The 144,179-nt window shown below is 40.8% G+C and overlaps 2 protein-coding genes and 1 long non-coding RNA gene across 3 annotated transcripts; 1 reads left to right on the forward strand and 2 right to left on the reverse strand.

The window, feature by feature from the left end:
- Positions 1 to 5,322: 5,322 nt before the first annotated feature.
- On the reverse strand, positions 5,323 to 76,747 carry nup214 (nucleoporin 214). Its single transcript, XM_034192224.1, is given in 37 exon segments — positions 5,323 to 6,166; positions 9,171 to 9,204; positions 11,366 to 11,511; positions 13,514 to 13,685; positions 18,096 to 18,248; positions 18,440 to 18,617; positions 18,725 to 18,792; positions 20,507 to 22,036; positions 22,153 to 22,205; positions 24,533 to 24,617; positions 24,813 to 24,882; positions 32,705 to 32,780; positions 35,195 to 35,306; positions 38,290 to 38,457; positions 38,724 to 39,029; positions 39,266 to 39,349; positions 39,425 to 39,513; positions 39,735 to 39,929; positions 42,915 to 43,015; positions 43,153 to 43,311; positions 48,185 to 48,297; positions 48,300 to 48,333; positions 48,672 to 48,755; positions 48,853 to 48,941; positions 50,543 to 50,679; positions 52,225 to 52,669; positions 52,863 to 53,021; positions 65,507 to 65,633; positions 66,119 to 66,185; positions 66,331 to 66,437; positions 69,784 to 69,887; positions 69,985 to 70,048; positions 70,155 to 70,225; positions 70,354 to 70,552; positions 71,291 to 71,445; positions 71,594 to 71,789; positions 76,576 to 76,747. Coding segments are annotated over 37 exon segments (6,009 nt in total). The 5' UTR covers positions 76,618 to 76,747; the 3' UTR covers positions 5,323 to 6,129.
- On the forward strand, positions 65,379 to 85,933 carry LOC117529441. The gene is made up of 3 exons (XR_004566016.1): positions 65,379 to 65,390; positions 74,810 to 74,816; positions 85,860 to 85,933. It is a non-coding gene; the product is annotated as an uncharacterized LOC117529441 (long non-coding RNA).
- A 6,706-nt stretch (positions 85,934 to 92,639) lies between these two features.
- LOC117529440 (nucleus accumbens-associated protein 2) lies at positions 92,640 to 108,406 on the reverse strand. The gene is given in 7 exon segments (XM_034192227.1): positions 92,640 to 93,537; positions 93,636 to 93,733; positions 93,974 to 94,079; positions 104,797 to 104,973; positions 106,568 to 107,320; positions 108,230 to 108,311; positions 108,313 to 108,406. Coding segments are annotated over 7 exon segments (1,770 nt in total). The 5' UTR covers positions 108,343 to 108,406; the 3' UTR covers positions 92,640 to 93,013.
- Positions 108,407 to 144,179: the final 35,773 nt, after the last annotated feature.

The following is a 144,179-nucleotide window of genomic DNA, read 5'->3' on the forward strand; positions in this document are numbered from 1 at the left end:
TTGTCTATCTGACTCCTTTACTTCTTACAGAAGTATTTTTTTCCTTTTCTTTTTATTGTTTATGCACCAATAACACCAGATCAAATTCCTTGTATGTGAGAACTTGCCAACAAATTTGATTGATAAATAAAAAGGTTCACCATCAGCTGTCACATCTGCAAAAATGACAAACATCTGGAATTCAAGCTCAAGTTTATTTGCCGTCATTTCACCTACAAATACCCACAAGGGAGGGAAATAGTGTTGCTCAGGAACCTTGTCATGTGCAAAGATGAAATAAATACATAAAACATTAACGTAGCCACCTCCTCCTGCATTGCTTGGGTGTTTCGTATGTTGCTGGTGCTGTTTGTAAAAGCACCATCACTCTGCAGAGAATAAAAGAAAAGTGCATTATCTGTGCACACAGAAATCTCTTCTAGTGTACGTTTTTGTTGATGCAGATTGCCCCATGTCCTGCGGATAACGTTCACCTCATCCCTGCTGTGCCACAGAGGATGTGCACAGTGGGGAGTGATGAACATGTCAGCAAAGCAAAGCAGGATGCCTTCAAGAGCTGCTGCTCATCATCAGTAGCTGGTGCGGTGGGGTGGTGTGTGTGTGTGTGGTTGGACTCATCTATTTTTATCTAGATTGCTTGAAAACAGCTGAGCTGTGATCCTCAGTTTCATCGCAAGAAAGGAGGAATAAACTCTGCCACAAAACTTGTCGCTGCAGAGTGCCACTGCTGGATCTGCAGTAATAAAGTCATCTATCTTCGAAGTTGTCACGTAGAACAGCTCACGGGTGGCGAATATCTCAAACTCATCGGCTTCAGCTGAATGCCTTACAACTCTGGGCTCTCAAACGGCCTCTCAGCAACTGTCACCTTATCCAAGACATCAAATACGGTATTTCAGGTGGTGATCTACTATCAGGTTAGGCCTGGGTGCATGTACTGGTACCACCGGTCACCTCATCAATCACATTACGGAACCATCTTTGGATCTAGATGGCAACCAGCCAGGAAGACAACAGGCCCAATTGCCACTCGCAGCGGTGTAACCGTATACCTCCCTCAAGGTTTGGTACAAGCCACGGTTTCAATGTCAGCACGGTTCAAATCCTGGTCCATTACTGCCAGGTGTCCTCATACAGGTATAGAACAAAATACTGATACAGAATTAAAAAGATGGAATTGTATCACTTGAAATGTTCAACCACTTGCTTGAGGATCTAGATTAAACACCCTGAACATTCTGGATGAAGTTTATAAATTGCAAACATCTGAACCTGACAATTCAGTGCTGTAGACCTGAGGTACATGTGAAGTAGTGCGGTTTTTCAGTTTTGTCGTAACTTTTACCTCAGTCTCTCAAAAGTAACCATCGATCCACCACTCAGGTGAAACATGTGCCTCCACTTGACCAACTCTAGCTGTTGGTGTCCTCAACACTGAGGCACCTGCATGATTGATCCCTCAGGAACCACCATTTGTGTGACATAAATTCCAGCAGTACCCAAGGATCCTCAAAAGAGACCTACCAAAGACATTCAACACTTCTGGGGCAGTTTTCTTCATTCCTCTTTGCAAGACCTCTCAAGCTCCATCAGGTTGGATGGGGAACATCAGTGCACAGCCATTTTCAGATCTCTCCAGAGAAATTCAATTGGATTCAGGAGGTCTGGGCTCTAGCTGGGCCACTCAAGGACATTCAGAGTTTGTCCTGAAGCCACTGCTTTGATATCTTGGCTGTGTGCTTAGGGTCACTGTCCTGCTAAACAGTGACGGCACTAACAATGCCAAGATTTTTTAAATGGCACCCACCCACACGTAATACATAGACACTGCCGCATGGAGGCACCGGAGCCCCGGCGGATTTGAGGGGGTTGATGTGCATAAAGAGTAAAACTATAAACAGACAACATGAACTGTAACACAAATCAGCTTACACCTATAACAATTTTTTGTAGCTACTACAATCAGGGAAAGGTTTAGCTTTGCTTAACCACCAAAAATGCAAACAGATGCTGACACTGACGATCAATGCATGTCAAAATGATGGGGAGAAGCTCTGCTCAAAGCATTGGCGCAGGTGAGAAAAAAAAAAATTTTTGACTGAATTTTTTTTTTTGGCATTGAGCGGGCTGTGCAGCAAAGCCGCACAATGCGAGCGCTGAAGGTGTGAAGTCCGCTAGCGGTGTTCGAGGACATCCACCCACTGAAATATTTTTTTTTTTAAATGGTGCATTTTGGTGAATTCTTTCTTACTTAGAAAAATCAGTGTTCTCAGTTATATCTGAACATGATATAATCCTGGAAATGATTTTTTTTTCAAACTAAAGGTGTAAGAAAATTTGTATACAGTGATACTAACCGTTTTTCGCTTAAAAAAAAAAAAAAAAAAAAAAAATCGTATCACCAGGCTACGCCAGGCCTGTTGCTGAAAGATGAACTGTCACCTCAGTCTGAAGTCAAGAGTGCTCTGGAGCAGGTTTTCATCCAGGATGTCTCTGTACATTGCTGCATTCATCTTTCCCTCAATCCTGACTAGTCTCCCAGTTCCTGCCACTGAAGAACATCCTCACAGCCAGTGACGTGCAGTGAGGTTGATGGCTGGTGAGGCACTGACTTCATCACAATCAGATTTACAAACATATGATCCCTACAGAGTAGCTTATTCACCATTTGATTGGCAGCAGTTAAAGGGTTATGTTTATAATCTCATATCAGCATTCATTACACATACAAACTGTAGCACGCAAAAAAAAGCTCATTTAATAATTAAAAAAAAAAAACAAAAAAAAAAACAAAGTGGATATTTTGCCAGATATGGCAAACACGCACCTAGAGCTATCTGACCAGATCTCCTCGCTGATTGGCTAGTTCAAATGATGTCATCGCAGAGGGTATTTCAATATGGCGACGCCCTCAGCATTGAGTGGTGGTGCAAATTTTTCATCTTTAAATGCCACTTTTGGTGCCATAAATTTGTTTGAATTGGAACAGAAAATCACCTACTGGCGGAGAGATTCTATGCCGTTTTGGGCGCCATTAAGTTGATTGAATCGGAACAGAAAATCACCTACTGCCAGAGGGATTCTCGGACGCTAAAAGCAGCTCAAAAACGTAGCATAGCCGTGCCCGAAATTATTTCTACTGGCGCTTTTCGCCACGTGGTGGAAATAGCTCGGGGAATTCTCGGACGCTAAAAGCAGCTCAAAAACGTGGCACAGCCATGCCCGAAATTATTTCCACTGGCACTTTTTGCCACGCGGTGGAAATAATGTCGGGCACGGTGGACATAATTCTTGCAGTCTTGGTAATTTTCTGTGTAGGGTGGGGATGGTAAATAAAACCTGCAAATTCGAGACAGAATAAAAACGAAAATACAGACGTCCACGTCGGCACGTGTGTTTAGCCTGTTTTTTTCTGTCAGTGTCATGTCTGCAAAACCTTCGATCAGTCCACCCCTGAAAATAGTGAAGGGTAAAATATGCCAATTTTCAATCATGAAAATAAATATCCAATATCGAGCTACTATCATGAATGTGAAAGATCTTAAACTCCGATCGCCTTTACGTTCCCACCCGACCGTGACCGTTCCATCGTGAATAAATTTAGACAGCCAGCAAAACAGCGCAACCCGCCATTTGCCGATGCCGCGTACGGCGAAATATCGTCCAGTTCAACTTTGCCGAGGGCACCGGCATGTTGAAATAAACTCTGCAATGACATAATTTGAACTAGCCAATCAGCAAGGAGATCCAGTCAAATAGCGCTAGGTGCATGTTTACCGTGTCTGGCAAAATATCCACGGCCATAAAAAAAATTATTATGGTTTTACCTTTACTTATAAATAAAGTCCATGTGCTGCTCCTTCTGAACAAAAGCATTGAGGACTTGGTTGTAGACGTCTTCCTGATATTCCTTCTGTTTTAGAAGTCTCTCTGTCTGGGTGGAGATCACTGCCAGGGAAGAAAATCATCCTTCATCAGTCCTGTTCAGACTGTATGTATGGAGTCTTTTCTGGCTTTGAATCTGAGCTCAATTCTGAGCTTCATGGCAAAGGCTGTGAATATGTGACTTCTTAATTTTTTTTTAATTTATAAATTTGTAAACATCTAAAAAAAAAAAAAAAAAAAACCCAAACCTTTTTTTCACAATGTTATTATGGGGTATTGTGTGTAGAATTTTGAGGAAAATTTTTTTTATTTCATCCATTTTGGAATATGACTAACCACTAAAATGTGGATAAAGTGAAACAATGTGAATATTTTCAGGATGCACTGCAGATGCACTTCTGACAGGTGAATTCCAGGAAAGCCTGGATCTGTATCCTGTTCCAGAACAATCCCAAACTCACTGATTCCTTGCTCAGCTTCTCAAACGCTGTCATTAGGGTATCCACGGATTCCACAAAGACCACGTCATTGCCTGCAGGTCCATCAATGTTCTTGCTTCTGCAGTAAGTACGGGTAAAAGTCGGCCCTTGCTGCTCAAGCTGACCACCCTTCAGAGGACGACGTATTGTTATGTACAGACTATCTATTTTTGAATTGGAGGCATCAAAGCTGAATGCTGCAGCCTCGTGGACTCTAAGTAAGCTTATAAATAGCTGATGGGTTATGTAGGTTTTCCCAGTGGAGCAGGTGGCTGCAACAGGGCACATGCTATGACCCTGACATTCTGATACCACCCCAGAAAGTCAACTTGAATGTCTTTTAGGAGCGATGCAAGATAAGGCTGACAGAGCGACAGCGACACAGTCCATAAGCCAGACGTGGTATTTTGTTGATGATGGCCACATTCCACAACATCCACTTTGCTGCAACAGCCGCCCCATCCCACCACCACCCAATTTAGCTACCAACAAGTCAAAGAATTCCTCACTGAAGAGGGAGGACCGGATTGTATATCAGACAATCTGATATGCAAATATCACTGTTGTATAGCTTTCACTACAAATTTAACTTATTGGACAAATCACATTTTTAATTTATTAACTTTAATTTTATATAAACATGTACATAAAATTACATTTTAACTGCATTTCATTATGAATACAGTTGATGCTGGTGACAATATCATGAAAAAAAAAAGCTGTACACTTTACAGCAGGTTTATTTTTATTTGTTAGGTAGTTTTTTCAGTTAAGTTTGAAAACCAGTGCCACACCAATTTAGTTCCACTAACTTTAAGTCAGCTAACATTTTTTGCTGTTAAAGTTTGATGGTCAACAATGTTTCCTCCTGTTGGAGCAAATACACTGACTCAGTAATTGAAACTGACACATTGCACAAGGCACTCATGAAAAAAAGAAGAAAAAATGTTAAATGTCAACTACTGTTTAATTTCAGTTCATTTAATTATATCTGCACATCCAATCTTAGCATAATAAACCTTTTTTGAAAAGTCCATAATTATACTCCATATTTACTTAAAAATTTCAACTCTAGCTTTTTTTTTTAAAGGGTTTTACAACACCCCCCTCCAAAAAAACAAAAAACAAAACAAAAAAAAACCAAAACAAAAACCCCAAGCCAAAGTTACATTCTAAATAATTACATTATAAAAAGTAGCTGCAGCTTCAGTGATTTATTGGTTAAGCATTATGACAGCTAAATTTTCAGTCAGTGGACTAGCGGTCGGTTACCCGCGTTCACCACTACTGGGTTCTATAAATATTAAGACGCACAAATATTTGTTAAATTCCATTTATTTCCAGTTTTCATATAAAAAATATTTATATCACACTGGGTTTAACAGAACAAATCTTTTGTAATATACCTTTGCCAATAAAAAAAAAATCCACAATGACTGCAGCTGAATATTTTGTATTTGCTTTATGTAAATACATTCATCAGTTAAAAATTAGACAGGAATTTTGGATGAAATAGGTTCTATACAAACATGCTGTAAGCACAATTCGAGAATTAAATGAAAATTGCTCAAGAGAGGTGAATCCTGGTATTCTTCTACTTTTGAATACTCCCCGTGTATTTACAGCAGATACCTCGATCAATACCACACTTTTCCATTCACACTTCAAACCAAATATTAAAGTCCCCCTTTATAAGCTGCAAAGATCTTGATTACTTAAAACACAGCGGTGTCACCATCTTGCTTGTGGACATTGATGAATAAATCTAGCTTCTCCAACCGCCAAATGTTTGAGACGTTGGCCTGGAAGAAGCAAAAGCAGACAAAGAAACAGATTATTTAAAGAAAAAAAAACAACCTTTAATGATAGAACTAAACCTTACTACAAGAATCAAAACAGTAATGGAGGCTTTTGAGCCGAGAAACAAAATTAAACTTAAAACAAAAACCACATTTGATTATCAAAAATGTCCTGATTTGAGGATTTCACTTGCTATAAAGCTTTACTGGAATGTTTGAACCAACAAACAACTTTGAAGTAATGCCACTGTAAGTTAAATTTTAAGAGATTGAATTCATTAAAAACAACTGGGATACGCTTTTTATTTTTGTTTTCAGCAAATGATTGGAATACATAACACCAACCGAAGAAATGATGTAGTAATATACATTTTCCTATTATATAAAGTGCACAAGTAAATCAGAAATAAAGATTTTGTACTGTGCTTGTAACAAATGAGTAATATCACGTAAATGCTGATGCAGTTGGTAATATAGACATTAATAAATGATTAACTGAAGCATACACACAATGTAAAAACACTATTTAACAGAGGAAAAAAAATTTTTTTTGACCTCCTCATGATGCTGGCGACACACAGTGGCGCAACGGACCACTTCAATCAGCCCCCCAAGTAGTTCTTAATGAGATGAAAACAAATCACACAAACTGGAAAAACAAAAACTGTTATTTATGCATATGGGACTGTGGTCATCATTTTTAACTTGGGGAAACAAAATAAAGTAAGTTAACTGAATCCTAGAGTTGCATATTCTGGGCAGGTTTTACGCATAAATTAAAACAGCCAAATTATTTGTAATCAGTATAAATATTAAGTGAAGAAACAGACTAAAATGTGATTTGATTTTTTTTGGGGGGTGGGGGAGTATCTTCCTAAGACTGTGTCCTGAGAAGATCTGGCCTTCCGAGATGACGGCGGCAGAGACCGCGGTTCTGAAAATGAGATGGTCTAGTCCATAGAGCAAAACACCTGTCGAAACACTCCCACAAACCTCAGATTCAATTTGGCTGAAACAGACCTCGGGGAACACTAACTGCCATGTGATGCACAGCGTGAAGCAGAGTGACAAAGTGGAACAGATGGGAACAGAGAAAACGGAATAAAAATACTAACACAGTCATCCTAAAGCCCTGGTCCCACTGAATAATGAAGGATGAATTATGAGCCATGTAGCATGTTTTTTTGTTTTTGGTACGAGTCCAGTTATTCAACAATTGTGGGAGAATAGAGGCTCTTAGAGGTAGAATATTCAGCTAATGAGGCCCATCTCCGAGCATGGTGCTAATTTCAAAAAGTTCAAAATTTTGCAACAACAGCGTGGGGCAGTTTGTGTACGAGGTACTACAAGGACAAATGAGGATTTTAGAGGCATGTGTGTTGAGGACGAGGCTATAAAAGCTCATTATTTGAGCACCTGGCGGCTACAAGGACAGGACAGGCAATTTTGGCTCAGCCCTCTTGCGCACGAACAATCCCACCTGCTTATTATTTTGTAGCGGATTAATCCTTTTTTGTCAGAGCTTGGATGTTGAAAACACCTCTAATCTCTTCTGGAATCACAGAGGACATTTGGGGCTTTTTTCCTGTCTCTCTCGTGCGCTGAGGTGGAGAACATATTTGGAACAGCCTAAAAAGTAAGTATTTGTAATGTTTTAATTGTAATAGCTTGGTAAAACATTTTCATGTTCATTCCTTCTTTATAAGCAGCTGTAAAAGTATGTTTATGATGAGGCGCACTCTGAGCGCACTGACGCAATGACTCACGCTCAAGACGCAGAACGCGAGCTTGCAAAGAATGATTTTGCAGTCAATAATGGACGAACACAAAGTTAAAACTTGGATCATGGTGTCAAAATGACTGTGTGTTTAAAGCTGCGGAAGAAATAAAGCCAGCAAGAAGAAGCGCAGAGGCGACTCTCCAGGAAAACAGAACGCCAGCGCGCAAAAAAACTATTTTGTAGACATTAATGGACGAACATAGAGTTAAAAGTTGGATCACAGTGACTGTAAGCCGCGGAAGAAACAAAGCCAGCGAGAAAAAGCGCAGAGGCGAGTGTCCAGGAACCCACTGTTCGGTTCTAGCTGGTCTGGTGCTTTCAATGACTCTGGAACACAGGTGAACAGCAGCCTGGCGCGCGGCGCACACCAGCCAGCCTGTACTGGAGCATCTATTTTTGGACTGCGTTTAAAAAATGTGACAACATCTTGAATGGATGCTGTGAATTGAAAACCCACACTTTAAAGGGGCCAAGTGTGGGAGGGCTGGAGGTTTGGACCAAACTCATACCTAAACCTGCACCAACGTCACATTACATGGCGCTACATGGATCATATGTGGTTCGATGCGGATTATATGGAACGGGGCTCAAATGACAGGTTGGTCGTGGCTCACTAGAGGCACCTGGCACATGCGAGGTACAGAGAGGCACATAGAAGCGCCTTAGTAGCGGATACGTGATAGCTTAAAACGTGGAGCATTCATTGAATAATCGCTGACACACCCATGCGTGGATCATTATTTATGGCTTATTATGCCTTGGTGGGACCGGGGCTTCAGGGATTAGAATTCCTTTTGTACAGCGCTCATTTCAGGGACTGTGACCACGTATAGTCAGGATGGTGAGCCACACCCACCCTCTCACAAAGTGCCAGACAGTCAGAAACCACACTGTCTTACTGATCGCGTCAAATTATTAAACATATTAGCCATTTTTTTCTGCAGGGTTAATGAAAGGTACCACAGATTAAAATAAACGAAATGTATTGCACTGAAAATATAAAGTTAAAGTAACAAAATGTATGAAGATGGATATAGTCGTCTGATTATTGAAAGGCTCTGCGGGGATCAGTGGTGTGAAAGGAAGTTAAGAACATCAACAGTTAAAACTCAACAGGCTCAAAACACAGCAGCTGGTGAGCAACACAGAAATGTGGGCGTGTCCACAATAAACGCACAACATGACAAAATAACGGCTCGAGACAACATATAACAGTACTATACTTACTGGTTTGAGGACCCAAATCCGCTTCCAGAGAATCCTACAGTACAGAAAGAAATGTGTCAGTGTTACTCACACTGAGTCACTGTGCAGCTAAAACAGGAAGAAGAACAAGAAGAGTGTTACAGTCGACATAAGAGCTTATTCACGTTAAGGGCTCGCCTCTTTTGTCCAGCTGAAAACATTTTCACAGTTGCAGAGTTTGAGACTTTGTTCATTTGGACAAACACTGTGATTGTAATATGCAATAAAAACAGCAAATGATGAATACGTTACCTTCACTTCACCTGCTTCTGTGTGTGTGTGTGTGTTGAAGCTGCCGAGTCCCGTCCTCAGTGAAATTCCCTCAGGCAAAAATCACATTACTTTTTCTTGTTGTCGCTGTTCTTGTTCAGTTGACTAAAATGTTGTAGGGGTATCATGTTGGCGATATTCTTATCACACCACACAATGGGTAACATCGAGTTCAGAAAAATGATTGAGCCCACGTCATATATCGTACAATAACTTGATTTCGTAGGTAATGTGACAGATGTGAGCATGTGATAATGTATCGCCAATATGCATTTCGTCATTTCTGCAATCAACTCTATTTTGAGGAAAACACCAACAGACATATACTAACATAAAACAAAACCCACACTAGAATGTGACTATAGTCCACTTCATTTACTCTCTCCTCCTCCCAGCCCCCCATCTCTACTTGTAAAGCACGTGTAGTAAATATAGTTGAGTCCACAGGCAGATAGACAGTGACATTTGTCTCTACACAGTTGAAATGAAAGGTTCAAGTTGTGCCTGTAGCGTAGACTGCAGTGGCAAACTTACAAAAACTGTCACCAGACTGTATGTACTAATAATTCTCATATTGTTCGAAAAGCCTGATGGATAGCAACAGTACTACTACTACTACTAATAATAATGATGATTATGCCAAAGCCGGTAGTGCCTCTGTTGTCCAGAGTCCACCTCAGCAGCTTTGTCCTGACTCTGCTGCAGTATCCTGTCCTCTCAGATGCTGATGCTGCCACCTCCTCTTTATTTCTGATGTCTCTTCCTTTTTCTCTTGGTTTCTCTTGCTCTTTTTTTGGCCTCTCTCTCTCTTCCACTCTCTATATATTTGAGTGAGGAAAATAAAAACAGCTGCTATATCTGTATATTAGATAGATAGAAGATACTTTATTCATCCCCAAGGGGAAAGTTAGATATCCAATAGCCCATAAATAAAAACACAACCATCTGAAATGACAAAGTATATATACATAAATTAAATTAAAAGTGCAGCATAGTGTAAGTAAAAAAACTATTGCATGTAAGCCGAGAAGTCTCTGGAGGTGAAAGGATTAATTCTTATAGTATTTAAGATTTTATGCACCACTTATTGTTTATTTTGAAATTTGCGTGTGTGTGTGTGTGTGCAATTTATATTGGATTTGATTTTGCGCCGCGTGTTGGCAAGCTTCTATGACAAGAACAGACCAGCTGATGAATTGTGGGACAGCTTTTGACAGACATGACACGTGAGACCACCAATGACATCAGGGCTGCACGACAAGGTCAAAAATTTTAATTACAATGAGAGAGTCAGTATTGTTCAATTTGATTATCATTACTTTTAGCCACAGGAACACTGATCACCTCATTAAAAGTAGTCATGCTGCTGATGGCTACTCACATTATAACATACTGAGGTGTCAGATGGAACCAGTGTCCAGTAACTGAAGGACTCGGCTTTGACAGTGTTTGCACCACCGCCCATAGTGATACATATCAGTCGACCCTTGCTATTAGCTTCTACGCTAATGTGAAAAATGCTGTGATGGATGTATGAGATGGTGTTTCTCCACAACAGTTTTCCATAACTTGATTATCTAAATATTTGTCATAAAAATATTGTTTTAAAAAATGATCACAGAACAACAAACACTGCAAATTGTAAAACAAATAAATAAATAAACCAACTTTTAACACGGCAGCAGATAACACTCTTGCTCAGCTTGCTGTCCAGTTTATAATGAGACAGCCGCAGAGCCTAAAGGATGACTTGCCATCATAATTATTCTTTGGCACTGATGCTGAACCTCGAACTAGTTCCACTTCATTACCATGGTGATTTTTGGCAAGCAGGAATCACAGAGAGACAGGCTGAGGGGAGGAAAACGTTGACATTAAAAGTAGTTAGAAAGCCTGCAGAGACTCACCTCCACCTTGTGGCTGTTGCCCAAAGCCCGAGAAGCTGCTGGGCTGACTTCCAAACCCTGAGCCCTGCTGAGCCAAGCTCCCAAAGGATGGAGCGTTCTGACTGGCTAGCGAGCCAAAGGAAGGGGCACTGGATGGGGAGGCGAATCTTAGAACAGGAGTGACACAGGATATCTTTTGCAGTAACGTTTTCACAAATACAACTCTGAAAACTAAAATCTCTACAGCAAAATCAAGAAAGACCACTTTAACAGGAGCCGACAAAAGGTTAGAGCAGTGGTTCCCAAACCAGTTCTCAAGTTCCACCTAACCTACACATTCTTTTTTTATCTCTCATCCTTGATTGGCTGCACACATCTGAATGAGGTAATCAGCTCGAGGCAGAGCAGGGAGAGATGGGATATGTGAAGGTCGGGTGGCACTTGAGGATCAGGTGGAGAACCACCGGGTTAGAGGACGACTAATCATAATTTTTCACCGGCTATACTAAAATACGAAATGTACCAAATGGAGCCTAATAATCACGACATGGGGGTAAAAAGGAATGAAATGGAGCAGACTGACCCAAAATATGATTAAATATGATTCAATTAATTACTATTATTTAATTATTTTTAAGCGAAATGGGCCTGATAATAACTAAACGGGGTTAAACGTAGCCAAATGGAGCAGACTGACCCACTGACTGAAGTTTCATCTCTTGAACCCCAGAAGGTGCACCTGCCCCTACTACATGTACTGAACGCATCTCACAAAAACAAAAGCTAAACAACTAAACAAAAGTAATTATTTGGAGTCTGTCTGGTTCAGTCTTCTCCATTTCGTTACATTTTACCTGATTACCAGTACCCATTTCGCTCCATTTCATCTTTTAGTATGGCCCATTTTTCACAACAATTAAACAGATGCATGAAGCAGTGGACCAAAGACTGACAACTACGAGTTATAAAAGTCGAAGGTCTGCAACTTTTCATTCTTACGGATCACCTCAAGTGATGTGAAGAGAAGAAGTCGAAGCCTGCAGACTGTTGGGCCTCTACACACAGATTCTCATTTTTGGGATGCAGGTAAGTAAATTCAAAAACACAATCCTCCTTGAAAATCCCAATTACAAAAACTAATGAAAAAAACAAACAAAAAACAAAGAAATGTCACGCTTCTGAACAGGTCATATTCTCTGTTCCTCATTTAAGTAAACATGCAAACAAGGCATAAGGTGTCAGATGGTGTGTGTGTGTGTGTGTGTGTGTGTCTACAGAGAACTGAGATGTGGGTTCACACAATAATCCCTTCTACTCTCATTTCCTTCCAGCACAAGCAGTGAAACGAGAGAATAAGCAAAACAGAGGGAGGGGGTGAGGTAGCAGGCCAGTTTAATCTGCAGGCAGAATGACCCCAGACTGAGATTATCTGAGGGAAATAATCCAGCTATGCACAGAGACCCACAGTTTTGGGCTCATAGCCATTTCCACAAAAACAGACATGAATAAATACATAAATACATGGAATTTAAAAAGGTAGAGAAATGATTGGATTAAAATGAGTTAAAACGCAAATTTTAGCTTAATTCTGAAAAATTAAATTCTAATGGAAAAAGGACACATTGCTCAAGATAATAATAATAATAATAATAATAATAATAAATAAATAAATAATCAGTCCATTATATTTAAAGTCACAAAAAATGCCAAAGTAGAACAGATAATCACTTTGATTTATTGTCACAACAATACATCCTATAATAAATGTACTTGGATAACTAGTTTAGCTAACTTTACTATAGATTACTGGTTCATTAGATTTTTCCACTTTGACATTAAACACCTTGGTTTGAATCTTGTTTTACAAACTTTATCGCCATTAAACAGTCAAACTCAGTGCCCTTAAAATTGAACAAGGAGCTGAACCAGGCCCCAAAAGAATCTATGGGTACTGGGTTCGGACTGCCCTTACCAAAAAGTAGTATATACAAGTATGTTTCAAGTATACTTCTAGTTTACTTTTTATATACTTATCAGTACTATTTTTTGGTAAGGGTGGCATCGAGCGTCTTGAGTCAGGTGGGTCACGGGCTCTCAGGTGCTTTTTCTCTGCCTCTCCAATTTTATGCATTTGAGAGACAGACATAGAGGTCGAGGGAAAAAGCTTACCCAAATCCTCCCACGTTAGCAGCCGCTGTGCCCTCGCCGAACACTTTACCAGGAGAGGAACCCATTGAGCTGCTAAATGAGGGGCCTGAGCCAAAAGCTGCTGCACCACCAAAAGCTGGGGAACCACCAAAAGAAGGGGGACTTCCAAACACCGGTGCACTGCCAAATCCACCTGAAGAAAGAAAGAAAAAAAAAAAGATGGAGGGGAAGAAACAAAATTCAACAATGACAAAAGTACAAAACTTTTTATTGTCAACAGGCTGTTAACAGAGTAATTTTAACAATTAACATTTTCAAAGGAGTTTAAACAAAATCTGTGTTGTGCGAGAATAAATATACATGCATTAAATATGAGGGTTGCACACATTTGAGTTCTCATTACCCGAGGCCAAAATATGGCCATCGGGTACTGTGAAGACTTTGCGTCTGTCCGTGTTCTGCATAAATCCATTCCTATTACTGTCAGGGTCTTCAAATAACACAGGGACCATTTTTGGGACACAGACCTTGGACAAGTTCAAAGATGGCTAACTTGGACCTATTCTAAGGGGTCAAAAGGTCAGATTCTGTTTCCTATTTTTAGGCTCATACAACCGAGTGTATTTTAGCATTGGGTTATATTTTAAAGTTGACGTTCCACTTTTCTGAAATTTATCTATACTTTTTAGAGAATAGAAAAATTTGTCCGCTGCCTCTCATGAAAGTATCTGGCAGGGGTACATTTGTGATTTGTGTTCTACTGGGTGAACACTGTGTGTCTAGGAGAGTACTGAAATTACAGCCTGCTCTCAGCATGCCCCAGTAAATAATAAATTGAGTTACTGCAACGAGATTACATTCTGTGCGACAGGATATCAGTGTGGCAGTGGTGGGCACAGATAACCAAAAAATTAACTTCGATAACAGATAATCAGATAACTGAAAAGTTATATTCGATAAAGATAAAACAATAAACCACCAAAAAAAATGTATTGGAAGTTACAGATAACCGATAACAGATAAATTCCAATATTATCTCTGGTACATTTACAACTACTAGTAAAACAAATTTAATAGCTTCTAATAATATTAAAAATAACAACAGACCCAAACAATAAGACCACACTTTTTTCTTTCAACAGTCTGCCCCTGCTGGAAGCTCTCGTTTACTACAGCGCTCCGAGCACTGAGGCACCCCGAGATCCAAACAATGAGACCACACTTTTTTCTTTCAACATTCGGCCCCTGCTGGAAGCTCTTGTTTATTACAGCCCTCCAAACACAGAGGCACCCTGAGAGCAGTCGTACAGCCAGCTCTCTATCAATGACAAAGCTCCGGTCATGCGGAGGTCTTGAAAAATAAAGTCATATTGCGTTATGGTGTTGATTTATAAATAACATTAATACTGATAGAATAACGCCATTAATGTCAATTCTGTCACTTGTACAAAGTTAAAATATAACATATATCTTTTAATGTTGAATAATGCACTAATTCTGATATTTTGTAACAAAGAGACAGATCGCAAAGGATTCTCGGTAAACGTGCCTCTGCTAAACACTGATTGGTTCAGTCATTCATTATGTAAACCAACACGTTAATGTGACGTCTGTCGTGTGTTGGTGTTTAAATGTGCTTTTGTAAAATATTCCATTTTTTATTTGTAAAAACAGGCATTTTTACGGAGTCCTGGAAGTGTCATCGCAAAATTTTTTGCATGTGGAGAGAATGTGCACATGTTTGCGCACATTCTCTCCACATTCTCTCTTTACAACATTCATTTGATTTTGTAAAACGTGCTTTACAGTGTGCGAGATGATTTTTCATGCAGAAATTTTTTGGACCAAGTTTCAGGTTAATCGTGCGTCCTGCATCGTGTAGTGACGTGGAGTATCAAGCTGCGGTCAACATCTGACGACCACCTCCTGATCGCCGATCGATATATTATTGTGGTCGGCCGTCGTGAGGTTATCCTGCTGCTGAAAGCTACAAGGAGCATCCAACCGTTGGCACTGTGCCTGTGCAAACACCGCAGAGCTGTCTTGTAATAATGTTATTATTATTATTATGCAGTTGTTTTGTTTTTAAACTTCATTTGTAAAAAAAAAAAAAAAAAAAAAAAAAAAAAAAAAAAAAAAAAGCCATTTGCAAAGCAAAAAAGTTGATTTGACGATCATCTGACATAACTGGGGTCAAAATAAACACTGCCATCTACTGGTTCCCAGACACTGCCATGAACACTACTGGCCAGTAGATGCTAGATGGCAGTAGAGGCTTTCAAAACAAATTCTAGATAATCCTTGTCTGCTCACATTTAAAATGCGTGGAATTTAACAAACGCAATTAAAAAATCAACGTCTATAAATGCAGAGAATATATTCAAGAGAGTTTTAGGCACTAGAGTTTAATGCTGTTGTCTGTGGAGCCTGAACAGAGTGTCTGAAATGCATTTGTCCTGTCGTGACGTACTGAGATAACATCATCCTACCCAAAATGCACTGCGGGGCAGAGCATGTGCTCACAAAACCTTAAAAATTAGCACATTACTTTAAAACTAAAACATATATCTGATATTTTTACTTTATGAAACTTCAGACATGATAGTAATTTTAAATAACTTGTCCAAAATTAGTTTGGTTAAAATTTGAACCATAAGTTAAAAATGTATGCCTCTGGATGACTTAGGTCATATTGCGAGCATATCGGTATGGTGTTAAAGGAAATGATTTTTTCTTTTTCCTTTTGGGGCTGTTTTTCCTTTGTTTGCAGAGGATTGAGATGCTTTTTATACAAGCAGTTCTCTTCTGTTTGCAAAGGTTATAACTATGCGTCTGTTACAAAACTTTTAAAGGTGGGTGCTGAACTAATTTTAAAAATGCTTGTCGCTGTTCAGCTTTGTTTATTTTGTTTATCGGTTTAAAAGTTATTGGATAAAAATTAATCAGAAGATAATTGGTCCGATAATGGTTTTTAAAGTTATCTAAAAAGATAATCCAATACTGAAAACATTATCTTCGATAATTATCTATTATCGGAAGTGTGCCCACCACTGCAGTGTGGTGGTTGGTATTAACATACCGGTGTGACCACTCCCAGGAATTACTGTAAGGTCTATTGTTGTTGTTACTGATAGGTGATAGTCTTGGTGGTGTATAGGAATACAGCAGGAGACAGTTTAACCCATGTGGTCAAGATAAGTATGACAGCTGTCCTTTACCCTGCCCCCAAGTATTTTTTAAGATGTTTGATAACCCACACACCCCCAAAGGTAAAAGTACTGCTAATTATAGCCTGCATGCACAACACGGAATTTACTGATGGGACTGAGTTCATAGCTTTACAAGCTCGGGTGTCACCAGAGCTCAGTTCTCCTGCAAGATCACCTTGATTCAGATCTGGGATTTAAATTCTGTTACAATAGTCTCTGTTAAAAGAGGAATTAATTTTCTGTAATTTTGCAGACATTACTGATATTTTAAATGGTAAATGAATGGTAAATGTCAGGCTGCTGCCACGCAAGGTGCCCACTATATGGCGGGAGCAACTAGGTGATTAATTAAACCCCTTACCACCCACCTATTTTCGGCTTGTGCACAAAAGTTGGACCTACCCAAGTGCCAAAGCTCATAAAAATAACATCTTACACCTCACAGGATTGCAATATGCCTCATTTTAAAGTACAGTTCTTCTAGTTTCTTGTTATATCCACCTTAACACTTTAACTATTGCACAAATCAAACAATGGCAGCTTAAATTTGACAAAGTTTTATGTTTTTTTTTCTCTCGAAAATAAAAAACCTACTTTATTCATGTCATTGGTTGAGTTTACATTATACTGTGCATTTGAAATTCACACCACTTGTTATTCATGATGTCAACAACAAGTGTGACAAGTTTTATGTCTTTGGGACAAAGTATGTTGATACTGTAGGTGTTTTTATATGAAATGGCTCCATTTGGCACAAGTGTGCCAAATCTTAGCCAAATGTGCCAACTTTGGTACATGCATTTTACCACTCATTTCATCATAAAAACATTTTTTATCATTCAGATAGCTATAAAAATAATCTAGACAATGTTTTTTATTTTTTCTCAGACTTTCATATTTTAGTGGTGCAACTGGAATTTTGTGAATTACAACCATATAATACAAAATTAGAATGATAATAAAAATCTTTATTTTGTATATTTGAAATGGTAAATGAAATACAATATATTAAGGACCTTGTCAAAGGGCCCTTAGTGATTTTCTAGTCAGGCTGGGATTTGAACCGAGGATCCTCTGGTCTCAAGCCCCAACGCTTAACCACTAGACCATCACCTCCCCAATTTCTAGACCGTCACCATCATGTCAGATTATCTATCACCAACATAGCAAGGATGTATGTATGTCCCATTCACAGACACTAACTCTTTCACTCAAGTGTCTACCATGTACTTCTCCACACACAGAGGCAGATACCAAGCATAATGTTCTGTATACTATATACACACACAAAGTGGTACAGTCCAGTGAAAAAACTCCAGTTATATCTAGTTTGAAAATGTCAGCACTGTGATGTACAAGGAATTCCTTTAATCACTACAAGTGGAAAGCTGCACCTGGTTTTGTTGGAGTAGAGAACGAGCCAAAGCCTTGAGAAGCAACACTGCCACCTCCAGTGCTGAAGGTTCCACTGGGTTTCTGGTCCCCAAAGGAAGACTGTCCAAAGCCAAAAGTCTTTGCACCGCTGCTCCCAAACAGACTGTTGGTACCTAGATGAGAATTTTGAAGCACTGTAAAATGAGGGTGTGTTTCTCGTAGTAATGTGAACAGACATTAGCTCATCTCTAATTTCAGCAAACTTGTATGTTAGAATCTACAGCTACAGCCAGAGTGCTGATGTATAATAAATACTGAGCTATGACAGTACAAGCCTGGTCTCTTTCATAACATCCTTGGCTACCTGTCTGAGCAGACTGCCCAAAGGCTCCAGGGGAGGCAGTGGTGCCAAATGGGTTCTTGTTGGCAGCTTCTTCATTGGGTTTGCCTCCGAGGCCACTGAAGAACCCTCCAGCACTGGACGAGTTGGCTGTATTGGTTGAACTTGAACCAAACACATTCCCGCTAGCTGACGGCTGCTGCTGACAGACAAATAGTTTTTTATGCAATGTAATCAGAAAAATGAGGTAAAGTATAATTTCAGGGTAATATGTTTATGTCAGCAAAGGAATCAGAGAGTGTACACTACCTGTCCAAACAGGCTCCCACTATTAGGCTGCTGGGCAAACACAGGAGCAGCAGAGGAACAGCCAAAAACTGGAAGAACAAGAGCAGGGAAGGTTACAGTTAAGTCTGCAGTAGCGCAAGAGATTTAGCTGGTGCACCCACCCAAATTTATACTCATTGCTAACCAAGTACATATGAAACTCCTACTATGCTGCCGTGCAAAAGCACTCCAAATGAAATCAAGAAATACAAACTGTGGCAAACCTTTTTGGAGTAGGTAGTTCTCAAAAACTGTGACCATGCATGAATGAGACAAATGAGGGAAGCCACCAAAACACCCAAACAACTCTGAAGGAGTTTTATGCTTCTGTGGCTTTGATTGGACAACCCGTGCACAATACAACTCTAGTCTCTGGCATCACTGTTTACACAGCTTCATGGTCACGTGACATAGATAAGGACATGCTTAAATAGATGTGAAAAATTCAGTTACAGTTTGCCAGAAGGCACATGGGAGTCCAAAGCCTAAATCTGATCTATATTCTTGTGTGAAAATCCCCCTTGCTGTCCAAATACTTATGGACATAACTGCTCTCACCATCATGTTTGTAAATGTCCGCAGACCAACTCCATGTCACTTGGGATAAAAAAAAAACCTGCCAAATGCATAAATCGTAACCAGGCTATTCTGAAAGCATTAAATTATACTGATTATTGTTCTTGCAAATAACTTTCACTTGAGAATTAGTCCGGCTATGCCAGACTGCAGAAATATTACCACAAAGGTTCTAATCAAATCCAACAACACTGGCCATTCTCATCTCGCAGTCTAAACTGAAAGCCACAGCCAGTGCAGAGTAAAATACTGTATCACTGCACTGGTAAACCGAACACTCTATTTTAATACAATAATTAAGTTAATGTAACTCAAACTTTAAAAAAAGTTATAGTAACTCATTTCCATGAATTAAACTAATTCAAAAATGAACTGTTGTCATAACAACTCAATTCCTTTAAGTGCATTTAAAGTTTTGGGGCATTTAAGTGTTGGTGATGTACGTATTTCCAGTGCATTCCATTCACTCATTTTAATTCAGTTTATGTAACAGAGGCCAGCAGGTGTCGCTGTGCATATGTAGTTAGTAAACCTCACTCCAAACAGCTCAAAAGAATTCTCTGGTCACAAGGCCAGAACCCTGGGTTTTTTTACATAAGTTTAAATAACTATAAATTAAGTTACTAAAACTTTAACAATTAAATTTTTGAAAATTATTTTATTTAAGTTGGCAAACTCAAATGGTTTAAGGCAGTCGGTTTCCTCAAATGGCTTGAGTTCAACTAACTCATTGAGTTTTACAGTGTGCTGGTAGTAGTAGCAGTAGAAGAAGTAGTAGCAGTAGAAGAAGTAGTAGTAGTAGAAGAAACAACTATTTTTCAAATTCAATTTATTTTAATTTATGTAGCACCAAATCACAGCAGAACTGCCTCAAGGCGCGTCACACAAGTAAGGTCTAACCTTACTAACTCCCAGAGCAACAGTGGTAAGGAAAAGCTCCCTCTGAGGAAGAAACCCCAAGCAGACCAGGCTCAAAGGGGTGACCCTCTGCTTGGGCCATGCTACAGACATAAATTACAGAACAATTCATAAAACGAACATACAGGAAATGCTGTTGGTGTACAGCATTTCTAAACAACTACAGTGGCACCTTATAAATAAATACAACAATGTATGTCTAACTGTTGGAGAGTACACCAAATGATTTAATAAAATATTAACTGCATGCGCACACAGGTCGACACTCACCTGAGGGCTGCCCAAAGCTGAATCCTGTAGATGAGGACGTGGTCGTCTTACTTCCAAACACAGAATTTTGGCCAAATACAGAACCTTGCTGTCCAAACGCTGGAGCTGCATTTTGTCCAAACAGACTAGTGCTAGTGGTGCAGGCTGTATTGGCACTGCTTGTGCCAAAAGAGAAGGAACTGGCATTGTTTGGCGTAGATGCTCCAAAAATATTTCCTCCTCCTGTAGTGGTACTGCCAGAACTTCCTCCAAATACTGACTGACCAAAAGAAAAGCCGCTGGCAGTTCCAGTGTTGCTGTTAGGTTGGCCAAAGCCACCCACCTGACCAAAAACTGACTTGCCAAAACTACTTCCAGTGGGTGTGCCAAATCCTGCTGAACCAAATCCTGTAGGGGCTGGGGCTGAGGAAGCAGGAGCTACAGCAGGTTGTCCAAACACAGTGTTAGCAGCAGTGGTTGTACTGTTAACAGTCGTTGGGGTGGTTGTGGTACCTAAGGGGGCAACTGTGTTGATAACTGGTGTGACACTAATGCTACTGCTATCTGTTGTTACAGTTGCAGGCTGAGTGAAAATGGAACCTGGTTTGTCAAATGTTGCCACCTGGAAAGCTGGTGAGGGCGCCTGTGAGGCAGTTTCAACAGAAGGAGTTGTAGAGGCTGAGGCGGGCACAGAAGCAGTGGCCGTTATGATGTCTGATGTTGGTTCTGTTGCAGGTGCAGCACTGGATGTCGTTGGAGCAGTTGTTTCAGCTGGTGGGGGGATGGCAGAGGAAGGTTCTACATTGGGAGCAGCTTTTGCCAAAGAAGCTGAAACTGTTGAAACTCTAACTGCGGTTACTGTGGTTTCACCAACATTTGTAACTGTTGGAAGATCAGGTAATACTGAGGGGTTATTAATACCTACAGCTGGTTCAGTGGCAGGTTCCGGTTCGGGTGGAGGTGTGGGTTCTGACGGATGTACTGGAGTTTTTGATTCCTCTGCAGAGTCTGACGGGGCTGCAAGGAGACTACTGAAAGATGTACGCGAGCCTGACACGTTCGAGTTAGACTGTGGGACAGAGAAGGCCAGCTGCGCGTTTGATTCTGGGGGTTTAAACAAACTATCTGACGACGCCTCCTTGCTCAAGTCTGCAGTTGTAGAATCTTCCACAGGCTTCTGTGGGGCAACACGAAAGGTAAACTGGGCCGACCCTTTGTTTACACTAAGTCCACTATCACTAAAGCTAAATGAATCAGCAGGTACTTTGGTGGAGAGATCTTTGACTTCTTCTCCCTGGCTAACACGTAGTCCAGAGAAACTGCCCAGAGTCTCTCCTCCAACAGCTTTAGAAGGCTGTGGCTCTATCCGTAGAGCAGCTGTGCTGCTGGAGGGCCTGGCTGCATCTGCTGATGAGTTTGTAGACAGGGTGAAAGACCCTGTACTTTGACCAGAGGAGCCAGACTTTGGAACAAAGGAGAAAGGCTGGTCTGCTGTCTGGCCAAACACCATCTTTCCACTTCCACCAAAAGAGAATTTATTCACATCCTTCACTGGAAAATTTCAGTTTGTTTGGGAAAGACAGAGAAGAAAGCAAATGATGAGGGCAAGTGATTTTAATCTGGACAGATAATTATAGCCATTACATCAAGCTGTAGTATCGTTTTACCTTGAGATGTTCCAGCTCCCTGTGCAACTGAAGTAAAACTAAAGTTCGGGGTCCTATAAAAGACAATAAGATAAAGTGTGGGGTTTAATAATAATGACAACAATATAAAGGATGTTAACTGCAGGGATTAAAGAAAAAAAAACAAAAACAAACAAAAAACCCAAATCTGACTCAAATATTTTTTTAGAGTCACCACATACCAGTTCTCACCAGCGGAGTTGAGCATAGGGGGCCCCTATGCTGTAATTCGGACCTCCTACGCTGTGATTTGGGCCCCTATGCTATGATTTAACCAGCATTGGGGGGGGGGGGCTTTTTTCCCTTCCTTTTTTAAAGGACATGTCACACATTATTTAACGTCTCAGTTAGCAACACAAAGTGTCTCAAAATGCAGGAAACAGTGTTTATAAATTTCCAATTTTTTGGGGGGTGGTTGGGGTGACGCCCCCCAGAGCCGCCTATAATATTCGCGCCTGCAATGCTCGTCGCACAGCTATGCCCCGCCAAGTTCCCCCTATGCTGTGAAAAAATCCTGGTGAGAGGCCTGTCTACCTTTTTATTGAAACCCTTCTGCAATTGTGTCCAAGATTTTAAGGAAACACAAGGTGGAGACAAGTAAGAAAACAGCAATTTGTTCTGTTGAACAAGACTGTACTTCACTCACTAACCATTGGTGCTCTTTTCTAATGCAGCCAACATATCAGACACGCAAGTAGGGTGAAGTCAAAAAATGTGAAACTGTTGATGGATTGCTAGTGTTTATGTGAAGAGTAGACAATGTTTTAAAAAGGAGGCACCAAATGGTGCATTTTAATCACAATTTTAGGGATGAATAGAACAAAGAAAGTCATATTTGCTCACAATTATATAGAGTAAGGGTCGGGTTAGCAGGAAAGAAAATGTTGGAAATTCCATTCCAACAACTTTCCATTCATGACACTGATGTCAAGGCACAGCTAGGGCACAATTAATTTGAAACTGCATGGATGCACTGTGAACTGACTGAACAATATTCAATTAAACTTATTTCAACTAATATTCAATAGCAGAATAAATCCGTCATTCATAGCTGTGTAGATTCAACACAATGAGGTTCTCGATATGAGGTAAAATAATCATTTTTAAAATTGTATGCCAGTGCTGCTTTATCATGTATCTATGAGACTGAAACAGCCTAGATTGAACTAAGATATATTACTGAGCCAAAAGGAGACCTGAATCAACACAGTTTCATGTTTTCCATCAGTTTACAACCATCGACTTGGGCAAAACACATGAATTTTTACAAAGAACTGAACATGAACAGAATCAGTGAATAAAAAAAATGCCTTTGTCAAAAACATGAAAAATACAGAAGACAGAAAAAAGTGCAAAACTGATCTTTATAGTTTATAATGTCGCAGAGAGAGAGAGAGAGAGAGAGAGAGAGAGATTGATTATCAGCACACACACTCAGAAGCTTTTTTTGTTTTGTTGTTTTTGTCTGCTTGAGCGGAGCTGCGGCGTTTCTTCCAAACAGACTGATTTTTTGCAGACTTTAAATGAAGACACCGTGACCAAAAAAAAAAAAAACAAAAAATCACAATGATGTAATCTTTGCAATTATTCCGTGGTTCATACTGTAGAAAAATGTCAAGGACATGACTGCAAAGGCGGTCATTCACGGCGGAGCCGCAGAACAGTCCACGGATTGGCGTGATAGAAGCAAAAATCTGATTTTGTGGGGAAATTTTCAAAAAGTGGAAATCCACGTTTCCACAGAAAACTTACATGTCTGATGACATTCAGGACACAGACAATGAAAACAAAAATAATAAATCCAGAGCACCTCGTCCACATTGTAGTCTGCTGTCGATACGTGCAAGGCATCCATTGCAGGCAGCGACAGCATTAGATTTATTTCCACAGTGCTCCTCAGAAAAATACATAAATAAATAAAAAGAGAAAAATACAATAAATTCGGACACAGAGGACTACGAAAAGGACACCTCCAGCGTGCGTGCACAGCCTGTCCACGCATTACAACTTAATTCCATTAGATGGGGCAGCTTCTCCATGGCCGGACAGGACCCACGGGCACCGTGACCCTTTGGAAGTGTGCCGATAAAAATTCAGTGTAATCCATAATGTAGGGTCTCAGGTAAAGCTCACAAAACCAGGACATTACACCACTCGCAACAACAGCAAACAGAAGCAGCTGACTGGTCACGCTGCATATCATAATCAATGGTCCAATAAGACACCCCCCCACACACACACTTTTTTTGTTTTTAGATTTTCATTGGCTCTGCATTAATGTCATATACGGCCCTTTGATGGAAATCCCTGTAACTGCACTGAGTGTTTCAGAATACCCATTCAAAGAAGTGAACTGACTCACGGTGAAGAAAAGGAGAAACTTTTGCTGTTGCTTTGCTCCACTGAAGTAGCAGGAATCACAGATGCATCGGCTTTGGAAGAGTCACCTGAAAGTCAAAGAAACAACACTGTTTGAACTCAAGCAATTTTTTAAAAGAGCATTGCCACATTTTGAAATAAAGAACTAACAAAAAGAAAACCCACGATGCTGCCTTCCAATTGTCATAAGCAAACATCCAGAACACAACTTTATTTTCTGGGCAAGAGGTAAACCGAAAATGTGCACTTAACATTAAACTTACCAAAAACAAAGCTTGGTTGTGTAGAAGATATACTTTCAAAAGGTACCTTCGAGATACCCTGGGAAGGATTCTGTGGGAATAATTTCAAATAACAACAATAAATGTCCATTACATGAGAAAAATACAATATTCGTTGTGTGATGTCATTTTTTTTTTCTGAGGACAGATGACGTGCTGATAGCGGGCTTGTCATGGTGATGTGCAAATGTCAGAGGATGGCTGGGTTGTGTGTTACTCCAGCAGCACATATAGTGAAATTGGAACGATGCAGAGGTGCAAAGAGGGAGAATACATGCACGCACCTATACGCACGCTGAGAAAACAAAGGGTAATTCAGGGCAGGTTCAGACAGCTGACACCCCGGACATCTCCATCATGGAGGAGTCAGGACATTGTGCACGGAAACACGCACACTCACACAAACGCTAAAAAAAGATAACCTTAAATATATAAATAATAAATAAGTAGGTTACATAGAAAATAATAATAGTATCAAATTAAAAAATAAATTGATAAATAAATAAGTGAACAAACAAATCATATCATAGTAAAAGAAAATAAGAGTTTGATGGACGATGAACAAATATTAGATGGTGAAGATGAAGTATTAACCCTTGATCATACTGAAAGTCAGGGGGACATAGAAAGTCATGGTATCGGAACACATTTGTGGCTGGAATGAACATATACTGAATGAATGAATTTATTCAGCACACGCAGATCCAAAACAAGAAACTTACAAAGAAAGAAAATAATCCAACAGCGCACCCATCCGCCCGAAAGGGTGTAGGCAGAAGCAAAAGCTTGTGAACGGCCACCCCTTTAACCAAAAATAAAAATGATACATATGTATGTAAAATTATACATATACCAATGATAACTAATACAAAGTATAAATTGATCCTTGAACTAAAATGTCAAAAACACAAACATGCAAATAGCAGTGCACCAAAAACAAAACAAAATCAATAAACGTAAATTAAAATGTTATAGCACGTAATCTAGTCATTTTTGAAGAGCCTTTTAAAGCCAACCAAATTACCAAGTGATTTTATGTTATCCAGGCAATGATTCCAAACATTTAACAGAAACACAATGACTTTTTACAGTAGTTCATATCTTTGATTTCTGAAATAATAATGTTCCTTGCAAATTATAACTGAAGTCCCTCATTTTAAACAGGTCCTGGACATGTTGTGGGAAAAGTTTATTTTTTACTTGAAATATAATTTGTATTATGATAAAATCAATCAAACCCCAAAATTTTAAAATATTCAAACGGACAAACAATGGATTTCTTGGCTCACAATATGGTTTCTTACTAATAATTCTTATAGCTTTCTTTTGAAGTAAAAATATTGGATTTGTATTAGTTTTGTAGGTGGTTCCCCAAACTTCAACACAGTAGGTCATGTATGGAACAAGTAGTGAATGATATAAGGTAACTTATGAGCGTTGGGAGAGGAAGTCTTATGCGTTACAAGGAAGGCAAAGAACATTGGAAAACACAAGAAATAAATCTAAAGCTGTGGCAAATTACAAAAAAATTAAATCTAGCTCAGACTAAAGAGGAATTTCCTTTTTTACCTTGGGAGCAACTTATACAAAATATGGGAAATCCCAGCACAATGACAGTAATACTAGAACCTCTGTGCACAGATTCAATCACTGTAATAAAGTTGTGTCAGGTTTTGGGGAACCCGGAAGGCAGGTCAAATTAAAGGGGCCATAGTTCCTCGTTTGGCTATAACAATGAGAACAATGGAGACTGGCAAATTTGAACATGTCACCAAAAACTTCAGCTGAAGCCAAACTCCAAGATACAATCCTCACCGAGTACCACAGGTTAAACTAATGATAACCGTAGGAAAAATAGTAGTATTAATAAGTACCAAAAGACAGAGGTGCTAATGTGGTTCAAGAAATGCAGCCAGACGTGTTTGATACTAAACCAATGCTGTCTTGAATAGAGATAACTGGCCCCCATATACGTACATCTCATGTGACACCAGAACTGGCAGGACAGCGCCCTCTGCTGAGAGCAGAAAACAAAGCAGAAAGTATGTTTACAACCAGGCCCGCAGTGAAAGGAAAAAAGAAAAGAAAAAAAAGAAGGGAACTGTGGCCAGAGAGTCCAGCGACAGAGAGTGATGCAGCCAACGACAGCAGCCATGCAGCAGGGGCCAGACAGGACCCCAGCCACCGGCTCAAGCAAAGACACTGCAGGGGTCTGTGACACCATGTCCACTGAAGGCTACCATCACCTGCACCCACAAAGGCCTTGAGCTGAACTTTATGAAAGAACGCATCCCTGAACTGAAAGACTATGGACAGTCGCCTACTCTCATTCAACCTGCAGTGTATTGGATCAGGTGGCCAGCTGGGTTGGATTTGGCACATCAATGGAATGCATTTAAAGTTCTGGTTTCAACTTAAGTGCCTGACTCCGCCTCCCATGTCACGCTTGTGGTGACTAATGGACTTGGGACCCATGATATATATAATATATATATATATAAAACAGCTTTGCAAGGGTCAACATGGCCGCCTACTCTGAACTCACATGTCAGCACCTCCCCTGGTGGACAATATTTGAAAATATCACTGAAAATGTTTGATAAGGGAATAGGAAAACTAGTGTTATTAAGTCAAAGTCCCCCTATTCAACTGTTATTGTCAGAAGATCACAAAAAATTGTTACAACAGATACCATGAGTTGTGGTCAAAACACAAAACAGATGTAGGATTTGTTAGGTTAAAGTCAAAGTCAAATTTATTTATTTATATAGCACATTTACAGCAACCAAAGCTGCCCAAAGTGCTTCACAGATACAAAATAAAAGGGTATAAAAATACAAAAATAGAAAATACAAGAGCCAAACACTAATAAATACAATAAAAGTTTAAAACAAAAGTACAGCTCTGCTTAAGTGTTGAAGGCCTGCGCAAAAAGATGGGTCTTCAATAATGACTTAAAATCATTTAAGGAAGATGCAGATCTAATATTAAAAGGAAGGCTGTTCCACAGCTTAGGAGCAGCTACATAGAAGGCTCTGTTTCCTCTGGTCTTAAAACATGTTCTTGGCATGTTGTGAAGGAGCTGATTGGTGGTCCCAGGTTATCCCGGCTGATCCATGTCAAAGTAGAAACTGGTGTTGTGTTGTCATGCCAAAGGTAATATCCACTAAAAGCACATAAAAAGTGCTTGGTAGCAGCAGATGTTTTAAAAGCAACAAAAAAAACCCTTGTAATACACCAATTTTTCCAACCAAAAAGCCAAATTCAGAAGATTATAGACAGCTGCATGATTTACGCACCATCAATTCTATAGTGGATGCTGAGACCCCAGTAAACCCAGACCCATAGACATTGCTTTCAAATATTCCTCCTAATGCCTGCTGGTACACAGTCATCGACATATGCTCAGCATTTTTTAGTGTGCCACTACATCCAGATTCTCAGTATGTGTTTACATTCACTTATCAAGGACAGCAGTACAGTTACACACGTCTGGCACATGATTATGTTGAAAGCCCTTCAATATTCAATGAAGTATTGGCAAATGACCCAGAAATGACAAGTACAGTGCTAGAAATATGTAGGTGACCTACTAATTTATAGCACTACCAAAATTCAATGTGGAAGAAGATTCTTTCAGTCCTGTTAGCCTTGGCAAAGAGGGACATAAGGTGAGCAAAGATAAATTACAGTCTGTTGGTCACAAGTTGAATACTTGGGCAGACAGTTGTGTGGCAATAAACAAGTTATTGCTCCCTCACAAATTGAGGCAATATCCAAAATTCCCAAGCAACAGACAGTCAGGCAGATGTTGTTGTTCCTGGGAATGGTTGGCTTTATGCTGCATTTACACATAACGACAACAGCTCACGCATGCCAAGAAGTATACATTCTTGGCCGCTGATCACGAATGCGATGATTCGGGGCAGAGGCGTCAGGTGTCCTCAGGAACTGCTGCAACCTGTTACCACGCATTACAATTAATGGCAATTGCGCTATTGTGCGGAACAGCGCATCGTTACGTTCTGTCACGTTGTGAATGAGGCGAATTGTCACCCCCCACACACACACACACACACACACACACACACACACACACACACACACACACACACACACACACACACACACACACACACACACACACACACACACACACACACACACACACACATCAGCTGCTGAACAATTCAGATCACCCCAGTTTGCTCCTCAAAATCCACAGCAGAAGAACTTTGTGACTGCATGCTTAGTTGGGCTCTGTGTCATGGTGTGAGGAGGACAAGAAGAGAGCCAGATGTGTGGCTACACGCGGCTCTCGTCTCGCTTGTTTTCCCAAATATCAGGCACAGCAGCAGCAGCAGGTGGAACAAATGCAGGAGCGCGCTGATGAGCATTAGAACGAAACTTTTAGCCGTCTTGGCGTCACTGTCCTTCTTCAGCATACTGCAGCAATGAAACTGAATGCGGTGCAGCAGGGTTTAATTGTGTGCACGTCGGAGAAGAATGCTGTCACTCTGTATTAAGGTTCACCACTAAGACGGATCAACACGCTCAGTTGCGACCTCCACGACATGAGGTGAATTGAGGGTGGTGCACGACATTCGTGGAAGATTTTCTGACAGCCAAAAACATGCTCCACGAAAATCACGAATATCACACACCAATACACACCATTAAGAAACGTATTCAGATGTGTTAAGTCACATTAAGAATGTCAGGAATGCGCCAAGAATGACGTAAATATGACTTTTGTAATGCGTCCTGCCTATGTGTAAACACGGCATTAGCTGACCGTGGATCTGTGATTATGCAATCAAAACCGTCCCGTTACGTGGCCTGGTTCGAGCTGCAGGTCAAATTAATGGTTCAGCTGAGTTGCAGTGGACTGCCAAAGCTGAAGGAGCCTTTCAGACCTTGAAACAGGACATGTGTGTGCAGTTTTAATGCAGGACACTCCCACGAATAAGCAAACATTAGCATATTACAGAAGCAAAGTGGATAATATTGAGACGGGGCTTCCTCGCTGTTGTCAGGGATTGGCAGCAGCTGCCTTTGCCTGGGATTCCTTAATTACCAGGCCTAGATTTGTTTTAACACAAGAAAGCAGGACTGCTTATGAGGTAATCCTTTCAGCCCTGGAACTCACAATTCACCGACATAACACAATTAATCCAGCCGCACGAATGGTGACACTTGAAGGATCACCACATGACTGTGTCCAGTCAACTGATGTGTTGTTGAGACGACAAGATTTATATAATCAGCCTATAGCCGCACAGCTTACACTGTCTGGATATGGTTCCTGTTTTATGGATGTAGCAGCGAAAGCTATCAAACAATTGCATCCTGATGATAACTTTACTGAAGTACAGGTTGTGAAACTACCTCAACCTTCCTCAGCACAATTTGCAGAAATTAAAACTTAAGCAGTCTGCCATATACATGATGCCAATTGGAAACAACGAGGATGTCTGAGAGCAGATGGCACCCCAGTAACTCATGGAGAAACCATCTCAGCTCTGTTAGACGTAATACACATACCAAAAGCACTAGCTATTATTAAATGCACCGCTCATCAAAAAATTAATTCTCTGATAGCTAAGGGAAACAATTTAGCAGAAGAACCTGCAAAACGTATAGCCACAGCTACTTGTTTAGTACCACTAATGGCTGACGATTGTGAACCTCTAACCAATTTAGCGTCATTAACAACAGCTCAATATGCACATCCTATACAGCTAAAGAAAGGCGCTGCTAAATTTACACAAGAGGGGGCCATCACAAAATGCAAAACACACACTGGCATTTTGTTCTCCCAACATCTATACGTGATACACATGGTCAGGACCATTGCGCAAGATGACTTCAAAAAGTCTGGTGGTCACAATTTTTGGCTAGTATGGTTGACAGAACACTACACGAATGTGATGTTTGTGTGCATCACAACATAAGAAAGGTGTTTGCACACATTACACCACCAGAAGGCCCATTTAGACATTTAATGCTGGATTGTATAGACCTGACAGAATGTGTAAAAGGGATTCAAATATATCTTAGCAGTAGTTGACAGATTTATCAGGAGAGTTGAAGCAGTGCCAACAAAGAGACTAGATGCAGATCAGTGGCCAAATTTTTTTCACAATTTGACCTTCTTTTGTACCTGATATAAAAATTGCTCTAAAAATGTTAGGAACCAAACAAAAGTTTGGATGTCACAGGGCACCATAGAGAGAGCGAATGGTACACTAAAAGCCAAGCTTGCAAAAAATTGTAGCCGATAGTCAATACAAAATTAATGGGGTAGATGCTTTGCCTTTTTACTTTTTACTACTTCTAACACCTTACAAAGCATTAGCAGGGAGACCAATGCCAATCCCCCATCTCAGAGGGCCATATGAAGGTCCACCACTTGAACAACGTGAAAGAGAACTAACCTGCTATCTATGACATTTGATACAATACATAAGGTTGTGTTTCAGAAGGTGAAAGCACATCCAAGTGCAACTGAGGACAGTTGAACCAGGAGAGTGGGTCTATGTTAAGGTGGTTAAATAGACGTGGGATCAAACAAGACAAGAAGGACCCTTTAAGGTGATCCGACACTACCCCAACTGGGCTGAAAGTAGAGGGTAAGAGACTTTGATTCTATCTAAACCACTGCTGCAGAGCACGTGATCCGAGAAAGACAGCAAGCAAAGGGACGGTCAAGCCTCCCAGTCCATGAATTCCAAAAACAATTTGAAATGTGCACTCATCAGACCACAGCACACTTTTCCACTTTGCGTCTGTCCATTTCAAATGAGCTCAGGCCCAGAGAAGCCGGCGGTGTTTCTGGATGTTGTTGATGTATGGCTTTTGCTTTGCATGGTAGAGTTTTAACTTGCACTTGTAGATGTAGTGACGAACTGTGTTAACTGACAATGGTTTTCTGAAGTGTTCCTGAGCCCACGCGGTAAGAGCCTTTACAAAATGATGTCGGTTTTTAATGCAGTGCCACCTGAGGGATCGAAGGTCATGGGCATTCAATGCTGGTTTTCGGCCTTGCCGCTTATGTGTAGAAAGTTAGCCAGATTCTTTGAATCTTCTGATTATATTATGGACTGTAGATGACGGAATCGCTAAATTCCTTGCAAGTGAACACTGAGAAACATTGTTCTTGAACTGCTGGACTATTTTTTTTTTTTTTCACGCAGTTGTTCACAAAGTGTTGATCCTCATCCTGTCTTTGCTTTTGGGGATGCTCCTTTTATACCCAATCATGACACTCACCTGTTTCCAATTAACCTGTTCACCTGTGGAATGTTCCAAACAGGTGTTCTATGAACAATTTTGAGGAAAAAAAATTCCAGAAATTCCAAAAATTCATTTTGGAATAACGCTGTAACATGACAAAATGAGGAAGGAGTGAAGCGTTGTGAATACTTTCCAGATGCATTGTACGTTAAATGTATGGCTTCACCTGTATAATTTAATCCAATTGTAGAAAATGTGGGCACCACAGCGGCTTAGAGGTTAGCACTAATGCAGAAGATCTTGAGTTTGTTTCCAATCTGGTCCTTTCTGTGTGAAGTTCCCATGTTCTTCCCATATTTACATGGGTTCCCTATGGGTGCTCAGGCTTCCTCCCACTTCCAAAGACATGCAGGTTAGGTGAACTGGTGACTCTAAATTGACAGCAGGTGTGAGTGAGAGTGAATGAACATGGTGGCGGCCTGTCCAGGATGTACCCTGCCTCTCACCCAATGACTGCCGGGATAGGCTCCAGACCACCGCGACCCTTAACTGGAATAAATAGGTTTAGAAAATGGATGTAGAAAATGGATTGTATTAACGGGTTAACACAACAACACACTGCTACAGATAAAACTCACACGTTTGGCCTGATTGGAAGACACTGCTGCCAAGACTTGCTGAAACACAGAAGCTGCTGGATCTGGTACAGAAGAGCTAGATAGACAAAAAAGTAAAGCATAAAAAAATTAAACAATGCTCTAATCTACAACCTTAAAATCCAACATTTCATCTCCACATATCAGTATCAGCACCTGACAGACCAGGTAGGTGTATCAGTGAAGAATATGGGAACGAGCTCCCATAATAATATCAGTGTTCTTACTGCACTGTCTGCCTTGTGTGTTAATGTGATCAGGACTTCATTGCTTGAAGGAGGGACCGACAAGCTGCTGAAACATCAGAATTAGAGAACAGGACACTGCAGCAGAAAGGGTAAAATGTAAGAGGGGTAGACTGAATATACACGGAATGAAAAATTAAAAAGAAAGCAAAGTGACTTTAGTGACTAGAAGAACAAATGAGACAACATATTACACAATAGATATGCTGTAGCCAGATGAGATGCAAGCATCCCCTGGGCCTCATCCGGTTGATGATGTCCTCAGGAATGAAGCACCCATGTGTTTGACTGTGCTCTGAGAAAAACGCACCACATGATCAGAGTGCCGTAGTCGACATTCCTTTACAATGCAAGGTGCATGCGCATTTTGGTATCCCCAAGTAACCGCATATATGACGACAAAAAAGAAAAAAAAAAAGTCATTCCACTGGTTGTTAAGGAAAGCATAAGTACCAAAGATTCAGTTGTAGCTTCATAGTCCACGCTTCATTTCATTGTGAATACTTACTGTGTTGTCTTGAATAAGAACATGGTAACAAAAATAAAAACAAGGCAGTTTTTAAAAAAAAAAAAAAAGGCAAGATCATTTAAAAAGTATAAAAACTTTACTGAAAAGCAAGAAAAGATGTAACGAGTGCCAGAAGGTAGAGGTTGAGAAAACAAGCCGAGTTGCAGGCAGATCAAGTGAAAGAGGTCCTCACACACTTCTTGTCAGCTAGCCATGGAATGGAAAAGACCAAGAACGGCAGCCAACAACTTCATAATTCTAGATGAATGAAAAAGCCATGTAGAAACAAACCATCATGAAAGGAAGTTTTTTTGATAAATTGATCCATGAGGACCAGTGTTGCCACAGTTACTTTGAAAAAGTAATCCAATTACTGATTACTCCTTGAAAAAGTAACTTAGTTACTTTACTGATTACTCAATTGTAAAGTAACTAAGTTAGATTACTAGTTACTTTTTTAGTTACTTTCCCCAGCTGCCGACAACAACCCTCTGCCACCTCAACATGACAATGATACCTGTTTTGCCAAAACTCACTTTATAGTCGCCCTTTCTTGACTTCAGTGAAAATAAATACTTGTTTTATAAAAAGTAAAATAATCTTTCTTGACCTCATATTTAACTGTTGACAGCACTGTAACAGTAAAACTTGCAATTTCTAACCTACATTGTTTATAAATGTAACTATTAAATTCTAACATTTTTCTAACATTTAAATTCTCTATAAACATTTTACTTGTCAAAATTATTATTATTTTAAGTAGTATTAGTAGTTGTAGTAAAAAAAAAAACACTGCTTCAAAACTGGATCTTTAATCTAGGGGTGTTGTGGGGGAGGGGGGCACATCCCTGCCCCACGCCCCCATTCCATCTGGATTCGCCCCTGCTTTGGCGTTTGAGCACAAAGAATGGATAACATTTATTTATGCAGAAAACATGACCAGATTTACAGGTAAGAAAGTTTTATTGTGTTTTTACATCATGTGGTCCTCAGAAAGAGAGTTTAGGTGCATTTGAGTGGAAAATAGTGTTAATTGTTGACACGTCGCGGAGGATCAGCTGTTTTTAACAAGACGATACGGAGCGGCTCAGCTCAGAATTCTAAATAAACGAGAAAAAAAAAGCATAAAAATGTCTTTGTAAAGCTCAGTGCAGGTGTGCTGGTGTCACCGCGCTTGAGGTGAGGACGAGTCGTAGCTGATGAAAAGCTCACAGCTCGCTTAAAGTGGGCAGTTCAGTCGAGCCCCGACCTCCTACCCACGGACCAAGTTTAATGCTGCTGTCGACCCACAATGCAAAAATATTAGTAACGCAAAGTGACTTGGAGAAGTAACTTTAATCTGATTACTCATTTGGAAAGATTAAAGCGTTAGATTACTCGTTACAAAAAAACGTGGTTAGATTAGAGTAACGCGTTACCGGCATCACTGATGAGGACACAGGCATGATGTGACTTTACAGGTTACAACATCTGTCATGACCAATGAGTAGCTCCCACCAAACTGGTACTATGGAGCAGATGCAAACATGGACAGAACCCATACTACGGTGGCAAGAGCTAGAACAAGCTACAACACAACTAATTTTTCATCTTAAATTAATAGTATGAAGCTGCTAGCAAAAGGAAATAAATAAAAAATATACAGATTACAAAATCTAACCCGTTCTTTCAATTCTTTCTGACAGCAAGTGAGAAAAATATTTGTTATAAGAGTTGTACCTGATGACAGTGGAAATGGGTAGAGCAGGACCTTTATCCTTGAGTTCCTGAACATTGACGACCTGAGGAACAGTCTTCAGAGTGGACTCTGTCAGTGAAGCACTGACTGTAGCTACAACACAGACACACGGGAGTTTTTTTTTTTTAAATACACACACAAAAAAAATTTAAATAGGGCGATATATATAGATAGATAGATAGATAGATAGATAGATAGATAGATAGATAGATAGATATATAGATAGATATATAGATAGATAGATAGATAGATAGATAGATAGATAGATAGATAGATAGATAGATAGATAGATAGATAGATAGATAGATAGATAGATAGATAGATAGATAGATAGATATATAGATAGATATATAGATAGATAGATAGATATAGATATAGATATAGATAGATAGATAGATAGATAGATATAGATAGATATAGATAGATATAGATAGATATAGATAGATATAGATAGATATAGATAGATATAGATAGATAGATAGATAGATAGATAGATAGATAGATAGATAGATAGATAGATAGATAGATAAACACATTTGTACACATTTTTGGGTAATTTGGGGGCACTAAATCCGAATCTGGTGTTAGTTTTTGCCAATCACATTGCGTTTATGAGATATGAAAACATTAAATAAAAAACCTTTTTTTTTTGCCAAAAGTAAAAAAAAAAAAAAAAAAAAAAAGTTACGTTGCATTTAAGCACACATACATGGAATAATGTTTGCAATGGGAATGCATTTCCAAAAATACTTTTATGCTTGCACTCTTTTTGTGCATTATTGACCACAGTGTGTAAATACTAAATAAGTGAAATCTATTGAAAAAAATACAATCTGGAGCATTACGCGGGTACACAGGTAAGACATCACTGAAAAGCTATTTTCTTAGTTTTGTGTCTCTCACAGAATTAAATTTGCAGCTTTAAATCAAAAGCATGCAATAAATAAACAAAAAGGTAACAATGCCACTTTAAAATGACTAGTAGTGTTGCATAAATCCAAAACATACCTCTGCACAAAAGCAGTCATGTTAAGACATCACAAATATCCTTTTTGTAGCTGAACTCTTATGAACTGCACAAGGGGCATCTCTCATCAAACTCCAGCTGTAATCTGCCATTATGCTGCAGTTCCATCGACCTTGGTAACTTTCTTCCATCACTGTGGTCTCCTGATGGAAACGCTCGCCCTGCTCTTCAAGTCGCCAAGGTTGTCGGGAAACTCGCTCAGGTGGTGGTGCAAGTAGTGCACTTTAAATGCTCATCCTACTCCCTAGTTCTTGCAGGGTGAGGAGAAGCTCCTTCATCATTTCTCTATAATTGTCAGCTTTTTTTTATTGCCAAGGAAGTTATACACCACATTAGCAAATGCATTCCAAGCTCGAGCCTTAATGTAGTCATGAAGTGGTAGTCCTTGAGCAATGTTCTGATCTGAAGCCTATCAAATACCCCTGCTTTTTTCTTCTCATAGCTAAAGCCAGGAATGGTTGAGCATATGTAGCCAAAACGGTCTCCAGAACGATCAAGTGATGACAAACTGCTACATTAGTCCAAGTTTGATGTGCAATGGTGGTAGAGTGATGTTTTTCTGATTTATGATATTCATTTCTCCAGGTTACATTGTATTTCTTGGTGGTCATTCTTTTTTTTACCCAATGGTCTTCGTTGGCTCTACTATCCCAGTAGCATTAAAATACAGGGATATTTGGTGTGACCTCCTTGTTGTCCCAATAGGAAATTTACCATTTTCAAATCCATGCCGATCAACTACTGCTGATCTCAGTATTTCTATTTTTCAAGCACAACCTTGATGTTTGTGTAATGCGTAGTTCTCCTTCAGGGTGACAGAGTGTCCTATACTGATGGATCCATACATGTTCCCATTATCTCGTAAGACACATTTTAGGCTTCTTTTTGAGGAATCAATAAAAAGTCTCCAGTCACTTGAATGATATGCAGGCAAACCCACAGAAGACCTGCATCCCATGCCTTATGTGCTAAATCCTGTTCTTCTTCATCATAAGTGGATGAAGATGTGGAAGAAGTAAACTCGCCCTCATCAATGTCTGGGAGAGCTTGGTGAAAATGGATACAGTATAGTATTTTATCAGTGTGGGGAACCGGTCATATAGCAGATGGTATGCTGGGGTATTGCAAATGTTTAAATCCCTTGACATTTAGAAGGCAGAAGTGGCAGTTATCTTAGTGGTTTTTTGGTTCTCTCCAAACCATTGGCACACAAAATCTAAGCTTAGCATTTTCCTTGAGACCAGGATCTCAGTGTTTCGACGCAAGTTGTTCAAACTTGGTGAGGCGCCCTAATTTTTGTCCTGGTCACCAAGTGGTACTCCAAAATACGCTCTTTTGATAAAAGTATTAAAGTAACGTCACACAATAACAAACGTTCCTTTTAAGAAACTAATGCTGTTACAGTCAAACATATGTTTAAAAATAACATTTCTTAACCTCACTACTTTGTCTGGAAAGAACTATTTTTCTAACTTCGTGGCTACTTCTCTTATCAAACACTGAATGAAAAGCTGCAGTCTTGCAAGTCTCCAGCGTCATAAATGATATTACGCCTCTTGCTCATATTTCACAAACCTGGTTTAAAAACTATGCTTTTGGAGCTGCTTTTGTGCATGATTAGTGGCATCAAACCCGTGAGTGAATGAGTAACGTTTGCGTAATCCATCAATATGGAACATGCAGATTGCAAAAGAACGTGATGTGATAGAGGTAATCTGAGCTCAGATTTGGATTCAGCACCCCAAAATTATCAGTTCTCAAAGTCCATGCAAGAAAGAAAAATGTTCTTTTTCTTGACTAGTTACACTTGAATTTGCAGGAGCACTGAACTGAGCTGCTGCACATTAAAACTGCTGAAGCTACAAAGCTCTCATCATTTTGGTATGGAAGTCTATGACTCCCCCAAGTGAACTACAGCCGGTATGGCAAGAACTACAATTCATAAAAAGTGCTTATTAAACAAGCCTATAAAGTTTTCTAAATGCATTCAACAATAAATAATTACAAGTCGCATTCAAAGAACGGCAGAATTTTTTCTGTTCTTAATACCGGGCTTCTGGCTGGCCATCTGTCTACGGAGAGCAGCGGTGGCTGCAGCCTGTTGAGCAGAGATGGTCACAGGTATGGTCTTCTCAGTCAGTGGAGCACCATGTTTCACCGTCTTTGTGACAAGAGCAGTGCTATCCGCCGCACTGAGGTTGATCTTACTGGTTGGAACTGAATTATCAACACAGACAAACATTTGTGGAAACAAGCATGCCTACTTCTAATATTGGTAGATTTTCAAAGGTATCATTGTGGTTTTAAAATACCAAGATGTTTGATCAGAGGACTTCACTGCAGTATGTAATCGGAAATGTTCACCTTATGCACTGACCTACAACTGGCCTGTGATTGTTGATAGTTTTTATGATGGATCGTGAGCGACTGTTTCAGCTCATTCTATAAATTCCACAGTTATCACATTGACACAATTTACTTACCAGGGTTGGCAATCGGGCTGAGTCCAAAGCCCATGCCCTGTACTGAGTGGACTTTGGGTAAAGGTGTGGACTGAATAGCCCCAAATCCGGGTTGGATGGAGGGAGTTCTAACCACTGTGGGATGGCGGGGGGTGGACAATGCTGGGGGCAAAGAAGTCACAGGGAATTCTGACTGGATTTCCTCCTCCTCTAGTTCCAAGTGAGCTGGGTGAGGCTCCAGAGACTGGGACAGGGAAGACGTTGAGCTCACATCATCCAAGTCTTCATAGTATTTTGTCGAAAGGAAAGCTGAGCGAGACAGGTTGGCTGGAAGACAAACATTACAACAGACTTCCCTTATAGCTGCACTGGTATCAGAAAGAATTTACAACAATTAACATTGTAAGACTCAAGCAAACATGAAATCTCATTAACAAATATGACACATCCAGGTGACTGCACTCTTCTAGCTTTACTTCTGTGCCATTAGCAGATTCACTGATGACACATTCACATTTTTGAAAGCTACTGACTTTGCTGAATTATGGACACATTGAAAGTACCTGGTGCCGTCGAGCGAACAGGAGGCATCCGTCCTTTGGACAGGAAGTTACGCAGCTGAGACTGTTTAGCTGACGATATCTTAACTGGAAGTAGAAACAACTGCAGTTAACTTTTGTTAAAATTGTGAACTCGTCATTATAATTATGACTATAACGAACCTGGAGACACGGGTTCAGTCTTAGAAGGTGTGTTGTCTAGCCTGGTTTTTAGGAGTGCATCCCTTAGAGCTGCAAGCTCAGCTTCCATACTGGGTGATGCAAAGACAAACAGATATAATTTTGATGCATCTCTTTGTTGAATCTAAATTAAACCATTACCCAAGTGAAGCACTGAGAACAATGATTACAGTGACAGCAGCCCAGATGCAAAAGTGCTCAATGCAAATTCAAAACTGTAACTTATGATTAAGATCTTATTTTATTTTCTCATTTCCCTCCTCATATTCCTTTTTCTGGTGCTATTTCCCACCTGGCAGGTGTTGCTGTGGCATTACTTTGGGTTGCATGTGGTGGATCATCTAACCAAGTGGAGGGCTTGTTGTAGAGGCACAGGGATGTGAGCTTCTGAATCAGCTGATCCAATCTACTCTTCTGCTGGTTGATGATGTAATAGTTGTTAGACAGTGAAGAGAACAGTCTATGTCTCCATGGTACCACCATGCACCTGCAAAGGCAACAAATATAACATGCCACATAACTGAAGAGAAACTGGAACACAAATAACTCCAACAACTGAATAATTCTGTGGCGTTTGCATGTATCTCCCTGTGTTTGTGTTGGTTTCCACTGGGTGCTTCGGCTTCCTTCCATACTTAAAGACATGCAGGTTAGTTGAATTGGAAAAAAACAAACAAACAAAAAAAAAAAACAGCAAATTGTTCTCCTACTGAACAAGATTATATTTCACTCACTAACCATTGCTGCACTTTTCTAATGGAGCATCATGTTTTAGAAAGACTAAAACATGGGGGGGGGGGGGGGTGACCATCTAGCCCCCTCTGGTGTTTAGTTACATTCCTGCATGTCTTAGTTTGAATGTCTACACCTGCTTGAATCTACAGCTGCCACTGATTGAGTGTGGTTATTTTAAACCGTAACATAGACATTACATTAAAAAAGGATATTGCTTCACATCCCACTTTAGTTATGCAGAAAAGTTAAATTAACTAAACGCATTTTTATATGGCTCATCAACTAAACTTAGTTCAGAACTATAGTAAAACTTAGGCCCAGAGAAATGCTGATTTAAACATTTTAGTTGCTAAAATAACAATAATAAGTAGTAGTAGCAGTATGTAAAATGTCTTCAAAAGTAGACCATTAGTCAAGGAGTGTTTTGGAAGGCACGCCCCCACACAGCATCCTCTTTCTGTCTGGATTCACCTCTGGTTTGCAGTCTGAGCAGGAACAATCAAGAATTTGTGTATTTATGTAGAAAGTGTGACCTGATTGAGAGATAATAAGGTTTTGTGAGCATATTTGACATCATGCAGTCCTCAGGAAGAGATTTTAGTTGTATTTTTAGGAGGGAAAACCAAACATCAGTGTTTGTTGTTAATGTCTTGTGGGTTCTGCAGCTGTGTTTTAACCTCAGCGAGGACACTCAGAGACACTCAGCACAGACTTTGAAAGAAAACTCTGCAGTCTGCTCGCTGTGTTACTGCCACACTGTAAGACACAAACACACAGCAGGCTGACCCCCCCAAGTGCTCCTCCCTCCGTCGGAGTGCACACAGGACACACAGAAACAGACGAGGAGACTCACTGCGAGCAGGAAAAGACAAAAACAAAACAAACAAACAAACAAAAACAAAAAAACCCAAAGATGTTATTCTTAAAATTGATTTTTGAATGTTTTGAACACGACGCACGTGTCCTGGGTATGGGGTACATTTTATATCTTGTGTCCAACCCTGATTTTGTGTCAGCGTGGATCCTGTCTTTTGACAGCTCAATTGACGGAAATCCCCCGCAGCGTTGGAGAACGTTGATCCCTGTATCTTGTACAGGCAGCTTTGTTACATAAATGAAAATAAATTGAATTGAAATCTTGTAAAAGGAAAGACAGGTGATGACAAAGTCCACCCCTTCACTGTAGGTATGCTATACTGTATAGAGGGTTTTCATGTGACGTATCAATCACGTCATTTTGTGTCCCGCGGCCATTCTGGATTACAATGTGGTGGCCGCTGTGATACGCTATGTGCATTTGGCGAACAATTGCAGAAGCTTCAACGTCGGCGTGAAGAAGCCTCACGGCACCGTGGCGCTGAGAGGGATCTGCCGCTACCAGAAATCCACTGCTCCCAGAATTTTATTTTATTCGGCAATAAAATTATATAAGAATACATAAAAATACTGCAGAGGATAACACAAGATCGCTTCCAATATAGATGCTTATTTACATTGTGGTCCTCAAGCACCGAGCTGCTGATCCGCAAGCTGCCCTTCTAGTGCCTGGTGAGAGAAATTGCTCAGGACTTCAAGACCGACCTCCGCTTTCAGAGCTCCGCTGTGATGCTCTGCAGGAGGCCGGCGAGGCTTAGCTGGTCGGCAGCTTCCTAGTTCACAATATCACAGTGTGACACTGTCGGCCAGTTCGTTACATCACCACTAAATTCACTATCTGGTATAAGATACGGATATACTGAACCAACTGCTACACATCTATCACGATAAATAGCTTTATCTCGAGGATTTAAAGCCTCGTAATAACCGTACATTCTCTCCATTTTTCTATCACGTGCCAGCCTCCTTGTAATCCAGAATGGAGACGGCACCTATCCTGCAGCAAATCGGCCATGTGATTGAAAACCCTCTATATCTATACTGTATTCCACTGACTGGCATAGGCAGACATATTCCAAATAACATGTTGGTTTGAAAATGCCTCCCAGAGGTTTAAGTTTCAACCGTATAAGCCAAAGCTGAAGGCCCCATGACTTGAAACTTTCAGACGGTACACTTTTCAAACTTGAACAATAAGCAAGAAAACAGAGAACTTCTGGTGGTTAAATTCTCATGTTCTTTGTCATTGCTGTAGGCACTAAGCAAAACGTCTACATGTACTGCTATAAAGTTCTGTGCGATGTAAGCAATGAAATGCAACACAATAAAATGGATTTTAATGACATCATTTCTAAAGTTTTCATGCCTGGTCTGTGACTGGGTGGGCTATCTGTAAGTTGGATGGGAAAAGGACAGAAACTTGGGCTATTAGTCCAACAACATGATGCTGAGAAAACACTGCATCACATTTGAAAATAATATCACCAACCTGCTTTGAATGCATGGTTGGCAAGCAGTGCCGACTTTCAAATGGTCAAATCAAATGAATCCGGAGATAGTGCCCGATACAAAAGCTCATTTAAATGGAAATACATCACATCCCAAAGCAGAGCCAAATATTAATTTCAGTGCGATATTCCGATTCTGCTAGGTATATTTCCCCCTTCCTGTCCGCTTGTAAAAATCTATCACTGATGGCAGAAGATGTTAAAGAGCTTGACTACACCCCTTAACGATGTAGAAAAGCCACCTGTGAAGACTGTATGCTGAGAACAATTGATGCGAGAAAGACACTGCCTGGAAAGCCACTTTGTGATGACAGACCAAACTGTTAGGAACACCAGTGGACCTTTGCACTTACTTTGTTTTTTTCTTTTCCACATGGTTCTCCCACTGGGCATCCAACACATCGTTGACATCATCAACAGTAAAGTTGACATACTGGTACAGTTTGCGAATCTCCTGAACAAGGGAGGGATTACAAAGCCAAATTGATCATCATTATACTGACAAGCAAAGTAAAAGCCTTAAATTAAAATTTAGGAAAAACATTCAGATGTGCCAATATCATTATCTTCTACCGTTTCTTTTTGCCTAACCTTCAGCTGTTCTTCACTGCGAGGGTCCAGAGGTTTCTTGCACAGAAGATGCCAGTACTGTTTGCTTTTGCTGAGCTCATTCTGAGAATTTGCTTCTTCTAGTCCTTCAAAGCCCTCCAGTAAGGTTGTCTTCAGTATACCAATGTCTCCATGAAGAGACTGAAAACAGAACAAAAAAACATCTGAACAGGCTGAAAACACAACAGTACGCTATTGTGGGAGACATAACGGGCAAGCAGCGAAACAATCATCACAGATCACTCTCTTCATTAGGTATGACTGTTCAATTGCTCATTAAAGCAAATAACTAATCAGCTAACCATGTGGCGGAAACACAGCGCATGTAGGCAGGTAGACATGGTGAAGAGCATCTGTAAAGCACTTTGGGCAACGTACAGTAGTGTTCAGAATAATAGTAGTGCTATGTGACTAAAAAGATTACTCCAGGTTTTGAGTACATTTCTTATTGTTACATGGGAAACAAGGTACCAGTAGATTCAGTAGATTCTCACAAATCCAACAAGACCAAGCATTCATGATATGCACACTCTTAAGGCTACGAAATTGGGCTATTAGTAAAAAAAAGTAGAAAAGGGGGTGTTCACAATAATAGTAGCATCTGCTGTTGACGCTACAAACTCAAAACTATTATGTTCAAACTGCTTTTGTAGCAATCCTGTGAATCACTAAACTAGTATTTAGTTGTATAACCACAGTTTTCCATGATTTCTTCACATCTGCGAGGCATGGAGTCAACCAACTTGTGGCACCTTTCAGCTGTTATTCCATTCCAAGATTCTTTAACAAGATTCCATAATTCATTCACATTTCTTGGTTTTGCTTCAGAAACAGCTTTTTTGATGTCACCCCACAAGTTCTCAATTGGATTTAGGTCCGGGGATTGGGCAGGCCACTCCAAAACATTTTGTTGGTTTGGAACCAAGATTTTGCTCGTTTACTAGTGTGCTTGGGGTCATTGTCTTGTTGAAACACCCATTTCAAGGGCATGTCCTCTTCAGCATAAGGCAACATGACCTGGTATGCGATATATAGGCCCAGCACCATAGTGGGAGAAACATGCCCATATCATGATGCTTGCACCACCATGCTTCACTGTCTTCACTGTGAACTGTGGCTTGAATTCAGAGTTTGGGGGTCGTCTCACAAACTGTCTGCGGCCCTTGGACTCAAAAAGAACAATTTCAGTAGGGCTGCCACGATTACTACAATATTCGTCAATCGCAGTTATTTTTCATATTCAATTACTGTGAATTATTTATTTTATCCACAATTAGCAAAACGACTCAGAATCTAACGTCATTGTGGCTGCAGCCTCGCTCTCGTCTTAAGGCAATCCGTCCTGCCATTTGGACGGCCGATTAAAACAGCGGCCGTCTTCTCAAAAGCCATCTAAAATGCGGCGCTGTCGGTGTGTGTGTGTGTATGTATGTGTGTATGTGTGTGCGTGTGCGCGGAGTCAACAGGCTGCAGCGCAGTCTGCAGGCTGTTGACTGGGAGGGGGTGCGTGAGGGAGATTCCTGAATGCAGGCGCGACACGTTACAGTCTGAGAACCATCAGTGCACAGCGAGCGCGGAGCAGAGAGACGATTTTAACCCGAGTGAACATGTTAACAAAACCAAAACGTGAAGCTTTTACTTCTCTCTGAACTTTCTCTAAAGGTGTGATTCTGCCGTTACCATCCTGTTCACACCAAGTGCGCGTCATATGCTGAATTTATGAGATCATGAGATGAAATAAACGGTCAAATATCTTTAAAAACATATTTAAAAATGAGAATATATGAATGAACTGAGCCACAAAAAAAAAAAAAAAAAACCCTGACATGGTGATGTGGTGATGTTCAGAAGCACAGATCACAAAAAGCAGCTGAGAACTCTGAACTTTAACAGCTGTTATTTTCCAAAGGTATTTATTTGTTCAATCTTGAGCTTAATGTAGTGTTTAAGCACAAAACGTGACTGATGAGGAGAAACAATTTCAGAAATGCAACAGAAACAACCACAAATCAGAAGTTGGGACTGTATGAAATGAAGATAAAAATAAAAATGGTGCACGTTCCCAGTTTCTCCACTCACAGAAGCCAAACATTCTTCCAGAGTTGTGTAATTATACTACAATAGTAGAATATAAAGAAGGGGAAAAAAAAAATAAAAATAGACAATATATTCGTCAATCGCAATTATTTGTCTGACAATTAATCGTCTCAAGAAATTCCTAATCGTGACAGCCCTACTCATCAGTCCACAAAATATTCCTCCATTTCTCTTTAGGCCAGTTGATGTGTTCTTTGGCAAACTGTAACCTCTTCTGCACGTCTTTTATTTAACAGAGGGACTTTACGGGGGATTCTTGCAAATAAATTAGCTTCACACAGGCGTCTTCTAACTGTCACAGCACTTACAGGTAACTCGAGACTGTCTTTGATCATCCTGGAGCTGATCAATGGGTGAGCCTTTGCCATTCTGGTTATTCTTCTATCCATTTTGATGGTTGTTTTCCGTTTTCTTCCACACGTCTCTGTTTTTTTTTTTGTCCATTTTAAAGCATTGGAGATCATTGTAGAACAATGAACAGCCTATAATTTTTTGCACCTGTGTATAAGTTTTCCCCTCTCCAATCAACTTTTTAATCAAACTACACTTTTCTTCTGAACAATGTCTTGAATGTCCCATTTTCTTCAGGCTTTCAAAGAGAAAAGCATGTTCAACAGGTGCTGGCTTCATCCTTACATAGGGGACACCTGATTCACACCTGTTTGTTCCACAAAACTGACGAACTCACTGACTGAATGTCACACTACTATTATTGTGAACACCCCCTTTTCTACATTTTTTTTTTTTACTAATAGCCCAATTTCATAGCCTCATCATGAATGCTTGGTCTTATTGGATTTGTGAGAATCTACTGGTGCCTTGTTTCCCATGTAACAATAAGAAATATACTCAAAACCTGGATTAATCTTTTTAGTCACATAGCACTATTATTCTGAACACTACTGTATGTTGTGATTTGGTGTTATTATAGAAATAAATAGATTGAAATGACTTACTGAAATTCAAACAAGGTATCAGAATGGGGAAGAAAGTCCATTTAAATTATTTTAAAAAGTGGTGTACATGTTAGTACCAGATAAGGTGGACTGACTAATTCAGAAAATGCTAATCTAATGCCATGTTTCCCAAATCTGCCTAATCTTAACTGTGAGTTTATCTCCAACGGTTTCCACTTTAAACTACTAATGCCAGCCTGAGTGCTGACGTTACTCTTTGACAATAACCCAAATTTCTGCGTGCTTTCTGCAGCTACCACTGGAGCGACATTAAAATATGTTTATTGTGTCACAGATTGAAGAGAATATGAGTTATCAGCGGTAGTTAGCTGAACTGTTGATCGCCATTCCAAACCTGCAGAAGGATGAAGGGGTATTTTAAGTTTGCAAAGGATTAAAAGGGAAAAAAAAGTTAAATCCAAAGTTTCTGTGTAGGGTCTCAGTTGTCCAGGTGGTTTCCATAGTAGAGAAGCTTGAATCTTCGACTAGACTGGGTTGCTTGATGCGAGGGGGATCCATGGTTGTGCGATGGGGTCTCCGGTATCCCCCATTATGGCCAATCTGTACATGGAGCGAGTGGAGAAGAGAGCCTTGACGTCTTTCACGGGCATCCCTCCCAGTCACTGGTTCAGATATGTCGATGACACATGGGTTAAAATCAAGCAACAAGAGGTTGAGGACTTTACAGTACACATCAACTCGATGGACTCCAATATCACGTTCACATGTGAGGATGCCAGAAACAACCATTTAGCCTTCTTGGACTGTGATGTTACGACTGGAGAGAACAGGCAGCTCCAGACAGAGGTTTACAGAAAACCCACTCACACTGACCAATATCTGCTCTTTGGCTCAAACCACCCCCTTGAACACAAGCTCAGGGTGATCAGGACTCTTCAACACAGAGCCCTACAGGTGCCCACAACTGCAGAGGGAAGGGCTAAACAACAACAACTTGTCCGGAAAGCCCTCACGGTATGTGGGTACCCATGATGGTCCCTGGACAAAATGCAGAAGTCCCAGAGAACAAAGAGACCAGATAGACAGGAGATGGAGACAAGAAGAAGAGGAGTGTCTCTCCCTTATTTAGCAGAAGTAGGGGAAAAACTACAGAGGATCTTCAGACAGCACAAAATCCCAGTTTACTTTAAATCTGTTAACACCATGCGACAGAAATTAGTTCACCCTAAGGACAGGATCCCTAGTTACAAACAGAGCAATGTAGTGTATTCTATGAGATGTAAGGAAAACTGTAACGAACACTACATAGGTGAGACTAAGCAACCTTTACACAAAAGGCTATACCAGCACCACAGAGAGGCCGCCAGTGGACCTCAGTCTGCAGTTCATCTCCACCTTAAAGACACTAACTACATGTTTTAGGACAAGGAAGTTAAAATCTTAGCCAGAGAGAAGAAATGGTTTGAGAGAGGGGTGAAAGAGGCATTCTATGTGAAACAGTTGAAACCTAGCCTTAACCGGGGAGGGGGTCTGAGACACGCTTTGTCCCCTGTTTACAATGGGGTACTTAGATCAAAGCAGTTTCAGTCTTTTGTTCATGGTAATGAGTCATTCACGCCATCAGGAGAGGCATCAGTCCTATCGATAGGAGGGACAGCTACCCTGTCATTAGGAGGGTGCTAACTAATTAAAGCAATTGTTTAGTCACTAGCCAACAGCAGTCTGCCTCTCGGTAAGAGGCGTCTGGTTAGGTTTAAAACTCCAGCTTTTGTGGCTTGTTTGTTCCTTCTTGACAAGGGTCAGACAGAAGTCAGACTACCAGAGCAAGAATTTTAGCTGAGGAAGCTTCTGCGATTTGAAGCGAAACGTCCTCGCATCAAGCAACCCAGTCCAGTCGAAGATTTGAGCTTCTCTACTACTAAATCCAAAGTATCTGAATAAAACCACTGACTGGCATAAGCATTTTTTCTTTTCTTTTCTTTTTTTTAAACAAGTCTTACCTCTGTCGTTTCCTTGATCTCAAGGGTGAAAATGTGGAAGTCTTCTGACTCTTTCCTCAGTGTCTTCATCTCCTCGCTGGTACCAACCTTGAAATCATGTTTCATACTTTTGTCTTAAAATCAGCCAGCTCCTTCTGGAAATGAGCAATCTGACACGTCAAACAAAGGCAGAGTTATGAAACTTTTTCACCTTTTAAGTGACAATAATTACATCAAAATACAAGAAATATCAAACGCATATATGAATACCAAACAAAAGAAAAGGACAGACACTTAGTTCAATGACAACTTAAATTTCAACGATAAAAGTTTGAAATTGACCATGAACATACACAATAACAAAAAAGACAATTAGGTGTGTACAGTCACTTATTGCTTGCTTAGATAGCACCTAGCTTTTCATGGAATATGACTGAGTGCAAGATGAAACCCTTCAAACCCCCAAATGACTAATTAGTTATATGATAAAACAGATATTGTGTTTCACCTCTTCCAACATGGCAGCCATAATAGGATCAGTGTCTTTCTTTTGGTGTAGCTGCTTTTCCAAGGCCTTCACATTAACAGCAGCCTGCACAATTAAATAACAGATAAAGTGCATTCAAACATATGAGTCCTTTAATTAACATGTTTGGTGTGGGGGCACTGCCATAAAGCACAAACAGGACCTGTGGAGTGGAGTTACGGCTCTGTGAAGCAGGGGTCGGTTTCTGGACAACTGTAGGTGTTGTGCTTGTTTGGACTGGACGTATGGGTGCTGCAAAACAAACAAAAAGATAGATAACAATTGGTGCTGCAATCAGGCTATCCACTGATTTCACAGATCACAACTTTGCTCACAAAGTCAAGGTCAGTAATCCTTTGTCCTCTGCCCTTGAACACGTTGGACCAGAATTTCCCTTCATTCACATCTTCATAAAGGCCCTGTCACACCTTGACGATTCAGCCTGTGCATGCCGATATATTAAAAATATGCTGAACATCCTGGCGTAAGTCTAATAAGTTAAGAATAAGTTAAGAGCACCTTGAAGCACGCTGGTATATGTTGTACTACAGCAAGTTCATGGAAAAAATTTTGTGCGGGCACAATATTTTTGATGCATGCCAGCCCATGGCTCATACGTCCTGCATATGCAGGCCATACTATAAGTTGTATGCAAGTTAAGCGATTGTTGACACGTTACTTGTAAGTTACTCATAAGTCGAAATACATAGAGACAATGTCTAGCGAACCCAAAACTTTAACCCGCTGCTGTCCACTGACTGGCTCAACAACTGAAAGCTGCAGTCATCCAAATAGTTCAGACTGTTTCAAATATTAAAATCATTCACACACACTGAGTAAATATAAAGTCTTAAGCTTCCCTGTCATTTCATTTGGATTCATCATCACAGCCTGATGAAAACGTATCCACATAAAGTGTACATATTTTGGAAAGCGATGTCTGAAAACACTTTAGTTCCTTGTTGTGGCTGAAGAAATGTAGTGTTTACTAAAAAGTCCCTCTGATTTTTCTGCTCTGAAGTGCGTTTTTCAGCCTGAACCAGACAATGCCGGTGCTTTATTCCACAACAAGACAATTAACTTATTTTAAAAGTTGAAAAGTCACAGCACCTCATTCATTCACGTCAGCGTTTACCACAGGCATCAGTTGACTCTTCAGTACTCTTCACGCAATGAAAATAAATCCCATGATCCACCAAGACAAAAATGAAATTAAATTAAAAAAAATGTTCAATTATTCTGTTTGTCATCTGTGTGGAGGGACGAGGCCGCATCATAGTGTACGCACGCTGGATGACGTCCATGTCAACATATACATGCTCCGCCTACCAAACAAAAGGGTGCTGCTAGTGGTGGAAACGCAAGCCAAGCCAGACTTAACCATTCTGACCCGTACCACACCAACCTGGACCACTCGGTGGAAACAGCCCTTTCAGCATACGCTGGCTAATCGTCATGGTGTGACAGATGTACAACTTATTTGACGCAGCCAGCATATTCACCAGATTTTTCATAAATCGGCATATGCTGGCTAAATTGATAAGGTGTGACAGGCCCATAATGCACGACTGTGTGAAGTTTCACTAAAATTCACCAAATGGTTTAGGAGGAATTGTTCTTAAAAGATTCAAAGACAGACAGGGTGACTCCTTTATATATCCTGCACCACCAAACCTTTGTTGTAGAGAATATAAAAATTACTAAAGTTTTAAAGAGGAAAAACTGCTGTTTATGAAATAATGTGAAATTATCATTTAACAAAAATATTTAGCGTAAAATAAAAATAAATACATAAGAAGCCTACATAATGCAATACTTCTGATGATTTAATTAATTAGGCAGGCCTTTGTTACCTATCATGGCTGGTGTCTTGCTGCCAGAGAATGGAGGAGTTGTCAAACTGCTGGAATCAGAGACTTCTGTTTTGGGCACAGATGAACTTATGGAGAATAACTGGTTGGATGGTGGCAGAGTCTCCAGTACAGAAGATCTAAATACAGAGGAGACAGAATACAAAACAGACTTTAGCACAAATAAACATCTAGACAGGACACCTCAATCAAGTGTTTATGCCTCCAGTCAAAGTACCGTTATTGTCAAATGGAGCAGTGTGCCACAGTTACTTTATTAGTTACTTTTTTGTTTCCTTTATACAGTTAGTTCATTAGCAGCTTTATACAGTTACTTTATTAGCAGCTGCAGGCAACTTGTTGGCAGCTGCTGAATGTAACTAATAAGGTAACTAGCAATTTAACTTGGTTACGCTTAAGCTTGAGTAATCTGCAAAGTAACGATTTGGCAACGTAACTAATAGTTATTTTTCTGAGGACTCGATCTTAAAAACTTGAGCCAAGTGGCATGTTTCTCTGGACATGATTCCTGTATGCAGGTGCTTCAGTGCCGAGGACCCCAGCAGCTATAGAAGGTGAAGGAGATGCTCACTTTTCACCTGGCTGTGACACGCCCGGATGGCTGCGATCCAGGACCTGAGACAGGTCTGTACTGTGATGGACTGCGGTGATGTGCAGCACCTGCACATGCTCCCAGACCTGCGGTCCCGACACCTCTTGAGAAGGGTAGAATTGGTTTAAACTCTCATTTGAGTACCTTAATGACAAATATTTAATCAGAGACTAGACTAAAAATGTTTAAAGTATTTTCACGGCCATAAGAGATTTATGCAAATGAAGGAGAGAAGCAAACCAAGGGAAAAGCAATTTGGCTTGAATTACTTGCTGCTGTATTCGATTTGTGCAAGTTGGGTACTTGACACAAATTGGATTTTTGAGGACTTTTTGTATGTTTGTTTGCAGGCAATTCTGCATTCAGGAATGACTGAATGAATTCTCTAGCAATCAGTGATAGGTCAGATATTTTCATTTTAACATAAACAAACAACAAACAAACAAAAACAGTAAAATCCTAGCTTTCTTGGTGGTTTCCACAGCGATCTACCTCAACGGTCAGCCTTTGCCATTATCTGATGAGATGTATAATTTGATAAATTTGGCCTCAGAAGAGTCCAGCAGACAGCTACTGGTGCCGCGTACCACTTGTGCCCGATTAGTGCCAGGCTGTGAAACCTGCCGCGCATCGTGGTCAAGCAGCTGAGTGCTGAAAAGCCCATTGTGCACCAGGGAGGGAGGAAAAAAGATATTTGCCAACTTTTGAGGAGTGGTATTTATCCTAAAAGTGCTATAGTGTTAGAGTGCATCCAGGAAATATTCACAGCGCTGCACTTTTTCCATTTTTTTATGTTACAGCATTATTCCAAAATGGATGAAATTCTTTTTTTCCTCAAAATTACACAATACCCCCTAATGACAATGTGAAAAAAAAACCTTTCTTGAGATTCTTGCAAATGTATTAAAAATAATAAAACGACAATTCAATTTTTATCATTAATAAAGCTTTAGCACCTCAAAGATGAAATTACATTCAATCCAGTGCATGAGTGAAAACTGCATGTACAATGTACACAAACCTGTGTCCTACTGATAGCAGTCGATTATATTTATTTATAAAAATAATTCACCTGTCATTTAAACTCAGCTTCAGTGCAGATGATGATGGAGTACCAAGACTCTGAGGTGTGGAAGCTGGTGTTGGCCCCAGGGTAGCCACTGTTGAGGATTTGAAGGAAGGGATACTGAAAGAAAATGGTGAAGGTGCTGAAGGGGCTTCAGAAAGAGGCTTGGCAGTGAAGGAAAAGCCAGAGGAGCCTGAACTAAAAGCGACTGAATCTCCCAGAGGAAAAGCTGAAGAGGCTGTTACTGAAGTGGTGGTTGGGATTGAGAAGGTGAATCCAGACGACGATATTGCAGGTGCTGAAGAAGCAATGGAGAGAGGGGCTGAAGAAGAAGAGGCAGTAGTGTGGAGAGGAGCAGAAGTAACTGCTGAAGCAGAGCAAAGGGCTGGGAAGGATGCTGGGGCAAACTGTGTGGAGGCAGCACTTTTAGTAGGTGGGGGAGCCAGAGAACCTGTAAACAGAAACACAGTTTTCTCTTAGTTGACCAACTGATATGTGCAAGTATTGGCTACAGGCATAACCTTCTACCTTCACAACTAACTGGATGAGCACAGTTTACCTTTTTTTTTTTGTCAAAATTGGTATTCCTATAAAGTGCCAACAGATCACCACCTTCGACATTAGTTTGCTGTTAGTTTTCATACCTGCTTTGGGTAGTCGCTCTCCCTCTATGGCCAGGTACGTTGGTGCTGAAATGAGTGGTTTGGCTCCAGGGTTGTGGTTGAGCACAGCAAATGGGCAGAGTAATCCATCAGTGGAAAGCAATACCATGATGGGCGCTGGGGGCAAGATCTTCTCATCAGCTGTTAAGGAAGTATAATGTTAAGTGCCAGACAAAAACATCAGGAACGTATCCAAAATAACACACACCGTAAGACTTTAAAAATTATTTTACGGCAGTCACAGTCACACACAGACACCTCAGTGGTCACGAGCTCTTTGAATTCAATTCAGTTTATTTATATATCGACCCAAAGCACTTCACAAGGGTAAGGTCTAACCTTACGAACAGCCCTGAGCAAGCATGTTGGCAATGGTGGTAAGGGAAAAACTCCCTCAAGCACTTGGCAGGGAGAAACCTCAAGCAGACCAGGCTCAGAGGGATGACCAAATGCTTAGGCCACACCAACAATAACAAAAATCAGGTGAACAAAATACAATGAAGAATTGTAATGCAACATACAAACTATGCATCAACATAGAAAGTCCCCTAGATAGAGTCCAGCGGACACCAGGACTCTTTGGCATGAAATTTCTCCTGCCAACCCCATAAACTGAGTTGCAGTCCAGATACATGTGCAATATAGACTGGACAGCTGGAACAGATTTAAGTGAGAAATAATTTGTCATGCAGCACATCTTTGAGTGACTTACTGCCAAGTTCCACCACAAAGATGCTGAGATGATGAAGAATAACTATTGGGTGCATTTAGTCTTTTGTTTTGTACTTGATGACACAATACTATCTGTCACCATCTTCACTGCCAGCATTTGAGTACAAATGCTGCACTGTGTATTTCATTTCCTAACAGGACTGGTTCATTTTGCCCGCTAGTGGATTAAAAAAAACAAAACAAAAAAAAAACAGCCAGCCATAAAATGATAACCGCACAAAAACGTCACTGGCATTCAACCTGCTGCTTTCATGCTCTAGACACAGAATAGCATGCATTACAATTCAAGCTGTAAGCCTGTACACAAAAATACCAACTTCATTATAAAACTATAATTAAAGAATTACACTCATGACACGGGACATGATTAAACTCATGACCCAACATACCGGCACATTAGTCAGAGACACTACTAATTTACACTGAAGAAACACAAACGAACATAAACTGAGCACTGTTTGCTGTACAGACAATAATCTTCAAATATATCTTTCGCATGCTACTGGAGAATAACTCCTGATCTTTGTCTGTATCAAGGTTTGAATATACCACCACCAAATTTACATTTCATAGGAATTCCACGTGGTGTGTGGATATGTATGTTCTTTACTGGGGGTTTCACAGTACACAGAAGTCACGGTTCGGTTCTTATTTGTGTTTGGACGTCACGGTTCGGTGCAAGTTTGGATTTTATATGTAGTATTTTTAATCTATGTGCAGCAGAGAGCTGCCGTCAGACACTAGCACCGCCGTGCTTGGTGGACTCAAGGGGTTAGAGCTCACATATATGGAAGAAGGCTGAAGAGCATGTTTGAAAATGCAACGCAACTGCCACAGTCTATGAACATTATGATTTAAAAAAAGCAAAGCATATTACTCAAGTAAAAAAAAAAAATAATAAAATAAAATAAAATGTAAATGGTGACAGTGGCGGGGAGAGAAGATGTAAGCAAAAGGGATAAAACACATGGTAAAACCTCATCAGCATTCTACAACAGGAGTGTCTGGGCTTTGTTGCGGTCCTCTTCCTTGTCTGAACATTTTAATAAGCACATTTTCCCCCCAGAGATAACTCATTACACTTATACAGCTTTCTCTAATGTGTTCGGATAAAGATTATGATCAGACAACAATCTCGTCAAAATGCTGCTCAAATGGCAGGTTTTGCTGGCTGGGGAGGAAGTTCTTAGAGTCAGCAGGGAGAGATGTGACTAGACAGCAGCAGCAGCTCTACGTGAATGTCTGGCAGACTGGGCCAGCTTAGATAAAAGAGTGTACTGAGACAGTCCCTGATCACTATTCTTTACACATGCTGCAACAGAGCACTGCAGAGGATGGTGTATGCACAAAGGAACATAATGGATTTAAGCATCGTCTGATCATTGCAGAAACATAAAACATTAATTTGAGAGGAGGAAATAAAAACTTTTTCTGATTTTATGAATTAACCACATAGTAACCCAAAATCCTGAAAAGACCTGCACTTTGACTAAACATGTTATTTTTACAGCAAAGCGACTCATGGTTGAGCATCCGCTGCCAGCTTTAATTAAAGCATTTTACATGCCACACACTCATAATCCAGAAAAGGACACATGCACAGATGGCCCAATCAATGATAAACATAGTATATTATTATGCATATAAATTTTTGAATAAATTAGATAGAGGTTATAGATGTTGTCAACAATGATATAATACACAAAGTGCACAGTCCTTCAAGTGGCTTTGTTGTTCACAGGAAGAGGAAACTGAGTAAATTATGTATTATCAATGCTGGAAAGAATTGTTTAATAAGTTCATAAGGTTCCCGCATCTATATAGCATCGCCCACCTTGGTGGAAAAATGTAGAGTAAGTGCCAGCAACTGCTTTCTACCTGGCAGTTTTCTGTTTTTTTTTTTTTTTTTGGGGGGGGGGGGGGGGGGGGGGGGGATGTTTCTGGGTGGATTTGTTTCCTGGACAACAATATACCGCTAACAAATAACTTATAATGTACAGAGATAAAAGTACTCACCTGCAGCCAGAACCAAGCATCTATCCAATCTGCTATGACAGATTAGGTTTTTTTTTATTTTATTGCGATATATTTAGAATGAGAAAACAGCAAAACCTATCAAAACAGTCCACTCTGAAAAAAGATGCAGGGTGCGCAGCTGCATACCTTCTGTTCTCATTTAGAACACGAGAGAGAGAGAAGAAGCTGAAACCTCAGGGGTTGGCCTATCGTACCCAAAAGTGTTACACAAAAAAAAAAAAAAAACTGTCATCTACTGGATAATCATTATTGTACCCTCAAAATCCAAAACTCACTGTAAAAACAAATTTTACATGTATTCACAGATATTCTAAAATACCCTTGGCCATATGACCATAAAAATAGGAAACGGAATGTGACCGTTTAAACTCTTAAAATAGGTTAAGCCATCTTTGAACTTGTCCAAGATTTGTGTCCCAAGAATGTTCCCTGTGAATTTGAAGACCCTGGCAGTAATAGGACTGGACTTATGCTGAGCACAGACAGACGAACGGAAGCAAAGTCTTCACAATACCTCATGGCCATATTTTGGCCTCGGGTAAAAATGTACATCATGATATACGAGGAGCATTTTGAATACCAAAATAGTGTTAGTGTTTAATATGTGTAAAACACTGGGTTTTAGGCCTCTTATTTGCTCCGATGTGTGTTTAGTTGCATCACAGGCCAATTGCTTCTGACAGTCTTGTATCAATTCAGAAAATCAGGGAACTAATAAAAACATAAGGCAATGCTAAAATACCCTCGGCCGCATGAACACTGTTTTCTTCATTATTTGCAATTGTTTAATTAATTATTAAGATCAGAATTATTAAGATAAAAACAACAGGGAACAACACTTGTTTTGGGGAATTTTGATAGAATACCCAGTAAATTATACAGTGTTGGTGTGCTTGCTAAGCCTACTTCACTTTTTCATTGCTTAATCATAGTCACAATTTGTCAAAACAATACAATTGACTGCTTTTTATAGAGACAAAATTAATATGGAACAGAAATGAGTTCAGTATATAGGCACGTCACAACATTTTCTGTTACTCATGTGGCCTCTTGGGAAAACTAATTGCCCACCTCTGCCCTGAAAACTCCAATAGAGACAACCATACAGGTCTGAGTAATCAGAGCTTTACTGACAGCAATATAGCCTTACTTCTTGTTAGGTAATGTATGTCCTCACAGCAAAATGTCTAAAGTACAGGGCTGTGCATCCCTCTCTTATAAAATGATTTGTTACGTATCTAGACACGTGAGCACTTCAATTTGGAGTGATACGATGTGATATGATACAATTCTTAGTTTAACATTGACGGTCATTTTCCATGATGAATTAGAATAAGCCAAAAGTTGCATTGTTGACCTTCAAATGCACATTTCAAGAAAAACCAGGGACCTTTTTCAGGGTTTTACCAATGCTGCAATGCTGGGTTCACATATTGATGCAGCTGTACCTATTACTTTAAAGTATCAGGGCTGATACCACTGCCTTTTTTGTTTTTAATCAAGGTGTTCTATCAGTTTTATGTGCCCTGATTTGGTCTTGATTTCTTGTTTACGTTATACACTCAAGCTGTTGTAAACTCTGATTATACACTGCACCACAACAAAAACCACTGCAGTACAGCAGTGACAGCAAGTGAGTAGAGACACTAATGCTGCGTTTACACAAAGGCAAGACGTGTTACAAATGTCATATTTACATCATTCTTGGCACATTCCTTACATTCTTAATGCGACTTAACGCATCTGAATAGGTTTCTTAATAGTGCATGTTATTCGTAATTTTCATGGAGCATGTTTTTGGCTATCAAAAAATTTTCCGCGAATGTCATGCACCACCCTCATTTCGCCTCATGTTGTCGAGGTTGCAAATGAGCGTGTTGATCCGTCTTGATTAGTGGTGATCCTTAATAGAGCGTGACAGCGTTCTTCTCTGACGTGCGCACAATTAAACCCTGCTGCACCGCACTCACTTTCATTGCTGCAGTATGCTGAAGAAGGACAGTGACGCCAAGTTGACTAAAAGTCTCGTTCCAATGCTCTTCAGAGTGCTGCTGCAGGTGTTCCACCTGCTGCATGTGCCTGATATTTGGGAAAACGAGCGAGACCAGAGCCGCGTGGAGCCACACACCTGGCTCTCTCAGTCTCCTCCTCCTCTCTGCGCCACTCCATGGCACAGAGTCCAACTAAGCATGCAGTCACAAAGGTCTTCTGCTGTGGATTAATCTAGATTTTGAGGAGCAAACTGGAGCAATCTGAATTGTTCAGCAAGTGACGGTTGGATGAATATGGGGGTGTGTGTGGAGACAATTCGCCTCATTCACAGCGTGACAGAACTTAATGCCTTGTTGTGTGTGATGCGTTGACAACGTGGAACATTATTCTTGACTATGCGTAATGGTTCCTGATAATTCTCCAGCAGCATGTGCCATTAATCATAACGTGTGGTAACGTTTTTTTCTACAAAATTAAACAACTGAATGAACATCCTCCGAGGCCGGTGATTCCATAATTTTTGCCAGGGGTTGTATAAATAAGCCTTCTGATCCCCTCTGCAAATCATTTATGGAAATTGTGGATGCATTAGGATTTCGGCAATGCATTCGTGATTCAAAGCACATTAGTGGAAATACCCTGGATCTGGTTCTCGCACATGGTATTGCTGTCACGAATATTGACATCATGCCTCTTACATCAGTGGTGTCTGATCACTCACTTATTAAGTTTACAGTTTCGCTGCAGTGTTTATTGGAACAACAACCTTATATATCATTACGGCGATGCATCAACTCCTCAACTAAGACTGAACTCGACGCTAGACTGCCTGATGTCTTAGCTTCACATCTGACAAATACCCAGTCAGTAGACAGACTTGTGTATAGTTTAAACTCAGTGTTCAAAACTACACTCGACATGATTGCACCACCTGTGTTACAACCCCGCTCCCCCAAATCACAGTCACCTTGGTTCAATGATTATCTGCGTGATCTCAAGCATAAAGCAAGAGGTCTAGAACGGAAATGGCGTTGTTCAAAATTAGAAGTATTTCACCTTGCGTGGCGTGATGCTATCTTAGACTATAAACATGCATTATTGGCTACAAAGCGGACTTACTACTCTGAACGATTCAACCCATTCACATTTCTAACCGTTTTTCCCCACTCGGCGACACACCCTCCGAGGAACAAACTCTGGTTACTGGCGACTCTGTTTTGAGAAATGTGAAGTTAGCGACACCAGCAACCATAGTCAATTGTCTTCCGGGGGCCAGAGCAGGCGACATTGAAGGAAATTTGAAACTGCTGGCTAAGGCTAGGCGTAAATTTGGTAAGATTGTAATTCACGTCGGCAGTAATGACACCCGGTTACGTCAATCGGAGGTCACTAAAATTAACATTGAATCGGTGTGTAACTTTGCAAAAACAATGTCGGACTCTGTAGTTTTCTCTGGGCCCCTCCCCAATAGGACCGGGAGTGACATGTTTAGCCGCATGTTCTCCCTGAATTGCTGGCTGTCTGAGTGGTGTCCAAAAAATGAGGTGGGCTTCATAGATAATTGGCAAAGCTTCTGGGGAAAACCTGGTCTTGTTAGGAGAGACGGCATCCATCCCACTTTGGATGGAGCAGCTCTCATTTCTAGAAATCTGGCCAATTTTCTTAAATCCTCCAAACTGTGACTATCCAGGGTTGGGACCAGGAAGCAGAGTTGTAGTCTTACACACCTCTCTGCAGCTTCTCTCCCCCTGCCATCCCCTCATTACCCCATCCCCGTAGAGATGGTGCCTGCTCCCAGAACACCAATAACCAGCAAAAATCTATTTAAGCATAAAAATTCAAAAAGAAAAAATAATATAGCACCTTCAACTGCACCACAGACTAAAACAGTTAAACGTGGTCTATTAAACATTAGGTCTCTCTCTTCTAAGTCCCTGTTAGTAAATGATATAATAATTGATCAACATATTGATTTATTCTGACTTACAGAAACCTGGTTACAGCAGGATGAATATGATAGTTTAAATGAGTCAACACCCCCGAGTCACACTAACTGCCAGAACGCTCGTAGCACGGGCCGAGGCGGAGGATTAGCAGCAATCTTCCATTCCAGCTTATTAATTAATCCAAAACCCAGACAGAGCTTTAATTCATTTGAAAGCTTGACTCTTAGTCTTGTCCATCCAAATTGGAAGTCCCAAAAACCAGTTTTATTTGTTATTATCTATCGTCCACCTGGTCGTTACTGTGAGTTTCTCTGTGAATTTTCAGACCTTTTGTCTGACTTAGTGCTTAGCTCAGATAAGATAATTATAGTGGGCGATTTTAACATCCACACAGATGCTGAGAATGACAGCCTCAACACTGCATTTAATCTATTATTAGACTCAAATGGCTTTGCTCAAAATGTAAATGAGTCCACCCACCACTTTAATCATATCTTAGATCTTGTTCTGACTTATGGTATGGAAATTGAAGACTTAACAGTATTCCCTGAAAACTCCCTTCTGTCTGATCATTTCTTAATAACATTTACATTTACTCTGATGGACTACCCAGCAGTGGGGAATAAGTTTCATTACACTAGAAGTCTTTCAGAATGTGCTGTAACTAGGTTTAAGGATATGATTCCTTCTTTATGTTCTCTAATGCCATATACCAACACAGGGCCGAGTAGCTACCTAAACTCTGTGAGTGAGAGAGTATCTCGTCAATAGTTTTACATCCTCATTGAAGATAACTTTGGATGCTATAGCTCCTCTGAAAAAGAGAGCCTTAAATCAGAAGTGCCTGACTCCGTGGTATAACTCACAAACTCGCAGCTTAAAGCAGATAACCCGTACGTTGGAGAGGAAATGGCGTCTCACTAATTTAGAAGATCTTCACTTAGCCTGGAAAAAGAGTCTGTTGCTCTATAAAAAAGCCCTCCGTAAAGCTAGGACATCTTACTACTCATCACTAATTGAAGAAAATAAGAACAACCCCAGGATTCTTTTCAGCACTGTAGCCAGGCTGACAAAGAGTCAGAGCTCTATCGAGCCAAGTATTCCTTTAACTTTAACTAGTAATGACTTCATGACTTTCTTTGCTAATAAAATTCTAACTATTAGAGAAAAAATTACTCATAACCATCCCAAAGACATATCGTTATCTTTGGCTGCTTTCAGTGATGCCGGTATTTGGTTAGAGTCTTTCTCTCCAATTGTTCTGTCTGAGTTATTTTCATTAGTTACTTCCTCCAAACCATCAACATGTCTATTAGACCCCATTCCTACCAGGCTGCTCAAGTAAGCCCTACCATTAATTAATGCTTCAATCTTAAATATGATCAATCTATCTTTATTAGTTGGCTATGTACCACAGGCTTTTAAGATGGCAGTAATTAAACCATTACTTAAAAAGCCATCACTTGACCCAGCTATCTTAGCTAATTATAGGCCAATCTCCAACCTTCCTTTTCTCTCAAAAATTCTTGAAAAGGTAGTTGTAAAACAGCTAACTGATCATCTGCAGAGGAATGGTCTATTTGAAGAGTTTCAGTCAGGTTTTAGAATCCATCATAGTACAGAAACAGCATTAGTGAAGGTTACAAATGATCTTCTTATGGCCTCAGACAGTGGACTCATCTCTGTGCTTGTTCTGTTAGACCTCAGTGCTGCTTTTGATACTGTTGACCATAAAATTTTATTACAGAGATTAGAGCATGCCATAGGTATTAAAGGCACTGCGCTGCAGTGGTTTGAATCATATTTATCTAATAGATTACAATTTGTTCATGTAAATGGGGAATCTTCTTCACAGACTAAGGTTAATTATGGAGATCCACAAGGTTCTGTGCTAGGACCAATTTTATTCACTTTATACATGTTTCCCTTAGGCAGTATTATTAGACAGCATTGCTTAAATTTTCATTGTTACGCAGATGATACCCAGCTTTATCTATCCATGAAGCCAGAGGACACACACCAATTAGCTAAACTGCAGGATTGTCTTACAGACATAAAGACATGGATGATCTCTAATTTCCTGCTTTTAAACTCAGATAAAACTGAAGTTATTGTACTTGGCCCCACAAATCTTAGAAACATGGTGTCTAACCAGATCCTTACTCTGGATGGCATTACCCTGACCTCTAGTAATACTGTGAAAAATCTAAAAATCTTTTTTATCAGGATATGTCATTCAGTGCGCATATTAAACAAATATGTAGGACTGCTTTTTTTCATTTGCGCAATATCTCTAAAATTAGAAAGGCCTTGTCTCAGAGTGATGCTGAAAAACTAATTCATGCATTTATTTCCTCTAGGCTGGACTATTGTAATTCATTATTATCAGGTTGTCCTAAAAGTTCCCTGAAAAGCCTTCAGTTAATTCAAAATGCTGCAGCTAGAGTACTGACAGGGACTAGAAGCAGAGAGCATATCTCACCCATATTGGCCTCTCTTCATTGGCTTCCTGTTAATTCTAGAATAGAATTTAAAATTCTTCTTCTTACTTATAAGGTTTTGAATAATCAGGTCCCATCTTATCTTAGGGACCTCATAGTACCATATCACCCCAATAGAGTGCTTCACTCTCAGACTGCAGGCTTACTTGTAGTTCCTAGGGTTTGTAAGAGTAGAATGGGAGGCAGAGCCTTCAGCTTTCCGGCTCCTCTCCTGTGGAACCAGCTCCCAATTCAGATCAGGGAGACAGACACCCTCTTTACTTTTAAGATTAGGCTTAAAACTTTCCTTTTTGCTAAAGCTTATAGTTAGGGCTGGATCAGGTGACCCTGAACCATCCCTTAGTTATGCTGCTATAGACTTAGAGTGCTTGGGGGTTCCCATGATGCACTGAGTGTTTCTTTCTCTTTTTGCTCTGTATGCACCACTCTGCATTTAATCATTAGTGATTGATCTCTGCTCTCTTCCACAGCATGTCTTTTTCCTGGTTCTCTCCCTCAGCCCCAACCAGTCCCAGCAGAAGACTGCCCCTCCCTGAGCCTGGTTCTGCTGGAGGTTTCTTCCTGTTAAAATGGAGTTTTTCCTTCCCACTGTCGCCAAGTGCTTGCTCACAGGGGGTCATTTTGACCGTTGGGGTTTTTCCGTAATTATTGTATGGCCTTGCCTTACAACAGCGCCTTGGGGCAGCTGGTTGTTGTGATTTGGTGCTATATAAATAAAATTGATTTGATTTGATCAACAAAAACAAGCATAACTCAAAGTTCTTGTTTGACACAGTGGCAACACTTATGCATGGACAACCACCTGTAGTTCGCTCTCCTTCTACAGCACAAGATTTCCTGGATTACTTTGGGAAGAAAATAGAAGACATCAGGTTAAACATATCCCGGCATGCCTTAACCCAGCCACTACACCCTGCTATTGAGGTGGGCACCACTACTGAGGTATTACCTAGATTTACAGAATTTGATAGTATCTCACTAGGCATGCTGACAAAACTCGTAATGTCGACAAAAAGCACAACCTGTTTATTTGATCCTATACCAACAAAACTGTTTAAGGACCTGTGGCCCACTCTTGGGCCGACTGCGCTGGAAATTATTAATCTTTCTTTAACTTCTGGATCTGTTCCTAAATGTTTCAAATCTGCAGGGATTAAACCATTACTTAAGAAACCTAATCTTGACCCTAGTGTATTGACAAACTATCGGCCGATATCAAATCTATCATTTTTCTCTTAAATTTTGGAAAAAGTGGTGTCACGGCAGCTTGTAGACTATCTTACTGAGAATAATCTCTTTGAGCCACCGCAGTCTGCTTTTAGAAAATATCATTCCACAGAGACGGCACTCACTAAAGTCGTGAATGATCTTCTGCTTACAATGGATTCGGACACCACTAAGGTTCTGTTGCTGTTAGATCTCAGTGTTGCATTTGATACAGTGGATCATCATATTCTACTTGATAGGCTGGAAAATCATTTTGGGATTACTGGGAGTGCCCTTGCATGGCTGATGTCATACTTGACCAGTCGTTCTCAATGTGTTTTGTACAGTAACATTACCTCTAATTTTAGTGACATGAAATTTGGGGTTCCACAGGTGTCTGTTTTAGGCCCCCTGCTTTTCTTCCTTTATATAGCTCCCCTTGGGCACATATTGCGGCGTTTTGGGATTACCTTTCACTGCTATGCAGATGATACTCAGTTATACATGCAGATAACTGCTGGTAATCTCGTTCACATAAAATCCTTAGAAGATTGCCTTGCAGCAGTGAGAAGTTGGATGTCTAGAAACGTCCTACTTTTAAACTCTGATAAGACTGAAATGATGGTTCTTGGTCCAGTGAGACATCGGCATCTATTTGACCAGTTAATGCTCAGCCTCGGCTCGTGTGTCATACATCACACTGACAAAGTGAGGAACCTTGGGGTAATTTTTGATCCTTCATTGTCCTTTGGCCTCCATATTAGAAATATTACTAGGACTGCTTTCTTCCACCTGCGAAATATAGCGAAGTTCATCCCATCCTGTCTATGGCTGATGCTGAGATCCTGATCCATGCATTTATTTCTTCTAGATTGGACTACTGCAATGTTCTATTTTCTGGTTTACCGCAGTCTAGCATTAGGGGTCTCCAATTGGTTCAAAATGCTGCAGCCAGACTTTTGACACAAAGCAGAAAGTTCGACCACATTACACCCATTTTGGCATCCCTTCACTGGCTTCCTGTCCCAGTGAGATCAGATTTTAAGGTTCTGCTACTAACCTATAAAATTATTCATGGACTGGCACCTCCCTACCTAGCTGACCTAATTAAACCTTACATACCGGCCCGGACTTTACGTTCTCAGGGTGCAGGACTACTTTGTGTCCCTAAGGTGAATAAGAAGTCTGCGGGTCACAGAGCTTTCTCTTATCGTGCCCCTGTTCTGTGGAATGATCTCCCTGCTTCAATAAAACAGTCAGATTCTGTGGAGACTTTCAAGGCCAGACTTAAGACGCACTTTCCCTTTCATATGGCTAGCATACTGGTAGTTTTGTTTTACGCTTTTTACTCTTAATTCATTATTAGTAATTGGAGCGGGCTGCGGCCTCAACTTTACCTAAATTATGAGTCTTTCAGTGAAGTTTAGGGCTAGTGGCCGGCGATCACCTTAGTATTTCTCTGTTTTTCTTGTTGTTTAATGCTGACAAATTATACAGTATTTTTATGTCTTTCTGATGCCTGATTCTGTTTTTTTCTCTCTGTTTAAGGTGCAGCTCCATCCAGAGATGGGAGTTGTATTTGTGTAGGCAATCCTCCTGTCCTGTGCACCAATAGCATTTCTTGTATATTCGTCCATGAATTGTTCTGTAATTTATGTTTGTAGCATGGCCCAAGCAGAGGGTCACCCCTTTGAGTCTGGTCTGCTTGAGGTTTCTTCCTCAGAGGGAGTTTTTCTTACCACTGTTGCTCTGGGGGTTGGTAAGGTTAGACCTTACCTGTGTGAAGCGCTTTGAGGCAACTCTGTTGTGATTTGGAGCTATATAAATGAAAATAAATTGAAATTGAAGACTCCCTTCCCAAGTTTTAATTTGTATTTCATCTTAATGTTGCTGCTGCTTCACATTTCTGCAGTGCTGCAATATTTTGAAGTCTTATAGAAACATCACCATTTTGTTTTGTGTTGAAGATGAGGTGTTTGAATCAATGGTATCACCTTTGTGCAGTAGCTGTGGGTGTAGTGAGATACTGCTCTGTAGTTTAGGATTACCAGCTGATGCTAAAGGTTACTGTCACACAGTTATGCTTTCTTGAATATGTTCCAATGGCAGTAAAACGTCAGGCATAAACAGCAGACCGACCCATGTCTTCAAAACTTTCCAGAAACTGTGTCACCCAGCGGTAGTCGGACAGGTGAAGAGGAAGTTCACTTACAGATATGAATCTCCTGCTGGCTGGTGAAGTCTATGGCTAAGCCAAGAGGCAAGGTGTCTTCATTTGTCACAGTCACTGGAAGATCAGCCCTGCTGGCATCCTCCAGGAGCCACAACTCCCAGTTATTCTAAAAGGAAAAACCATCACAATCACTCCAGTCCACAGATATATGAAGTAGTTTCTATTGACTAACATTAAGCATTAAATACTGTCTGTGTCTTATGAATTAAATGTGACTGTTTCTGCAACCAAGTCTACCTACTGGTACCTGAACCTAAAGCAACATCAACTGTTGCGCTACCAATATAGAGATAATGCTTTGCACAAGTCTGACGAAGCCCCCACGCGATCTATGACGTCACCACCGGTCTCAACAGTCACTGCCATCGGTAGTTCAATGTCGTCTGTTCTTTTGAACATTTACCTTTCGGGGGAAGTTTTTATTAATTTTTTCTTGACAACTCAATTTTTTATCTTATTGGTAATGACATATTATATATGAATCCCCCACTTAAAGGCTAACAGATAAAATTCTAGTGGTGTCAGTGAAAAAAAAAAATTCATGCCTTAAATCTTAAAAAGCTCAGTGGCCCTATACTTTTAACGAAGTACCTTATCTTCTTGCTTCGCTATGACGCTCACTTCAGTGGAAGCTGCTGATGATGCAAAAACAACGTCCCTGAACAAAACAGCAACAGTAAGACAAGATTTTAAAAGTTACACAAACTAAAAAAAATGACATGCAAAATAATATATTTCATTTTAAGATTCAACTTCATCTTTCCAGTTTTAACGCCACACCTATGACTCACGAGGGTTCTTACCAGTCCTCGATGTGACTCAGGAAGTAGCGGTGCTGTCGTTCAGTGCAGGTGCCATATACCAGATCACCAAAGTTGACATACTGAGTCTCCACTCTCTCCTCTTTTCTCTGGAAAACAAAACACACACACACAAAAAGGTAAATTTCTGATACACACAATCCAACAAACAACTGGAAGAACAACATTTTATTCTAGTGATTTAAAAAAGGGGCTTGATATAAGAATGCAAATTTAGAAGCCTATAAGGTGAGTTTGAATTTGTTCCATGAAACACCAAAAGCTTCATGTCACACACAACCTTTGTCAGTGTTCATTAATTAGTAACAACTGGCTTTGACCAGTCTTGCTTGAAATGTGGTGAAAAAAGTTATCTGTAAGCAGTCTACCTTAAGGTCCTGTCACATCTTGACGATTCAGCCGGCATATGCCGACCTCATTAGAAAACGCTGGCATAAGTCCAATAAGTTAAGGGTAAGTTTTTTATAAGTTAAGAGCAAGTTGACGCACGCTGAAACACGTTGAAGCTCGCTGATGTACATCCTAGTAAGCTGAGCTCCTCAAAAACTTTGGGCATGCTGAAAATTTTCAACGAGTGGCAGCGTGTGACTCACACGTCCCGCACATGCTGGACATCAGTTGTAGGTAAGCTATGTGATTGTTGGCAGATGTTTCTTGTATTTTACTCATCCGTCCATTAATGCTGGCCACTGATTGGCTGAAAGCTGTGGTCCGTACACAGAATGATCTCGGAAAATCCTTTAATTCGTGGCTGGAAACGTAAGCCTTGGTCCCACCGAATAATGAAGGCAGAAGAAGGAGCCACGCATGGGTGTGGGGTGATTATTCGAAGAATGACCCACATTTTGATTTATCATGTATCCACTATGAAGGTGCCACTATGTGCCGCTCTGTACCCCACATGTGCCGCGTAGCAGCCTCTAGTGAGCCATGACCGACCTGTCATTACAGCCTTGAATGGCTCGCATAAACCACGTAGTGCCATGATAGCGCCATGATAACGCCATGTTGGCGCACGTTTAGGCATGAGTTTGGTCCAAACCTCCAGCCCTCCCACACCTGGTCCCTTCAAAGTGTGGGTTTTCAATTCACAGATTCACAGCAGCATTTAAAGATGTCGCTTTTTTTTTTTCTTTTTTTTTTTAAACGCAGTCCAAAAATAGACACTCCAGCACAGTTCCGCAGTTGTGCGCTGTGCGCCAGGCTGCTGTCCACCTGTAATGCACCAGACCAGCTAGACCCGAACCACGGGTTCCTGGAGAGCCGCCTCTGTGCTCCTCGCTGGCTCCGAAGCTCTCTGGCTTTTCTTCTGCGGCTTTAAACACACAAAACTTTGTTTTTCCGTTTATTTCTGCAAAACCGCTCTTTTGCACGCACGCTGCTGTTGTCCTTTCATGGACAGCCGCCTCTGTGCTCTTTCTAAGTGGCTTCCTTTCCATCCATGGCTTGCTGGCTTTATTTTTTTCCCTGGCTTTAAACACAGTCATTTTTACAACGTGATTCCACTTTTGACTTTGTGTTCGTCCGTTTATTTCTGCAAAAGTGCTCTTTTGCGCGCGGTGCCATTCTGCATATAGAATGAGGTGGCCGTTTTATTATATACACCTGTGGATCATTTTCAGTATGTATGTATATATATTTCTTTATTTCTTCCGCAGCTTACAAGTTATCATGATACAACTTTTAACTTTGTGTTATCTCTTCAAAATCGGTCTTTTGCGCGCTCTCCACCTGTGCTGCTGCACAGCTCCTGCTCTTAGCTGCTCCACTGGAGTTATCTTCCATGGCTTTAAACACACATCCACTTTCACGCAGTCACCCAAATTTTAACTTTGTGTTTGTCCAATATTGACTGAAATATCACTGTTCTGTTAGGTGTTCTGCCTAAATGCTCGTTTGAAGCATGATGAGTCACTGCCTCAGTGAGCACACACAGCGGTGCTCATGTGATCCATTAATTCCAGATGTGATTAGAGGTGTTTTCAGCATCCAAGGTTTGACAGAAAATGATTAATCCGCTCCAAAATAATTATTTTATATAGAGTCCAGCGCACAGAGCAGGTGGAACTGTGTGCGCAAGAGGAGAGCTGTTCCAAAAATAGCCTCTCAGGTCCTGCGAAGGTGCCAGGCGCACGGATAATGGACTTTTTGCAGACTCGTAAGCACCACGCAAATGCCTCTAAGCCGTCGCAGTAACTCAAACACAAACTGCGCCACGCTGTTGTTGCTAAATTTCGAACATCTTGAAATTAGCGCCACGCTCAGAGAGGAGCCTCGTTAACTGAAGATAATGCCTCTAAGAGCCACTCTGAGCCACTATACTGCCACGACAGCTCATGAAACAAAACAAAAAAAAAAAAAACAGGGTGCATGGCTCCTTCTTCATCCTTCATTATTCGGTGGGACGGCGGCTGTAGTGTTGTAAAGCAAGTCCCTCTGTGTTTTTTTTCTGCTGCACGTGTCGCGCTCTGAACACACAGAAGCGCTGGGATGATTAAACTTTGCTCGTCGTCGCTGTGTGGTGTGATCATCAGACGACCTGACTGATCAGGGTGCTCACGCCTGATTAATGCGCTATTTAAACATTTCAAGTGCCATGGCTGTCAGTGATCACCACGTTGACAGATCACACCGACACACAACACAGCACTTCCTTCTGATCACACCTGAATGCTGTGGATTGGTGTTTTAAAAGTTTAATTAATCACAGCGTTGCATTATTCAGGTCTGTGATGACCTGATCAGGTCTGATGAGTGGAGCTGAAAGCAGCCGGTGCTTAAAGAGTCACAGCCCTCGATTCATTCACGGCAGCGTTTTCTACAGCCTGTCCACTCATCAGCACTCTGTACACAATGAAAATGGTCCACCAAGATAAAAAATAAATAAATAAAATTAAAAAATAAAATAATGTTTCATTACTCCGTTTCTCGCACCACACGGTGCAGTACCAACACGAACCACTGGGTGTAAACGAGGGTGTCGGCAGACGCTGGATAATCGTCAAGGTGTGACAGCTGCATTAATTTATTAGACGTACGACAGCGTGCGCCAGAGTTTTTAAAAAGGCTGGCATACGTAGGCTAAATCGTCAAGGTGTGACAGGGCCTTTAAAGGTTACACTTGATGGAAAGGTAGGTTAGCTACACCACCACGGAACCACTTTTAAGCTGCAATCCACTAGGGGGCAGAACATCTAGTGTGGCAACTGTGAAAGACAAATAATATTACTGAAAATCAGACAAAAAGATTACTACATTTTACAGTCAAGTAATAAGTTAAGACAGCACCAGTGATAAAGCAAGTGCAAACAGATATTTTATTGTCATTAGATCTACCACCTGACAGCCGTAGATAAGGCTGTGTGGGAGTATGAGAGGTTTAATACATTTCAAGAGCTAATACACAAGTGGATTTTGAGTACTGGCTGTACTCACAGGGATGGTGATCACCACCAGTTCAGGGGGCGTCTCAGGAGACCCATCTGCAGCAGCATACACCACTGCAAATACAAATGTTCTCAGCCACAGCACATCTAGAACTGTGAGAGACCACAGGGGGATAAAAACACATTAGCCACGGTTTGGAGTTGAACGTAGAATATGTAGTTGACAAGGCTTCAGTGATTATACAAATACCTTTGACAGGATTGTCAGGGCTGTAGAAACTTGGGCATGGGATAACTTTCTTTTCTTCGAGAACCTTTTCAAAACAAGACAAAATCAGTTACCAAGTTTGTCACTGGGTGATGCACTTTTCTGCAAGCAGAAACGGTTTTATTTTTAAATGCAGTGACTTGGATCCTTACTGGAGTATACTGACTGACAGTGGCATTCATTTTCCCAGCTGCCACTTGCTTTCCTTTGGGACTCCAGCAAACTGTGTGAAGCAAAGTGCATTTACTATACCAGAGTCATGTTGCAAACGAGAACAACACTGCAATGGAAAACTCGGCTCTCAGTTTTCAAGAACAAGAAAGACACACGGTAACATTTTTAATCACTCACTGCATGTGATGCCATTTACAGCAGGTAGCGTAGCCTGCACTCCCACACTGTCGTTAACATCCAAAATCATCATGCTGCCATCAGAAAGACAGACAGCCAACAAGGACGCCTGAGCAGGGTTCCACTTCAGGTCCTGCACGAAAACACCTGGGCCGACTGCTGGCTGCATTGAAGCAAAAGGTAACTTCTGCGGTCTTGTCTAGAAAGGCAAAAACATGACATTGGTGGGGAGGGAGCACAAGATTTATGCCATATCAACACTGAAAATAAGTTCACACTAAATTGTTTTGTAAACATAAATGCATGAATTGTTGGTATAAAATATGGTTTTGTTTCTCTTAACAATACACTGAGAAAAAAAAACAACAACAACAAAAAAAACTATCAAAATTTTTTAAAAATATTTTATTCACTGATAGCAAAGCGTGTATGCTGCAGTGGTGCCAGGTCAACCAAAATTAAAACAGTGACAAATCAGCTGTGTTTCTGAGGAAAGCTGTTGGACATGATCTGAATGAATCTTATACAACACAGATTATCAAACTTTCTGTAATTACATTTGCCAACAGAGGACTGGTGGAAATCATGTGATTGCCTTTGAATGTTCATGTCTGCCAATATCTCTCAAACAGTAGATGGAATTCCCATGAAATTTTGTGATGAGATGGGTACCTGATTAGGAAATTTCCTTTTTATTTCTTCCTTTAACCATGAGAGTTAACTGACAGAGGAGAACAAAGATTGTGTGACTGCACAGATCTGTCTGACTGTGGACGTTTGTGGATCACAATAAATTTTTGGAACAGTTGAAAAAATGTTGTTGGTGATCAGTCTGCCATCTTGTCTGTTTATTTCTTTCCAAACCCAGACAAGCACGCACACAAGAAATATACTCGCATGTCACAACTACACAGAGATGGAGGAGGCATGCATTTACCTTATTCACAAAAGTGCGGATGTCATAGAAGCCCAGGGACAGACCTGTGACTTCAAATATGCCACACACTGACAAAGTAAGCTCATCACAACTGAGAGCCAAGTGATGCACAGGCAGTTCCAAATCCACGTCTGCCACCACTGGTATCCCCTCCACTGCAACAAACAAGAGCATTTCAGATGGTGTCAGAAAATTACGGGACAATGTGACAAATATAATCTAACTGATGATCAATATGAAACTATACTGCTAAAAAGTAAATGACAACAAGTCAGAGTTGAGTGGTGTTAGTCACATACATACCTATTTTATTAGAGCTGCCATCAACTTTATCTGCAGCAAGAATGTCTGCTGTGTGGTAAACTTTTATTATTCTGTCAAGAGCAACAAAGGTTAACCCGTATTTGTTTGAGAGGACAAGTAAATTAGACCTGTCCTTTGGTAAATCATCAGGAGGCTCGAAAACTCTTATTTTCTTCATCTGCCGAAACTGGAAATCCTGAACAGAAAAAAAAGGAGAAAAAAAAAAAGGGGGGGGGGGGGTAATTTTCTTCACATCAACCAACAATTTAGTGCAAAAATGTGGCTCTAACTCAGCAACCACAACTCTTAATAATGATGATGATGATGCAAAGCGTGACAGCGGTACAGTGTTCTACAATGTGCAGATAGTCAATTTAAGTGCAGGTAGGCTGAAATTAAATATATGCATAATTTCTTGAAATATTTCATAATTTATGAAACTTGATCATCTTTAATTTAGCAAATGTTGCCTTGTTTTAGCTTTCAGCCTGACCTGGGTGGTGAACCAACTTAACATGCAGACACATTTCTCCAAAGTGCCTTAAATGATATTTTGAATATTAATGTAACATCCAACAACTATTTTCTATATAGGCTAAATATTTTGTGCGAGTCCAGTATAATATTTAGTTCAAAGTAAACTATAATATTTAGTTCAAAGTGTGCCTGTGAAGTGCAGCCAAGCAAGGAACAAACCATTTGTAACCAAACTAAAGCAATTGAATAGTTATTTGCTCATACAAGTATATCTCAAAAAATTAGAATATTGCGAGAAAGTACAACATTTGCTGTACAACGTCGTGAGAGAACAGAAAACTTTCAGAAGAGGTTGGGATCAGCAGTTTATCCAGACATTCCACTGTTAAAGGAGATTTTATTAATGAAAGACATGTGGACGGGTCCGCGCGTCGGGACGCAGCCGGCGTGGTGCGGCGGCACAGGAAAAACATCTCCGTGTTGATAACCATTTGTAAAAACCAGCGGCTTTTGATGGCTTTCAGTTGAGTGAGTATCTGAGAAATTGTTTAACAGCTGGACATGTTCCAACTTGTCCTTAAGGCTTCCAACGGAGGTGTTTTCCTGTGGCGGCGCCGGCTGCGTCCCGAAAGCGCGGACCTGTCCGCACTTTCTTTCATTACAAAATCTCCTTTAACAGTGGAATGTCCGGATAAACTGCTGATCCCGACCTCTTCTGAAAGTTCTCTGTTCTCTCACGATGTCCTGGGTTAACAGAGGCTTAAATTTGGAAGCTTTCAGCTCGAAACAGGCAGACAGCGGCGGCTCAGGGCGCGTCGTGACGTCCCGCTCCGTGGGCAGTCCTTAAAGCGACAGCAACAGTCCATAATCTCTCATCAGCTGTTAAAATTTTCACAGAAAACCAGCTGAATTTCTCGAATGATGTCCACTTCGATGTGCCTCACAGTTTTTGAAAAAATTCTGATCAAGCAAAGCGTCAGTCTCTCAGGAAGTTCTCAGACAAAGAGATTCCGACGGGAGGGGTGGACCACTCCTCACTCAAAGCCAGCCCACAGGCGAATGACGTAACCGACAGGCGTGAAAAAACTCTCGCATGCCCACAAGGGTTGAAGCTTGTCTGATGTAATCGCACATGATTCAAATCCATATAGTTTTTGAAAAAAATAAAAAGGTCCGATACTTTTCTAACAGACCTCGTACATCTATCAACTGTTTCAGAAGACTATAACAGGTCGGTTTAACATAAAAAAGGTAAATAATACTCACAGCCATACGCTCTTTAGGGTCTTAGCGGGGGAAAGCGAAAGAAAAAAATTAATCAACGAAGCAATGATCAAAGCATTGCTTCGATCTGCAAATCACTGCTTCGATCTGCGAATCACTGCTTCGATCTGCGAATCACTGCTTCGATTGGTTCAAGGTTCAAAGCAAAGCCGCGCTGCAGAAAAGTTTATTACAGACCCGCTGCAGGGTCTGTAATCAATGCGGAGAAATGATCATTTTCCTGACAAACACCCACAAAAACAACGGCCACTCTGAAGGACCGATAAGGGAATCGTTAAACAAAAAGGCTATTGATGTCGGTGGATCGAACCATTTCTTAACGATACCCGAAAGGAACCGGTTTTCGATACCCATCCCTAACCATGAATCTCTCAGTCTGATTCAATGCACAACCACAATAATGACAGACTGGTGACTTGACAGTTGTCCAGAAGACACTCACTGACACCTTCAACAAGGAGAGTAAAGGCCCCCTGACACTTGCATGACTTTGATGCACGCACTATATCATGCCAGAGAGTAAACTCGTCTTTAACGGGTGCAGACCAAGCGCTCCTCTGTGATTCAGGAAGTGATTAGAGCCGTTTTCAATCAATCAATCAATCAACAACTTTATTAATCCCACAAGGGGCAATTTCATTTGAGTTTTCAGCAGCCAACTTGCAGGGAAAATGATTAATTCGCTACAAAATTATTTTATATCTGCAGCATCCAGCGCAGAGTACGTGGTAGGCGGTGGAACAAAGCACAGCATCCATCTGGGAACACAGCGGGTGGGATCATCACAACGACGTGTGTGCAAGTGCGTGCATCAAGTGTCAGTGCATCTTAAGCCACAGAAGGTCATTGCTGAAAGGACTGGCTGTTCACAGAGTGCCGTATCAAAGCGCATTAATTGAAACTTGACTGTAAGGGGACTGTAAGTGTGGTAGGAAAAGATGTAGAAGGAACAGGGATGACACCAGCCTTAAGCCCCGGTCACAAGGCACTAACGAAGGACACCGAAGCCAAAATGAAACAAGAAATCTGGACTTACATTGACTTACGGAGACATCGCTTAACCGTCGTCCAGCTTCGTTTCTGTAGTTGGCGCTTCGCCAGAATTTTCAAACTGTTGAAAAATGTGAACAATCCTGACAACAACCTCAATTCGTCTGTATTCCGTTTTGCTTTCTGTCTTGACAGTTCCTCATCGTCTGCATAGTTCCCGTACTGTCAGTGTTCCGTTTGATTGTCATCCAACTTCGTCCAACCTCCAGCCTCTCTCTCTCTCTCTCCAGTCTCTCAATGTCTCTGGCTAAGACGTGCATGTGCGTGCACACGGTGTCAAGACAATGCTGCTGCGGGTTGCTGTGGACAGCACAGACTCGCTACAGAAATGATCACACGCTGGTGCTTTGTTTTGATTTTGTATTAAAGCGTCAAGGTCACCGTTCGCTTTGTTTTTCTTTTGAGAGTTTCGGTTTTGTTTTGGTCTTTTATGCGCTCTGCACTCGTAGGCTTTTTGGTGATGGGAGAAGTCCAGGCTCATTCATCCACTTTTTCTCGACGATTTGTGGCTTTGGGACTTTATTCCTTTGTTCAACTAACACTGTGTGCCATGTGACCTGACCATTAAGAAGACTGTCAATAAAGCATATTCAAGAAGTTGGAGTGCCTCACAAGAAGTGGACTGAGGCTGGAGTGCATCATGACCCACCATGCATAGATGTGTCCAGGAAGTGGGCTACAAGCAATACAGTCCTAGTGTAATGCCACTCCTTAACTAGAGACAGTGTCAGAAACAGCTTAAGGACAAAAGTAGCTGGACTGTTGCTCAGTCGTCCAAAGCCCGATTCTCAGAAGAGAGTAAATTTTCCATTTCATCTGGAGAAAGAGACCACTCTTCAAAGTGTCCTTAAATGGCATTTTAAGGCACAGAATCCAAGTTGCTTGAAGTATAGTGTGTTTCCAGGCTGTGATGATTTGGGGTGCCTATCCCAGAAGCCATAGAGCAGGGGTATTCATCTTGTTCCAGAAAGGGCCAAGAGGGTGCAGGTTTTCTTTGCAACCACCCACTCCACCAGATGATTTCACTGATTAACATCACTTTTGTTGCAAAGAAAACCTGCACCCTCTTGACCCTGTCTGAAATAAGTTGAATAACCCTGTCATAGGGCATGAAGCAGGGTAAATCCTGGACAGGAAGCCAGTCTACTGCAAGGTTTTGAGGTGTAAAATTGTAATCATTAAAGTTAAAAAAAAAATGCTCAAAACATTCTAGTTGACATATAATGAATAGAAAGAATATAAAAATTTTCACTTTCTGAAATAACAAAAAAATTGAACTTTCATGATTTTCTGAGATGTACCTGTACAGAAAACGAGCAAGTCGATGTAGCGAGGAAGCCTGCTACCAAAACAATTACCATGTACTGTAATACATTTCCAAGAAGAGCTGTCTTCCCAGTTGTCTCATGTAAATTTGAAAACTTTTACATCTGTCAAGGACGTAATAAAAGCATCGGAATTTATTTATTTGTCTGTCTGTTAGGATTACGTCAACACTACTTAACAGATTCTCATCAAATTTTCACCACAGATTTAGAGCATGGAAGACTCCATTTAATTTTGGAGGTGATCCGGATCCGGATCCAGATTCTGGATCAGGATTCACCTTATGTAGGCTTTGAAGGATTATGTCAAAACTTCACAGATTCTCACCAAATTTGCACCACATATAGATATTAGGTCATGGAAGACTCACTGAATTTTGGAGGTGATCCGGATTCTGGATCAAGATTTCCCTTTATATATGTTATGAAGGATTTCTTCAAAACTACGTACTTAACAGATCTCACCAAATATGCACCACAGATAGATATTGGGGCATGGAAGACAGACTCCACTGAATTTTGAAGATGATCTGGATCGGGACTGGCGGACGTCAGAAATCTCTTGTACGTTCTTGTGCTTACTGTGTGTATATTTTTGAATTACTTTACGTTTTATCAAGTTTATCTTTATGCGATGAAGAAACGACACAAATTATGTCTCAGAAAACATTTCATACAATCTTAATGAAGTTTCTATTAATTGATCTTTTTCTTATTAGACTTATATGTCCTTCTATAATTACATATAACGGGCTAATCGGCTAGCTAAAAGGAATGGAAGGGAAACAGTGCTGCTAGCTAAAAGTAGTTTACTCGCGCTAACAACTTTGTGAATAAAGAGCTTACCTTCATTTCCCTCTCGGGATAAGAACATGAATCCTCACTCATTTTGAAAGAAACACCTTGCTACTCTTAAAGCAAATTCCTGATATATTTATGGTTAGTAATCTCCCTAGCGCGCTTCATGGAAGGAAAGAAAACACGTCGCGCGTTTATGACGTAGGCGCGTGTTGCGTGACGTAGATAACATATCAGAACCGCCACTCTCCTTCGTGAAGACCCCCTTTAAAATTTACTTTGCCATTTCATACATGTAGTAAGTATATTCTACACTGAATTCATTTTTAAAACAATTCTTGAAAAATAATTTTCAAATGAAGCCTTACTGGTTTTACGCATGCGCAGTGACACCTAGAATGGCTGACGGATGTCCCCGCCCCTAATGTTGCTGCATGTCTATCATAAACGTGGTCTCGAATTAAGTCTTTAATGTTTGTCTTTTTTAAATATCAGACGTGAAGAAAAATTTTAATGATTGGAATAAAAGCCAAAATGTGTTGGAAACGTGCTGTATTTTAACGGGTGCAGCAAATAAAGCTAAATCATATGTACAACAACAGCAGGAGCAGGGCTCCTGAGTACGATTAGTCAGTTTTGACTAATGCATAATGATCACAAAACTAGAAATAGTTTATTGTCATGCAAGTTTCCCCATGTTAAAAGTTCAGGTTTTAAATAAATTAACTCCTCAGTGACACCCTGTTTGATCATCTGGGGAAAAGAGAGGAACCCCTGAGCAAAAGCTTGCTGTCTTTAACCGAACATTTTCTTGTCCTTCATCCTTATGTTTTTTTTTTTTTTCTTATTGTCTTTGCATGTGTTTTATTGTGTGGTCTCCCTGGATGTGAAAAAAAACCATGATTGCAAAGGCAGCAGCTAAAGCTTCAGGGTACCACTATGGGGCCATTACACATTTGTGGATCTGGTTACACACAGACAGATCAAAATGCACATTTGGGAATACCTTTGCTACAATAATGACCCCATATACCCATGGGCGCAATTTGGTGGGGGATGTCCCCCCCACCTTTTCACCCAGGGCGGACAGAATATGGTCTGTCCCCACCACCTTCTGACATATGTGTGTGTACTTGAAACATGCTATGCCAGTCTTATGTGCAAAACCATGTCAGAATAGTATCTTTGTTTCTGCAAGTTTGTATTTTTAGCAGCACTGACTTGTTTACAACACCTGTTTCTTGTTTGTCACATTCAGAATTTTCTGGGACTGCATTTGCCCATATTTGAAACCAAAAATAGCTGCCTCTACGGACTAGTGTCCATATGCTAATTTACTAAATTCTGAAAGTTAGAAAAGGAAATCAGAAAAGCTATCTAGGACCTCAGAAAGCCCATCTGCAATTATTGCTTGATCTCCAAAATCAATCTATGCAAGCGAAATTATATTCAGTATGAGTGTTGTCATTTGTGCCACTTCAAAAATTAAATTCATGATAAGTAATTTATTCTAAACTTATGATCTGTTGTTTTTTCAAACTTATGCAAAAACAAATCTTGAGAAAAAAAAATACAGTATGCGATAGTTAATAATTATTAAGAGCCTGTTCTTTCATATTTATGAATACATTTTACCACATTGCAGTTGTTGTTTTTTTAATGACAACTCAACCTATTATTCTTTTTGAGTTCTACACGTGGTGATACCTTATTTACACCAGGATGTTAATAAAATCAATGCTGGCTATTCTCAGAATAAAGTACTTATATCCACAGTTTCAAATTGTATAAGTCAAATGGTGTCCACTTTATGGTCTTCTCAAAACATCCATTGTTCTGGATGCTCAGAATGCATCTGAGCTTATCTAGAAACAGTTGGCTTATGGGGGCCTACAGCGGCCCCCAGACCCCCGGCTTATGGGCTTCGGCCCATAGGGCCTCGCACTTTGTCCCCCCCAATTTCTAGTTCTAAATTGCGCCCTTGCATATACCACTGCAGCCATCCACACTGGCGGACAAGTGGCACGAACAGCTGCTGTCTTCTTATTGGCTGCAAAAATTCAACCCTGCATCACATTCATTGATGAGAGCAGTGAGTTTCGCTCCTGGAAAAACCTACATCAATATGGTTTAAAACTTTCACGTGTATAAAAAACAGCGTTACATGAAAGCAAAAACGGTTTGGTGAAAGTACATCAAGTGAGTCATTCTTTTTGGGACAGCAATAGTTCTGCCACAGTATCATCAGCATTAGCTGATGATACTGGAAAGCAGAATCCTTTCCATTTAAAGCACCAGTACGGAAATGGGTAGATTCTTAGAGATCTGAAATTGTGTAAATTTTGTTATGCATTATTACCTGTGTAATCCATCCTAAAGTATGTGAGATGTTTCTTTTGGTTACAAACTTGATGTGTCATTAAAGATTCATGGAAGGTAAGAAATGCAATTTGTCGATCAGTCTAATACAGAATTATCTCCTTTCTTCTTTCAACTTTTTCTACTCTTGTGGGTAAATTGTTATATTTCACCAAATAATGAGAAAATACAGCAGTTGCGTAATTTTGTCACCTGCTAACACTCACTGAAATCTGTGCCTGTTGCTCTGCAGATGATGTTCATATTATGTCTTCATACTTTGATGTTTTTGCTTTTTCTGATGTATCAGATTCATTAATCGGTCCAGCCAAGGTGCCGAAACGATTTCCATGATAAAGGCCTAGTTCTTGAGCCTTTGGGACGGGCTGTAGAATTCTGGCCAGGTAAGTGCCAGCATGTCTTTGTCACATTAAGGGGGTCAGTCAAAGCACACACATCCACTGAAACTGCAGATTGCTCACTAAAGCAGTTCAGGCATTATTGTTTATAACTTGAAATGACAGGAATTCAGTGTGATTTCTGTGATTGTAGGTGATGGTGATGGGCGCAGGGGTGAAAGTGAGCCGGAACGCAGTGGTACGCCGTACCGGATATTCAGCCCTTTACAGCTGGAATGCAGCCGGTGCACCTCTGAACAGCCACTTTTCACCCCTCTTTATAATTGGAAAGGAAAGAAAAGGAACTTCCAGCAACAACAGCTTTATGTCTGCCTCCGGTTACTTTTGCATTTTTAAAGAGCTGGAAGTTTGATTCACGACACCAAACATAGATGCGTTTCGGAGTATGTTCACGGGAGGACAGCAAGCAGACACATGCGCATCACAGTGGGCTGTTGTTAGTTCATGTCCGTCCAAACAGGGTATGTGTTCCGCAGCCATGAGGTCCAGAACCACAGATCTCCACAGCCGCTCCAGTGGGTGGCCACACCCCCTGTCAGTTCAGCGCACACACCAATGTGTACACTCGTGGGGCACTTAGACAAATTTCACATCCAGCTCAACAGTGATCGTCTGCTGACTGTTGTCGTGTTAATAGTGCGACTGGCCACACATTTTCTAAGTGCCATGCGAGCAGTGTTAGATATTAGTGCGTGTCACCTGGAATTTGGCCAACACCTGCCTCTAGAGGGTTTGATGGGCTCTCACAGCGCATACTGTCTTTCAGTCACTGGTGTGTGCAAATAGTTGTAGCAACAGGTGTACGAGGCGTTAGAGGCAGCTACGATTTTACACATATTGCACACGATTCCTGCTTCATGTGCACTTCATGCGCAATTCAACCGAATTTGCACTATGTGTGAAGGGGTCCTTACTTTCACTCCTGGATGGGCACTGCCAATAGGCCTTATGACAATGATCCAGCTATTCTGCGAAGGATGCCCACCGCTTTCCACATTGGACTGCCAGTAAGATGTGCACGCATGACAGAGCAGCACTGCACATTTTCCATCTCTTCCCGCTTCACCCGCACCTGATTAGATCAGTCAGGTGTGTCCACCCAATCAGGAGCTTGGACAGATTTGGGTTCCCAGGTGTTGGTGCAGCGGAAAGAGATGGAAAATAGGCAGTGCTGATGGTTTCTGGGGATTAGGGATGAGAAACACTCATTTAGCCTGACACCAGTCTAACAGGTGTGGTCAGTGTGCATGTGCAGTATGCTCACACTGACAGTATTGGTATTTTTGGAGTAATTATACCATATGTAATGATCAGGAATGTTGTTTTTCAGCATCACTTTGATATTTTTACCAGGACAAGCACAAGGTTTTTTAAGGAAGAGTGCATGTTGTGAAAATAGCATCTTATTGATGATGTCAAATGCTAAATTACATTTGGCGAAAAGGCCGTACATAGAGAGTCTGAGGGTGCAGTACTCCTGATTCCCAATTTAAAAAAAAACTTGTTGGCATTAAGTTAAGTGTGAGTCTCTGTTCAGACTAAACTTAGGGCCCCTGAGGGGTTACTAAATGGGAACCTAATTGACACGCTGTAACTACTTGAATTACATGTTTCCAGTGAAACAAAGTCCAGACTTGTTTATCCCGTTTCAGTATTTACAGCTCACAGTGATTTTGCTCTTGTCCTCACAGTGTCTGTACATGTGGACAGAGTAAGCCTGACACCACAGTGACGTGGTCAAAAACTGTATGCGCTCCCCCTCCATCAAACAACACTTGTCACCTGGATGAAGACTCCAACATAACTGTTGGAATGACTTTATGCCAGCTGAAGGGTGTAGCTCTTGCACTTTTGTGGAAAGTCAGCTTCAACATTTTGTTCATGTGGACAAAATGTGGGCACGTGGACATGATCCAGCACAATCCAACAAGCCCAAATCAGTCCATTATTATGTTGGAGCTGCATGCATTTGGCGGTTAACAGTTCGGTCAGGTCTGGGAGAATGTGCTTGTGTTGCACTATGCCACATGCACCACCCCACAAAATCACCCTTGGTGCTGACTGGTGACCACCCAGGCACATTAGCAGTCAAGATGATAAAAGTAGCCATCTATCTGCTGCAGCCAGGTGATACCACGGCATCCCCTTGGACATTAGGACATATCTCCAAAGACAAAATGGTCCTGTCTGTCAGACAGAATCAGGTTAATGTCCATGAGAATTATTTTCAAGTGAAATCATTTCATATTTTTAGAGACTCGTACAAAGACTCACAAAGAAAAGCACAAACTCGATAACCAAGTGACAGTTACAGGATTTAAATTCTAGCAAGATAGTTTACGATTATTCAGTTTTTATTTTCTTGAATCAAACGTATTTTTCATATGATTTCCAATTTTTTTCTTTCATATAACAAAAACCTGTCTTTTTCCAGAATACAAGACAGAGGCAAGAAATCCTTTGATGTTAACAGGAGAAAACGTAAAGATATTTGTATTTCATTTTCACATCACATCGTTTTTGTCCAAATTAATTTGTAAACTCATGTGCATTTTTTATATAAGCAGAAGACAAAATGAACAGAATAGTCCATGTAAGTGTCTCATGTTGTGTCCTGATCTTTCATGTGTAGGTGAGCAACACTATTAATTTGAAGGAGATCGCTGAGCAGACAGAAGGTAGCGATCGGCGAGAGATTTGCAGAAATGCTGTTATACATCGAGTCCAAAACCACATGGGGAAGAAGCAGATGAGACAAAATTGTCAGCAGCAAACCAGCAGGTCGTGTGATGAAAGGTAGGTGGACTGACATGCAGCATGTTTCTGGGAGTCAAATATTGCCATTTTAAAGGTGCCCATTCCATTATAGAGAAGTTAATTATACATGAAATTCAGTGTTTACATGACATCTGCCAAGATCAAATTCTGAAACCATTTTCTTCATCCTGAAACCCAGTACATTATGTATGTCCAAAGGGGACCATCATCAAGGATGTGAACATAATGTGTCCGCCATCTGGTGGCAGTATTGCATCAGTATGTATACACAGATGATAAAAATTATGAAACTTGTTTTTTAAATTTTATTTAAGCATTTATTATTGATTCATGCAATTTAATCATCACAAAATACTAAATGTGAATTAACGACATGTTTATATATATATATATATTTTGAACAGGTGTACCTAATAAAGTGGGGAGTGTATAAACGCTTATACAATTCAGGCTAATTCAAAATGACTCATATCTGTGCACAATCAATGAATCAATCACAGTGACTTGAGAACACTGTATGCTCAACGTGCAATGATATTACTGTGTCATTAACAATCATTTTCTGAGATTTGGATAATTTTTTTTCCCCTCTCAACTGTAACAATTTCATTGTCCAAAATGCACCGCTGACTCAAAGATACATACAAAAGCAAATGACAAATGAAAGGAAACAGCAGTGTATGGTGAAGTCAGGACTTTTATTAGAAAGCATTTTTATTTTTCTGTATTGCATTTAAAGAAATCAGGAAATCCTGGACGACACAAATGAAACTGGTGATGGGAAATACAATGATGGGAATGAAAGTTTCAATTATTGTTTAATACAACATCAAAAGTGTCAACTTGCATTTCTGTTGTATATATTAGACATGCTTGAGGCAGAAGGCACACAAGCATTTTCACCTTTTTTTTTTTTTTAAATTATCATTATTTTACTTGAAACTTAGAGCGATATCAACACTGACGTTGTCCCATCCCAGTTCACTTGGTTCAAGCCCTGTTAATAGTGAAGGACATTACCATGATCAACATGTAGTTTGCATGGTACGATCCTGTTTTTTCATTCGGACCCTCGTGCATAAAGAGGTTACCAAAGCCAGACACGGCCCATGTCAACATGGACCAGCTCTTTTCAGCACCAAGGTATCAGTCAAATATCAGTCAGTCTTTGTGGCAGAGACACATTTATAACCAAGATGGCTGGAATTAACACAATCAAGTACCCCCGCTCTGGAAAGTTAAGCTAAAAAGATCAAAGCAAGCAGGAGAATGACAAACCAATTAGCAAGAGCACGGCAATTCATTTCAGATCTCCCATAGTGCACTCTGAGTCTCATAACCTATTCTGATTGTCAGCGCTCTGAGCACATGGCTTTTAAGTTGTTGTTTAGTCAACCTCCAATCTCCACAAAGATGCTCTGTTATTCTTGACATTTCATTTTTTATTTTTTTTTTTAAGTAAAGTGCTGGCATTTCATGTTTAAAGACACATATGTACATGTACGAACTTTTAGTGCATCTCTACGTGTCTGATGACGATTCAAATGAAATGTTACGTATTCCTCGCTTTGCTGTCATTAGACCAAATTTTAAGCAAACATTCAATAAAAGGCCAGAGCGTGTTAAAAAAAAAACCCCAACAACAACAACAACAAAAAAACTCACATAAAACACAACCTTACCCAAGGCAAGACTTCATTCATGTCTTTGCTAACAGTGACAAAGTTACCCAGAACATACACGGTGCATAAAGATCAGAGGTTTCATTAGGTAAAAGTGAGTGTTTGAATGGCATGCATTTTATGTTACACTTCTCTGTTTGCATATAAATCCTGGTTTACGATAAACCCTTAAAATAAGCAAATGATCTGAAAGTTTTGGCCGTTCTATAACCATTAATCTTACAGTAATGGGAGGTAAAAACAGCACAATCTAAGGTATAAATGATATATCTGCAGAGAAACAATCTCATGCTTTCTCTATATAGTCTTATATTCAGGGATCATTCAGATGAATGGCAAATATTACAGCGTTTGTCACAAACGGGGAAAAAAAATACAGTTTGCGACAAAGTATCACTGCTTTCAATTAAATAAACATTAAACTTTTGTACATACTGTAACATTACATACATATACAGAATATTTTCTGTCTGCCACCTCGACTAGGACATCCGCTTAAGGGTTAGCCACATTTTCTGAGTGTCTCGTTTTATAGTGCAACATCATTCACTTTCAAATTCATCCTGCACAAGAAAAAAGGAGGTGAAGCAAATGAGAGGCAAGAAACAAAAATGTTATATAAGGAGGTTAGTTGACCGTTTTCGATGGAAAGACAACATAAGAGTTAAGAAGATGGATGAAATAAGCTGAAAATGCAAATGCATGGATGAAAAGACACAATCTATATTTTAAGTTATTTAAGTAGCATCATTTAAGTAGCTTTTTATCTTAACTTTTGTTTACAACTTTTTAAAGATGCTGTCAACTCAAAATTGTGTTTTTATTATGGTTATATCTTTATTTTCACTAAATACTGTGACTTTATAGACTTTATTATCAATGCCCAGCCTCCAATCACATGCAGAACTGAGTTCCTCATGAACGTGGCTAAACTCGATTTTTTACTTCACTAATTTTAACAAGCCAATCATAGCCCAGTGTGTAAATGAACATGAGGGTGCAGACTCTGAGAAGACAGGCGAGGGATGCTCGAGGTGTAGCTCGTTGGCATAGGAACTTTCATGACTCTTACATTTTGAAATGAGGTACACTGAGAATTACGGCAATTCAGGTCTTCTTTAGCAATAAAGAGAATGTTTGTGAAAAAAAAACAAAAAACAAAAAATGAAATATTAGTGGTAGATTTATTTATTTATCTATTTTTGCATGTCTTAAAATAGTGTTTGAGAGTGAGCCATTTTTATAGTTAATTAGATAATGCCATTTGTTGTTATGAATGTGGGACAGCCCCAAAAGGAAAAATTCAGGTGTCCATTTTGCCGATGCTTCACCGCTACCAAAGTTACCTAATGCAAAGTGCTCCATGTTTCCTACTTTGACATTTGTCACAAAATGTCAAGACAAGTTGCAAAGATTTTAGATTAATCTAAAATCTATTTAATCCCAAGTCCCTGTGGCTTTATTTTGTGGCTATAGCTTTACTAGTTGTCACTTAGCAATATGAATCAATGCCTAATCATGTTTACAGCTAACATGAATTCACTAACATGTTAGCTAAACATAATTAGCACCCATTAACTAGCCAAATTCATAAATAAATTAATAAAATGTTTAGCCTTGTGCCAACAATGTTGGCTTGACTAACCAAATTGACATTATTAAATGATAAATATGGTTGCTGATCATTACATGTATTAAACTGGCTTAATTTCAGGTACAATAATGCAACAAGTGCTAATTAGCATGATCTAGAGTAACTAAATTCACAACCACTCTGTTAAATAATTACAGTGTCTATGTATAATCAAATCCACAAATAACAAATTAATAACATATGTCAGGAAAACAATGTTAGTTTTGGTTTGAGTGCTTAATCAATTCTGAATGTAACATTAATTCATCAAACTTGCCTAGACAGTTTAAAGTGATGGAACAAACTAATTTTTTTGCTCTAGAGACACTTAATGTCTACAAAAATTAAAACTGACTGTGAATTGTTTGTTTTTGGAAGATTTAGATGAGCAGTGAATTGTACAAAGTTATACTAAATACATAAGTATATCGTGACACTAAAGACCACATCAGGGTGTTGTAGACTGAATGCTGACTCAGCTCTATGTAGAACAGTAAAAGTTTGACTATAATAACCATATGCTAGCATTATTTTATGTTAACATTTTGGAATCTCATATCTCAAGACCTTATATAAGCTAACATGTGAGACCTCTACTTGATGACCAGGTTCACCCGGTTAGTTATTTTGTTATTTTATGTCAAAGTAAAATGTTTTCATGTTGCAGTAACTTGGTGCTGAGTTCACTTCCTGTCTTTGTCTGAACGTCACACATCTTTGAATGGTGGAGGAACATTTACCAGTGGCTGTTTCTGACTAGCGGAGGTAAACGTGGAGCTGTGTACCTTATAAAAGTTGATCTTACACCTCAACATCAGCCGTGTTTGATGATTTGATGCACATGTAAAGAGAAACCATATTGGAAATGGCTAGTTAGTTCCAGTTAGGATACACAATGTGCCCAGCATCTCCTAGCTTATTAACTGCAGCATTAACCAGACAACAGGGTAAAAATAGCCTACATGGACAGGTATTTTTATAATATCCAAAAAAAAAAAAAAAAATACATGTTATGTCACACAACCTTACATGAAACATTGTTACTAGCATTTCGTTTGGTTCTATCTAGTTGGTAATGTTCATTTTAAAGTGGAATCCAAAACCTGATGTTTAAATGCAGATTTTGCTTGGAACAAACTGCATGGAAAAAAAAAACAACAAAATCAGTTTTGAAGCCCTGGTGATCAGCAACCTTCAGTAAGGGTAAAGCATGGACATGCACACCAAAATTGTCCTTGGAAACTCCCCCATATGAATTTATTTGCAAGATATAAGTGATTGCTGGTGATGTGGGACATGGTGTTCTTTCTCATCAGGATTGAAACAATGGATGATGGCAAATGTAATTAAATGTTATTCTCATAAGAAAGTAACAGAGTAAGTAATACACAGTATGAAGCAACAATAGCTCTTTGTCACCAGTGTTGCAGAAGTAGACGGTTTGGAGAGGACATACCTCAATCAGTGTCTGCATTCTACCACTTGGCAAATTGTTTTTTTGTTAATCACTGAACATGACGCTATGGTGCACAGCACATCATTCACTCCTGCACTGTCACAGTCTAAGGCACTGATCCTCACCCGTTTATCACAGCATCGATGCTTTTCAATGGCATATTATTTACAATTGCTTAATTTAGAGTAGATTTTCATTTAAATTCCTCTTAAGTAGTGCCGATGCAAAATTATGCATTTCAGAAAATAGATTTTGAAAAACAGTGCGGATGCAAATAGAGAAAAAAAATATATATTTATATATATTACAACCCCTGGCAAAAATTATGGAATCACCGGCCTCGGAGGATGTTCATTCAGTTGTTTAATTTTGTAGAAAAAAAGCAGATCACAGACATGACACAAAACTAAAGTCATTTCAAATGGCAACTATCTGGCTTTAAGAAACACTATAAGAAATCAAGAAAAAAAATTGTGGCAGTCAGTAACGGTTACTTTTTTAGACCAAGCAGAGGGAAAAAATATGGACTCACTCAATTCTGAGGAAAAAATTATGGAATCATGAAAAACAAAAGAACACTCCAACACATCACTAGTATTTTATTGCACCACCTCTGGCTTTTATAACAGCTTGCAGTCTCTGAGGCATGGACTTAATGAGTGACAAACAGTACTCTTCATCAATCTGGCTCCAACTTTCTGATTGCTGTTGCCAGATCAGCTTTGCAGGTTGGAGCCTTGTCATGGACCATTTTCTTCAACTTCCACCAAAGATTTTCAATTGGATTAAGATCCGGACTATTTGCAGGCCATGACATTGACCCTATGTGTCTTTTTGCAAGTAATGTTTTCACAGTTTTTGCTCTATGGCAAGATGCATTATCATCTTGAAAAATGATTTCATCATCCCCAAACATCCTTTCAATTGATGGGATAAGAAAAGTGTCCAAAATATCAACGTAAACCTGATGATGTAATGACAGCCATCTCCCCAGTGCCTTTACCTGACATGCAGCCCCATATCATCAATGACTGTGGAAATTTACATGTTCTCTTCAGGCAGTCATCTTTATAAATCTCATTGGAACGGTACCAAACAAAAGTTCCAGCATCATCACCTTGCCCAATGCAGATTCGAGATTCATCACTGAATATGACTTTCATCCAGTCATCCACAGTCCACGATTGCTTTTCCTTAGCCCATTGTAACCTTGTTTTTTTCTGTTTAGGTGTTAATGATGGCTTTCGTTTAGCTTTTCTGTATGTAAATCCCATTTCCTTTAGGCAGTTTCTTACAGTTCGGTCACAGACGTTGACTCCAGTTTCCTCCCATTCGTTCCTCATTTGTTTTGTTGTGCATTTTCGATTTTTGAGACATACTGCTTTAAGTTTTCTGTCTTGACGCTTTGATGTCTTCCTTGGTCTACCAGTATGTTTGTCTTTAACAACCTTCCCATGTTGTTTGTATTTGGTCCAGAATGTAGACACAGCTGACTGTGAACAACCAACATCTTTTGCAACATTGCATGATGATTTACCCTCTTTTAAGAGTTCGATAATCCTCTCCTTTGTTTCAATTGACATCTCTCGTGTTGGAGCCATGATTCATGTCAGTCCACTTGGTGCAACAGCTCTCCAAGGTGTGATCACTCCTTTTTAGATGCAGACTAATGAGCAGATCTGATTTGATGCAGGTGTTAGTTCTGGGGATGAAAATTTACAGGGTGGTTCCATAATTTATTCCTCAGAATTGAGTGAGTCCATATTTATATATATGTACTTATGAGTTTACCAGACTGACACATTGCTTAATTCCCCCCCAAGCAAATTGCAGATTGAAATGCAGTTTGTCTAAGTTTACTATTTTATTCAAAAATGTTTAGTCAGGTCAGATTTCTGCTCAAACAAATTGCAACTTTAGAAATTAACCAGTCAAAAAAAAAAAAAGAGAAAAAATTATGAGCTATAATCATATATAGCGCAGTACATTGTTTTTGAACACTCATGTGTATGTCAGAGACATAAATCTGATGCAACTGCAAAAGTACTTTTAAAATCGAGTTGTTTTGGGGATGTATATGAATAGAACACAAAAAAATGGGCTGCACTTTATTATAGAGGACTTCCTTGTGTTCACCACACTGGAAGACCTATTCACAACCGTTTAAAAGGCAGTAAACCTCCAGGTTTAAACAGCATCCATCCTCTCAGTCAAATTTATGTTATTTTATGGAACATTTTGATAACATACAATTTATGAAAAAAAATTATATATATATATATATATATAAAGATTGAGAAATTCATGGACCATATTCATGAACTGGACCTCTAACTCAAAGCTACATTCATCCATTGCCTCATGCATTCAATAAAAGCCCTACTCTTTATGGCAGATCACATTTCTAGTAAAAAACAACAAACAAACTGTAAATGTCTTTTTTAAATTTATTGTTACCTAGTGCAATTATAACCCTGTGCTCCCTGTACAGGGCCATTTTAAAGCTACCCAAATACAACACAAAATGAAATGCATCAAATTCAGACAATAACTGGCCCTACCTTTGAAATGGAACACTACTGAAGTATAATCAAAGTGCGGAAACAAGGGAATATATGATCGGTTTTAATTCAGTGTTCCTTTGAGTGATCAATTTTTGCAGTGTAAGGTGCCTTCTCATTAATTACCTATCAACCAATTTCTAACTATTCTTTCCAAACAATTTGTGACTTGGGGGGTCCAGTCGTTCATTAAAACAAATGTCCTGCTCTGATAAGTAAATGTGCTTTGATGCATCAGGGTGTCGTTTTGAATCAATGCATAAAACAATAATTAAAAAGGATGCCTGGAACTGCGTCTCTGTGTGTGTGTTAGGAGACATGAAACTGTCAAAAAGAAAATGACGAGCAAATCCATCCACATTACCACACTTGATCTGTCGCAAAATACAGAAACAGTCATCATCAGAAAGATTATTCTCCCTGCCAATCCACCCCCCACCCTTGCCCCCAAAAAAGTCTACAATCCCAAAATTATAAAATTCATCAAAGTGATGTGGAGGAACTGTTCAGCTATTCTTTTGCAGTCAAATCTTAGCCTTTCTGAATGCAAAAAATAATTAAAAAATAAAAGAAGAAATCTGCAGTATTCAATAATTTACCCCTCCCATTCCCAGGAAAAAAGAAGAAGGAGGAGAAGAAGAAAAGGAGGAGATGGAAGCAGGATCATATCGGCTCGGTGCAATCGCTTCTCTCTTCTCTCCACTGTCACACGTTTTAGTTTGAGCACTTGATGTAGTGACTCTCTCCCATCCACACGCTCCGTAACAAAAGAAGATCAGATGAACACCATGTCAAACACAGTCCCATCGCAGCCCGGCCAGTTCTAACGTGTCAGACTGAGGTCAAATCCCACTTGATGGCAAATAAAGTCCATTTGCGTATTATTGGCTTATTGTGAGGCAACAGTAGCTGCTTTCTCATCCCAGTACTGATTTGTGGCTCAAGTTGTATTTCTATAGTTAGCTGTGTCCACTTGTATGCATGCATGCAAGCTCAGGTTTAGTGCAGCGTTTTCATTTTAGTGCGACATTTCTCTTTATGTCTCTCGCGTCTCCGTCTCTGAGACACTGTTGTAATTTAGCTGTTTGTTTGCTTGTTTGTTTTTTTCACAGTTCAAAAGCATTGTTACATTGATTGGACAGTATTTCCGTGAATGCATCAGTGCAGATGTTAAATGCGAATATCACAAGGTGGTAAATGTGCACATGCACGCTCATGTGTGTGTGCATAAAGATGTGTATCAGAGCAGACAGGCATCACATTGATAATCTAATCCATAACAGGCAAATATGCATTAAAATAAAATACAAGTCCATGTGATGTCAGTTCTCATTTGGACTTGTGTCAGAGATTTTCATCAATTGGTCAAAAAAAAAAATAAAATAATTTACATGCCCCTTTTGCAGAAATATCCACTGTTCTTTGCAATGGCCATACTGCACTTTACTTTTGATTATACAGCATTTATTGCATATTTGTCTTAATATAGCTCCAAGTGATCAAACGCTGCACAATAAGCTATATTTAGGGTGTGTTGGTTCTCTGATCTGTTTCCCCCAAGGTTACATGGGGTAAACTCACATTCAGGCTTCTAATAAAACAGACTTATTTTTACAAAGTCTCACAAAGAACCACACAAAGTGTCCGCAAAGCAGCTTTTTTGTACTGCATTGGAATTATATATTATCACAGCCATTTTCGTCCAGCAGGCTGTGAGAAACTTGCCATACTTTTCATAATACTGAGTAAGATTAAAGCTACAGTGTGTATGATTTAGTGCCATCTAGTGGTGAGGTTGCAGATTGCCTTATGCTGTCACGGTCACAATTTTATTTTCTTTATTTTTGCTTCTTTGGAGACATAGATTCATGCTCTCTTGCCTTCTCTTGTGATCAGCACTATGTATACGATCCTCCACTGCACAAAAACGAGGGTTCTTGCGCTTGTTAGCCCGTACTAGCAACATGTAGACGTGTATAGGGGAGCGGCCACTGATTCCTCTTCGTTTTTCTTCAGTCTTCCTGTCAAATGTGAAAGGTGAGGTAAAGTATGTAATTTTGGTGCTACTGTATTAACATGGCAGCCTCCATGAGGGAGCCTGCTCCCATGTAGATATGACACATCAATGTAATTATACAATAATGCAGTGGTTCCCAAGTTTTTTCTTTGGAGCTCCCCCACTTGTATCACTCCCCAAAAACAATATAGTGATTCATTTCTCTCTTTTTATAACACAATAGGTTTCCTTTCTTTTTTCTTTGGTTCATCCAAAGAAAACTATCTGTTTAATAAGTTTTGATTGTCGAGCAACTGCGTTATTATGACTTTATTTAATAGGTGAACTTTTAATTCTGATAACCTCAGAACAGACAAAACCTCGGGCACCCCCTGTGATCGATCGTTGGCACCCCCTTAAGGGGGGCTCGGCTCCCAAGTTGGGAACCGGGGCACTAATGAACAAATGGTTATGAATGCGATATTCCAAACACACACACACACACACACCCCTTCAACCTCTTAGTCCAATTAAGAGTTGCGGGGGGCTGGAGCCTATCCCAGCAGTCAGAGCGCAAGGCAGGGTACATCCAGGACAGGACGCCAGTCTGTCGCAGGGCCACATACAGACAAACAAACACATTCACACCCGCACGCACACATACGGACAATTTAAAGCTTCCTATCCACCTAACGTGCATGTCTTTTGAATGTGGGAGGAAGCCGGAGCAAACACGGGGAGAAAACGCAAACTTCACAGAGAAACGCCACAAGTTGCAATCGAACCCATGACCTTCTCGCTGTGAGGCAACAGTGCTAACCACTAAGCCACCGTGCTGCCCATGCAATATTCCATTTCTGCTCATAAACATCCCTAAAACCTACACACTGTAGCTTTAACCTCTTAAGCCCTAGAGCCTATTTCACCAAAATCACATACCTGTACATTATGATTTATTTTTCAGCTTGTACAAGGTCAAAAATGCAAAAGTTTGGATCAGCTAAAAGACAGGTCCTGGGAGATGTTGTGGATGCAAAAAAATTGAAAGTAAATAATACTTGGGAGGAGTAAATGAGGTTTTTTCCCAAAAAATGAATTCCGATTTATGTCTTTATTTGCTTGGTGTTTCAGTTGTGGTTAGTTGATATGTGATTGAAGTGGATACGTTTGTAGAGGAGACTTCGCTTGACATTTTGATGTATAATAAGTGTATGTTGGTGTCAGCATTGGTTAGTTATGAGTGTTCAAATGTTCCAAAACAGGGCAAGTCCCCAAATTTGGGGACTCTAGGGTTTAAAAGGTTAAGAAAAGGGTGACAATTTTCTGATTCATCTATCAATGCCATGCCTGTGCCTGCTATCAATGTTCTACTTCGACTATCAGTAAGTACTGGTATGTGCGTACACAAGCACACATGTGCACATGCATGTGTAAAAAAGAATTCCTGTATTATTAAGACCTACGAGCGCAGCTTGTTGTGCTGAATAGTTCCCACTGAGGAAGCACAGAGAAAAAAGAGTGGTTGGAGGATGTGACAGCGTAAGAGAGCAAGCAAACGATGATGCTGTGATAAGCCGATTTCACAAACGTAAGAGGTGGACGCTCACTGCCTGTTCACTCGTACACCTTGTCCAAAGCTTTCCACGTCTTGCTCAGGCGGCGTGTCGCCACAGTTAGCCGCCTCGGCTGCTGTGTTCAAAGATGGCGCCCCCAGTGAGCCGTCTACGCTGTCTAGCCCGGCCTCTTGCTCGTCTTCCTCCTGAGTAACACCGTCACCTTCGGCTTCAGCGTCCGCGCCAGCTGCCCCAGACCCCGGGCTGCTCTCTGTCAGCAGTGGGTGAGTCCTGAGTGGGTCCTTGCGATCTGGATACAACCTTTGCTCTAGGGATTTGAAGTCAGGCTCAAAGGGGAGGGCTACACCTGGTTGAGGAGAACTGAGCGCCAGACCGAGACCCACGGCAGCCCCCACGCCCATTCCAGCGCGGTACACCTCCATACCGTCAGGAAGCATGGACTTGATCTTGGGCAACCACCGCTTTCGGACACGTCTGGCGTTTGTGCACATGTCAGCAGCAATCACATTCATTTCACTTTCCTTGAAGTTAGGGTTGAAATTTTGACAGTAGACTGTAAAAGAGACACGAAAATATTAACTCAAGATCCCCAAATTGTGCTCTGTGAAAATTCCAACCAAATATATAGAACAGTATGGCCAACAAACTTACGTTTGACAGCATTGAGGACCCTGCTGTCCAGGGGTTTTCTACTGGGGTCACTTGTCGAGGAACGGATACCTGTTCCACAGCTATTTGCTAAAGTGTTTCTGCAGGAATATGATCAACACCAGGGGGCAGAGTCAGCAACAACAGGCATGTACAGGACATGAACATAGAAACCACACAATACTCACAGCATTGCACAACATGACCACAGATGGGGTGTGAAAGACAGTTTGTGACACCAGTGATAGTGTTGCATGCATGCACAGAACTCAAACCTTACAACAGTCTCCCGTGGGACAAACAACTCTCTTGTGCTTGGTTTTGCATGTCTATAAACTCACCTATCAAAGAATGTGGCGAGCAGACGACGGAGCAACACTTTGTGTTTGATACCAGCACACAGATGACAATTCATCAGTTGGCCTCGCGTCATGAACACCTGCGTACCTGGCAGTGTATTATAAGAAGAAGAAGAAAAAAAAAACACACAGACACACACAACAGAGAATATGCTCAGAAATTCTCTTCTCTCTAAAGATGGATGTTTTTGTCCCTTGTCTCTTTGACCGAATTATCAGCTCATCTGTGGTTACAATTGAAATTCTTGTTCAAGGAGACTGTAAATGACACAAAACAAAGCTCCTATTGTGGAGACAGAAATCAGGATTTGGAGCTAAGATGAAGTGTCATAACAGCAGCACATTATTCAATTACTTGATTTTATGATCTTCTATCCAACATGACAACCGCTTTCATCTTGTTTATTACTGTTATGCTTATAATATGTACTTATGATGATCTTATATTCTGAGTAAAACATATTCTTCTAATTATGCAGTAAATCATACCTTTAAAAAAAGCACACACCCTTTTACCCTCTGGTTTCTTCCAAATGTGTTAGGATGAAATCACACTCTGCAGTATATCAGTAATGGACAGAGCTGCCAGGCTGGTCTCATATGTCATCAGGTCCATAAGTACAATTTTTGTAATATTGCTTTTGTGTACAAGTCCAAAATGGAGTTGATATTAAACAATCAAGATATTCCTTGTAGCAGTGGCGCAGCACCCTCAGCATGGGCTCCCGTGCAAGATATATTGACAAGCCCTATGTGCATGTTACTAGTTCTTAGGCGTACGTGTGCACGCACATGCACACCCACACTATGAAGTCTATATAGATTTTTACCAACAGTGTGTTGGATTTCACAATCAAGTAAATGACTTGGGTTATTGTATTAGAATTTTTTAAGAGGTCAAGAATCTAGATTTAATACCCCAGCTTTGAGTTGTATGAGTCTGCAGCCAGCATACCTCATCATCGCATCAGACAGCAGGGGAGGAGCTGTCTAATTCATGGCGGTGGCTGAAATGACTACAAAATCATTTTTCTTGCAAAGTCAAGAGTGCACCCCTACATGATAAACCTTAAGGCAGGAAGAGAGGAGAATAAAATGAAGCCTATAGATTGACAAGACAGAAGCTTAGTTTATTTTATTTTAGTATATATAGCGCCAAATCACACAAAGCTGCCTCAAGGCCCTTCACATGAGTAAGGTCTAACCTTACCAACCCCCAGAGGAAGCACACAGGCTACGGTGCTAAGGAAAAACTCCCTTTGATGATTTTGAGGAAGAAACCTCAAGCAGACCAGACTCAGAGGGGTGAGCGACTGCTTTGGCCATTCTACCAAAAGGTTTACAATACAGAACACAACAACAACTGATGAGAGTCCATGTAGGCATCCGGTCCACCATCGGGGGGGTCGGGGAGGGCGGTCATCGAGCTACTCAGTGGATGCGTTCCTGCAGCAGACTGTGTTCCGTGTCAGTTACAGAAATCATCTAATCCAGCACGTGGAAGAGAGATATTCTTTTTTTGTTGTTTTTTTTACACTTTATTTAAAGATCTGACCAAACAGCAGGCACTTTGACACATGCACAAATTTGATCCCCACACTGGCACGCAATCTGGCATGCCGATGAGTAAACTCGTCATAAACGGTTTTAAACTGTGCACAGCTGCGTGCCAGTGCTGAAATGTTTAAATCTTGTGGCGTGCATTCATTTTGTGAACTAGTCATGAACATTACGCAAAATATTCTGAAACACTGTGTGTAACTGAGTGTCAGTGCGTGCAGTGCATCTGAATTTAAAATTGAGATTATGACGAGATGTTAAATCTATAATAAACAGAACTTTACAGATACATTATTTAACTCATACGAAGGAATGAAAAGGCAGCTGTTTTACCAATCCATTAAATAATTACCTTTGAGACAAGATTCCAAATGTGTTCATCACCGCACGATGCGCACGAGACAACCTGCAGCTGTAGATAATTTCTCTATGATTATGGGAGCGACGAGAGATGGTTTCATCAGCAAAGTTCAGAGAGCAAATGCGGCGTCGGCTACGAAATGATTTTTTCTATATAGCGTGGCGTCCAGCGTGACAAAGCAGGGTATCAAGCGGGACAAAGCAGGACACATTGGCACAAGGAATTGCGCAGCAGTGCGGGGATCAAATCTGTGCAAGTGTTGAGGTGCATGAAAACACAGACTTAGCTATTTCCCCAATTGGGAAACTATGACAGAGAGAGGTTTGCTTCAAGGCTATAAGGTAATGACTCAGCTGCGTAATGTGCAAAATGTGCATTTTTATGCACACTGTGCACAGTACACCCCTGTATGTCCCGGGCCCCAGTGCAATGACACGTGCTGCACCGTCTATCCCTCCGCCACTGCCTTGTAGTGGAGACCAGTGATTCCCAAAGTATGGTGAAAATACTGCAGGCCAAGACATCCCTGGTGGCTGTGAAGGTAATGCAGGTGGGCTATGAGATGACATTAATACATTTTTTAAAAAGGCTTTGAATTTCATTTTGTAATAAGTTTAAAATGACCTGCACTATTTGATTATTTTTTAAATTTAATAATAAAACAAAGCCACAGGATTTAAATTACGTCATTCTTCATTTACACCCACACACACACACACACACACAAACAAACACACACACACACAACACACACACACACACACACACACACACCACCCACACCACATTAATCTTTGTGGTGAAAGGTTTGGTTCGGCTCCAGGCAGTTTTCAGATTCAAAGTGGTCCCCAGTGTTCGTTTGGGAATGGTTGCTGCAGCTCTTTATCTTACTTCAAGGGGTTTAATAAAAGATATCACATTAACGTTTCTAGAATTACAGCCATTTGTATGCACAATTCCTCCATCTTCAGATCCATAAGTAAATGGGCAGACTAAATACAGGGATTATTACGAATACAAATCATTACTTCAATAACTACATTTCTTTTGACAAGTTAGGGGATGAATACGTGGACATTTCTAAGTTGCTGAATGATGAATGAAGAGTGGCCAGATGGGTTCAAACTGATAGAAAGGCAACAGTAACTCCAATAACCACTCGTTACAAACTGAGGCATGCTGAAGAGCATCTATGTAGCAGATCGTTGACAGCAGCAGAAGACTACACTGGGTGTGACTACATTCACCAAAAGTAACAAGAAACCGGGGCTACGATGGCCAAAAGCTCAGAAGTTCTCGAGCATGAGTCTCAGCTTCTGCTGCAGCTTTCAGATAATGGAGACAGAATTTGACATAAACAATGTAGAAAGCATGGAACCATCCTGTTATATCAACAATTCAGGCTGGTGGTCGTGATGTTATGACGTCTCAATTGTATGATGCCATACCGCCATACTATAACATCAATATGGACCAAACTCTGAGTAATGATTCCAGGACCTTCTTGACAAGGAGGAGCGCTATGCCGAGGGGTTGGCGCAATGGACTCTGGTGCAGAAGGTCACTAGGAACAATGACTGGAAAACACTGTCCACATGACTCTTCTTAGAGTTGGGCAAGGTGAAGGCAGTGAAGAGAGAGGAAATGGGTACTCTAAAATCTACTGCCCCTATCGTTTACAGGCGAACAGGCGATGGGACGACCTCAACCTACCTACCATCTTGAAGGTAGATCACAAAGAATTAGGGCAGTTAAAGATGTTCTAAAGGCAAATGGGGAGTTCAACCTGATACAAGTAATAAGCACTAACCTCATGAAACTGTGTGTGTGTGCATATATATATACGAGGTCTCTTAGATAATAAACCGACCCTTTTATTTTTTTTTTTTAACTATATGGATTTGAATGACATGCGATCTACACCAATCATGCTTGAACCCTCGTGCGCATGCGTGAGTTTTTTCACGCGTGTCGGTGACGTCATTTCCCTGTGGGCAGGCCTTGAGTGAGATGTGGTCCCGCCCTCTCGGCTGAATTCCTTTGTTTCACCCGCTGCTCGAGACGGCGCGTGTTGCTTTATCAAAATTTTTTCTGGACCTGTGAGGAATATCCGAGTGGACACTATTCGAGAAATTAAGCTGGTTTTCTGTGAAAGTTTAACGGCTGATGAGAGATTATGGGGTGTTTCTGTCGGTGTAAGGACTTCCCACGGAGCGGGACGTCGCGCCAGCGCTCCCAGGCGACGTTGTCTGGCTGTTTCGAGCTGAAATCATCCTAATTTAAGGTTCTGTTGACCCAGGACGTCGTGAGAGAACAGAGAAGATTCAGAAGAGGCCGGCATGAGGAGTTTATGTGGACATTCCACTGTTAAAGGTCATTTTGTAATGAAAGAACGTGGCGCGCAAATTCGCCGAGTCGTTTCCGTGACGACGACGCAAATCTGTGTGCGCCGCGACCAGAAAAACACCTCCGTGTTGAAGACCATTTGTAAAATTCAGGCGGCTTTTGATGGCTTTCAACAAGTGAGTAACTGAGAAATTGTTTAACAGCTTGGGCATGTTCCAACTTGCCCGTTAAGATTTCCAACGGAGGTGTTTTTCCTGCCGCGACCCCCCGCGGTCGGGTCCAGCCCGACATGCGACTCTGCCCGCACGTTCTTTCATTACAAAATGACCGTTAACAATGGAATGTCCGAATAAACTCTCATGCCGACTTCTTCTGAAAGTTCTCTGTTCTCTGACGACTTACTGCGTCAACAGAGCCTGAAATGTGGAAGTTTTCAACTTGAAATGGCGAGACGCTGCCGCCTTGAAGCGCAGATCGCCGTCAGGCGCCGTGGACCGTCCTTAAAGCGACACTACCAGACCAAAATCTCTCATCAGCCGTTAAAATTTTTACAGAAAACCAGCTGAATTTATTGAATGGTGTCCACTCAGTTGTGCCTTACAGTTTTGAAAAAATTTTTATCAAACAAAGCAACAGTCTCTGAGCCATTCCTAAACAATGAAAAAAAAAATCGACGAGCGTGTGGACGACTCCTCACTCAAAGACTGCCCACAGGCGAATGACGTAACCGACAGGCGTGAAAAAAACTCTCGCATGCCCACGAGGGTTCAAGCATGTCTGATGTAATCACACGTGATTCAAATCCATATGGTTTTTGAAAAAATAATAAGGTCGGATACTTTTCTAATAGACCTCGTATATATACACATACATACATACATACATACATACAGGCTCGGACTGATAATATGTGATTTTGGGCATTTGCGCGGTGGGCCGCTGCACGTTTAGATGTGCGTGGGCCGGCCGTCCCATATTTATAGAAATTATGGAAATATACAGTGTTCTCGAACCGCGCGCTGCTGTCAACACGAGGAAAGTCCGTGATCGGTGAAGCTACAGCATTTAATCGGCGCAGCTGCAGAACCACTTCCTGAATTTGTGTCAAAATAAAAGTTCTGTAGTGTTTCATACACGGCGCAGTCTTATTCTAGGTTTCAGTTTTGTTTCTGTTTGATCACACAACGGAGAATTACATCGAGCACAATGATTGACATGACCAACAGCCAATGACAACTGGAGAAGCATACCGGGTGGCCAATCAGATTGCAAGAAGAGCAGGCGGCTGCTCCCGCCCCTATGAATGGACTGGGCTTCTCTCCGCTCTTCTACTGATACAAGGTTGGAATCGTTTCTTTTATCCTAATTAACTGTGCTTTACTTTTGTTAATCTTTAAATGCAACAGCTACGGACTTCAGCTCCTTAATTTGCTGCTGTGTGTTATATTATGGTGCATACTGACTGAATAAAAACAGAAAAGCATTTCAAAAGCAGCTCATTTCATAGTTGCCTGTTTGTTACATAGCTGTGTGAATCATACAGAAAAGAAAAAGAAATTTTAAAAAAATATATTTGAATCCAACTCCGTACAGACAACTTCACCCAGCGAGTTCCATACATAGAGAATGATGTTGCATTAGAAGCAGAGATAAGCACACATTCTCTCTCTCCCTCTCTCTCACACAAACACACACACACTTTGGAGACAAAAAATTTTTTCCCGCTTGTGTGCTGCTTTTGCTTCTGTTTTGTCAGAGCCGGTGCCAGCAAAAAAAAAAAATATTAAGGGGGGCGATGAGTTTATCATCACCCCCCCAAAAAAGTGCGCACCGGAGGAGACGTGCGCTCCTGTAAAGCTCGTGTATTTACGCTGCACCGCTGTAAGAGACTGACTAAGAGTGAAGAGTGATGACTGTATTTTTTTATTATTATTATTTGAACGTATAGACGCTCGATCAAGTGATCTCCTGCATTCCACACAGAGCCGGTGTTCTGTCGAGATGAGGTGCGCCAACTTTCGACACTAAGCTGTTGCCCAATAGGAACGACGCGTCGGGCCAAAACACGGAAGACTCGTGGCAGAAACCACTGATCTGTACAAAACATTAACGTGTGACAGGACTGCTCATTTATAGAGCAGTTTTCTGAAGAAAAATCATTGGAAATGTTTTTTTGTTGTTGTTAACTCAAAATGTCTGATTACTGTTAAAAAAAAAGTTTAGAACACTTGTAATTAAAATAGGTAAATAAATCAATAAATGGTTCTTTAGAAACCTTTCATCTGTATTAAAACCACCTGTTACTTCAGATTAGATAATTTCTTGTTTAACATAAGGAACCTCAGACATTTATTTTTAGACAAATAAAATAACATGGAAACTTGTATATTTTTTGAAGTCTGGTAGATTATTTATATCTTATTTCAACCAGAACAATAAACACTAAATAAATACAAATGTTTATTATAAATGCAAAAGGAAATAATTTAACAATGACTGCAGTGTGATTGTAAAGTAGGATTTCTGTGACATAAACCTCATGATGTTTTATATATATATACATATACATACATATATATACATATACATACATATATACACTCAACAAAATATAAATGCAACAGTTTTGGTTTTTGCTCCCATTTTGTATGAGATGAACTCAAAGATCTAAAACTTTTTCCACATACACAATATCACCATTTCCCTCAAATATTGTTCACAAACCAGTCTAAATCTGTGATAGTGAGCACTTCTCCTTTGCTGAGATAATCCATCCCACCAAGATGCTGATTAGACACCATGATTAGTGCACAGGTGTGCGTTAGACTGTCCACAATAAAAGGCCACTCTGAAAGGTGCAGTTTTGTTTTATTGGGGGGGGATACCAGTCAGTATCTGGTGTGACCACCATTTGCCTCATGCAGTGCAACACATCTCCTTCGCATAGAGTTGATCAGGTTGTCAGTTGTGGCCTGTGGAATGTTGGTCCACTCCTCTTCAATGGCTGTGCGAAGTTGCTGGATATTGGCAGGAACTGGTACATGCTGTCGTATACGCCGGTCCAGAGGATCCCAAACATGCTCAATGGGTGACATGTCCGGTGAGTATGCCGGCCATGCAAGAACTGGGACATTTTCAGCTTCCAAGAATTGTGTACAGATCCTTGCAACATGGGGCCGTGCATTATCCTGCTGCAACATGAGGTGATGTTCTTGGATGTATGGCACAACAATGGGCCTCAGGATCTCGTCACTGTATCTCTGTGCATTCAAAATGCCATCAATAAAATGCACCTGTGTTCTTTGTCCATAACAGACACCTGCCCATACCATAACCCCACCTCCACCATGGGCCACTCGATCCACAACATTGACATCAGAAAACCGCTCACCCACACGACGCCACACACGCTGTCTGCCATCTGCCCTGAACAGTGTGAACCGGGATTCATCCGTGAAGAGAACACCTCTCCAATGTGCCAAACGCCAGCGAATGTGAGCATTTGCCCACTCAAGTCGGTTACGACGACGAATTGGAGTCAGGTCGAGACCCCGATGAGGAAGACGAGCATGCAGATGAGCTTCCCTGGGACTGTTTCTGACAGTTTGTGCAGAAATTCTTTGGTTATGCAAAACGATTGTTTCAGCAGCTGTCCGAGTGGCTGGTCTCAGACGATCTTGGAGGTGAACATGCTGGATGTGGAGGTCCTGGGCTGGTGTGGTTACACGTGGTCTGCGGTTGTGAGGCTGGTTGGATGTACTGCCAAATTCTCTGAAATGCCTTTGGAGACGGCTTATGGTAGAGAAATGAACATTCAATATACGAGCAACAGCTCTGGTTGACATTCCTGCTGTCAGCATGCCAATTGCACGCTCCCTCAAATCTTGCAACATCTGTGGCATTGTGCTGTGTGATAAAACTGCACCTTTCAGAGTGGCCTTTTATTGTGGGCAGTCTAAGGCACACCTGTGCGCTAATCATGGTGACTAATCAGCATCTTGATATGGCACACCTGTGAGGTGGGATGGATTATCTCAGCAAAGGAGAAGTGCTCACTATCACAGATTTAGACTGGTTTGTGAACAATATTTGAGGGAAATGGTGATATTGTGTATGTGGAAAAAGTTTTAGATCTTTGAGTTCATCTCATACAAAATGGGAGCAAAACCAAAAGTGTTGCGTTTATATTTTTGTTGAGTGTATATATATATATATCAATCAATCAATCAATCAATCAATCAACATTTATTTATAAAGCGCTTTACAGCACCGACTGGTGTCCAAAGTGCTTAACATTAAAAACACAAATTTACAAAATAAAACACATATAAAATAAAATTTTAAAACAACACATAAAAAAAAACAACAAAAAAACAAAACATAAAAATAACAGAACATGTCACCTCCCCACTAAGTGTTAAAAGCCAGTTTAAATAAATAAGTCTTTAACTTAGATTTAAAAAGTGCTAGGTCAGGAATAGTACGTAACTCAAGGGGTAGCTCATTCCACAGTCTGGGGCCAGCTACCGCGAAAGCATGATCACCCCAGCGTTTATATCTTGACCTTGGAACATCTAAGTAAAGCTGACCAGACGCCCTTAACGTCCTACTGTAGGTGCGCAAAGTTAAAATTTCAGACAAGTAGGGAGGTGCAAGGCCATAAATAGCTTTAAAAACAAACATTAAAATTTTAAAATCAATTCTAAAACGAACTGGAAGCCAGTGGAGTGAGTATAGGATGGGCGCAATATGCTCACATCTAGAAGTGTTTGTCAAAAGACGAGCAGCATATATATACATATATGTATATATATACGTATACATATACATACATATACATATATATACATGTGTGTGTGTGTATGTATGTGTGTGTGTACACAAACACACAAATCAGTCAAAAACGAAGATGCATAAGAAAATTTAGATCAATCTGTAAGCACTCAAGGCTCAGTGTCCAACTTCCACGCTCAGTGTTTGTTTCCATTATCCTTATCAGCACACTGCCTCACAACTTTTATCTGGTCAGCTCTCCACAAGGGCTGTGAGCTAGAAATTGTTGTTGCGGAAAAAAAAAAAAAACTTAAAAAAAAAAATGCTTTCAGACATCATCCAGAAATAAATTAAACAAGATTTATTGCCTTATGATTTCAAACATATAGCTATACCTACATTTCTGGTATATTTAATGTGCTATTCCTCAAAAGAGTGAAAGGACGCATGTATCCTCCATTACATAAAATATACATACAAGAATGGACAATTGGACAGCGTGACACCCTAGCCTTATAAAAATAAAAGTAATAAAGTAAAAATTCATTCCTTGTGATTCAGTGAAATCAAAATATGTGGTTCTCTGTGGCTTTGACATCAAAATGGAACCACTTTACCCATCACCATCACACAACCCTTTCATGGTTCCAATCTGAGGCCTTGAGTTTGACCCTTCAAGGTCACCCAAGGTCATGTGACCAATATAACAGTGATATATGACTTAATATTAGTGTTTAATAGTAACCGTTGGTGTATCTTTAACCAAGTAATCACAATAGCCATCATAAATCCCAAAATTTCTGACCTTGGCTTTTAACTCAAATTCGTCCTTGTCTGATTATTAATCAAGTAATTTTTACATACGGGTTCAAAACCGATGACCCCACACGTGCTACCGCTGCGTATGGATGTAATAACATAATGATCAAAATCAAAGTGGTCAGCTTTAGACAAGTTAAGGCCCAGTCACACGGCACTTACAGAAGGGCAACAAAGCCCTAATGAAACAAGAAATCTGGACTTTCGTTGACTTCCGTTGGCATCGTTTAACCTTCGCTCAGCTTCGTTCCTGCAGTGGTCACTTTGTCGGGATATTTAAACTGTCGAAAAATTTGAACGAAGGGCAACGGAAACCTCAATTCATCCGTATTTCGTTTTGCTGTCGTTCTTGACGGTTTCTTATCGTTTGCTTAGTTTTTGTAATGTTAGCCTTTAGCTTGACTTCGTTCAACCAGCTGAATGTTTTCACACAGTACAAAAGCCGGTTTTTGAGCGCTTTTGTGGTGGAGCTGCAGCTCTGTCCCTGCGCAGAGTCCTGGAACGCAGAGATGCAGACACACACTGCTCCAGCTGTAGCTCCGGGCGCGTTCCGTTTAAAGTGTCGAGATCGTTAGCTTTGGTTTCGTTTCGTTCCTCTTTCGTCGCTTTTGCACTCGATTCACAGGCTATTTGGTGATAAAGCTCATTCGTCCACCTTTTCTCAATAAATTGTGAATTTTTTAAAACTTTTTTCCCTTTGTTCAGGAATCGTTGTGTGCCGTGTGACTGGGCCATTAGGTTATGAACACAAGAACATTTCAATGTCACAGAGTACACATTTCATTAAAATCCATGAGAAATTAAAGACTACAAATAAAGCAAAAGACCAAGGGAGTGTGCACTTTTTATAGCTACTGTGTGAATGTCTGTGTTAGAATAGGAATGTGTGGGCACATGAACGTGGGCCTGCACGTCTTCAAACATCTGTCTGTGCGTGTGTGCTTACCAGCCACCAGTTCCAGCTTCTCCCCAGGGTCTCCCTCTGTGTACAGCTTTGGGTGGCAGCGGTACCCTATCTGGCTGATGAGGCTTGCAGGCAGTGCCACCAGGTCCCTGCGGATGAGCACACAGTTGCGGTTCTCCAAGGTCAAGGGCACTGCTGCCATCTCTGGCTTGTCCTGGCCTGATGAAAGTAAGCAGGAGTGTAAAAGTGTTTTAAATGATTGGTGAAGCCAAGAGGTTTTATTTTTCACAGGGGAAGAAAGGCTCCATCCACTGATCTCAGTATCATTTCAAGTTATACAAATCCAGACCTTTGTGTATCCTATTAAAACAGTTTGAAAAATATGTATAAATCAAAGCATATTTGTGTACTCTTGTGCATTTTTAGAGTGTTGTAGATGTAACCTATGTAAACTGTGATGCTGCACAAGTAACTCTGGAGTAGAACATGTCTAAAACTTGTTAGTTTTCTTCAACTATCCTCTAAAATGGTGTGCACGGACAGCCTGTGCACTGACTTGCACATCAAACATGCAGACTTGGAAAAATTAGTCCATTAATTGGCATGCACACGCTCTGTACTGAAAAGTGTCAATTAATGCATGAGTGCACGCATACACACACACACACACACACACACACACACGAAAGATATTCTCAAATGTCTCACAATGTCACCCTGGGGTGTTCTGACTGATTGCAGATCGAGTGGATTTCATAAATATCTGAAACTGGAGAATTTGACTGACCCACGTGACACCTTCGAGCTGCAGGATGCTCGGGATGGTGGAACATGCGTGCATGTACATGTGTGAGCGCCTGCAAATTCCAACACAAGATGCTTCGAATTACAGGAGGTAATGGGGTGGGGGTGGGGGAGCAGGTAATCCCACTATTTAAGATTTGGTCCCCTCCTAAAATGGTCAAAACAACAATTTTGGGGGGGGTGGTAGTCAACACATGTTCTGCCATTCTAATCTGTAATTGTAAATGTTACAATATGTCTGGAAGAATCTTCACCAGTCCATTTCTTAACTTTATTTGAACCTATTGTCTGCCTGTCTCACTCTCATCATCCCAAAGGTTCATTTAAGTCTCTGGTCCTTTGTGTGCCACAAACCAAAGTACACTGCAGTAGCTTAATTCTGCACTTTGTTATCAGCCATAAAGCAATGTGTTGCAAACTCTGGGCAAAAACTGGGCAAAGCAGCTGTTATAAAGTGTTCACAAGGATCGCCCACTGTAACTCTGTCAAGCTATCTTTACTCTTAGCGAACCCCCATGTACACTGAAAGCATAACTTCCTGCACTTTCAAGATGTTCAGGATACATGATTTATGAAAAGATTACATAATGTACTGGGAATTAAATCAGTATGCATGAGTTTTATGCACGATATTGAACAAGTCTGAACACAAAGCAGCTACAGTGTGCACCAAAGACATTTATGGTGATATATCCCTGCAACTCGTGTAGTACTATATTCTTAAATCTGATACACTTTGTCTCCTGTACGAGCTGAGAAACATTTTTCTTTGAAACGGTGTAGTTCTCGAAGTAAACGCTGTACTACTAGATAGAAATATTTTAACCTCAAGAGTGTTTTTGCCTAAAAATGTGCCTGAACAATGTTTTAAATTGTTTGTCCATTTAAAAGTACACACCAAAGCAAGCTGTTGGCGTATTCAGCCCATCACCCTTATAGATGGTGTTTCTTCGCCTAACTGATGCATTGCTTGGATGTTACATAATAGAAGGATCAATATGATACTCACTCCCGTAGGGGTTTGCAGCACGTCCGTACAGCTGACTGTAGGCGTCCTCTGTGATACCATCATAAGGCTCTTCCTCAAACTCCTCATCGTCATTCTGGTAAGACGTGGGACTGTCAGTGGTGGGCAGACTAGATGCTCCAGGGCTGGACCGCTCCACTCCTGTTCCGGCTCCGCCGGCTCCTGGAAAATGGTAAGGAGGTAGACCGGGGATGGGTGTCCCTCCAGCCATTGTGTAGAAAAGTGAGCCTGCCCTCGTCAGGCGAGTAGTCAGCTCCGTCGATGTCATTTTGCTTTGCGTCGAAGGTACAGTCAGAGGTGTTGGATCAGCCCCCTCCAGTTTAATCTTCCGTGGTGGCAAGATTAATGATGGAGACCAGCCCGGCGTTCCTAAAAGGGTAGCCACCGCTAGGCCATTACCGTTATTACAAGGACTCTGCGGCTCGGATCCCGTTTCTTCTAAGGATCCCGCTGTTTGTGAGTCACAGTGAGGCGAGTTTGCCTTAAACATTAGGTCCATGCCTCGTTCCACTATATGCTGAATCTGGAGGTAGCCAGCTGTGTACATGACCACCAGCTGTTCACTAGCTGCCATTGTTAGCTTCCCTGTGTAGCAGAAAGTGAGGATCTGCTCAAAACAAGCAGGCGTGACTGAGGAGGGCAACTCGAATTGGGTCTTTGTGGAGCTGCTGAAGAGGTCACGAAAGTAAAGGCTGCTAGCAGCCAAGACCGCCCGGTGGGCTTTGAAAGCTTGACCTGGTTGATTAGAAATAACATAAGACACAGGACGGCGTGAATAATTGAAGTGTTAGTATCAGCTTCAAACAGTGTATCAGACAAAAATATTTCAAGGGAATCTTTCATATGATGATTCAAGCACCAAATCCGGTGAAAAAAAAATATTCCTGAGACATTATTCTTTTGAAAATGCACCCTGACCACTCAAATTTTCAAAATGTAACCATTTTGAAAATTTGTCTTGCATGCTTGGAATAGAAATTGTTATTTCTGTGATAAATATGCGTAGACTCCCCAATACTAACAAGCCTAGAATCAAATAATCCCTTTTTGACCATGTAGAATCCAAATTCAGAACTCGAAGTCATTCCAGAACTCAAGCAGCATTACTTCAGCATGCCAACCAATATGTAGACTTGGATTCAATTCCCAGCCACATAACCCGTCTGTGTTATTGGATAAAACACTATATCTGCATAAGTTGCAAATGGTTACCAGCCTTGGCTGCAGAGGTAAACTATAATGGACTGGTGTCCCATTCAAGGGGAGTCGCAAACTCACACCTGCTTCATGCCGTGATGTCTGGGGATAAGCACCAGCCTGAAGGGCCTCAGGACCTGTACAGGACTTATTTATTAAAAAATAAATAAATAAAACTACTTTTGCACCTCAAGATCTTGGTCCACATGGTGAGACTCTGTGGAATTCAATATACCACAATAGTGGCCATTTTTAAAATGGCTGTCATCTTGAAATTCAAATTAAATGGGTCACAGGGCTTTTCAAGAGTAATTCCAGAGAGTATTTTTTTAAATACCAAGTTTAGTGGCTTTGTTTCAGTATTTGAATGATACTTCAGTACCTGGTGCACAAAAACAACCTTATTGAATTAAATGCTAATTTTTTTTGGATCTCTTATGAACCAACCTTTGACAAGGATCGATACATCGCAGTAGTGTCCCAGCAGGCGCTGCTCGTTGAGGGAACCGAGAACTGTGGCTCCAAAGTTTCGGGATCTCCACGTGCAGCAGCTGGGACATTTTGGACCGCGGTGGGAATGTGAGCTTTAGATGTTTACTGCAGTCACCCCCAATGACAGAGGCATCTGGAAAAGAAGAAAATATACGGGGAACAGGGTGAAGACGAAAGATGAAGTGATACAGATAAAGTAAGAAAGATGAAAAGAGATGCCAGAGGGAGGGAAGGAAAATTGGGAAAAATTTAAAAGACGCAAAAAGTAAGAATTAAAATAGGGTTGAGATGAGAGAAAAGAATGAGAAGTGCAAAAGAAGACATATCGGTGCAACAGAACAGATGCAGGAGAGTGAAAGGAGTCAGTTAAAAAACATGCAAATGTGAAATAACTTCAAGCTATATTGTTTCAGATAACAAATCCAAGAAGAATGAGATTATTCCTTAACTTTAGTACAGTTATGCCAGACTTTTATGTTGTCATAAATTTAAAAAATAAGAAACAAACCATGGAACAAGGGTTAACAGATCTGTCATATACTTTTTTAAATTAAGGACTGTCTTCTATGTATTTTTTAATATATATTTAGCCCTTAAAATCGAGTTAGGATTTCAACTTAAATAGATAATCAGTAAATATGGTCCTTTGTGTTCCAATTACTACATAACGCTGCTCTCCATTACTTATTAAAAAAAAAAAAAAAAGGGGGGGGGGGGGGGAACCAACCTGAAGCAAATCTAAAACATAACTCCAACTTCAAAACCACACATACCATATATCAATAAAGAAGGACCTGCACCTACTTTCCATCATGCATGTGATGATAGGAATATTCCTTGCAACAAGCCCAGATATGTTCAGGCTGTAGTCATTTTTTTTTTTTTTTACTGATATCATGCATCAAAATTAACCACATTGTAACCAGTCTATTTCATTATATGCCCTTTTAAGGTGGAGACTTACAAGATGACTGCATCTATTATTTCTGAGTTACAATGTCGACAAAGCGGAGGGAATCATTTATCTTTCACTACGTGCATTTTACAGGGTACATAGGAAAATTAAAAGGGGACGGGAAAAAAAACTACATGTGGTGAAATGGAAGGCACACTTTAAAGTGTACAATAGAAAAACAGTTTTCAAATCTACCTTTTGCACATAATTAGGTTTGGAGTTTCATGTCCATCCCAGACATCCCATAATTCTACAACTGTGCATCCAGGTTTAAGGCTCAATCAACCCGTTATAGTTTAGTCTTACTACGAGACACAACCAGTGAGCTTGCTTTCACATTATATGACACATCTTCCCATCTCTGAACTGTGAGGAAAGGGCGGCTCCTCCCATCCTCCAATCTCTGAAGGTAGGCGGGGCATGTCAAAGCATCAGCTCCTTTCCATTTAAAGTGATGGATCATTTCTTAGACACCTAAAAATAAAGTTAACTTGTCATCTTTTCGGACACAAAGTTTAACATCTGTTTTTTGCACACATCTGGTGACCTACGTATATTACCTTGCTGAAAGTATGCACAATATGAACCCTTCCATTTGCAGACATTTATTATTATTTTTTAGCAATTAAAAGAACCATTTCTGCACGTGCTACATATTAGAAATTCTGCACAATCTTTCCATGTGCATACCTTTGTCAGCATTTGCCCCTCTTTCGAAACGACCTAATTCCATAAACAAAACTTGACTCCTTCTTTGTATCAGCCACAAGGCATATTTGTGCGCATGTTCCTTTCCTCAACCTTGTGTCATTGTTTTTTTTTTTCACTCCCCACCTCCAGCACCCAACAACCCACATACATATACGCACTAGTTTCATTATTGGGCAATGCTGCAGAACAGTTTCCAGGAATACAAACTGAAAAAAAAAAAAAATGTCACCGCCTCTCTCTCGCTCTCTCTCCCCTTTCATGCACTCCATACAGACAGGCGTGCATGCAGGCATGCTTACATAAAAGTGTGCGCGTGTACCCACACACAGTAAACGGCAGCATAGGGAAATGATTGTTTTCTCTGGCACCATTGAGCTCACTCACTCACTCACTCACTCACCTGGAGAAACCGGCAGACAACTTTCCTCACTTTACAGTCTCGCTCTCTCTTTTTTCACGCAAGCACACGCGTAAAGGTCAGCGTTACCCACAGACGGTCCTGACCTGTGTGAGCCAGTCTTCTGCTTAAGACACAGCATGGAGCCCTGACGCAGACAAACACCAGAAGGAGCAGTTAGATGGAAGGAGATCACTCTGTTGGACTCCGTCTGCTCGGCTCACTCTTTCACTTAAGTGTTTCCAAAAAGAAAAAGAAAAAAAGATCCCTCTCGCCTCTCAGTTTATCATATCTCTCTCTCTATCCTCCAAGCCACATTCTCTTGACTGTCTGCGGAGCTCCGTCTGAAAGCCTCCCTGTCATTATCTCTCTCCTTCTGTTTCTGTGCTCCTCTCCCCCTCTATTCTCTAGGGGTGAATTCAACAAGTGCCGCTGTAGAGAGAGAGAGAGAGAGAAAGAGCAGAGCAAATCAATGATGAAAGGAGTGGGAGACTCAGGTGGTGTGTGTGTTGTTTGCGCAGCGCGCATGTCTGATCAATTGCAGTATCTATACGTCGCAGGGTAGTGGGAGGGAGCTAGAAAAACAGGCTACCAGTTACAGACGGATACAGAGCTGGGCCGAGCCGGAGAGAAGCAAAGGAGGGAGGGAAGGGAGAGAGAGCTGAGACAGAGAGAAAGTCATCTGAGGACACTACGGGCAGAGAAAGACAATTAGGTTGAAGCAACTTCTCCCGCTCGCTCCCGGACAGACGCGCCACCTATATGGCGAGACGGATGACAAAAGAGAAGCAAAGGATGGCTTCTGGAGGTTGTGGTCGCCGTCAGTTCATTAGACGTCGAGGAGCGAAACTTCTGAAATTCCAGTTTGACACAAGTCTATAGAGAATGCGTCACGTCTTCGGCAAACTGGAACCTCGAATGAACTCCACAGAACAATAATCTAATCTAAACCGCTGCAGAATGAAGCGGTTAGTGCAGCCGCAACCCAAAGCAGCAGGTCTTGAGACTTGGTTTGAGACCCCCCCCCCCCCCAGCTGCTCTCGTGTCAGGAAGGTCGTCTGCTGTGGGGACCCCGGGGGGGGGGAGCAGGAGCATCATTCCTCATTACCGTGCAGTCTTTTGAAAGATGAGGTTTGAGTTTGGAGAAAGTGATTGTGTGTGTGTGTGTGTCGTCTCTGAATCATGTGAGCACCCGCTCTGCCAAAACACTACACATAGCTGGAGAGAAGTGCTGCCTTACAGCGGACGTGTGTGTGTGTGTGTGTTTCTACACAAAGTGATAAGCAGTAAGGCCTCTACTAAATCTTGCGTGATGCGGATGAGCCAGGACAGCAGCGGGATGCGGTGCCTTGTGCACGGTTAATAGAGAGAGCAACTTTCAGACACAAGTGCGTGGGAGCATGTGGATGCTAAAGTGCAATGATGGAAGAAGTAAGAGTATATGCAGGAAAAGGATGGGAAAAGTGAAGAAAGCTGCAGACAGGGCTCAGTTTGACCTCTCTAACAATGGAACATGATCACAGTAAAAGAAAACATTTCCATCAATTACTGTATTCAGTACTTCGCCATGACACCAGGATGTATGCTGTTCTGACTGTCTTGGTCTTGATGTAACGTGGTTCGATTTTGATGAACTTGGCAGGTACACTGCTGGTTTCTCGTGGAATGTGGAGTTGCGCCAGGAAGAGCGTGCAGCATAAAACTTGTGCTAATTCAACATGCAGATCCACATCAGATCTGCTGTGGCGACACAGAGTGAAAACAAGAGCAGCCGAAGGGACTTACGAATAATCAAATGTCAGAAGTCAAGGTTAAATTTATGCTGATGAAGTAGTTCAGTTAAACAAATTATTTTTGGGCTTTTCCTTTTTTTTTGGCTTCAGGCCTCCACAGTGGATCCAGCATAGACCCGCATTGGTTTGGCACAGGTATTTATTTATTTTATTTTTTCAACACTGGAGGCCCTTCCCAACACAACTCCAGATGTACAGGTAGAATGAGGCATGGGGTGCCTCAAACCAGGGACATTCCTCTTGGGGTTACAAGTGTAACTATCAGGCCCCTTCACATATAACACGACTGAAGCCGACTAGCGCACGAAGGAGGAATTGCATGCCAGTCGTGAAAAATCGGAGCCACCTCTAACACCTTGTACACCTGTCGCCACAAGCATTCGCGTACACTGGCAGCTGAAAGACAGAGTGCCCTGTGAGAGCCCGTTCGATCTCTCTCTCGGCAGGTGTTGGCCAAATTCCAGGTACCACACACGAACATCCAATACCACTCACAGAGCACTTAGAAAATGTGGTGCCATTCGGGCAGTCAGGACGAAAATAGTGAGCAGGCGACCACTTTCGAGCTGGCTGTGAAATTTGTCTAAGTGCCCCCACGGCTGTGGCGTTGCCAAGAAACACACATGTGGCGTGACAGAGTGTCAGCTCCCCCCTCAACGCATGTGGCGTCCGTGTGTTTCGCTAACCCGCAACACATGTGGCGTGCGGGGGGCACACTTGCATGAAATGTTGATATGCAGCACCCAGTCTCAGTGCACACGACGTGTCACATTAAGAGACCACAGCCAGGACAGGTATATAAATAAGTACTACAATAACTACATATACAATTACATGTCAAAATAACTATAAAAAAAAAAAAAAAAAATCACAAAGAAACAGAGAGTGACACTTTAGTCTTTGCAATGAACGGACAGGGGGCGTGGTTGCCAACAGCAGCAACTGTTGAGATTTCTGGACCTGGACGTCACAGCTATAGAACACGTGCCATGTTTTGAAGGACATGACCTTACAACTGTACACGTGACACGCGTGTGTGTGGTTGTTGGACACGTGTGTTCTTTGAGTGGCATGCCGCAGGACAGACACCGCGTCATGTTGAACATAGCTCACGTGGGTGACGTGACATTCAGATCATCTGCTGCATGTCCACATGATTTGATGGTCCGTTTCACCTGGGACAGCGTGTCAATGTGCGCGCTCCAGCCTGTCGCAAAAGCATGTAAGTTTTATGTATTTCCACATGACAGCAAGTACACAAACGCACGTCACGCCTGCCTGACCGTGTGTCCCTCCCGATGTCTGCTCAATGTTTTTGTGATTCGCCCTGATTCCTACTTATTTGTGCTATGTGTGAAGGGGCCCATCAACTTGTGCCGGGCTGTGCCACAATTGGTTAGTGGTTCCAGGTTCCCAGTTCAATGCCACTCAAATCCAATCTCCACGTAAATGTGTAGTAGTGTCAGGAAGAGAATTCTCCATAAAACTTGTGCCAAATCAATGTGCTAGTCAATACCTGATCTGCTTTTGTGACCCAGAACAAAATAGGAGCAGAAATTATTTTGTAGTTTGGGTATTTTATTGTTTGTTAACATGACTATTTAACAAGCCTGATACTTTCAAATGTGGGTTTGGTATCTGGTCTCTGAGCACTTTTGATGTACTATTTGTTTGGGACCAATGTTACAATGTTGGACTTTGTCCTTGGTTCGGTTTATTTTCACACAGCAAAGTTTCTAAGCGGGCCAAAACTTGTAAATAAGAGCCATATGTCAGCATATTGCCTCCTCATTGGCCAGAAGTACTTTGTTTATGTTCCTGTGTTCATTTGATAGCAGTAACATCAGGAGCCTATTCAGCGGAGGTGTGAACTTCAGAGCTCTGACTTGGTTCCAACAAGTTAATTTTATTTATTTATTTATGAATGCAACACCGTACTGAAGACAGGTAGAAGTTTTCACTGAACATTTTGTACATCACTTTATAATGTTGTGATTTTATAGCTTTACTCTCTGTCCCTCCTCCACCACCCCCCCACACTCTTCAGTCTTCTCACAGCAGAATAAAATACGCAATGTGCAGTATTCATATAGTCACCACAAGTTAAGCGTACTACGGATTGAGTGCCACCTTTTTGCTCAGACCATGGTCCACCTGTTTGGTCCACGCCACAGTTCAACTGTGTTCATGTATACCCAAAGGAACTGAAGTATTTGACTAAACAGACCACGCTCTGATTGAAACAGACCAAACAGGGTAGGTGTGAAAGCACCCGTAATGGACACAATGTGTGAAAAACTACAAAGCTGATGCATATATCCAGCAAAGAAGCAATATATTTATTGTAGGATTACTCAAAATGCAAAAAACAAAACAACCCCCCCCCCAAAAAAAACAACAACCCCCTTTTCTTTTTAACCAAAATATGTGAGGAGTCACACTTGGCACCCCCTTATGATGTATGTAGACTTCGTCCAAGACGTCTCAAGTAAGTGACACTCATTCCAGTCATTCTACACAGAGACAGAGGAAGACAGATCATTGTTGTAGACCAATACTTAGAATTAAGGTCTCTCAGTCATACAGTAGGGGAAACCGGTGCACTGTGAATCAAGGGGCACAGTGAATCAGTAGCTTAAAGACATCCCCCTTATAAATTAGTGTTTTGTTTTTGGATACATTCAGGGTAAAATGAAGTGACAACTGGTCAGTTTTTTCCATCAAAACTAAATTTTGTGGATGACAGTGTCTTTGTATTTATTTCTCACAACAGAGGAATGGTGGCCCAAAAAATGATTAGTTAGAAGACTACGCTGTCCAACTGATGAGCATGTGTTACGTCTTCTCCAGACCATCAGTTATTTGATAACATGACTCATGTGTGTCACACGCACCTGGGGTGCAGTGAATCGGGGCACAGTGAATCAGCCTAGAAAGTGATTTACTAAGCCCCAGTATCAAGTGGATGACAAATAACACTTGTTGAAGCTTATACATTTATTTTTCCATGAATTATTTTTATAATTTGTGTATATAAACAACTGTTTTCATGTCTGAACAGAAATTATGACAGTTGTATTTATAATAGTTTCTAATGGACTTACAACCCCGATTCCAATGAAGTTGGGATGTTGTGTAAAATGTAATTAAAAACAGAATAGAATGATCTGAAAATCCTCTTCAACCTATATTCAATTGAATACACCACAAAGACAAGATCATTAATGTTCAAACTGATAAACTTTGTTGTTTTTGGCCAAATATTTGCTCATTTTGAAATGGATGCCTGCAACACGTTTCAAAAAAGTTGGGACGGGGCAACAAAAGACTGGGAAAGTTGATGCCTGCTCAAAGAACACCTAATTGGAAACAAGTGAGTGTCATAATTGGGTATAAAAGGAGCATCCCCAAAAGTCTCAGCTGTTCACAAGCAAAGATGGGGTGATGATCCCCACTTTATGAACAACTGCGTGAAAAAATTGTCCAACAGTTTAAGAACAATGCTTCTCAACGTTCATTTGCAAGGAATTTAGGGATTCTATCATCTACAGTCCATAATGTAATCAGAAGATTCAGAGAATCTGGAGAACTTTCTACATGTAAGCAGCAAGGCCGAAAACCAATAGTGAATGCCCGTGACCCTCGATCTCTCAGGCAGCACTGCATTAAGAACCAACATCATTGTGTAAAGGATCTTACCACTTGGCTCAGAATCACTTCAGAAACCCATTGTCAGTTAACACAGTTCGTCGCTACATCTACAAGTGAAAGTTAAAACTCTACGATGCAAAGCGAAAGCCATACATCAACAACATCCAGAAATGCCACCGCCTTCTCTGAGTCCAAGCTCATTTGAAATTGACAGACGCAAAGTGGAAAAGTGTGCTGTGGTCAGAAGAGTCCACATTTCAAATTGTTTTTGGAAATCATGAGCGCTGTGTCTTCCGGACAAAAGAGGAAAAAGACCATGCAGATTGTTACCAGCACAAAGTTCAAAAGCCAGCATCTGTGATGGTATGGGGGGGTGTTAGTGCCCATGGCATGGGCAACCTATACATCTGTGATGGCACCATCAATGCTGAAAGGTACATCCAGATTTTGGAGCAACACATGCTGCCATCCAAGTAACGTCTTTGTCAGGGACGTCCCTGCTTATTTCAGCAAGACAATGCCAAGCCACATTCTGCACGTGTTATGACAGCGTGGCTTCGTAGTAAAAGAGTGCAGGTACTGCCTGCAGTCCAGACCTGTCACCCAATGAAAATGTGTGGCGCATTATGAAGTGCAAATACGACAACAGAGACCCCGGAATGTTGAACAACTGAAGTTATACATCAAGCAAGAATGGGAAAGAATTCCACCTATAAAGCTTCAACAATTAGTGTCCTCAGTTCCCAAAGGCTTAGTGAGTGTTGTTAGAAGGAAAGGTGATGTAACACAGTGGTAAACATACCACTGTCCCAGCTTTTTGAAATGTGTTGCAGGCATCCATTTCAAAATGAACAAATATTTGCGCAAAAACAATAAAGTTTATCAGTTTGAAGACACTCACACATTACATAGCTGGTTTGCTGGATTATAGTTTGTATATGCATCAGCATATATTTAATAACTTTGAAGAAATCTTTATAATCATGTGTTTTTTTCATTATATTCTAAACTGATTCACTGTGCCCCGTGAATTAGTGTCCAGGGTACAGTGAATCAAAAATTTTAAAATTGATTTTAAACATCTGTAAATTACGCTTGCGGAGACATAAATAACACAGCCTTATAAACAATAACTTGATGTATTAAATCCACAATAGAATGACCTAAACCTATGCACAATGTGTTTATGCTGCCACAAAACATTTCTGATCCACTGTGCCCCGGTTTTCCCTAAAACAAAAAATACCGGGGGCCTGTTTCAAAAAGAAGGTTCAACAAACTGAGTCTATCTCTAACCTCTGAGTTGATTTACCCTGAGATGGGAAATTCTTGAGTTATTGATTCCACAACAGTTGATTTGAGTTTAATGAAGTCAGAGTTCACTCTCTCTCTTAACCTGTTTATGCCCAGATTTTTTTTATAAGTGGAATAAGTTGCATTAATACCCTTGAGATTTTTTTATTGTGAGTAGAACATGACAGTGATACACTTCTGCAACAATTGTTGCCAGTAGGGAAAAACGGGTTAACCATGTGCACCAACGCTATAAAAGGAACCACTAAAAAGCAAGAACAGGCTTCATTTGATAATACCATTATTTCAACATGAAACATTAAAAGGCCCACAGTCCAATGTGTTACTCTCTGAAAATTATGGGTTCAAAAATAACTAACATAACCAAATCACTGACCAATACAGATCTTCAGAGCACCTGGCTTCCCAACCGCATTTGCTGTCACTCTCATTGTTTTGGTCCAGTTCCTCGTCTGAATCTTCTCCTTCTGACCAGTCTAACTCTAACCTATAAGGCTGTACACCACCTGGGTTCTCCACTGTCAAAATCACAATTTCATCTATTTTATCCTTATCAAAATATCGTATATAAAGCTTTCCAAATCGCTGTTTGAATCCTCCACCACTGTGAAATAAAGCTACTGATAATGGGCCATCCCTGACTTGACGTCACGCAGCAGCTCGCATTCTCACCAGCGTGAGATATTTCAGGTGCAATGTATGACGCAATAAGGAATGAAATAAATCGATAACCGATCTGGCAAAAACACGCAGATGATTCTGGTTTTAAAAAGAACAGCCTTCAAGGAAAATACAGATTTCTGGACCTTTGCATGTGGCCTTTAAAAGACTGCATAATTTAAATCATATCTGAGATATAATTGTACATATAATTCAGTGGCAGTTTGTTGTATGAAGCAGTTTTCACACATTCCTCTACTGTCTAGGTTGTGTGTGTGTGTTTTTTTTAATAGGCTTATTTAAATTAGCAATTGATGCCTGCAACACAAAGAAGGACAACCTCTGCAAAATGTGCGGAAGACCAGTGTCACCACCTCTGACAGAGGCTGAAGAGCTGCTCTTCAGCCAGAACAGTGGAATTGGGAGGCCAGTGGCTGAGGGAATTCCTGGAGGGAGCTTATCCACTGAGCCAATCACCACCCAGGAAATACAAGCACCTTCACGAGACGTAATTGGCTCTGAACTCTGAATATGTATATATACACACACACACACACATACATACATACACAGTGCATCTGGAAAGTATTTACAGTTATGTAGAAAAAGTGAAAAATCCTTTTGTAGTAAACTCACTTGAAAAAAGATGCAACATGAAGAGGTGTTTTTTTAAATGTTTGCAACAATGTATTAAAAATAAAAATTAAGAAATCATACGTACGTAAGTATTCACACCCTTCGCTCTTTACTTTGTTGATGCACCTTTGGCATCAATTACAGCCTCAGGTCTTCTTGAATATGATGCCACAAGCTTGAAAACCTTTTTCACATTGTCATTTGGGGGTATTGTGTATAGAATTTTGAGGAAAATGAATGAATTACCCCCTTTCAGGAACAGGCTCAAGTGACCCCTTTCTCAGGTTTGATTAACCTCCCTTTCTGAAATAGAAAACTCAGTTTCTATTATTTCAGGGTTAAATAACTCAAGAGTTTTCAATAATCCCACTTTCTGAAACAGGCTCCAGGATGCTACAGCAGATGTCTTCAACCCTGCTCCTGGAGATGAACTACAGCATGTCTATGTCTACTTCTGGTGTTTCCCAGCTCTTGACTGGCTGAGCCTTCTGACAGAGTTAATTAATTGTGGGTGGCGCAGGGAGAGTTGTAAAACAGACAGGACAAGGGTTCTCCAAGAGCATCATTTTGACAACCCTGCTCTGCAAAACTGGAACTTCTTGCTCCTGCAAAGATATCCCCACCCCTATACTCTTTCTAGATAGCTTTCAAATCCATATGCTAAGCTTATGGATTCATCATGTCCATAGATATACATCCTGGGAAGGTCACGGTCTATAACCGTGAGAAGCTGGCATGTGAAGATCATGGTCTATAACCTTGACAAGCTGGCATGTGATGGTCACGGTCTATAACCTTGACAAGCTGGCATGTGACGGTCACGGTCTATAACTTTGACAAGCTGGCATGTGACGGTCACAGTTGCCCACAAATGTGAGCTGGTATGTAGTCTATGTGTGTACTACGTACATAAACAAATGTAGTATAACTTTAGCACAACCCCTGCACTTATGGGCAACCTCCCAGTGATGACACGGCATGGCCTGCCCAACAAAGTTACAGGCACCACGCAAATGCAAGTGATTACCAAAGTATGTCAAAGTCAACAGCAAAAATAAATTTTCAAAAATTGAAAATCTTACTGCAATTAAAACAAGTAAATGGCACAATGCCAGAATATCCCGTTTCATGATGGACCATCTAAGGTTTTCCAAAGGTGTAGACACGGGTTCAAATTATGACTTATTTCTCAAGGCCAAACCCTTGGCGATGCACAATCATCTAACAGCAGTGCTGCAGTAGTTGAATCACCTCCTGGTTGAAAGGCTTGATCACATGAGTCAAAAAGTCTTCAAAGGTGGATATTGCATCATTATAAGAATGACTCAGTCAAATGATTCTTCATGTTTGAGAACAGATGGTCCTATTGTGCCAAATCAGGAGAGTATGGCAGGTGAAGTATGTGTGTAAAGCCACAGCTGCTCACACGTCCCATGGCCACGAGGTGCACTTTCCTGATAACACACTAAATTAACTTTCTTTGGTGTTTTGCCCTGACAGCTTTATGTTGCCTTTTGTGCAGTATTCCCTGTTTATATGGTGGCCCTTTGTAAGGTAATGTACAAACAGAATCCAAGACACCAGCACTTTTTCCGCAGATGGAATGACCATCGCAATTGAAAGCAGATGAGCTTTGGGTAATTTTCTAGACGTCTTGAACTTTCCCCTCTTGAATTCTACTGCTCACCTTTTCAAAGTTGCAAATGACCTCCTTATGTGCTGATCATGTCAGGAGACATATGGACAGGATTAAACCCTTTCAAATTCTGGTATGTCTTCATTTCACCCATTTTCTCAAATGTATACTCCTGCTAACTTTCAGCATTTTATGACAAACGCCAAATATGTCAGCTGAAAACAAACAATCCAGGTAGTCATTTGAAGAATTAACATAAATGTGTGCCTCAGAGGAAGAGAAACATAGTGTTCTGGCTGCAGGCATTGGACACAATAATTTTGAGGTTGAAAAACTGGATCTCCTTCAAAATGCTACATGTTTTCCCTTGACATCTTTATTCTGGTGTGTTTCTAATCAGAAAGTCAGAAGGCATGATGGTGATTGAGCAGTAACCTCTGGTGTTCAAAGATCTTTCATCAGGATGTTGTCAACTGTCACTGGAGATACGAACAGCAGTACTCATTCAGCAAACAGTCGTCAGTCACCCATGTGTGATCAATATTTTTCGTGGAGGAGGCAACTGAAGACAGACCAGGCCTTGGGTAATTTTCTAAACTTCTTGGATGTTCCCCTCTTGAATTCTAGTGCTCACTGTTTTACAGTTGCAAATCACAACATCATGTGTTAATCATGTCGGTAGAGATTTGGACAAAACTAATCAAACCCAAGACATAAAATGTCTTGAATCTGCAACCAAAAGGGTAAATGACCTTTGAGGTCTTCCAAATGAAGAAATGATAAAATACTTAAGCCTGATGACCCTGGCATATCCAACGCTTGGTGGGGGGTGATATGGTTAACACAAACAAGAGTTTTTAATGGCTTGTACAACCTGGAAGTGACATCAACTCTGCAGAGAGACACAGGTGGAAGCCAAGGAAATGTCCCGAAACTGCATCGTGGCATGGGGGAGGGTCACAGAACTGATATCAGAAAATACAGCTTCAGAAACAGGATAATAAAAAATATGGAGTAGACATCAAGCTGGAATAGCTTGCCCAACAATGTGGTGTCAGCAACTAATTTAAACATCAAGTCCACAGATATCTGAAAAACCATCCATTGAAATACAGTACAAATCGACAGCTGGGAGCAGAAAATTTGGGTACTTCTTGATACTCACTTTTGCCCATTTTCTTAAAAGTACACTACCACTAAATCTAACCATTTCATATCAAGAGCCAAATATTTTCTCAAATGAAAGCAAACAACCCAGTTAGTATTTAGAACAGTTAAAAGGGGGTGAAACAAAGTGTCCTAGCTGCAGGCATCGGACCCAACAATCCTGCCTTAGAAAAAAGGGGATCTACTTCAAAATGCTTCATGTTTTCTCTTGACGTGATTAGTCTGGTACGCTTCTGATGAGAAAGTTAGAAGGCGCGATGGTCATTGAGCAATAAGCTTTGCCATTCAAAGATGTTTCATCAGGATGTTCTCAGCAGTGCTCTTCCAGGAAATAGTCATCAAATGTCCATTTGCAATGCATGATCACTATTTTTCTCATTGGCACCAACTGAAGGCAAACCAGGCCTTGATAAATTTTGTAGACTTCTTGAACTGTTCTTTCTTGAATTCGACTGCTGACCTTTTCACATTTGCAAGTCAGCTCCTCGTGTGCTAATCATATCAGTAGAGGGGATTAAACCCTTTCAAATTTGAGTACTTCTTGATACTCAGTTTAGTCCAGTTCAATTTCAATTCAATTTATTTAGTTTATATCGCGCCAAATCACAACAAAGTTGTCTCAAGGCACTTCACACAAGTATCTAATCTTACCAACCCCCAGAGGAAGCACACAGGCGACAGTGGTAAGGAAAAATTTCAGGAAGAAATCTCAAGCAGACCAGACTCAAAGGGGTGACCCTCTGCTTGGGTCATGCTACCGACACACTCTGCAATACAAATATAAAGGAAAAGTTGGGAGTCCATTTTCCATTTTCTGAAATGTACATGCTCTCAAACTTTCAGCATTTTGTCAAATGGCAAATATGTTGTCAACTGAAAACAAACAACCAAATTAGTCATTAGAAGAGTTAATCTAAATGCATGCCATATTTCGCTGCTGTCATAGTTAATCTCAAAACTTTTCATCCCAACCTGGCAAACATTTATCATTGCGAGACGGGCCATTGTGTAAATTAACCAATTTACCAAATGGGCCACATTATACATCTTTTCAGTATCTTAAAAAGATGTATAACTTTGGACATGTCTCATAGAGCAAACAGGCGTCCATATATGGATGTCTGTTACATATGCCACAGAAGTCTAAATGAGTTGTTTCAGGTCAGATTTTGCTTATAGCAGCAGAATTTCCACCTATCTGTAACTTTAAAAGGTAGATTAAAAATGATTTTGTGCAAAATATAACCCATTTAAACTCTGAGGGATATGCACGATGCCTCATCTAGGTATTGGTGAAGATGAGCACTCTAACGAGTGCCTTTCAAGCTGAGCTTGCCGCCTCTCCCCTCGAAGCTATATTTACCTGGGTTTGTTGCCGAAGAAATCTGAAGTGGAGAAAGTTGTGCTAACGTGAGCAAACTTTTCATCCACAGCGGAAATATGAAAAGCAGGATATCACAAAGCCTTGAATACAGTGAGTCAGACTGTGCTGTGCTTTACAGAGCTTTGCCACAGCAGTGTGATATCTACACAGCACACGCATGCACACACACATACAAATCAGACAAATGCAGGAGATGCAAATCTGCAAAAACAGGCACACTGTATATATGCGCTCTTCACTCTTACATGCACCAACACATCTGTTTTTGCACACTCAGCAGCACACGGCCTGTTGTCTATTTCTTTGAGAAAATGCCAGATTGCTTGTCCGTCGGTCCGTCATCAGTTAGTCTGACTATTATGTCCTTACACGCTCTTGTGCATTTTCCCTCTTTCTCTCTCTCTTTTCTCCTACCCTTCCCTCCCTGCATACCACGTACTCAGTGTCTCTGCCAATTAATGCACACAGGGCTGCATTGCAGAGAGGTTGGCGCGTGCCACAGCAGCAAGCACAGTACAGAGTCTACAGACATGCATGTACGTGCCAGCCGGGCAGAGAAAGAGAGAGAGAGAGAGAGAGAGGGAAGGAATAGAGGAAGAGGGAGGGAGAGACAGAGCACAGGAGAGCGAATGGAGAATATGTTGAGTCAGGCAGAAAGGACGGCAGTGTGCCATATTGCACATGCATGCACACACGCAGCCGCACATACATGTGAAGGAAAACGAAATTAATACACATGTATGTACACGGTTCTACTGATAAAGTTTGGAGTACGTGTGCAGACATGCATGCGTAAAGGCCCCACATGCACTCATGCAAACATCCCCCCGCATTAAATATAGACTTTGCACATACTTAACCCCTTAACGCCCATCGTCGCATATATGCTACAATCTCTGACTCAAATATGCAACTTACCAAATTGACCTGTATGCCTGTTGTCGCAAATTTGCAACATACCATCATTATTATTATAACATTATAACATAAAGTCATTACCAGAATACCCAATATTACTATCTAGTTTTTGTGCAAAAGTGAAATTAATAATCTCAACATTATTTACCAACTACTTAAAAGGCAAAAACACACACAAAACATTTTTTTATATACAGATATATAAATTCGGCGTTAAGGGGTTAATAGACCCCCCCCCCCATCCCCACCCCACAAGCACACATACTCTATAACATATGAACTCTCTCAACTATTCGCACCAGACACGTGCGTCTCTACTTTCAGACGCAAGATCTGAATTCACTTCTAATTGCTGTTGCCTTGCTTTGTTCAGAATGCGTTACATTCCCTTTTGTTGTTGTTGTTGCTGCTCAAGGATTCATACCTACGCACCGTGTTATTAACTGTAGCAGCACGTCCAGGCATATTTGAATAATGTGAAGAAAATGAGACAATGCACCAGATGGCACGCGTGCACAAAAAGGTTTTAATTACTAGTTATACTGTAAGCAATCCAACAAATGACAATACGGCCTCTTTCAAACATAAAACCATGAAAGTCAGACGAAATTATGATGCTTGCGGTTAACTATTTTGCACTTTGTGGAGCAAGCAGGTTAGACTTCAAAGTCAAGTTGGTGACAACACTTTAGTTTTACTCAAGATGTGTACACACACACACACACACATATACATACATATATATATATATATATATATAATTTTAATTAATATCCGTAATTGAAATAAAATTCTGATGTGAACGGATTCTTCTCTTCTCGCTTATGTTACTGCTATACAATCTCAATATGAACAGTCGCCTTGTTATAAATATTCAGATCCTGCAGTTGTTTTCATGTCTAAAGTGTACCAGACAACAGATTCTATCCACGTTGAGACGGCAGCGCTCCCTGGCAACAGTTCTACCAATCGGGACTGAGTCGGTGTCTGCCCGAGTCTGTCTGAGTATCATTATGGGATGGAGATGGAGAGAGAGAGAGAGAGAATGTGTGCTTATCTCTACTTCTAATGCAACATCATTCTCTGTGTATGGAACTCGCTGGGTGAAGTTGTCTGTACGGAGTTGGATTCAAATATTTTTTTTTTAAATTTCTTTTTCTTTTCTGTATGATTCACACAGTTATGTAACAAACAGGCAACTATGAAATGAGCTGCTTTTGAAATGCTTTTCTGTTTCTATTCAGTCAGTATGCACCATAATATAACTTATGGCTCAAATTTGGGGGGGCCTGTAAGCAGACAGAATGTGAGAGTGTTGATGCATAATAGATTTCTACACAAAGCCGCACGTCGCCGTATAGAACTCTATGCGGAATGCAGAAAAATGAGTAGAGGTGCGGCGCTGTCTGCTGCTAATGTAATTAACAGACACCGTATATTATGTAACAGCTCAGTCGTCCTTTGGCAGAATGAAAATTACCATCCGAGCCTCCATATATTTCCACCTCGGCTAACAAACAGTAAAGCAGGTAGCTCAGGGGATAAGGAGGTGGCTTGCCAATATGCCGACCCAGGTTTGAATCCCACTCATGCTACCCATCTGTATCCTCGAACAAGATTCTGCATTGTCTCAACCTACCCTGTTGTAAATGGTAGGCCACGGCTGGGGAAGTAACGTGTTGGACTGAACTCCAGGGGGAGTTGTAGACTCTCATCCACTTTGTGCTACGGAGTCCGGAGACAAACGGCGACACCAAAAGGTTTCCTATCCCCTCAATACTGGAAACTTTGGATAACCCCAAATCAATCAAAAAAGGGCATATAATGAGGATAGCCTGATTCAAATTTGGTGAAGTTTTTTGAACACTGTTTATTCAAAAAGATCTTGTCAACTCCATATTCAGTTATGACATAGTAAAATGACAAATAAAATTAATAAAACAAATAGTACAGAGCGACTAAGCAAATTCAAAAACAGTATTCCATCCTACTGAAAATAATAGGGGTACATCCTACAATACATTTTACACTATCTACAATTGGTATATAAAAAAAAAATACTCATACTTCAAATAAAGAACAATGAGCAAATTATGTCCAACCAAAAAATTTGGTGAACTTTGATGCAAAAAAAAAAAAAAAACAAAAAAACAGAAAACGCAAGTTTGTTTTGTTTAATATATCATATAATTGTTTGCCACCTGAACATGTCTGGCCTTGTTGTAATCTTATCGTTACATACATGAAGGAAATTAGGAGCAGGTGGTACTTTTTTTTCTGATGTGGTTGAAGTTACATGTAACTTTAAATGAGCTTGTTTGTCACTGTATGGACCATTTAGGCATTTGAGCCATTTTTATAGACAGTTCCGCCACTTTCAGAGCCCATATGTTATTGGACAAACTAAATATAATAATAATAATAATCCTATATTTATAAAGTGCTTCTATCCAAAGTGCTTTACAATGATGACTCACATTCATACTGACGTCAGCATGATGCTATGCAAGGTGTTACACACCAGGAGCAATTTAGGGATAAAGGATTAACCAAGGATTAACACAATGTTCATGCAAATAATCAGTTTTACAGCCAGTTTTCTTGAGATAAGTCAGGATGGATACATCAACATTTCCAAGTCACTGCATATGTCTTTAAGAAATACAAACAGCATGATAAAGAAATGCCGCCCTTCTCTGAAACTGTACAGTAAATCCATTTGGAGTTGGCAGTTCTCAAAAACTGAGTGACCACACAAAGATATAATGAGTGAGGGAAGCCACCAAGACACCCCGACAACCTTATAGACTTTTGAAGCTGTGAGCTGACAAAAAGTTTCAAAGGAGTGCAAAGTTGCATCACCCACCAGTTACAGAGCTTCATGTTGGAGTAGAACAGAGAAGGATTTTCTTAATAAGACAACATGAAATCTCAACTACATGGGAGACACAAGCCTAGATTTGAGCTGTTTGGTTGTATGACAAAACCTCCCCTGTGCCTCTTCCACCATGACGCTGTGACCTTTTGTTAAACCACTTGAATTAAAGCTCAACACTGAGTGCACGCTCCTCTACAATGTTTATTCTTTTTGGTATGGTGAATTTGGGGGGGAGTTATGTAGCGACTAAGCTACACCTTTCAAGACACAAATTAACCATAAGCAGTTTTCAGTCACCAAGCACAAAGTCATATGTGATTTTACTGTGTTTGTTCCTGCCTGACACCAAAGCTGTATCCTATTCAAATTAATGTCTGCCGACAGAGCTCCTGCTAATGCCCTTTCATGTCCCTATTCGATCCAGACATTAAAAGGCCCTTTTATGCCCCCCACAAATCGCGGGTGGCAAGCGATCACCTGTTCTCGGCCACATACAAATGATCAACGTGTATTCCATGCAGATCAAAGCCTGTCGCCCGAGTCTGAATGTCCTTCCTTTGTTCACGAAAACAAAGCGTTTCCTGCTTCATTGTTATCAACTTGTATAAATGCTGTTCATGTGGAAAATAAAGACATTCTATTCTCTTCTGGGCGGCACGTGGATTAGTGGTTAGCATTGGTGCCTCACAGCAAGAAGGTCATGGGATTGCTTCTTTGCCCTTTCTGTATGGTAGGGGTGTAACAATACAGAAAAATCACGGTTCGGTACGTACCTCTGTTCTGAGGTCACGGTTCGATTCATTTTCGGTACAGTATGGGAACAAAATGCAAAACCTAAATTTGCTTGTTGTCTAAGCTAACAAATTATTGTAACATTATACAAACAGGAAAATAAAATAATTGCAAAGTGCTGCCTCGTATTAAGTTAAATAAAATGTTCTCAAATAAACAACAAATGTATTAAATATTATAAAAAATAAATTCCTAGCAAACACCTTTAAACAAAACCTTTCCACAAGTAAAGAGCAGCACAACGGTTCCAGCAGGAAGCCCTGTTCAATTTTATTCAACCTTCATATTTTTTACCAGAAAAATTAACTTGTCCAAAACTGTCACACTCTATAAGGGATTTAAAAAAAAAAGAATTAATGTTAAAGAATCCCTTTACTTTTGTACAGTTTGTTTTATTTCCTATCTATTTCTATTAACTGTTTGTTTAATGTTTGTTAATATATATTTTTAAATAAAGTTCTGAAAACAAAAACATTAATGGAGAGGCAAAAAAGTGAGTAAAACTACCAAAACCTGCAAAAATATTTAAAACCACAAATAAACTTGATTCTTGGTTTGTTTATTTATTCTGCCATTAAAATTGGCCATCACTTATTAAAATAAAATAACTTCTCTAGGCCAGGGCTTCTCAATGTCTGGGGACTATTTAATCACAGCGCAGCAAACTAACTCAGTAGGCTGGGCGAGTCTGAGTGAGGAGGATTGCAGATATCCCTCCGCTCAGCGCTTTACAGGCTGCTGCAGGCTGCAGAGGAGGGGGAGACCCGCTGCTCGGAGACTTTCACTTTCAGTCGCCAAACATTAGAAAAGTCTCCAGTAACGCCATGAAAAGTAGCTAGATTTGTCGCTAGTCACTTTTGAGAAAATAAGTCGTCAAGAGGGTTTGGAAAATCGCCAGATTTAGCAAGAAAGTCGCTAAGTTGGCAACATTGAATGTAAACATGCAACGTGAACTCACCCGTGCACAGCCCTGTACTGAACCGAAGTTCCCATACCAAAACGGTTCAATACAAATACATGTATTGTTACACCCTTCCTGTATGGCGTTTACATGTTCTCCCCGTGTCTGCGTGGATTTCCTCTGGTTTCCTCCAACAAGCTAAAACATGCTTATTTCGGGTCTGCTTCTTTCTCTGCCCTGACCAAGGCAGCATCTTAACATCTAGAGTTGGTCCCTGGGCGCCCAACTGTGGCTGCCCACTGCTCCTAGTGGTTGGATTGTATCTAACTGTAATTAGGACGGGTTAAATGCAGTTTTGTTGTATGTATGTATGTATGTATGTATATGTACAATGAAAATAAAGGCTCTCTTCTATTCAATTCAAAGTCTTGATGTCGGTTGTTTCTTTTCAACCGTGTTGTGGTGCAGACAGGCAAAACTGCATGAATTGTGTCACTGTCCAGTTACCGTATGAGGTGTTTTGCATGTTAATGGAAATCTCTGCAGGGGATAAACACCAACACCCACACGCATACACATGTAATTCCCTCTAAACATGCAGCAGCTCTGAAGAAGACAAGAAGGCAACAGTGCCCACTCTTTCTGTGTGCAAACATTCCTCATTGGTTGGACACTTTAACAGACACAAAGTTATGGCAGAAAAAAAGTTATGGTGGAAAAACAGACCGAGAAGGCACACTGAAAAAATTATGAGTGTGTACGGGGCCTCCTGAGGTAAAGGCATTGCTAATGGATTCCATGTAAACATGAAAATGGCAGCACCGGCTCCGATGAACTAAACCCAATTGACGGAGGGGTGTCGTCAAAAGACATGCGGAGGAACACGCAGGTGAAAGAGCAAATAAAGTGATAAGTGACTGAGAAGAGTACATAAAGGAGGAACAAAAGAGGAGATGCAGGAACAAAATGGGAGTGGACTGAGAGGGAGTGTGAGGGAAAGATGCAAATACAAACGAGCAAAGCAGACAAGAGAGATTACAGCGATGAAAAGGGATGTGAGGAAGAGGTGAGAAAGACAAAATGAAACTTTAGGGGGAAAATTACATGCTGTAGGAGAGGACAGCACCTTAAAGAGCAAACGAGATGAATCAGATCTGATTCATATCTTCCGGTGGGGTGCCTCACATAACCAGTAAGGGCTGTTAAATGTTATGCCAACAGATAACCACCAGGGGGCAGTAAATATCCACATCAAAAGCTTAGAGATGAGAAAGCTGGGGCTGTAAAGTCAGCCTGGATCCCAAGTAAAGATGAGTTTCTGGCTTCACGATGGTCGACAAAATGTAACGACAAAATGTAAGACTTAGTAAGTTTTACCGATGTCGGGCATCACGCCGTGGTATGATGTGCTGTGTCATCAAGGGCTTTGATGTGCTGCGGCATTTTTTTTTTTTGAAACGTTTAAAAATAGTCCGCGTCTTGATGTGTCATGTCAGGTCCAGATGATCTAGTAGAGCACCTTGGCCAATAGTCCTGGTGATACGTGAGGGACCAGCAACAAGCTCTCACTAATGCAACACAAACCTCACCAGAAATTGTCCAGGAACCACCAAGCTGCCACCAGTGACAAGAGACATTTCCCCTCTTCAGTTATTCATAATGTTGAGACGACATGGCGTGCCCCTGCACCACACCAGCCATGGTTGCATCGTGATGACATCTTGTCAATGTCTACACATTTTGTATTATGTCATCCTGGCATTGTAACGTATGTGTAATGTTGTGTGATGTGTGAACTGAATTACAACTATTCCTGAATTTCTGTCATTCTCACTGATAGAGAATTCAGAGTACAATGTTAACATTTTAACAGTATTACTGAGAATTAGAGAAATTCAGGAATAGTGTTTGGAGTTAACACAGAAGTAGGGTTGGGTATCGAGAACTGGTTCTTTTCGGGTATCGTTAAGAAATGATACGATCCACCGATATCAATACGGTAAGTGCACAATCAGGTGTTACCATTTTAATAATGCACTGTTACCAACCTATATCTCGTAAAATAATGCCATTAGGGACATTAGAAGCTATTGCTAAGGACCCTTGGGCATACCTTTATCTGTGCCCTGCTTTTTACAGTTTGGAAATGCATAAAAAAAAAAAAACTAAAAAATGGTGAAAAAAATGCAATTTTTTTGCATGTTACCTTGTTTCATGTGAAATTTGCTCATTATATAATAAAGCTGATATTTATCCTGTCGAACCTTTCAAAGAACTACACCAATCAGTGACATTCCCGGTATTTCTCTGGTCATGACACAAGTTACGGAATCAAAATATGTTCACTTGGAGCCAAGCAGCAGTCATTTGAGTAAAATAATAGGTTTGTAACCAGAATCCAAATCTGTCACTTCATTTGAGAAAACACTGTTCTAAACATAAATCCTTTGATTTCATAATTCCTGTTTATTAGATTTGACACCTAAATGGATCCCCTACAAAACAGTGCTAGTAATTTGTTTCAGTTTTATTGCTGGAACTTCTGAGAAATTCACATAATCGGGGATGTGGATGTCCCCCAAAATATTGTAGTCTCCGTAGTAGCATACTCACAGAGAGGCAACACTAGGTGCAGGAATGATACCAATATATTTCACTAGAGTGTCTTTGTCTCAACCATGATCTAGAAATTGGAAGTGATATTTATTTTTAGTACCTCAAGAATGACAATTTGTGCCAAATGTAGTCTCCGTAGAGCCTTGTAGTCTCCGTAGTAGTAGCTCTATACTGGAATCACTTGTAAAACTATGATGGAGGTTTTACAGCAGAAATTTTGGTCCAGTCTTTTGACTCACATTATAGGACACAGAAATAACACCATTTCCAATGCTCTGGTGTGTAACTTTTTGGAATAAAAGAGTTCTTCACAAACCTAATGTAGTCTCCGTAGTACCTGTTTTTGTTCACAAGGATCAAGCACTCAGTCTGTCACCAAAAAAAATCTAAATGGTATTTGCTCATGAAATTCTGCATGAAGATCCCTTGGGATGTTATCATTGTGAAACAAACTATTAAGCATTATACTGAATTTCATTTTTCGCCAAAAGTGAAACACTAGTGGTACACCTGATTGTGCAATTACCAAATAGTCTTTTTGCTTAATGATTCCCTTATCGATCCTTCAAAGCAGCCGTTGTTTTTGAGGGTGTTTTTCGGGAAAATTATCATTTCTCCACGTCAACCGATTCTGCAGCGTGACTCCACTTTGAGGCATGAACCAATGAAGCAATGCTTCGATCCGCTGACTCGTTGGTTCTTTGTTTCACTGCTCTTCAGACGTGGCAAGTCTGCTTCTTAACCCCTATCAAAGCCATTAAAATATCGTGAGTCACTTTTGTGTGGATTAAAGTCACTAACTAGGACTCTTGTCTTGTTGCAGTCAAGAAACGAGAATCATCCTCTGTTCCGTTGGCACAGCTCCAAACGCTGCACGGCTCTCTACCGAGACAGAGTCCGGTCGGAATTAACTTCAAAACAAATTGCCGCTTTAAATAAAATGACACCTCTTTCCAAAGGCTGTAATAATACAGACAATAAACTACAATCGACTAAAAGGTTTTTTCCTCCCAAAATGAGACGTCCTGCATTCTTTATGAATTACATCCTGACATGCAGCACAGACAGCTGCAAGAGCTCAGCTCAGATGCATGCAAATACATTCATGCCAATAATGTCTGAAAGAAGCTACTTTTGACAAAAACTACAGATTTTGTTTATTTCTATTAATGTCCAGAGATCAAGGATCTGCCATGTAGAGTTTATTATGTCCAGAGTTTAAGGATCTAGTGACCAATTTCATATTTATTTACTTTAAGACTCAAAATGTTGCTGACATAGACAACCTGTAAAGTCTACTTTTAGTACACAGAAAATTCACTAGAGGTATTGATAAGGGAATTGGATCGATAAGCGGAACTGATAATGGTATCGATATAAAAAAAAATCTTACCAATACCCATCCCTGCACAGTAGTGTTGATTTGAGTTAACACCGAAGGCTCTACCTTGAAAGCAGATGCAAAAAAAAGACTGAGCAGAAGGCGCAAGTCCATTTGGGGTGTGTCCATGGGCAAACTGCTATTTAAATGATGTGAAATGCTAGCACAAAGCCGGGCACTGGGCCCAAGTCAGTTGGATTTACCATATTCATTAGGTATGGGCGTATTGCAGTCCAAACGGCACATGAACCAATCTGGCAGCTGTCCTTGCCTTTTAAACTGGACCGCGCCAAAAGCACAGTGTTGTGGGTTCGGGGACATGTGTGCATGTGAAAGGATTTAGTATTTTTTATGAGATGTTCTTATTTCTCTGCTTGCCTTTTGTTCACCACTGGAGGCAGCAACACATACAGCAACAGAAAGTGCAACGTGGAAGAAGCAGTCAGCTGTTAAAAAGTAGCACTGCATAAATTTCCTGTTCTGAGCTGGTATGAGAACATAAATAAATTGTGAATTGAACACACAGTTCAATTGGGCACAGTTATCAGTTATACCACTATCAGACATGTTGAATTCATTTTAAACTCACAAAGATAATGTTCGTGTGACTGGTCTCATGAAAGCTGCACGCTGGCCTTTGAAGACACCGAAATAGAAGTGAAATAGCTGAACTCAACTGATTTATAACCTTAAAATCGAGTTACTGATTCTGATGACTTCATAGTACATTTAGAGAGGCTCAGGGGTCCATATGCCAATGTAATTGTATTTAAGACTTTAACATGGATTTTCGATTCGGCCCAGTTTTATTGATGCACTCCAAGTTCTAATACCTCCCACATGGACTACAGACCAAGTAGCTTAAAAAAACAAAAACAAAAATGTAACAACACAGCAGTGCGTCATGTTGGAGCAGCAAGGAAACTCAGCACCGGGACTCATGCAAGACGGAGATATTTTAAACACAAACTGACACAACATTAAAAATCCCAGTTTCCAAACTAAAAGGAAGGGATGATTATACTGTAATCAGCACCAGCAGAGCATCGGGGAGGGAGATCACAGAGAAGAAATGATTCAGAGGTGTGAACCACCAGTTTTACTGCCACATGATGCCTCTTTTTGGGACACATTGTAATTAATAAATCCATTATACCGGTATCTTTATGGAGCTGCCATGTGTCCACAATATAACACAGCTGTGCATTCTTATGCACCCAAGGGCTCTAATGTCATAGACAAAGAAGAGAGACTGGAGCAGTCCAGCTTCACACCCAAGAAGTCAACCATCGATCGCATCATCCTTGGTTTACCGGTGTTGCATATTTGCTGCTTATGTTGATTCTTGCAGTGTTCAATTTGGTTAACCTGGCTGTTCTCTGGAACAATCTGAGAATTTGAGGGCTCCCAAAAATGTTACTGGACACTGTAGCCAGTCTATACAGGTTCTATGAGTGCTGTACCGAATGTTGGTAAAACCTCTGGCTTTCTCCCGATGAATATTGGCGTTCATCAGGGATGTGTTCTGGTTCCTACCCTGTTCAATATTTGCATAAACTGGGTCTTGGGTAAGATTGTGGAGAACAGCTTAACTGCCTTTGTTGGCAAGGAAAGGTTTATGGACTTTGACTTCATGCACCATGCTGTGATTTTTGTGGAATCAGTAGATGTTTTAATTGCAGAACTAGAGAACCTATTTGAGGAATCGGAGTGTAGTTTGCGTTGCTTTCAATGACTTTCCAGAACTCGGCCATCAGGAGTTTGTATGCAGCGAAAGTGTTGAACCTGTAGAGACATTCACTTATCTCAACAGTGGCATTCATGTCTCTGTGTCCTTGGACTTTGAGACTGACCGATACCTGGGAAGGTCTCAGAGTCATGAGATCCCTAGACACAGGCGTTTAGTTTGGTATCTTTGCAGGAAAACAAAGTTCCGACTTTTAAGGGGCTGGTGCTTCCTGTTTTACTGTATAGTTGTGAGACTTGAATGCTAACCAGTGACCTATAAGATTACAAAAACATGTTTTTGGTATTTGGTCTCTTTAGAGGATCCTTGAGGACCAGTGGAATGACGTTGAGACAAGTGAACTGTTACTGTAGGACAGTGAAGATGAGCAGTATCACTTTCACTGTGAGGGCACGCCAGCTATGACATTTTGACTATATGTTGAGTTTCTCTATTTATGATCCAGCACACAGGTACTTCAGTGTTGAGGACCATAGTGACTGGAGAAGGCCAAGGGGACGCCCATGTTTCTCCTAGCTGCAACAGATATGTAGCTGTAATCGATAGTCAGGGATGGACTGTTGTCTGCCTGGGTGGTTGTCATGCAGGAACCAAGATGACTCCATAGTGTGGTAGATGTGTTGACACATGGCCCTGCACGCACACTTCCAGACCTGACCTGATACTAATACGTGGTCTATTAGATAATAAACCGACACTTTTATTTATTTTTTTTTTTAACTATATGGATTTGAATGACGTGCGATTACATCAATCATGCTTGAACCCTCGTGCGCATGCGTGAGTTTTTTCACGCGTGTCGGTGACGTCATTTCCCTGTGAGCAGGCCTTGAGTGAGACGTGGTCCCGCCCTCTCGGCTGAATTCCTTTGTTTCACACACTGCTCGAGACGGCGCGCGTTGCTTTATCAAATTTTTTTGTGGACCTGTGAGGAATATCCGAGTGGACACTATTTGAGAAATTAAGCTGGTTTTCGGTGAAAAGTTTAACGGCTGATGAGAGATTATGGGGTGTTTGTCGCTGTAAGGACTTCCCACAGAGCAGGACGTCGTGCAGCGCTTCCAGGCGCCGTCGTTGGCCTGTTTCGAGCTGAAAACATCCTAATTTAAGGCTTAATTCACCCAGGACGTTGTGAGAGAACAGAGAAGATTCAGAAGAGGCCGGCATGAGGACTTTATGCGGACATTCCACTGTTTAAGGACATTTTGTAATGAAAGACGTGCGCGCAAATTCGCCGAGTCATTTCCGTGATGAGTTGGCAAATCTGTATGCGCCGCGACAGGAAAAACACCTCCGTGTTGAAAACCATTTGTAAAATTCAGGAGGCTTTTGATGGCTTTCAACAAGTGAGTAACTGAGAAATTGTTTAACAGCTTGGGCATGTTCCAACTTGCCCGTTAAGGTTTCCAACGGAGGTGTTTTTCCTATCGCGACCCCCCGTGGTCGGGTCCGGCCCGACATGCGACTCTGCCCGTACGTTCTTTCATTACAAAATGTCCGTTAACAATGGAATGTCCGAATAAACTCCTCATGCCGACTTCTTCTGAAAGTTCTCTGTTCTCTGACGACTTACTGGGTCAACAGAGCCTGAAATGTGGAAGTTTTCAACTTGAAACGGCGAGACGCTGCCGCCTCGAAGCACAGATCGCCGTCAGGCGCCGTGGGCCGTCCTTAAAGCGACACTACCAGACCAAAATCTCTCATCAGCCGTTAAAATTTTTACCGAAAACCAGCTGAATTTATCGAATGGTGTCCACTCAGTTGTGCCTTACAGTTTTGAAAAAATTTTGATAAACAAAGCAGCAGTCTCTGAGCCATTCCTAAACAATGAAAAAACGACGAGGGGGTGGGCCACTCCTCACTCAAAGACTGCCCACAGGCGAATGACGTAACCGACAGGCGTGAAAAAACTCTCGCATGCCCACGAGGGTTCAAGCATGTCTGATGTAATCACACGTGATTCAATTCCATATGGTTTTTGAAAAAATAATAAGGTCGGATACTTTTCTAATAGACCTCGTATACAGATATATAACTTAACGCATCACCATGAGAGTGAAAGTAACAAAAACTTCCCAAATGAGTTTTTGTTAAAAAAAAAAAAAAAACACACACACAAACAGTTTCGTTCTGGGTTTCATTTGCCAATGACATATTTATAGAACAAACATTAGGAATCAAAATCAACACAGCTTCAGTTAAAATTTTCTGCAGCAATTTATCAGTTATCTACAGTCCACCCCTCGCCTCTGGCCATAAACGCTGGATCGTGTCTATATGCAATCGCTGATCCAAGCAAAATGAGTTTTCTTTACAAGGTGCACAGGCCTCACTCACTCTTAAAATGTGTTCACATTATTGCAGTAAAACAAATTTTGCACATTTCCTCAAATTGAGAATCTGGAGAACTTTCTACACGTAAGGGGCAAGACCGAAAACCAACACTGAATGCCCGTGACCGTCGATCCCTCAGGCGGCACTGCATTAAAAACAGACATCAATGTGTAAAGGATCTTACCGCATGGGCTCAGGAACACTTCAGAAAACCATTGTCAGTTAACACAGTTCGTCGCTACATCTACAAGTGCAAGTTAAAACGCTACCATGCAAAGTGAAAGCCATACATCAACAACATCCAGAAACACCACCGCCTTCTCTGCGCCCGAGCTCATTTGAAATGGACAGACACAAAGTGCAAAAGTGTGATGTGGTCATGGACATAGTGTCCTCCAGACAAAAGAGGAAAAAGACCATTCAGATTGTTACCAGCGCAAAGTTCAAAAGCCAGCATCTGTGATGGTATGGGGGTGTGTTAGTGCCCATGGCATGGACAACTTACACATCTGTGATGGCACCATCAATGCTGAAAGGTACATCCAGATTTTGGAGCAACACATGCTGCCATCCAAGTAATGTCTTTTTCAGAGACGTCCCTGCTTATTTCAGCAAGACAATCAATGCCGAGCCACATTCTGCATGTGTTACAACAGCGTGGCTTTGTAGTAAAAGAGTGCAGGTACTAGACCGGCCTGCCTGCAGTCCAGACCTGTCTCCCATTGAAAATGTGTGGCGCATTATGTAGCGCAAAATATGACAACGGAGACCCCGGACAGTTGACAACTGAAGTCGTACATCAAGTGAGAATGGGAAAGAATTCCACCTACAAAGCTTCAACAATTAGTGTCGTCAGTTCCCAAACGCTTATTGAGTGTTGTTAGAAGGAAAGATGATGTAACACAGTGGTAAACATACCACTGTCCCAGCTTTTTTGAAACATGTTGCAGGCATCCATTTCAAAACGAGCAAATATTTGCACAAAAATAATAAAGTCTATCAGTTTGAACATTAAATATCTTGTCTTTGTGGTGTATTCAATTGAATATAGGTTGAAGAGGATTTGCAAATCATTGTATTCTGTTTTTATTTACATTTTACACAACATCCCAACTTCATTGGAATTGGGGTTGTATATATGGATAACAATTATTATTATTGTGTGTGTGGTGCGCTCACAGTTTCCTGCTCTTGTGTGGAGGAATCGCAGAGATGAATGACATCGAAAGTTCAAATCCACCTTTCATTTTGACTTATGAGCTGCTGCATGTCTGTGTAAACTCTGGCTGACATAGAGAAGAGAATTTTGTGAATTTAAATGAAGCAGAGACTATTTCACTCAGTGACATATGTCTCTTGCAAACCTTAATGAGTCATTGTTCATTGTTTCTGCTGCACATCAAAAGAAGCTCATTGGTTGAATTTATAGCTGTGTTTGGGTGATGGGTTTGTACTGCAAGTGGTAAGAAAATGCAGAAACTCGAACACAGATGAATTTTATCACAACAGAAATGAATTTGATTGCTAGTGTTAAGTATATATGATCTCCTAGAGATTTCCGCAACAGCATGAAAATTGTTTCCCCTCTCAGGATCTTGCGGCACATAGATGGTTATTTTGGAGATGTGGGAATGAACTGGTTGTCTTCCTGGGTGGTTGCCATCCAGGACACAAAGGTGTTCTGTTGTGTTGTGAATGCGGCAAAGCACAGCAGCAGTGCATGCTCCCAGACTTGACTTGATTCTTGTAGCGGTGCTGTACGGAGCACAGCCACCAGTGGCGTCATTCAAATGTAAAAGGCACACAGCACCACGACCACCGAACATCTGTTGAGAGGAGACCAACTTGTGGCAATGTGAAGTAAAAACCTGTCTTAACCCAGATGTGAATACAAACCACAGTCCAATTGGCCACCATAGTGTTGTTTGAGGGAGGTGATAAAGGGATTAAATGAAAGAGCATATGACGCAAAAACTGTGCTTCCGGGGACAACCTTATTATCATTATTCACATTAAATTTCACTAAAACTTACCGATACAAACTCTCTCATTTGCCTTGTCTTCCCTTCTCCACTGGGAACTGAAAAAAAAAAACTGCACTTTTCACGACTGCTTAGGTGATTGCAGCCGAAAACAAAAGAGTACACCATCTTTCCGTGTGAAGTGATGCTATGTTTGTGTTGCACACTGGCAGGCTGTCCCCGAAAGTGGACAAATCCCACGATATCGCGCAAGGATTCCAACGACACTGCGCTGCCCCATTAATTGCAGATTTGTCACTTAATAATCGCATCACTCCCTACAGAATTATTTGCATTAATGATAACATCAGTGCAACATAAATTATACTCAACAAAAATATAAACGCAACACTTTTGGTTTTGCTCCCATTTTGTATGAGATGAACTCAAAGATCTAAAACTTTTTCCACATACACAATATCACCATTTCCCTCAAATATTGTTCACAGACCAGTCTAAATCTGTGATAGTGAGCACTTCTCCTTTGCTGAGATAATCCATCCCACCTCACAGGTGTGCCATATCAAGATGCTGATTAGACACCATGATTAGTGCACAGGTGTGCCTTAGACTGTCCACAATAAAAGGCCACTCTGAAAGGTGCAGTTTTGTTTTACTGGGGGGGGGGGGGGGGGGGGGGGGATACCAGTCAGTACCTGGTGTGACCACCATTTGCCTCATGCAGTGCAACACATCTCCTTCGCATAGAGTTGATCAGGTTGTCAATTGTGGCCCGTGGAATGTTGGTCCACTCCTCTTCAATGGCTGTGCGAAGTTGCTGGATATTGGCAGGAACTGGTACAAGCTGTCGTATACACCGGTCCAGAGCATACCAAACATGCTCAATGGGTGACATGTCCGGTGAGTATGCCGGCCATGCAAGAACTGGGACATTTTCAGCTTCCAAGAATTGTGTACAGATCCTTGCAACATGGGGCCGTGCATTATCCTGCTGCAACATGAGGTGATGTTCTTGGATGTTGGCACAACAATGGGCCTCAGGATCTCGTCACGGTATCTCTGTGCATTCAAAATGCCATCAATAAAATGCACCTGTGTTCTTCATCCATAACATCCATAACGCCTGCCCATACCATAACCCCACCGCCACCATGGGCCACTCGATACACAACACTGACATCAGAAAACCGCTCGCCCACACGGCGCCATACACGCTGTCTGCCATCTGCTCTGAACAGTGTGAACCAGGATTCATCCGTGAAGAGAACACCTCTCCAACGTGCCAAACGCCAGCGAATGTGAGCATTTGCCCACTCAAGTCGGTTACGACGACGAACTGGAGTCAGGTCGAGACCCCGATGAGGAGGACGAGCATGCAGATGAGCTTCCCTGAGATGGTTTCTGACAGTTTGTGCAGAAATTCTTTGGTTATGCAAACCGATTGTTTCAGCAGCTGTCCGAGTGGCTGGTCTCAGACGATCTTGGAGGTGAACATGCTGGATGTGGAGGTCCTGGGCTGGTGTGGTTACACGTGGTCTGCGGTTGTGAGGCTGGTTGGATGTACTGCCAAATTCTCTGAAACGCCTTTGGAGACAGCTTATGGTAGAGAAATGAACATTCAATACACGAGCAACAGCTCTGGTTGACATTCCTGCTGTCAGCATGCCAATTGCACGCTCCCTCAAATCTTGCGACATCTGTGGCATTATGCTGTGTGATAAAACTGCAGCTTTCAGAGTGGCCTTTTATTGTGGGCAGTCTAAGACACACCTGTGCACTAATCATGGTGTCTAATCAGCATCTTGATATGGCACACCTGTGAGGTGGGATGGATTATCCCAGCAAAGGAGAAGTGTTCACTATCACAGATTTAGACTGGTTTGTGAACAATATTTGAGGGAAATGGTGATATTGTGTATGTGGAAAAAGTTTTAGATCTTTGAGTTCATCTCATACAAAATGGGAGCAAAACCAAAAGTATTGCGTTTATATTTTTGTTGAGTGTACATAAAATATGGTGTGGTTGTGAGACTTGGAGGCTAATGAGTAACTTAACGCTACAGTCACATTAGCTACAAATGAGGGCAACAAGCATTTGGCATTTGTTGTTTGATGGACGTTCCTGGGGGGTGGGCAACTTGTGGGTCCTTTCTGTTACGATGTGCACAATATTTAATGACAGATTATAAAGGACGGGAAAACCCGACATGGTTAAGGCACCTTGACACTTGCATGAATTTGATCTGCACTGTGCCAGAGAGTAAACTTGCAAACTCATTGTAACCCCTTGTAAACTCTGCGCAGCTGCATCCAAGTGCGCAAAGAAAATTTGAACTGTTCAAAATCTCTGGCACACATTAATTTTCTGAACTACACTTGAACATTGTACAAACAATTCAAAAACACTTTGTATCACTGCGAGTCACTGTGTCAGCGCTGCACACCACAGAGTGCCTCATCTTAATGATTATGGTGACATGTTAAATTTATAATAAACATGATTTTACAGATACTCATAAGAAGGAATGAAAATGCAACTGTTTTACAAAGCCATTATAATATAAATATTACAAATAATTAACTTTGAGATGATTCCAAATGCGTTCTCCATGTCATGAAGTGCACGAGAACAGCTGCAGCTGTAGGAAATTCCCCTGTTTTTGGAGCGATTAGAGGTGGTTTCATTAGCCAAACTCTGAGAGCAAATGATTAATCCGCTACTAAATAATTATTTTATATACTGCAGCATCTAGTGGCACAAAGCGCAGCATACAGCGAGGAACACAGCAGGCCGCATCGGCACGACAAATTGCGCAGCAGTGTGGGGCTTAAATGTATGCAAGTGTCAAGGTCCCTTAACTATGAGTTTTTACATTGTGCTTAACTGTCCAAAGACATTTCAGAAAGGGCAAAGAGGGCGCAAGGTTTCTTTGCAACCGCTGACTCCAGCAGGTGATTTCACCGATTAACATCACATTGAACACGAGTCCATCAGTGAAACTACCTGGTGAAGTCAGCGGTTGCAAAGCAAACCTGTGCCCTCTTGGCCCTTTCTGGAATATCTCTGACTGCCACTGGCTTAACGGAACCAAAGTTTGCTTGATTTCTTTCAGTACATCGAGTGACATTCCTCTGTTGCTAGTTAGCATGCCAACATCTTCATTAGATGTCTTGTAAATCACTTCACAGGTGTTACCTGGTTACAAAAACAGCAGTTTTACATTTATAAGTGTATATTTCTTACTAACTTTAAAAAATATGACGCAAAATGCCAAACATATTACATTTATACAGAAATACATCTTATTTGCAGCGTTTTCCACCATCTTGGTTTATTTTGTTCAAGTGAGCAGCTAGCTGACATCACACTGCCTTTTTATTCGGATTGGCAGTTATCGTAACGCGTAGCTCAGCATTTGCATAAAATCGACTTCTTGTCTATTTTCACGCCGTTGAGCTGGTGGCACAGTGACCATTGCCTGTTGTTGCTGTAAAATGGCTTTGACTGAAAATGAATGGTAAGTCGTTACTTTGCCTCTTTCGCTTGTTGCTAATGTAACTGTAGGGTAAGGTGAGGATTGGATACCTTTGGTACTAAGTCTCTTTGGAGGATCCTTGGGTACCACTGGAATGGCTTTGTAAAACTTAGGGAGACTCAGATGAGGATTATTACTTTTATTGTGGGGGAACATCAACGACAACATCTTGGATATGTGGCATATTTCTCTTGGCATGATCCAGCACACAGGTGCCTCTGTATTGCGGACCCCACAAGCTGGAGAAGGCCAAGGAAACACATTTCACCTGGCTGCAGCAGATAGATGGCTACTTTTGAGAGGTGGGGATGGATTTGGTTGTCTGCCTGAGTGGTTGCTATCCAGGACGCCATCCAAATGGTTAAATGGACTGCATTTATATAATGCTTTTCTATCTGCATCAGAAGCTCAAAGTGCTTTACAATGATGCCTCACATTCACCCATTCATACAGACACACTCACACATCCATGTCAGGGTGCTGCCATGCAAGACACTCACTACCCACCGGGAGCAACATGAGGCTTAAGGACCTTGTTTTCTGGTTTAGCTGGGTTATGAACTGAAGATCCTCTTGTCTGAAGCCCAGTGCTTAACCACTAGACAATCACCTCTCTCAGACTAAGGTGGCTCCATTGTGTGGTGACTACGGTGATGTCAGCACCAGCACATGCTCCCAGACTCGACTTTAACACTTAATGTAGGAATTATGCATCTCATTTGGTGTCCTTGGGATACCTTGGGCAATGCCTGGCCTTCTTTACTTAACTTAGTGCCACCATGATCTGAAAAATATGCAGAAGAAAATGGAAGTGTGTCTTAAAATTGGTACATTTTAAACTGGTACAACAGATCACCTGGGTTCCAACCAGTGGTGGGCACAGTGCCGCTAATCCGCTAATTAGCAAAGCTAACATTTTTGTTAGTGGATTAGCTTTTCAGCTATCTTGAAAAACCATCAGTGGACCAATTAGCTTCCGCTAAATTTAGTTCCGCTAACGTTTGGATAGTAACAGTGAAAAACATTTGTAAACCCTAAAATCATGCACATTGGTTCATTTCTGTCTGCTACGTATTTTGTAGCAGTCAGGCAGCTGAGAGGAGCTGAGCTCAACTCTACCCCAGCAGAAGGGGCCTAACTGCCAGGCATTCACAGCATACAGTGGTCCAGACGAGAGGCAGACATCCTGAAAAGGAAAGCATGTTTGACTTATGGTTTTGATTTATAAATCAAATTAATCCGGAGAAAATAACTACATTAACGTCAACTCTGACATTTTTACAAAGTGAAAATATAACACATATCTTTTAATTTTAAAATAATGCACTAATTCTGAATGTTTTGAACATTAACACACACAGATGCCAAAGGGCATTATGGGTAAATTGAGCCTCCCCTCATTACTGATTGGTTGTTGTAAAAACCAACACACAAGTGACTGTAACACGTGTGTTGGTTTTTACAAATAAATATGTATTTGTAAAATATGTTTTTTTTTAATTTGTAAAAAAAAAAGGCACTTGCAAAACTGAAAATTCTGTTTGTTAAGTTGTGACAACTCAACAACTGTGTGACATAACCCGGCACCATTCACCACACTGCCATCCTGTAGATGGCAGTGTTCTATGCATTTTGACCCATCTACTGGATTGCGCTATGTGGCCACAGTACTGGATGTTCACTCACAATGCAAGTAATAATCCTCATCATGCCAACTGTTACAGACAAAGCAAAAAACAAACAAAAACAAACAAAAAAAAAACAAGCAAATCAGACCACATTTTAACCATGTTAACGTCATTAAAACACTCACTGTCACGTAAAAGTTCAGCCAGCTGAAATGCTAATTATCAGAAATGAATTCCTGATTTCACATCAGCGATCACCAGTTTGGCTGTATTTCTGAGAAAAACAGCTTGTATAACTATGAAAAAGCATGACCAACCGAATCAACCAACACCAGACAAAAGATGCTGAAACGTCCTTGAATGTGATTACAGAACAAATCATTGTTAATCTCCAAAAACAGTTATGCTCACATTAAAAAGGTGCTTCATATGCACCTGGCGTCACACTTCTAGGTGTTGTTCTATTGTCACTTGCCTGCAGGTGACAGTTTTGTTACATTTATGCAGCATCTGGACTGTGATTTCTTTTCCAAAATGTGAGCGCACCGCAGCAGGGAGTGCACTGTATTAAGGGTAGCCTAATTGGCGACAGTTAATGCGTTGCCTGTATAACACCTTGATAATTTATTCTTGCAAGTCCAATTACAAAGAAGATGTATCTCTGCTGTGCTAGCGCATCTGGTCACAGGATTGGAGCGCTGTAGATATCGGATACTCAAATGCTGCATAACACAGCGGGTTTGTGCTGCAGTCTGTACTTCACAAACATGCCGTATAGGGTCCTAAATCTTTATTTCTATCCATCTTATGTGACCTTCATCTATGAATAACAGGAGCTGGGTTATGGCCAGTTGAGTGTGAGTGACTGGTTCACAAGGACAGTAATTA

Source organism: Thalassophryne amazonica, chromosome 17, assembly GCF_902500255.1.
Source record: "Thalassophryne amazonica chromosome 17, fThaAma1.1, whole genome shotgun sequence".
In the NCBI taxonomy this organism is placed as follows: Eukaryota; Metazoa; Chordata; class Actinopteri; order Batrachoidiformes; family Batrachoididae; genus Thalassophryne; species Thalassophryne amazonica.